This window comes from Bubalus bubalis, chromosome 1, assembly GCF_019923935.1.
Source record: "Bubalus bubalis isolate 160015118507 breed Murrah chromosome 1, NDDB_SH_1, whole genome shotgun sequence".
Classification (NCBI taxonomy): Eukaryota; Metazoa; Chordata; class Mammalia; order Artiodactyla; family Bovidae; genus Bubalus; species Bubalus bubalis.
Genome location: NC_059157.1, coordinates 25,198,618 through 25,342,796, shown reverse-complemented (window position 1 = coordinate 25,342,796; position 144,179 = coordinate 25,198,618). Strand labels below are relative to the sequence as shown.

General features: G+C 39.0%; 1 non-coding gene across 1 annotated transcript; it reads right to left on the bottom strand.

The window, feature by feature from the left end:
* Positions 1 to 17,401: 17,401 nt before the first annotated feature.
* Positions 17,402 to 17,473, bottom strand: TRNAW-CCA. Its single transcript has one exon. It is a non-coding gene; the product is annotated as a tRNA-Trp (tRNA).
* Positions 17,474 to 144,179: the final 126,706 nt, after the last annotated feature.

Here is a 144,179-nt window from a genome sequence, read left to right as displayed (position 1 = left end):
ATTCAGGTAGACCTAAATGAAATCCCTTATGATTATACAGTGGAAGTGAGAAATAGATTCAAGGGATTAGATCTGATAGAATGCCTGATGAACTATGGACAGAGGTTCGTGACATTGTACAGGAGACAGGGATCAAGACCATCCCCAAGAAAAAGAAATGCAAAAAAGCAAAATGGCTGTCTGAGGAGGACTTACAAATAGCTGTGAAAAGAGAAGCAAAAAGCAAAGGGGAAAAGGAAAGGTATACCCATTTGAATGCAGAGTTTCATAGAATAGCAAGGAGAGATAAGAAAACCTTTCTCAGTGATCAGTGCAAAAAATAGAGGAAAACAGTAGAATGGGAAAGACTAGAGATCTCCTCAAGAAAATTAGAGATACCAAGGGAACATTTCATGCAAAGATGGGCTCAATAAAGCACAGAAATGGTATGGACCTAACAGAAGCATAAGATATTTAGAAGAGGTGGCAAAAATACACAGAAGAACTGTACAAAAAAGATCTTCATGACCCAGATAATCACGATGGTATGATCACTCACCTAGAGCCAGACATCATGGAATGCGAAGTCAAGTGGTTCTTAGGAAGCATCACTATGTACAAAGCTAGGAGGTGATGGCATTCCAATTGAGCTATTTCAAATCCTAAAAGGTGATGCTGTGAAAGTGCCACACTCAATATGCCAGCAAGTTTGGAGAACTCAGCAGTGGCCACAGGACTGGAAAAGGTCAGTTTTCATTTCAATCCCAAAGAAAGGCAATGCCAAAGAATGCTCAAACTACCACACAGTTGCACTCATCACACGCTAGTTTGTTAAAAATTCTCCAAGCCAGGCTTCAACAGTATGTGAACCATGAACTTCCAGATGTTCAAGCTGGTTTTGGAAAGGGAGAGTAACCAGAGATCAAATTGCCAACTAATATTAGTCAAGGCTATGGTTTTTCCAGTAGTCATGTATGGATGTTAGAGTTGGAGTATAAAGAAAGCTGAATGCCAAAGAATTGATGCTTTTGAACTGTGGTGTTGGAGAAGACTCTTGAGAGTCCCTTGGACTGCAAGAAGATCCAGCCAGTCCATCCTAAAGGAATTCAGTCCTAAGTGTTCATTGGAAGGACTGATGCTGAAGCTGAAACTCCAATACTTTGGCCACCTGATGTGAAGAACTGACTCTTTGGAAAAGACCCTGATGCTAGGAAAGATTGAAGGCGGGAGAAGAAGGGGACAACAGAGGATGAGATGTTTGGATGGCATCACTGACTCAATGGACATGGGTCTGAGTAAATTCCGGGAGTTGGTGATGGACAGGGAGGCCTGGCATTCTGTGATTCATGGGGTCGCAAAGAGTTGGACACGATGGAGCGACTGAAGTGAACTGAAACTAAAGTGAAAGGCTTTGAATAGTTGAGTAGCCTTCGGGTAGATATTTCTTTTAGTCTTATAAAGGCCTATGCATGTTTATCCTCCCAAGTAAGGGGTTCAGGGACTGAAATTTTAGTAAGTTCTTAGAGTGGGGAAGCGGCAGAGAAAATTAGTAACACAAACTGTGCAATAACCAGTTAGTTAGGCCTTGGAATCCACAGAGCTGTTGCTTAGTTGGGAGCCTAGGGAGTTCTCAGATTAGTTGAATTATTTTTGGAGCTATCTAGATTCCTTCAGCTTTCAGATTATGCCCTAGGTCACATCTAAAAATAACTGCAATTTTTACTTAGAGGCTTTATGTCGTTTTTCAGCTAACTGTTGCAATATGGAATAGATGGATTGCAGTAGATAGAGTCCTTTATGGATGCCTCTTTGGTAACTGAGCACCACAAGGGGTCATCTACCTACTGCAGAAGGGTCCATTTCCTGGGGAACTGGAAGGTATTTACATCTTGGTGGAGCTCTTGGGAGAAACAAGAAGTGTTTAAGATGAACCCTTGAGGCATGACTGTCTAGTTGTATTGTTGATCTTTGCAAGTAAAGGCAAATAGATGTTGGCTATTAGGGTCTATAGAAAGTGAAAGTGAAGTCGCTCAGTCATTTCCGACTCTTTGCGACCTCATGGACTGTAGCCTACCAGGCTCCTCCATCCACGGAATTTTCCAGGCAAGAGTACTGGAGTGGGCTGCCATTGCCTTCTCCAAAGGATCTTCCCAACCCAGGGATTGAACCCGGGTCTCCCGCATTGCAGGCAGATACTTCACTGTCTGAGCCACCAGGGAAGTCCTATAGGGATGCTGAAAAGGAGTCAAAGTCCACAACAGTGAACCATTTTGTGTCTGATGGAACTTGTGATAAAAGGGTGTTGGGTTTAGAAAAACTAGGAAATGGTAAATAACTACATTGTTAATAGCTCTCAAACCCTGGACTAATCCTCATCCCTACTCATTAGGTTTCTGAACTGGCAAGATAGTTGTGTTGCAGGGGCTGGTACAGGGAATGATCATTCCCTGGGCAGTTAGGTCTTCTGACATTCGTGTGAGGCCTTAGTTGGCCTCAGGCTTTAATGGGTATTGAGGAAACTTGGAAAGAGGTTTAGTTAGGTCTCTCTGAATGTTTGTAGGTTCTGCACATTTTATTCTTTCAGTGTTAGTGTTAGAGGAAGCCCACAGATATTTGGGCACCTCAGGTAAATGAGGACTTTTTTGACAGAATTCTTCCTCTTCTAATCAAAGACAGATTGTAAGAAACATAAAAGATCAGATTCAGGTTGATGAGAAAATTTGAAGGCAAAAATCTCCATTGAAGGCATTGTTTTAATCTTTTATAGAAAGACTTATAACCTTTTCAATATAGAAACTACGTAATAGATTGGACATTATTCTTCTTCCAAATGAACAGCATTGATTAGTTAGAACTAAACAACAATATTATCCCCTTAACCTTCATTTTATTTTATTTTCCACATTTCCCCTAAGGAATATGATTATTATAATTGCTTACATTTAACTAACAAAAGAAAATAAAAATTTAAAGCTTCTACAACAAAATAAATCTTCAAAGAGCTGGTAGACTTCTAATGTTTAATTGTGTTTTTAGATGTATATCTAAATGGATATTACTACTATATATGCTATTCCATTCTCAAAACACATCAGTGATATCTTTCATACATTCTGTTTCTTGAGTTGAAAATTAATTTGGACTAACAAAAATTTAATTGTTCTTGATATGACAAAACTTTTGCAGAGTCATTTTATACATAAGATTCCATTTTACTCATATACTTTGAATCAGAAACTCAGGAAACAGAGAAATTCATCTTGAAACCTTGAAACTGAAAACAAGAATATTTTATGTGCATAATGCTAGACCTCACAAGCTGTTTAACAGTTTAAGATAGCCAGTGCAAAAAGAAATTCACCTGAGTACTGCTTTCAAGGGATGTTGAGTAGTGATGAAATCAGGCGATTACAGTTTAAATTATTGCCTGGTCAGTTAGGAAACCACTGAAGCACAGAACTGTATTGACTAGTGTCTTTCATCACAACATTCTGTTGATAGCAGAGCTCTAAGTCACACTAACAACTTGTTGGGTAGACCACCTTCACGTTGTTCAAACACCCGGCTCTTACATAGAAACTTGCAGGGAGGCTAAGAGAGCACAGAGAGAAAACAGAAGTGAAAGATGAGAAACTGAAACTAGGGTAGGGGAAGGTAATAAAGAAGAGAAGAGTGTTAACCTTCTAAAGAACCTCTATTGTTCTAACCCCAGAAAGTCATAAATTCAAAGACTCAACCTGTCCTAGGCCCAAAGGGTCAGGGAAACCGAAGTCTTCTTTGGGACACCAGATCCAGTGGGTCAACCTAAAGTTACCAAGTAACACGTAAGTAACTGAAATATTCAACCATCCATCCTTCAACATTAATAGGATACTTAACATCTCTTGTCTCAACAGTGCAATTGAAAAACGGGGATTCATTCCCCGGAAGAAACATGAAGATGGTGAGGGGGAGGGGTCAGCTGGGTACAAACAACTTCATTCCCATCAAAGGCAAGGACTTATTCTCATGTGTGTTCCAAGTAATTCATGGCACAATCCATCTTATACTAAAGTGTGGCTGAAAACTGTCTAAGAAATAATTCACATCCATAGGAGTATTTTCAAAAAAAGTAAATATTTGAAGTTTTAAAATATATCAATCATAAGAAATTATATACTAAATATTAATGACCTTGTGCTGTTAACCAAGGGGACTACTTAAGTAATAATCTCTGTGATCACTAAAAATGGACTGCTGCTAAGTCACTTCAGACATGTCTGACTCTGTGCGACCCCATAGACGGCAGCCCACCAGGCTCCCCCATCCCTGGGATTCTCCAGGCAAGAATACTGGAGTGGGTTGCCATTTCCTTCTCCAATGCATGAAAGTGAAAAGTGAAAGTGAAGTCGCTCAGTCGTGTCTGACTCTTAGCGGCCCCATGGACTGCAGCCTACCAGGCTCCTCCACCCATGGGATTTTCCAGGCAAGAGTACTGGAGTGGGGTGCCATGACTACTGTTGTATAAAAAATTAAGAATTAAGGAACAGAAATTCTTTCTAGGTCTGTATTTCAACCGAGAGGCTGAGAATCACTAGTGAAGAAAAGATACACATAAAATAGGTTTAGATATGGTTTAGATATAACTCAAGGTGGGAAATTTTTATTAAAAAATCAAGTAGACCTCTGATTAGTAGGAAGATGCTTTTGATCTAGAGGAGATGCTACATTTATTGTTATATAAATTTGCAAACATTATAGCATTTATCTATGGGGCTGCTATTTAAAATGGTTGCTAATGAGCAAGGGTACAAATGTAGCAAATTGAATCTTCAGTATTTGCTCTTTTAATGTGAAGACTCTTTCAATACAGTGTCAAGGTTCTTAACTGTCATGAAAGCTTTGCCTGACTGTGAACATTAGTGCATCCTAATAGTCATGTCTATGGATGTTTTCCCTCAATGTCACTGTTGGCTTTTGTCTCATTACAGGAACTTCCACCTCTTAACCGGTGACAATTCACTGGTCTTGCTGTATCATCAAGCTCTGTTTATTTTCCAGATCATTTCTAGGAACGGGTGTATTTATGGCCTCATCCAGATGGTGCTGATTTGTTGTCACAGAGTTATCAAACCCTGGCTTGGTCACTCATTCCTTCAGCAACCTGTTACCGCAGCTGTGGTTTCTCTATGTTCTCAGTCCCATGCGTCCCATGCAGTGAGTACCATTCCCTCTCTTTCCAGTCCTGTATCCTGCGCCCATGTTCTCCCAGCTCCACTGGTACCTTCCAGTCATTCATCTTACCTTCCTTTTAATATCCTTTACACTCCTGTGTGCTCACTTCTCTTCCTTCTGCTTAAGTTTCATGGCCAGTGATCATGATGACTTCCTTGCCTCCCTCTGGCTTTCTAGATCTTGTACTCACGTGCCAAAATCACAATCTTGGTTAAATCCAGCTCTGCCTAGTCCCCACCTACAGCTCTGAAGGTGAATGAAACTAGAGGAAGACACATGATCACACTGTCTTACTTTTATTTTACTTATTTTTAAACTGAAGTATAGTTGATTTACAAAATTATATCAGTTTCAGGTGTACTGCATAGGGATGAAATACTTTTATAGATTGTACTGCATTTAAAGTTATTATGAAATACTGGCTAGTCCCCATGCTGTATAATATAGCCTTACAGCTTATTTCGTAAATAGTACTTTGTACCTCTTAATCCTCTATTTCTATCTTGCCTTTCCCTGCTTCCCTTTTAGTAACCACTAGTTTGTTCTCTGTATCTATGAATCTGTTTCTATTTTGTCATATTCATTCATTTTATTTTTTAAGTTCCACTTGTAAGTGGTAACAAATAGTATTTATCTATCTCTGACATTTCACTAAGTACAATATGCTCCAGGTCAATCCTTGTTGTTGCAAATGGCAAAATTTCATCTTTTATGGATGAATAGTATTCCATTGTGTATACATATACCACATCTTCACCTATTCACTTGTCAGTCTTACTTTTAGAGTCATGATCACAAACCTCAAGAGATCTCCTAACGCCTGGCAATCACACGGTACTTTCCTGGCGTTATTTACTTTCGCACCGTCTCTTAGAAGCCTTCTTCCCCTAATAGCACCTTCACCTACGTGTTTTGCTTTCTTTCCTTTTGAATTTTTCACATTGGTATCTAAAGCCAATTCCTGACTCCTGCATTAGATCCTATTTCCCCTCATTTGCTCAAGGACATTTTCCCAGCAATTTTCTACTCTTTTTCCTGCCTCATCATTTTTTCCAGCTGGCACACAAGTATGCTATTATTTTCTCACCTTAAAAACCTAAATGACAGGCATTCTTCTGATTCCACTTCTTGCATCATTGTTAAACGGCACGTTTTCTTTTTTGTATTGACACCAAATACTGTTATCTTCTTGGGTCTCATCCAATCTTACTTATACTTCTTCCTCAGCCTCCTTTGTTGACAGTTCCTCCTAGTTTAATTTTAGTGTACACCAGTGCTCAGACCTTGCTTCTCTTCTTTCTCTATGCTCTTTCTACCCTTGATCTCCTCCAGTGCTATGACTTTAAATATCATGGATACACTCTGTGTATGTGCTCAGTTGTGTCCAACTCTGCAACCCCATGGACTGTCACCCACGAGACTCCTCTGTCCGTGGGATTTTCCAGCCAAGAATACTGGAGTGGGTTTCCATTTCCTTCTCCAGGGGATCTTCCCAACCCAGGGGTCAAATCTGAGTCTCTTGTATCTCCTTGGCAGGCGGATTCTTTACCACTGTGCCACCTGGGAAGCACCATGTATACACTGGTGACTCCCAATTATATATCTCCAATTTGGATATTCTTCTGAACTACAGACTAATAACATATCCAAATACTGTATTGACCTTCCTTTTTTGATGTCTAAAATATGTATATTTCAAAATTTTCTTCTTTTTTAAAATTAATTTTTATTTGCATATAGTTGCTTTACAATATTGTGTTAGTTTGTACTGTATGGCAAAGTGAATCAGCTATACACATACATATATCCCCTCTTTTTTGGATTGGATTGATGTCTAATACTAAACTCAACATGTTCAGAACCGTTTTTTCTTCCAAAATTTATTTTACCCACAGCCTTTGTCATCTCATTTAATGATAGCTGTGTCCTTTCAGTTGTTGAGGTTAAAAATTTTGGACTCATTTTTGCAACCCTTATTTTTTCTCATTTTATATCCAGTCTTCCAGACTGGAAGGTCTATATCCTGTTGGGTCTATGTTTAAACTGCACCTAGAGTCTGACTGCTGCTTACCTCCTCCACTGCTACAGTCCTGGCCTGAGCTACAGTCATCTTCACATGGAGGATGCAGACGCCTCCTAACTGGTCTTCCTGCTTTTCCCCTTTTCCCCACTTTCTAGCTGCTCTATTGTCATTCCAGCAGCTAGAGTGATGCTCTGAAAATCTATCTCCACTTGGGTCACTTCTGTGTTCAAAACCTTATAACTCATCCCCATTTTACTCAGTTAGAGCCAAGGTTCTTACAGGCTCTGTATTAATATGCTCCCTGTTTCTACATGTTCACTTTAATTTAACTTCTTATTCATCTACTCATTTCACTCTGTTTCAGCAACATCCTAGCCCTTTGTGTCAGGTTGAAACTGTATCTCCTTGGAACAGTCTTCTTCCAGTTGTCAGTATTAAGATTCCCTCACATCCCCTTGGCCTTTGCTGAGTGTCACTTCTCAAGGAGACCGTCACTGCTCTCTCAGTGTAATATCACATCCTGACCTCCTGCCCCAACACTGTGGGTTCCCTCCTTACCCTCTTCTCTATGATTTTTTCTATAGATGTTCATTAGTTTTTTTTTTTTAAACATATTAGATAACTTACTTATGTATCATTTCCATTAAATATCTTCCTTTCTCCTTTTGGAACGTAAGCTCCAGGCAGACACAGATCTTTGTTCACATGTATAACTGAAGCATCTAGAACAGTCTCTGTCATTTAGTTGGTGTTCAGTACTTTTTTTTGAATGAAAGAATATGAATGTAATTTTGCATGATGTTCAGTCTGTTTTTCGAACTTACATTTGCTTTTTGACTGATGCGTTCAAGATAGAATAGAAAATGTAAATACTCACTTTCCCCGCATTTATTTCCCTTCCATAACTTCTGAGAGATGTCTTATTCCTCACCAAAATGTTAGACTTTGGTTTTGGGTGTTGTGCTGCCATCTAATGAGGTGAATATAAATTACATAAATTTTCTTTTCTTCCACCGTTGCAGTGACTTTTTCTTCAGGAATGCCTCCTTACCTTCCTAGAGTCACAGAGACTTGAGAGGAATATTAACTAGTAGATTTTGATCCAGATTCTCGGATGCGTGCAAGTAGAAGCATGCAAGCCGCTCTCTTGAAGTCTCAAAGCGTCCGACGTACAAAGCCAGTGCAGAGTAAAAGATTATATCAATTACAAATGTATTATCTTTACTTCAAATAACATTTGCACTGGAAAATGAAACATCATTTTATGGGTCACACATCTATTTACAAAATACATCTCTGGTTTGACCTTGTACTGACCTGTAACAGTGGGAGAGTTTCTTTCCTATAAAATGGAGCCCAAAGGGAAAATTTGCAAGAGACTTGGGAGAATGAAAGAAAGGACTGTCTTTTTTCCTTTATGCCTGGGTCTCAAAAACATCTTAGCGGGACTAAAGTTTTAGAGGTAGTGGACCACAATAGATTTGATTCAGAAGCCAACTCTGCAGGACATATTTCACAGGACTATGGACATGGTTCAGCTTTAAGGACCTTGTAACAAAGGGAAATATTAAGGCATGGAAGCCTATTTGATGATCTTGACTGATTATGGAGCAATATTCTGAGAGAAGCAAATGAAGCCTCCCCTCCCCCCACAACTTAAAATATATAAAATTTATTGCAGTGGCTGCAATATATATCATTTTATGCCTTCTGTACATGTTTAAAGGTTTCCCAAGGACTAGAATGGAGAAGGCAGTGGCACCCCACTCCAGTACTCTTGCCTGGAAAATCCCATGGATGGAGGAGCCTGGAAGGCTGCAGTCCATGGGGTCGCTGAGGGTCGGACACGACTGAACGATTTCACTTTCTCTTTTGACTTTCATGCATTGGAGAAGGAAATGGCAACCCACTCCAGTGTTCTTGCCTGGAGAATCCCAGGGACGGGGGAGCCTGGTGGGCTGTCGTCTATGGGGTCACACAGTCGGACACGACTGAAGTGACTTAGCAGCAGCAGCAGCAAGGACTAGAAAGTTATACATACTGTGTTGGCAGTCTACTCCACAGCCTGTCTTCAGCTAATGTATTTTTCTTCTCCTAGGAAGTTGTTTCTCTACCATGTTCTTTTTTGGTCAATACTTAATTTTGAGGTATAGTTGATTTATTATATTGTGTTAACTTCAGGTGCATAGCCCAGTGATGGAGTATTTTTGTAGAGTATACCCCATTATAGGTTATCACAAGATAATGGCTAGATAATTCCCTGTGCTGTACAGTGTATCCTTGTTGGTCATCTGTTCTATACATAGTACTTTGTATCTGTTAATCCCATACCCCTAATTTTCTTCTTTTCTTTTCTCCTGCCTTTGAGAATCACAAGTTGTTTTCTATCTATGAGTCTATTTCTGTTTTGTATATACATTTGTTTGTATTATTTTTTAGATTTCACATATAACTGATATAGTATTTGTCTTTGACTTGTTTTGTTAGGCATAAGATCCACATTACTGCAAATGGCAGTATTTCATTCTTTTTCATGGATGACTAATACCCCATTATATGTATATATATACCACATCTTCTTAATCCAGTCTTCAGTTGATGAACATTTTGGTTGCTTCCATGACTTGGCTATTGTAAATAGTGCTTCTATGAACATTGGCGTGCAAGAATATTTTTGAATTAGTGTTTTTGTTTTTTCCAGATATTATACTCAGAGTGGGATTGCTGAATCATATGGCAGTTCTATATTTAGTTTTTTGAGGAAGCTCCATGCTTTTCCATGGAGAAGGCAATGGCAGCCCACTCCAGTACTCTTGCCTGGAAAATCTCATGGACAGAGGAGCCTGGCAGGCTGCAGTCCATGGGGTTGCTAAGAGTCAGGCACGGCTGAGCGACTTCACTTTCACTTTTCACTTTCATACATTGGAGAAGGAGATGGCGACCCACTCCAGTGTTCTTGCCTGGAGAATCCCAGGGATGGGGGAGCCTGGTGGGATGGGGGAGCCTGGTGGGCTGCCGTCTATGGGGTTTCACAGAGTCAGACACACCTGAAGTGACTTAGCAGCAGCAGCAGCAGCATGCTTTACCATAGGGGCTGTGCCAGTTTACATTCTTACCAACTATTAAGGGTTCCCTTTTCTCCACATCCTCTCCAACACTTGTTATTAGTAGACTTTTTAATGATGGCCATTCTGACAAGTGTGAGGTGATATCTCATTGTTGTTTTTATTTGCATTTCTCTAATAATAAGTGATATTGAGCATCTTTTCATATGCCTGTTAGCCATCTGTATGTCCATCTACCTTGTTCTTTATGATAACTATGAGTTTCTTTTTAGTTTTTTTTTGAACTTAAAGTATGTATATGTGGAACACATATCTTGAATTTCCCCCTTTTTAAGACCTGTGATCTTAAAATGTCACTTTTATTTTATAGACCACAAGGCTATGTTGTTATTTTTCATTCTGTTAATATTTAGTGTTAATGCAGTCTATTGGCTTGTTTATTCTTAAAAATTAGTTTAACAGAAATATCTTTAAACTTAAGTGCTTGACAGTTTGAATGGTATAAGATACAAAGTAGAAAATTGACATCTTCATTAAAATTCTATGTAAAAATTATACCAGGATGAGTCCTTAAATGAAATTTATTAAATTTATTCTCTTCCAAATATTTTATCAAGCATCTAGGACTGAATTTACTAAGAAAAGTCTGTATATAATACCACATATTTTGAGATTTTGATTGGTAACTCTCATAGTAGGACAAACCCTATGGAGTCTCTGTATCACTACTTCAACTACAGAACCACGAGACTGAATTTGTGCTGTTATTTTCCTTCTCCTCTAGAAGTCATTTTCTTTATTTAAATGCTTGAAGCTTGATTCACTTCTCATCCTCCACTATTCTTCTCCTGTCTCATGCCTGGAGTTTGAACTTGAGAATTATAATAATTTGCAGTGTCATATGAGTAGGGGGGAGCACTGCTAAAAGTGATTCAAAAGTCTTGACTGTGCTTATAGAAACTGAGTTTAGTTTCATACTATTGTTAATCCTGACTTTGTGTTGTAAATGAAATACTAATTTATTTAAATAATTTTATATAAAAAAGTTCCAGACCACTTAGTTTTTCTCTTCTCAGAAGCAGTGACAATATACTGGTAGCTTTTTGGAGGCTCATGGATTTCTCTTTATGGAAAAGTGTGAGTCCTGTACTATATTGTTTTCTTAATGTAATTAATGTGCAAGGCAAAATGGAAACTTAAGTTGTAAATGATTATTTCATGATCTTTTGCTTTTAGAAACTTTTGTTTTCCTCAAATTATGTGAAGTTCACATAGTCTATTTTCCTTTTATGTTTTATCACCAACACATATTTTAGAGCATAGATATCTCTCAACAAGTAGAGGCCAACTCTAGAGGTTTTTCAAGTATCCCTTCCCTGTTCAACTCTTCTGTTCATTTCTCCCCAAATAATGTATGTGTTTAGTATTTAACCTTCCTGATAGGGGAGAACCATTTCTGGTCAAGGATATGAGTGAATGCAAGCTCCTACCAGAAGATGGAAAGCAAGGGCTGGACAGAAAGATCACTGGATCTTTGTCTCATTTCCACAAATAAGTAAAGAGGGTTGAGTATGTGAACTATTTCTCAAAGCATGGACGAGGAAGAGCTGCCACAGTGAAGAATTTGCTCATCCTTGTGAACCTCAGAGTGGGATTAATCCTCATTGTGGGATGTGGTTTAAAGGCTAGCTTTCAGAGGGGGAGGTCTAAGTGAATGAATAACCCATATGTTTAATAAAGAAATAGAGTTGTATATAAATGGTCACCAATAACTGCAGTTAGTTTTGTGCAGTGCATATTCACAATGTAGAATAAAGGCAGTGGCCAATAAACAAGGGGTGGGGAACACTTTAGGAACCAATCAAAAGATTTCCTTGGTAGTGCTGTAAATACTAAGGTCTTGTGGAAAAATCTCTATTTTTCGTTGCTTGATTTAAAAATGTAACTTCCTTCCTAAACCTAATCCCCAACCCTGTGCATGTCTTTCACAGCATTTAACATAGTATGGACTTTTTTGCATGTGATTATTTGGGGATGTGTGTGTCTCCCCCATATATCCTATATGCAGGTCAGGAAGCAACAGTTAGAACTAGACATGGAACAACAGACTGGTTCCAAATAGGAAAAGGAATATGTCAAGGCTGTATATTGTCACCCTGCTTATTTAACTTATATGCAGAGTACATCATGAGAAACGCTGGGCTGAAAGAAGCACAAGCTGGAATCAAGATTGCCAGGAGAAATATCAATAAACCTCAGATATGCAGATGACACCACCCTTATGGCAGAAAGTGAAGAGGAACTAAAAAGCCTCTTGATAAAAGTGAAAGAGGAGAGTGAAAGTGTTGGCTTAAAGCTCAACATTCAGAAGACGAAGATCATGGCATCTGGTCCCATCACTTCATGGGAAATAGGTGGGGAAACAGTGGAAATAGTGTCAGACTTTATTTTTTGGGCTCCAAAGTCACTGCAGATGGTGACTGTAGCCATGAAATTAAAAGACACTTACTCCTTGGAAGAAAAGTTATGACCAACCTAGATAGCATATTGAAAAGCAGAGACATTACTTGGCCAACAAAGGTCCGTCTAGTCAAGGCTATGGTTTTTCCACTGGTCATGTATGGATGTGAGAGTTGGACTGTGAAGAAAGCTGAGTGTCGAAGAATTGATGCTTTTGAATTGTGGTGTTGGAGAAGACTCTTGAGAGTCCCTTGGACTGCAAGGAGATCCAACCAATCCATTCTGAAGATCAGCCCTGGGTGTTCTTTGGAAGGAATGATGCTAAAGCTGAAACTCCAGTACTTTGGCCACCTCATGTGAAGAGTGGACTCATTGGAAAAGACTCTGATGCTGGGAGGGATTGGGGGCAGGAGGAGAAGGGGACAACAGAGGATGAGATGGCTGGATGGCATCACTGACTGGATGGACGTGAGTTTGAGTGAACTCTGGGAGATGGTGATGGACAGGGAGGCCTGGCGTGCTGCGATTCATGGGGTCGTGAAGAGTCGGACACGACTGAGTGACTGAACTGAACTGAACTGTGTCTCCTCCATGAGAGTGTAAGCTCCGCCGGGCTGGAGCAAGTTCTGTTTTGCTCATTATTGCATCTTCATTGTCTATCACAGCACCTAACACATAGGTATTCAGTAAATGTTGAATAAGTAAAATTGACAATGTATATATCTATTTGTGCCAGATGATGTTTTCATGTAACTACCCATGTCTGAATTCTAGTAATGAACACAGCTTGGGTTCAAATCGGATCTCTCTCATCCTATACCCCCATGTCCAAAAATACAGAGATGTGAAGTCACAAGGGTTTGAACACATTTGAAGCGAACTAATGGAGTATGTCTTTGATTATAATAATTTAGAACAATAGAGAGAATCCTTCCCATAAGAATATCACTACTCTGGTAGTGGCAGCAAACTAGCAAGAACCTACTGGTCAAGCAGAACTGGTCTGTCTGACCAGTAGGATAAGACTGGTCCATCTATGCTATTTAATGAATATAGTGACCAAGAACAGGTAACTTAACTCCCACTGACTTCACTTTCTTCATCTGAAAGCTGAGGGGGCTGGACTAGATAGTGTATAGTTTCTTCCTTTGTGTGCCACTTTCCTTTCAATAACCACGGACACATAGATTTGAGGGTTTTTTTTGGCAGGAATGGAAGACAACTAGAGGTAATGACTATCTCACAGACCTTGACACTCAGTAAAAATTTTAAAGTTAGGAAACATGAGATTTTAGGGAACTCATGAAAAAAGAATAGATAGAATGAACAACAGATGCCCTCTGCCATAGGGATGATCCACTTAGGATATTTCAGCTTGCAATATTGCTAGTGCATTACTGAATTTTTTACTCTGCTTTCCATGCTGTGAACAGTGACTGACTCTCTTTTTCCATTTTTAGAATCACTCTCTATAGATGCAAAGTCTGAGAAGTAACCAATCAGCCAGGGTCACGTCCCTTGCTCATACCCTGGCTACCTGAACTGTCTCTCTCCCCTTGTCTTTCCATATAAAGAACCAAGATCTTGCTTCATTGTTAGTCTAGGTGGTCAGTTTCTAGGGAGGCAAAAATGACAAGCCTCTGCCATATTATACTTGTGACAAAATAACAATCTACTGAATTCTTTAATCTTAAAATTCTGAGGCTGAATGATACAGCTTCGTGGCATGGATCAGAGTTAGAAAATATGTCTTAGGCAGAACTAGGGGATGGATGGTGCCAACCTTTGTTCCTGTGCATCACAGGACACCCGCTGCTCTGAAAGCTGCTCCGGATTTTCTAGAGGGTCAGAGGAGGCTGCTTCTTTCTAAGACGGGCAGCCTCCCGGAGCCTAGTCATCGTGGGCAATCATTTGTTTCCTCTGCCTGTGCTTCTTCCACTGTCTTCCTGCCTTGAAGCGATGAAATCTGACTCTTGCTCTGATGGTAAAAATTCATCCCTCTGGAAGTGTGCCATGGCTGCTTTTGTTTTAACCGAGAGTCTTAAGGAATTCTTGGTTAATAGGGGGATATATAAAGCTTCCATAATGGCTTGATCTTACTTAAGGAAATAACCTGACATGTTTCCAGCATCCTTTTGTTTGTGATTAACCCTCCTCTAATCTGCTGACCTTCTTAGTCCTGATCCCCAAGGTTTCATTTATATCTTCTGTTTTATTTAAGCTTTGTAATTTCTTGTATGTTCATACAAAGTTATCATGAATCCTTTGTGGACAATATATAGTAATTTACTTATTCAACAAAGAACTGAACTCAGTGTTCTAAGTGCCGAGTATACAGTTGATGAACAAGATTCAATTCCTATTCTTGAGTATCATAAACACTTTGAGGCAAATATACATGTAAAAAATTATAGTACAGTAGTATGAGGCAGGTATTTACATCTCCAGTGTCCTGGGCAGCAGGTTGGATGGGCACCCAGCCTCTCAGTGGGCAAGGGGAGAAAGGGTTATGAAAAGTTTTTCAGGCAAGTTGACGACCTGAAATCAAGAGGACAGAAAATATTTTTTAATAGGATAAGCATGATAATGGCATTTTGGAAAGTGGAAACTGTATTTTCAAAGTGATCTTGGCATAATTGGTGAGCAGAAGGTAGTTTGGTAATGACTCATGTATAGTGAGAGTTATTATTGATGAGGTAGAATTTTTGGTGTGGCAGTGCAATGATCACATTTGAGCTTGAGGCAGATCACTTTGGTGGTAGTCACTGTGGATGATGACAGAGAGGAAGTGGTTCTAAGGCATATGCTTGTGCATAGGTGTGTGTGTGAATGTGTGTTCTCAGGAACAGGGGAGCAAACGGCAAGGAAGGTGGCATAGTACTGTCCCCTTTCTGGCTTTAAATTCTGGTGCAGAGGTGTGTATGTGTGTGTGTGTGTACACCTGCACATTATAAAGGGAAACACCATAAAAAAAGTTATACCAAGGGAACCTGAATAAGACTGACTGAGAAAAGGGACTAAATATATAAATGGGCAGGTATACATGAGTAAATTGATGAGTATTAAATTTTGAATTAAATAAAAGGCTTTTGTGTTTATGTAAATTCATGTGGCACATACATTTCCTCAGTTAAGGCTCTGTTTGCAAGCTTGAAGCATCTAGCATTGCTAATATGTGCATGCATATGCCACTCGGTAGCACATTTGCTGGTTCACACACAAAAATACAGTGTGGATCTCAGAGCCATCTGTCATATGCTCAGCTGGATGGTGTTAGAAAATGAGCAGCTCTTTGAGGCAGTTAAAGAGTGAGATACTGAAATAATACAGAATCATATTCTGAAGATTAGGAAGGATTTAGAATTGTTTAGTTTTCTTGTTAATGACCATTTTATTTTTAAACCTCACTCATTGCTGAGTATGTGATCAAAGACAAAATGTAAGGAGAGCAAGCAAATACTCCTTCTTGTGTCCCTTTCTGCTTTTTTCTCCCTTTCTGTCATGTGTTTGCTGTCTGCCAGGCTCTGTGCTTCATGCTGGGGCACCAGGGAGACCAAGACACAGATCCTGACCTCATGGAATTCAATTTCTCTAAGAGGAAGCAGACAGGACAAGAACTAATTATAATGCAATGTAATAAGTACTCTAATAATAGAATGAGACAAGATTTGGGAGACTGGAGAAAAGAGCAATTAATTATTGCTGCCCAGCAGGATTGGAGAAATCTTCACAGGGGAAGTGACACCTGACCTGGCTGTTGAAGGATGGACAAGATTTTGCCTCGTTAGGAGATTCATCAACAGGGAATTTCTGACTTCAGGCAGAATGCACTTCCTTACCATTCAAAAAGAGCCTCCTGAGTCTGTGTTCAGCAACTTGAGAACTTGAGGACATATGTTAATGCTGAAACAGCAGACTGAATAAATTAAAAAATTGGATTAAAAGCTTGGACCAAAGTTGGAGCATGATGGTGATATAGGGAAGGAAAAGAGAAATGCTATTTGCTGTTTGCTATACTCGATCAAGTGCTTTGATATAGTTGTTCTCAATCCCCAAATCAGTAGAGTAGGTATGAGTGCTTTAAGAAAAATGCTCAAGGTCACTCAATAGCCAATATTTGAATTTGGATCCTTCTGACTGCAAAAGCCAACGTGATTTTCGCTGTGCACTCTTGGGTTTATGCACCTATGTTGAGTATAAAATGTCCATGTACACAAATACTGCTGACTGTGTGTGACCCCATAGATGGCAGCCCACCAGGCTCCCCTGTCCCTGGGATTCTCCAGGCAAGAACACTGGAGCGGGTTGCCATTTCCTTCTCCAATGCATGAAAGTGAAGTCGCTCAGTCATATCCGACTCTTAGCAAACCCGTGGACTGCAGCCTACCAAGCTTCTCTATCCATGGGATTTTCCAGGCAAGAGTACTGGAGTGGGGTGCCATTTCCTTCTCCATACACAAATACAGAGCGTTGTAAACAAATAAAAATACATACATACAACTAAATACATCTACACACATGTATATATCTTATTTATGCTCTTTCTTAAAAAAATACTGATTTATTTATTTAGCTGCGTCAGGTCTTAATTGCTTTCACGTGGCATGTGGGATCTTTAGTTGTGGCATGAGAACTCTTAGTTCTAGCATGTGGGATCTAGTTCCCTGACCAGGGATTGAACCTGGGCCCCTGCATTGGAAGCATGGAGTCTTAGCCACTGGACCACCAGGGAAGTCCCTATTTGTGGTCTTTACCATGGTAAGCAACTATTTTGTAGGAATATTTTCACCCACTAGTGATTTGGAAATAAAATATATTATACGTTTCAAGATAGATGCTTTATTAGGGAGTAACTTTGGGAAATTTATATGAATGGAAATTATCAGGCTAATTCTGGCTTGACCTGTGCTCTTTTGCTTTGTTTTGGTACAAAATACCAGCAGCACAGCCTGTGCCAGGACTCAGCCCATTGCTGAATCTTTTCAATGCGAAGCTTTCAGCACATCACTTACTGTTTACTAACACTTGCAAGTGTTAAAATCTTTTATGTCCACAGGTTGGGGATCTGGCTGTTGAGTCACTGGGAGTATTTTGTTGACTTCATAGGGTTTTTACAAAGGAGATCAAAGGGATGCATTATGTTTCAATACATAACTTTATAGGACAGATGGAATCCACCTTGAAAGACCCATGACACTTAAGGCCAGATTATCAAAAGTTTCAGACACTAAAACCTATTAGCTTGCTCCAACCTTATCCTCACACTGTCAGCACATTTTAGCTTCATTTATAGGTAGTGGACAGTCCAATTTGAATTTTAACTACTGCTAAAGTTCAAGCGTAGGTTAGAAGGATGGCCACTGAAATATGGGCTCTTCTAATGATACTCTGGTCTGGTATGTAAACTTGTTCTCTTGAATGGTGATATCACACAAAGGGCTAAATCACTTTATTTGAATAACTTTTCAGAAGAATTCTGGAGCTTGGTATTTGGCTAGGTGGCAGCTTCCCAAGTCTGTCATATCTCTGATGAGCATGAAAGAAAGTTGTTTGTTCTTTCATCTTTCAGAAACCCCAAAAGGATTCTGCTCCTGCCCAAATTTAATGTTGGACATACACACAACCTTTGAGTTTCCCTCCTCAAGCCTTGAAACAAACTGCAGTGTCACAAATGAGGATGGTGCGCTTGAGTATCCTGATTTTTTTTAATCTGTGAAAAGACCTGATTTCTGTGCATCCGAACCATTAATGATTAAATCTCATCAAGAATCTTGTTTTGTAAAATCAATGCATATATATAGTAATTTAAAATGATTATTTTACAAGTTAAGAGATATCTTGCTATTTAATGAAATAGGCATTTAACCCAGTGTCTGAAAATATTTTTAAATGTAATTTGTCATAATTACTTTAACATATACAACATTCCAATTCTTTCCCACATATACTGCTATTTTAAGTCATACTGCAAAGTGAAATCTTTTGGATTTTCTATAAACTCTTCAAGTTTCACAATTAAATTATTTTTCTGTTACCTTATTTTTTATTTTCATTTGTTAAATCTTTTGGACGTTCTATGAGGCATGTGGGATCTTAGTTCCCTGAACAGGGATGGAACCTGTGTCCTCTGTGTTGACAGCATGGTGTTTTAACCACTGGGCCTCCAGGGAAGTCCCTCTAATACTTTAACATAAGTAGTTGGGTTAATTAAACATTTTCCCAAACAGATGCTATCTTTCTTCATTTCTTATTGACTCATTTATTTTTCAACAGTTAGATTAAAACAGTTGTCTACTGTTTTTTAAATACTATGAATATGCATGGCACTAAATTGATTAGGCATGCAAAGGTTTAAGGTCTATAAATGACATGTCTAGTATTTGTGAAATAACTTTGTCTTTCAGAAAGAATTTTTTAGTAATACACATATGCTGTGTTTAGACTTGATAAATTTTCTAGTAATAAAAAATTGATTTTATTTCATACATGCTATAAAATGTCGTAAGTTTCCTTTAAAGAGTCATCTATATTCTTTTGGTGTTTTTAGAAATCTGCTCCCCTCCCCATTTCTTTTAGGAGCAGTTACGAATATTTTTTCCTGCGAGTATACTTTCCTTCCAAGTGTGTTGCCAGATATGTTCTATAATTAAGCATTCAACCTCGTCACACAGAACTCTTTTGTTTGCCCGCTCTCCTGCCCTTTGAAGAGCATGCTTTAGCTTCTGTCTTGCAGGGACCCACCAAGAGCCGCAGAGGTTAAAGGTACCCACCCATCCAGCAGGTGTGGAGGTAGGGGAAGGCTCTGTTTCCTTTGTTGGAGGCTCTGAAAGCGCAGGTGTTGAACATCAGCATCATCATTCCGTTTGATAGTTGGGCTTTTGTGTGTGTCACGTGGGATATTTACACTAAATCTGAAGGGAAAAAACCCCTCATAACTTTGTTGTCTGAGAAGCATAAAACAGGGTTCCCCCCCCCCCACTGGTTTTAAAGCTGCAAAGATCGGAGTGGCTTTACCTGTCAAGCTTACAAGTAGAAGTCTTGTTTTAACTTGACCATAAAAACAGATACAGTTTATTCCTTATCTAAAAAAAAATAAACATTAAACCTTTCTAAGCAGAGCACTAGATACTTCCAGCATTTAACTAAGAGTTCTCGGGCAAAAAGAATGCTTTGCCCGCATTGGAAAATATACCACCTCTAAGATACTTCTATTTGTTTGGAATCTTTGGCTTTAAACTTATAATTGTACTTTGTTTTCTATCACACTATCTGTCGACTTAAATTAAGACGTATGCGGCACTATGTCAGAGGAACTGGAGAAAATCTCCCTTTAAAACACAGAAATTATCTGTAGCATCTCTTGGTTGCCCCTGCTTCAATCCACCTGTCACTTCTGCTCCATGATTCATTCTGATAATGGTAACCAGCTGTCAATGTCAGAACCTATTACTGCTAAAGTTCAGTGCAGGCTCTTTTGTTCTTTCTAAAATTGCCAAAACAATATAATAATGGTTTTTATGTGCTTTATCCACAAATGTTATTGTCCGTCTGCAACCCAAGTGGAAAAGTACACGTATTATGCTTTGAATTTCTTTCACATCTGAACATGATGCAAATGGAAAAATAATTCTTACATTTGCATCGCATGGAAAAGTATCAGGAAGGTGGCCAGGGCTCCATAGTATCAACATGTGACAACACTGACTTTTGTAAATATCTTAGTATCATGTGTTCCCTTTTAAAAAAATTAACATTTTTGTTCTTATCACCCAAGAACAAAAAAAAAAGCTATGTGACTCAAGGAATGTCAGAAATTTGGTAAACCTAACAAGCATGTGTCTCTAATTATTGTCTTATAAGTCATAGAAATTGGTAGTTAGGTGAAGCCATTTTATTAAAGAATTTTAGGGACTTCCCTGGTGGTCCAGTGGTTAAGACTGTGCTCCCAATGCAGGGGGTTCAGGTTCGATCCCCGTTTGGGGAACTAAGATCCTACATGCTGCATAGTGCTGCCAGAGTAATAGGGAATTTTAAAATAGCCTTTACATGTTTTTAATGTTAAGCCTTGCTTATGATACAAATTACATGTTGAATATTCTAATAAATTTTTCATTGAAAGATTGAATAACCACATGCATTATAATAATGATAAGAGCTACTATTTATTTTTGGCCTATTTTATGTCAAGTAGCCTCTTTAAGTAGGAAGTCAAGAAACACCTGGAGTAAAAGGCAAATCTGGCCTTGGAATACAGAATGAAGCAGGGCAAAGACTAATAGTGTTTGGCCAAGAAAATACACTGGTCATAACAAACACCCTCTTCCAACAGCACAAGAGAAGACTCTGCACATGGACATCACCAGATGGTCAACACCGAAATCAGATTGATTATATTCTTTGCAGCCAAAGATGAAGAAGCTCTATGCAGTCAACAAAAACAAGACCAGGAGCTGACTGTGGCTCAGATCATGAACTCCTTATTGCCAAACTCAGACTGAAATTGAGAAAGTAGGGAAAACCACTAGACAATTCAGCTATGACCTAAATCAAATTCCTTATGATTATACATTGAGAGTGAGGAATAGATTTAAGGGATTAGATCTAATAGATAGAGCGCCTGATGAACTATGGAATGAGGTTCGTGACATTGTACAGGAGACAGGGATCAAGACCATCCCCATGGAAAAGAAATGCAAAAAAGCAAAATGGCTGTCTGGGGAGGCCTTACAAATAGCTGAGAAAAGAAGAGAAGTGAAAAGCAAAGGAGAAAAGGAAAGATATAAGCATCTGAATGCAGAGTTCCAAAGAATAGCAAGAAGAGATAAGAAAACCTTCCTCAGTGATCAATACAAAGAAATAGAGGAAAACAACAGAATGGGAAAGACTCGAGATCTCTTCAAGAAAATTAGAGATACCAAGGGAACATTTCATGCAAAGATGGGCTCGATAAAGGACAGAAATGGTATGGACCTAACATAGGCAGAAGATATTAAGAAGAGGTGGCAAGAATACACAGAAAAACTGTACAAAAAAGATCTTCACAACCCAGATAATCATGATGGTGTGATCACTCACCTAGAGCCAGACATCCTGGAATGTGAAGTCAAGTGGGACTTAGAAAGCATCACTACGAACAAAGCTAGTGGAGGTGATGGAATTCCAGTGGAGCTATTTCAAATCCTGAAAGATGATGCTGTGAAAGTGCTGCACTCAATATGCCAGCAAACTTGGAAAACTCAGCAGTGGCCACAGGACTGGAAAAGGTCAGTTTTCATTCCAATTCCAAAGAAAGGCAATGCCAAAGAATGCTCAAACTACCGCACAATTGCACTCACCTCACATGCTAGTAAAGTAATGCTCAAAATTCTCCAAGCCAGGCTTCAGCAGTATGTGAACCGTGAACTTCCTGATGTTCAAGCTGGTTTTAGAAAAGGCAGAGGAACCAGAGATCAAATTGCCAACATCTGCTGCATCATGGAAAAAGCAAGAGAGTTCCAGAAAACCATCTATTTCTGCTTTATTGACTACGCCAAAGCCTTTGACTGTGTGGATCACAATCAACTGTGGAAAATTCTTCAAGAGATGGGAATACCAGACCACCTGACCTGCCTCTTGAGAAACCTGTGTGCAGGTCAGGAAGCAAAAGTTAGAACTGGACATGGAGTAACGGACTGGTTCCAAACAGGAAAAGGAGTATGTCGAGGCTGTATATTGTCACCCTGCTTATTTAACTTATATGCAGAGTACATCATGAGAAACGCTGGGCTGGAGGAAGCACAAGCTGGAATCAAGATTGCTGGGAGAAATATCAATAACCTCAGATATGCAGATGACACCACCCTTATGGCAGAAAGTGAAGAGGAACTAAAAAGCCTCTTGATGAAAGTGAAAGTGGAGAGTGAAAAAGTTGGCTTAAAGCTCAACATTCAGAAAACGAAGATCATGACATTTGGTCCTATCACTTCATGGGAAATAGATGGGGAAAGAGTGGAAACAGTGTCAGACTTTATTTTTTTGGGTTCCAAAATCACTGAAGATGGTGACTGCAGCCATGAAATTAAAAGACACTTACTCCTTGGAAGGAAAGTTATGACCAACCTAGATAGCATATTGAAAATCAGAGACATTTCTTTGCCAACAAAGGTTCATCTAGTCAAGGCTATGGTTTTTCCTGTGGTCATGTATGGATGTGAGAGTTGGACTGTGAAGAAAGCGGCTGCTGCTAAGTCACTTGAGTTGTGTTCGACTCTGTGCGACCCCATAGATGGCAGCCCACCAGGCTCCCCCATCCCTCGGATTCTCCAGGCAAGAACACTGTAGTGGGTTGCCATTTCCTTCTCCAGTGCATGAAAGTGAAAAGTGAAAGTGAAGTCACTCAATCGTGTCCGACTCTTAGCGACCCCATGGACTGCAGCCTACCAGGCTCCTCCGTCCATGGGATTTTCCAGGCAAGAGTACTGGAGTGGGGTGCCACTGCCTTCTCTGGAAGAAAGCTGAGCGCTGAAGAATTGATGCTTTTGAACTGTGGTGTTGGAGAAGACTCCTCAGAGTCCCTTGGACTGCATGGAGATCCAACCAGTCCATTCTGAAGGGGATCAGCCATGGGTTTTCTTTGGAAGGAATGATGCTAAAGCTGAAACTCCAGTACTTTGGCCACCTCATGTGAAGAGTTGACTCACTGGAAAAGACTCTGATGCTTGGAGGGATTGGGGGCAGGAGGAGAAGGGGACGACAGAGGATGAGATGGCTGGATGGCATCACCAACTGGATGGTTGTGAGTCTGAGTGAATTTGGGGAGTTGGTGATGGACAGGGAGGCCTGGCGTTCTGCGATTCATGGGGTTGCAAAGAGTCGGATACGACTGAGTGACTGAGCTGAACTGAGCCTCTTTAATCTTCATACCAATGATTATTCAAAGTATGAGAAAAATGAGACTAGGAAAATTTTTGGAGAAGGAAATGGCAACCCACTCCATTGTTCTTGCCTGGAGAATCCCAGGGACGGGGGAGCCTGGTGGGTGCTGTCTATGGGGTCACACAGAGTTGGACACGACTGAAGTGACTTAGCAGTAGCACTATATAGTTCATATGCAAACTCACATTAGTAAATTAATTACATCAGTAAAGTAAAAGAGTGCTAAGCCTTTAGTACATTTTATCACTGTAGTTGCTAAATTAAGCCTAATATAAGTGTCTACAAGCATATTTGCATGTTTCCCCACTTGAATGTGTAATATTTTTATATGATTAAAGAAATCCATAGTTCTTTTTTGCCACAAGTAAACCTTAAAGAAAATTATGTGCTCTTAAGGTTTTGTGGCAGTTGGTTGAATTTTGAGTTTTGCAAATAATTTCTTTATTCTCTTAGATTGTTCTTCAGTATTCCTTCTGGAAATACCATTATTTGTTCTATTCTCAGTTGCTCTAGAATACTTGAAGTAAATGTAACATGTTAACCCAAAGTACATTTTTGTATATTAAGTAAGTTATGACACCACCCTTATGGCAGAAAGTGAAGAAGAACTAAAGATTCTCTTGATGAAAGGAAGGAGGAGAGTGAAAAAGCTGACTTAAAACTCAACATTTAATACAGTAAGATCATGGCATTTGGTCCCATCACTTCATGGCAAATAGATGGAGAAACAATGGAAACAATTTTTTCCATTGTTTCCAAATAAAACAGACTTTATTTTCTTGGGCTCCAATCACTGCAAATGGTGACTGCAGCCATGAAATTAAAAAATGCTTGCTGCTTGGAAGAAAAGCTATGACCAATCTCGACAGCATATTAAAAAGCAGAGACATTATTTTGCTGACCGAGGTCCACCTAGTCAAAGTTATGGTTTTTCCAATAGTCATGTTGGACCAAAAAGAAGGCTGAGCACTGAAGAATTGATGCTTTTAAACTGTGATGTTGGAGAAAACTCTTGAGAGTTCCTTGGACTGCAAGGAGATCCAACCAGTTCATCCTAAAGGAAATCAGTCCTGAATATTCATTGGAAGGAATGATGCTGAAGCTGAAACTCTAATACTTTGGCCACCTGATGTGAAGAGCCAACTCATTTGAAAAGACTCTGATGCTAGGCAGTATTGAAGGCAGGAGGAGAAAGGGATGACAGAGGATGAGATGGTTGAATGGCATCACCAACTTGATGGACATGAATTTAAGCAAGCTCCGGGAGTTGAAGATGGACAGGGTAGCCTGGCATGCTGCAGTTTCTGAGTTGCAGAGTTGGACACGGTTGAGTGACTGAACTGAATTGATAACATTATATATAAAATAGAAATACCGCCAGGTACTCAGTAGCCATTGTTAAGGAGTAGACTAGGTGTAGTAAACAGATATTTTTATAATTTCTTTACTTAAGATCCAAAAGGTTTAAAACATGATTGTTACAGCTCTTCAGTTCAGTTCAGTCACTCAATCATGTCCGACTCTTCGCGAGCCCATGAATTGCAGCACGCCAGGCCTCCCGGTCCATCACCAACTCCCGGAGTTCACTCCGACTCAGGTCCCTTGAGTCAGTGATGCCATCCAGCCATCTCATCCTCTGTCGTCCCCTTTTCCTCCTGCCCCCAATCCCTCCCAGCATCAGAGTCTTTTCCAATGCATCAATTCTTCGCATGAGGTGGCCAAAGTACTGGAGTTTCAGCTTAAGCATCATTCCCTCCAAAGAAATCCCAGGGCTGATCTCCTTCAGAATGGACTGGTTGGATCTCCTTGCAGTCCAAGGGACTCTCAAGAGTCTTCTCCAACACCACAGTTCAAAAGCATCAATTCTTCGGCGCTCAGCCTTCTTCACAGTCCAACTCTCACATCCATACATGACCACAGGAAAAACCATAGCCTTGACTAGACGGACCTTTGTTGGCAAAGTAATGTCTCTGCTTTTCAATATGCTATCTAGATTGGACATAACTTTCCTTCCAATGAGTAAGCGTCTTTTAATTTCATGATTGCAGTCACCATCAGCAGTGATTTAGGAGCCCAAAAAAATAAAGTCTGACACTGTTTCCACTGTCTCCCCATCTATTTCCCATGAAGTGATGGGACCAGATGCCATGATCTTCGTTTTCTGAATGTTGAGCTTTAAGCCAACTTTTTCACTCTCCACTTTCACTTTCATCAAGAGGCCTTTTAGTTCCTCTTCACTTTCTGCCATAAGGGTGGTGTCATCTGCATATCTGAGGTTGTTGATATTTCTCCCAGCAAGCTTGATTCCAGCTTGTGTTTCTTCCAGCCCAGCGTTTCTCACGATGTACTCTGCATATGAGTTAACTAAGTAGGGTGACAATATACAGCCTCGATGTACTCCTTTTCTTATTTGGAACCAGTGTGTTGTTCCATGTCCAGTTCTAATGTTGCTTCCTGACCTGAATACAGATTTTTCAAGAGGCAGGTCAGGTGGTCTGGTATTACCATCTTTCAGAATTTTCCTCAGTTTATTGTGATCCACACAGTCAAAGGCTTTGGCATAGTCAATAAAGCAGAAATAGATGTTTTTCTGGAACTCTCTTGCTTTTTCCATGATCCAGCGGATGTTGGCAATTTGATCTCGGGTTCCTGTGCCTTTTCTAAAACCAGCTTGAACTTCAGAAAGTTCATGGTTCACGTATTGCTGAAGCCTGTCTTGGAGAGTTTTGACCATTACTTTACTAGCATGTGAGATGAGTGCAATTGTGCGGTAGTTTGAGCATTCTTTGGCATTGCCTTTCTTTGGAATTGGAATGAAAACTGACCTTTTCCAGTCCTGTGGCCACTGCTGAGTTTTCCAAGTTTGCTGGCATATTGAGTGCAGCACTTTCACAGCATCATCTTTCAGGATTTGGAATAGCTCAACTGGAATTCCATCACCTCCACTAGCTTTGTTCATAGTGATGCTTTCTAAGGTTCACTTGACTTCACGTTCCAGGATGTCTGGCTCTAGATGAGTGATCACATCATCGTGATTATCTGGGTTGTGAGGATCTTTTTTGTACAGTTTTTCTGTGTATTCTTGCCACCTCTTCTTAATATCGTCTGCCTATGTTAGGTCCATACCATTTCTGTCCTTTATCGAGCCCATCTTTGCATGAAATGTCCCCTTGGTATCTCTGATTTTCTTGAAGAGATCTCTAGTCTTTCCCATTCTGTTGTTTTCCTCTAGTTGTTTGTATTGATCGCTGAGGAAGGCTTTCTTATCTCTCCTTGCTATTCTTTGGAACTCTGCATTCAGATGCTTATATCTTTCCTTTTCTCCTTTGCTTTTCACTTCTCTTCTTTTCTCAGCTATTTGTAAGGCCTCCCCAGACAGCCATTTTGCTTTTTTGCATTTCTTTTCCATGGGGATGGTCTTGATCCCTGTCTCCTGTACAATGTCACAAACCTCATTCCATAGTTCATCAGGCACTCTATCTATCAGATCTAGGCCCTTAAATCTATTTCTCACTTCCACTGTATAATCATAAAGGATTTGATTTAGGTCATAGCTGAAAGATCTAGTGGTTTTCCCTACTTTCTTCAGTTTAAGTCTGAATTTGGTAATGAGTTCATGATCTGAGCCACAGTCAGCTCCTGGTCTTGTTTTTTTGTTACAGCTCTTAGGTCTCTTTTAATCTCAGATTCCTCTTCTATCCTTTGCAATGTATTTTTTTCAGCATTATGAATAAGATCATGTGAGTTTAAGATGTACAGTGTGTTAACATGATGCCCTCATATGTTGCAAAATGATTACTACCATAGCTTTAGCTAACACCTCCATTACATCACATAATTACTGTTTCTTTCTTGGTGGTGAGAACATTTAAGGTCTATTCTTTTAGCAACTTTCAAGTATATAATTCAGCATTCTTAACTATAATCACCACGTTGTACATTAGTTTCCCAGAAGTCATTCGTTCTGTATCTGGAAGTTTGTACTTTTTGACAAACATCTCCCCATTTCCAGATCCTATTAACTGAGCATCTTTAAATATGTAGGCATCTTCTTTACTTCTCCCAAGAATATAGTCTCTCTAATTTTTCTTGAAATAAACTGCTTTCATCCAACAATTATCTTCCCACATTTGAAAAGGAAACTTAGGTATGAGATATCATATATTTTGTTCTTCTATATCTGTAACATGGGAATAATAGCACAAGTGCAATGATAGAAGGCAATGGACACAGTTTCATAATAGAAAGTACTAGGTATGGGGGTGTCACATTAGATAGTGTAATGACCTTGAACATGCAGCTTCAGCTGACTCCATTCTAATAATTATTTCTGTTACAGGATGAGCCAGTAACATGCATTTTTATATGAATTCTTCCAACTTATAAAGATTGGCAATGAAATGATTTTTTTTTTTTTTTAAAACATGATACCTACTTGAAAGAATTAAAGCTCAAGATCTACAGGCCTGCATTTTATGGTAACTGGCCCTATTTTTCTCTTTGCTTAAGTCACCCAGAGAAATGATAGATTTCCCATCAACCCAAAATGTAATATTTCCCTCTTCTCCAAATGTTTCTGTTTCTCAGCATTATTAGTGATATTTTTGTTATTCTTCTTTTAATAGAAATATTAGTGTGCAAGCATCTAGGTTAGCTATTTGGATGCTTCTCTGGGTCAAAAATTTTAGAAACAGTTTAGTCCATTTTCCTCATTTTATAAATAAGGAAAATGAGGCAGAGGAGCACTTGTGCTTTTCTGCACCTTAAGGTTTTATTATTTGTCTAGTACCATTCTTTCTGTAGGATTTTGTACAAAGTAAATTTCAATTTTGTTCACTAGACTTGTATTGCAGTATTCTCAGAATATAGTTTCTTAAAAAAATTCTCTGGTTTATTTACTTAGAGTTGCCATTTCAGGTACTGTCTTTGTTGTTGTTCAGTCACTAAAGCATGTCTGACTCTTTGTGACCCCATGGACTGCAGCACACCAGACTTCCACTGTCTCCCAGAGTTTGCTCAAACTCATGTCTATTGAGTCAGTGATGCCATTGAACCATCTCATCCTCTCTCACCCCTTTTTCCTCCTGTCCTCAATCCTTCCCAGCATCAGGCTATTTTCCAGTGAGTTGGCTCTTCACATCAGGTGGCCAAGGTATTAGAGCTTCAGCTTCAGCATCAGTCCTTCCAATGAATATTCAGGGTTGATTTCCTTTAGGATTGACTGGTTTATCTCCTTGCTGTCCAAGAGACTTTCAAGAGTCTTCTCCAGCACTACAGTTTGAAAGGATCAATAAAGTAGATATTGTCTACTTTATCCTTTAATATTCTGTTTGTGAGAATCCTCCAAGGAGAAACTTTTGTTGGATCTTGATGTAAGGAAAATGTTGCTTTTCTGATAACACCAAGGTATCTAGTCTTATGATAAGTTTGGGGTCTGTTGGCCCCCAGAAAAATCAGAGCCAAATTAACAACTGACATTTAGGAACTGACTTTAAGGACCTTAACATCTACCTTTCTTTGCTTAATATTTCTCTCTCTCTCTTTTTTAATCTCTAGAGCTTCTTGGTCTTTTTTATTTTATAGCTATTTATTTTCATTATATAATGTATATTTCTGTAAGATGCACAAAATATTTTTCAAAGTTATCTGGAGTATAACTATATGTGAATTATATATATATACCTGTATTTATAAATCTGCATAAATATATACCTATACACACACTTATATACATTTATATAATAAACAACTCTTCAGAGTAGATTATGTATTTCACAATTATCTAGTAATTTTAGCAGTTATAATTTTTTAATTAATAATAAAAAAGCATTTAATCTTTTTTTTAAATGAATTTGTTTCTTTAACATGTTTATTGTGCAAAGGAGGAATGATTGACCAAGCACATTCTCATTATTTAAGGCCAGATTACTGTTTTGGGGGGCAGCTCATAAAAATTCCTGAAGAATGGATATTGACATTGTATTTAGGTTCTTTAAAATTGATTTGCTTTGCCAACCTTGGATTATAGGGATCTCAAGGCAGGGACAGTTTTGCTTAGTATGCTGTATACATTATGTAACACTTTCTTACAGAGCTTAATTAAAGCCTTTAGTGATGGGAGTAGTTATTTTTCATTTTATATAGGAAAGTGTTGTTCCTATTTTCTAGAAAATGAAGTAAACCAAAACATTCCTGAGAATATGTAATGTTCCAGATACTCTGTCCGTAAATCTCTCTAATTGTTCAATATTCTCACTAAATAGATTGTTATCCTTATTCTATTTGGTTAGAAAACCAAGACTCTGATTTGCCTGAGGTCGTGTGTCACCAGTGATTCTTGAACTGTGATCAAATTCCATCCATCCCTGTATCTACCTATTTTTATGGCACTGTTTTTCAGGAAGACTAATTTTGGGGATTCATTTGAATCAATTTCATGCTCCTCTCTCATTAACCCACCTCTGCAAAATAGTATTATTGTTCAAGTAAAGAAAAGATTTGATAGGTTTATGGAAGTCCGTGGTCATTTAGGTTCAGTGAGAATATGATTAAATGCCTTTATACAATTTATCTCAGCTGGACCCACATAACAAAATTATTTAATTTAGAATAATGCTGTCTTTTTATAAAGTTACTTAAAAACTCTGAGGGCCCCAAGTTTAGTTAATCATTTATCAATAGGCAGCATTTAAATTCCTTGTTAGTTATCTTTGCCTTAATTATGTCCCATGTGATGCTCTTGCCCTTTATCCTGGGACTTGTGACTTATTAATAGTATTAAGCATTTAATAACTACTTTACATTTTGATTTCTTAATACACTTATGAGAGATGATTCTGTTGAAATAAGTATTATTTATTATTGATTTGTTGCTAAACACTCTTACTAATTAGCTTCCCAATGTAAATAATGCTCATATAATTTTAGGACAATTAGATTGATTTTTTAATGGATTACTCAGTGACAAATGGCTGACCTAATGGCCTGGGCAGTTAGAGCTTTGCATTGTCAGTTCCTGAAAGAGAGAAACTTTGCTGGCTACTTGGTTTTTCTATTCTGAGGAATGCCATGACAGATAATTCTAGTTTCAACTAAATAATTTAATTAGCAAAAAGATTACTATAGAAAAACTTTTAGTTGATATTTTCTCTCTTATTTTATTGTGAATAAGCATGTGTTATTTATGTTACCAAGAAAAAAATAATATAGCTATTAGCGCTTTGAAAACTAAAAATAAACCAGTAAATATGTAGGCTATGTTTTTGTGGATCAAGCTGTACATGAGAGGATTCCTGGGAAGAAAGAAAGGTATATTTTTTTTGTTTGCTTTTTTTTTTGTCAGATTGAAAAGTTTTTTTTTTAAAAAGCAGCTTGAATACAAAATAAACAACATTTGGCACACTAAGGGCTGGGCTTGTACTAAGATTCAGGTTTTCATATTTTGCCTTTACAGGCATACAGCAGACTCCAACTCTGTTGATGATATTATTTATGTTGAATGGAATGAAAAAATTTTTGGGACGATTGATGATCACCACTAGAGATTACATGAATTTAGTTGAGACATGAAGTGCAAGAATAACTTAGATGGCCGTGGAACAGAATCTGAACCTGACCATAATAGTTGTGTCTTTTTAACCTAAGGACTCAATATGAAGTGATTATATCAGATTAGAATGAGAAAAATTCAGGCTCATAACCATTGGGCTTTATATAAAAAATAAAAAAACCCAACCCAATCTTTATTATTAAAAGATTAAAAAATATATCGTGATATTTACTAGTTCACCGTTAAAAAAGATACAGATGAATCTGTAGAAGAGAGACACCATTTAAACAAGTAGGGGCACACAGGGATTTAAGATGATATCTCTAATGAAATACAGAGCTTCAGCACTGTGAGAAAATTAAGACTTGGGCCAAGAATCAAAGAGGAGCTCGATAGCCTTCAGAAGGCATTTTTATAGTCTGGGATCAAGGAGGTTTCATCTACTGAAGTGTCGAGGACTAGTAATGGTTTGTTAATCTATGAGGTGCTTTTATATTGTTTTCTTTGCAGTTTTTGAGACTGTTAAAGCTTAAGAGGAAGAGGCTGCAGGCTGGAAATCAGATGTGCTCTAGAGGCAAGGTGTCCCACCTAAATTTCAGTGCCATATGATGTTCAGGAGGGCATGGGATGCTTTTAGGATTCCCTTAAAGGTCAAAGATGTTAACTCTCTCAGTCACTTCAGTCATGTTCTAGGGACAAAAAATTAGAGAATGAAAGTGGAAGATCCAAAGGCATAGTCAGCTCTTCAGAACTGAGAAGTTTCTGAATTGAGAGTGACAATTGCATGTAATTGTTTGGGTCCATGACCTTGGATTCTTCCATATTAAATTAACCTAGTGAACAGTATAAATTGGGTATATACCTGCAAGGAGATCAAACCAGTGAATCCTAAAGGAAGTCAACCCTGAATATTCATTGGAAGGACTGGTGCTGAAGCTGAAGCTTCAATACTTTGGCCACATGACGTGAAGAACTGACTCATTGGAAAAGACCCTGATGCTGGGAAAGACTGACGGCAAGAGGAGAAGGGGGTGACAGAGGATGAGATGGTTGGATGGCATAACTGACTCAATGGACAAGAGTTTGAGCAAACTCTGGGAGATGGTGAAAGACAGGGAAGCCTGGAATCCTGCAGTTCTGGGGTCACAAAGAGTTGGATATGACTTAACAGTGGAACGACAACAAAATATACCTGTGCATCATCTAACTTGAATATTTATGGAGAAACTGAGGCTTTTCATAATATGTTTTAAAACTGACATTTGATCTTAATTAGAAAATGGTGAATAAAATTTGCTTTTTTTCACTTTGAGTTCAGTGGTATCACATCTTACTGGGGACTGATTTCCTAAGTTAGAAAAACAAAAATCACATGGAGTCAAAATTACAATTGAAAATTTTTTACAACCTCCACTAAGCGCAGCATATCTGGTTTTATGTAAACAGGCTGTACAAGAATTATGTGAACATTAAAATGTAATATAGATTATGTAAAGTTCAGTTTAACAGTTTATAAAAATTTTTAATTGCATCTTTATTATTACTACCTGCAAAGCACATTGTGCAGGTTAAATATACATCTGAAGAAACTACTCTGAAGAAAAACCAATTAAATATATGATAAAGTGGAAGAAAAAGGCCTTTGATTTCCAAATGTCAATGAAGCAGGAATACCCAGAAGATAATGTTGCCTTGGCATATTTAATATGTAGTTAAGATTCTGTTGATTAATTATATCATTACCATTGGACTCAACAGTAATCCTCAGAGAAGAGCTGAGTGTTCCAAAAAACCATCCCAAAAAGCTTTGAAAAGATTTCAGCAATTAGATCCATGAAGTTAGGTATTGGAACATCTTCAGTCCTGTCATTTCCTTTATGTTATAAATTTAGAAAACAGCAAATAAAATCTGACAATAGATGACTTTCTAAGAATATTTAAAATTCTAGTGAAAAGCAAAGCTTGGAAACTTACTATACCTTTCTTACTTTTTCCATTGTTTTCTTTAAAAACCCTTCTATTAATACCTTAAAAATGATCACTGCTACTGAGTCATGATTTTTAGTAGCCAAATACAAAAAAGAATGTTTCCCCTATTTTACGTCTAGAATACTTCAGGATAGGAAGATGGATAGGCTAAATTTAAAAATAAAGAGAAAATTAAGAAAAATATTTCCATATTTTAGAGAGACCCAAGTATGTATTACATACTACTGAAGTAACCTTCTTTCCTCCATGGCTATTTTTTTTAGAAATATAAGTGATAAACAGTGTTTAGTTTTGACAATTTATCTCTTTTAAATTAGGCCACATTTAAATTAGGCAGCTATAGGCTTGGGTTTGAGTCTAGACTTCATACTATTAATACGTGAAATATGGACATCTGAGAATGATTGTGAGAATTAAATAAAAATGATCTGTGAACTTCTTTATACACCTCAAAGCATTTTAAATTCATGATTTGGAGGTAGCTTTGCATAATGCAGAATGAAAGCTTTGTTGACAGACAGTTAAACCTTAAAACTCCAACTCCTGAGCAAATTCTCTGTGTTAGCTTTCCCAATTCACCAACCTCCTTAAACCCTAGATTAACAGTAAAATGAACACTATAGTAATATCTACAGATAAAGGTGTGCATATTGAGTGAAATACTACATGTAAAGCTTCTGGCCCAGTGCTTAGCAGGTGTTAGGTTTGCAATAAATATCTGTTTTAAAAATGATAATTCTTTAGGTCTTTCAGGGACTAAAAATATTTCATAGAAAATGCACATATAAACAACACATTTTCTTACCTAAGTCTATAAGTTATAATAGTTTTGAATAGTTGTACAAATAGAATGTAATACAAAAAGCAAAAACCAATGAAGCTTTTGCTACCTTGGGGTTTTATCAGTCTCCCAAAGACTCAGCACCTGGCTGAGGGATCATCCAGAGTCATCTGATCTCAGCCTCAATCCACTAAGTTCCTGGGATCCTTTCTTGAGAGGAACTAGGACAGACTTCCTTACTTGGTTAACTGTGGGTGTGTATTTGGTAGTAGTAGTAGAGAGCTGTGGAAAATAACCAGTTGTTCAAGTTGTACCGAAGCCATTTGCCAGGAGATTTCTAGCCATGGGAGGAGTCACAGGAGATGTGGGTTTTATCCCTGGGTTGGGAAGATGACCTGGAAAAGGAAATGGCAACCTACTTAAGTATTCTTGCCTGGGAAATGCCATGGACAGAGGAGCCTGGTGGACTACAGTCTATGGGTCGCATAGAGGTGGACATGTCTGAACATGTGGACGTGCATGTGTGCACACACACATAGTTCAAATAAACCAATACTTATTGAAAATAAAAGTGTAAAGAGGAACATTTCTCTGACCTCTTCATGAACTTTAACAGTTAATTTTATTTTTTTGCTTAATATATACACACTATACATTTTAGGATTCAACAAAGTTTCATTATAAACTGTGATTCATTTACTTATAAGCATGCATGACTTCCAAGAGCTCTGCATGCTAATAAATTTTTATTTTGGATCCCTCTTGGGTTTCTAGAATATTTATACTTGGTCTTAGGTAAGATACCATTCGTGCACGTGTGCTAAGTTGCTTCAGTCCTGTCTGACTCTTTATGACCCTATGGACTGTAGCCTGCCAGGCTTCTCTGTCCATGGGATTCTCCAGGCAAGAATACTGGAGTGGGTTGTAATGCCCTCCTTTAGGGGATCTTCCTGACCCAGGGATGGAACCCAATTCTCTTGTCTCCTGCATTGGCAGGTGGGTTCTTTACCACTAGTGGTACCTGGGAAGCCCTGTAAGATATTGTATCTCCTATTAAAAATTTGTTTATTGCATCCTGTCATGTAGAGGAAAACTTTCATGGGGAAAAGAATTAAATGAACTATAGTGATACCTTAGGTATTTGATTAATTTTGTTGATTATTGTTTCCTAAATGGAAATAAGAAAAAGCGGTCAAGTATAACTTTTTGGTTTTTCATTTTACTTCATGTTTATTTTACTTCTGTGGTTAGATCTGGAAGTGATAATATATTTAGCAGCTAGTATGATATGAATTAATATATAGATCAGAACTTTAAAATGAATCAATGTTTTCTCTAAATAATTAAAATATCAAGTGATATAAGTTGAAGTGCAACTCCTCAAAACATTCCAGTGATTTCTGAATTATTTGAATCCAGTTTATTGAAACTATTGAATTATTTTAGAAACTATTAGCGTAATCTTTTCATTTTATATGGCTGTTACCAGCCATATGGTGCCCTTGTCTGAGTCATGATTTGTCATGGAAACTGTCATGATACAGGGCAAATAGCCAAGCAGTGTACACACCCTACCTTTCCTCAAGCTCTGGGCTAAATTAGTTTCCCTGGAGCCACACAGCGGGTCAGTTCCTTTTCTGGGAGGCTGGCCTACAAGTGAACCATCACCATCAGTAACCACATCAGAATCTTCCAACTCTTTCTAATTAAAATGATATTCAGTTGACTTATACTTTCTTTAAGTAGCAAATTTTACTTAACATCAATGATATTGTTAAATGTGCTGATTTTTTTTCTCAGCTTCTGCTGAACTTAGAGCAATTTAAATTGTTTTCTAGTTCTTTTAATTCCTGCTAGCATGCAATGGCAACCCACTCCAGTACTCTTGCCTGGAAAATCCCATGGACGGAGGAGCCTGGTGGGCTGAAGTCCATGGGGTCGTAAAGAGTCAGACACGACTGAGCGACTTCACTTTCACTTTTCACTTTCATGCGTTGGAGAAGGAAATGGCAACCCACTCCAGTGTTCTTGCCTGGAGAATCCTGGGGACGGCGGAGCCTGGTGGGCTGCCGTCTCTGGGGTCGCCTGTACAGAGTCGGACATGACTGAAGCGACTTAGCAGCAGCAGCAGCACATTTAAATATTAAATTTCTCTATCATATACTAAACAAAAATGATATGCTGAAAGGTCATACTTGATTAAGTCAAACTTAATGTTGGAAGTGTTATATAAAAGTGGCATAGTTGAACATTGTTGTTTCCAGGCTGCCTGAGGGTTTATATTACATAACCTCTGCCTCTCTTTGCTCACCTGTAAGCATCAATTAATGATAATCATAATTATTCTTTGGGTTAATACATGTTTAAGAAGGTACTATATGAAAGTAGTTTAATTTTTATGGATAGAATCGAAGCTGTTATGTATATAGGGATGGACATATAGTCAGGGTTTTGGTGTTAAGAAATTTAAATATTCCAATGGCAATGGAAAGCCATTGGAAGGTTTCAAAAATTATTTTTAATTGACTTTATTTTTTAGGACAGTTTTATGTTCACAAGAAAATTGGGCAGGAGGCACAGAAATTTCCTTTATAACCTCTGGTCCTCCATACCAGAGCGGTAGTGCCTACCACTATCAACATCACCCATCAGAGTGGTACATTTGTTTACAACTGATGGACCTACATTGACATATTATTATCCCCTAAAGTCCATAATTTATTTTAGGGTTCATCTTTGGTATTGTACATTCTGTGGGTTTGGAAAAATGTGTAATGACATGTATTCACCATTATACTATGCAGAGTACTTTGACTGCCTTAAAAATCCTCTGTGTCTCACCTATTTATCTCTCTCCCTTCAGCTCTGGCACACACCACTGATGCTTTTTACTATCTCCTTAGTTTTGCCTTTCCCAGAAATCATATAGTTGGAATCATACAGTAATATAGCCTTTTCAAATTATTTCTTCCACTTCAGTTCAGTTCAGTTCAGTCTCTCAGTTGTGTCTGACTCTTTGCGACCCCATGAATCACAGCACGCCAGGCCTCCTTGTCCATCACCAACTCCCGGAGTTTACTCAAACTCATGTCCATCGAGTCGGTGATGCCATCCAGCCATCTCATCCTCTGTTGTCCCCTTTTCCTCCTGCCCCCAATCTCTCCCAACATCAGGGTCTTTCCAGTGAGTCAACTCTTCACATGAGGTGGCCAAAGTATTGGAGTTTCAGCTTCAGAATCAGTCCTTCCAATGAACACCCAGGACTGATCTCCTTTAGGATGGACTGGTTGGATCTTCTTGCAGTCCAAGGGACTCTCAAGAGTCTTCTCCAATACCACAGTTCAAAAGCATCAATTCTTCGGTGCTCAGCTTTCTTCACAGTCCAAGAAACTCTCACATCCATACATGACCACTGGAAAAACCATAGCCTTGACTAGATGGACCTTTGTTGACAAAGTAATGGCTCTGTTTTTTAATATGCTATCTAGGTTGGTTATAACTTTCCTTCCAAGGAGTACTGCTAAGTCACTTCAGTCATGTCCGACTCTGTGCGACCCAATAGATGGCAGCCCACCAGGCTCCCCCGTCCCTGGGATTCTCCAGGCAAGAACACTGGAGTGGGTTGCCATTTCCTTCTCCAATGCATGAAAGTGAAAAGTGAAAGGGAAGTTGCTCAGTCGTGTCTGACCCTCAGCGACCCCATGGACTGCAGCCTTCCAGGCTCCTCCATCCATGGGATTTTCCAGGCAAGAGTACTGGAGTGGGGTGCCATTGTAAGCATCTTTTAATTTCATGGCTGCAGTCACCATCTGCAGTGATTTTGGAGCCCCCCAAAATAAAGTCTGACACTGTTTCCACTGTTTCCCCATCTATTTCCCATGAAGTGATGGGACCAGAAGCCATGATTTTAGTTTTCTGAATGTTGAACTTTAAGCCAACTTTTTCACTCTCCTCTTTCACTTTCATCAAGAGGCTTTTTAGTAATATGCATTTCCTCCATATCCTTTCATGGCTTGGAGGAGAGAGAGCTTATTTCTTTTTAGTACTGAATAATATCCCACTGTCTGGATGTATCATAGTATCCTTTCATCTACTGAAGGACATCTTGATTGCTTCCAAGTCTTGGCTATTATGAATAATACTGTTATGAATATCGGTGTGCAGGTTTTTGTGTGGAGCTAAGTTTTTAACTACTTTGGATATATACTAAGAACCATAATTGTTGGAACATATAGTAAGAGTATGTTTAATTTTGTAAGAAACCACAAAACCATTTTCCAAAGTGACTAGCATTTTGCATTCCCACCAGCAATGAATGAGAGTTCCTGTTGCTCCACACCCTTGTCATCATTTGATGTCAGTTTCCTGATGTTGGCCATTTTAATAGATATAGAGTATTATCTCATTATTTCCTTCTTCATTTTCCTAATCATATGTTAAACATATTTTCATGACATCCTATCTTCTGTTATGATTTTTTGCCATTTTTTAGGTATTTTTTTTCTTTTTCTGATCATTACATTTTAAAAATTCTTCATTTATTTTGGATAACAATTCCTTATCAGATGTGTCTTTCACAGATACTCTCTCTTTGCTGAGAAGTACACATCTAAACTCCTTAAACTGTGTTCAAGCCCTTTAAGGTCTGTGCCCCATCTAACTTTATGATGTATATATCTCTATATAACTATAGAAATAAATAACTTTATGGTTATATTTTCACCTTCCCATTTCAATTTTCAAAATGCTGAAACTGTACCACATAATTTCCTATCTCACAAAGTACGATGGGTGTGCCTCTGGCTGAGCTTTTGCACATACTGATGTCTTTGCTTGGAATCCTCTTTCTCTTGTTGCCTATAACTAATATTCCCAGTAATTCTTCCATCAAGGCTCAGATCAAACCATACCTCCTCTGCAACGGTTTGGATCATTCCTATTCTAGTTATCTGTCCTCCCCAATGGTCTGTGAAATTCTCTGTGACCAGGAATGTGTCTTTGCATACTTTTATCTTCCGTTTTTCTCTGTTAACTGCAACCATTATGCTGTCTGCCACATAGAAGTAATCCATTAAATATTTACTGAATGAATAAAAAATCAAATATTCCTAATAATAAAAAAGAAATGAAATGGATGGGGAGCACGTGTACACCCATGGCGGATTCATGTTGATATATGGCAAAACCAATACAATATTGTAAAGTAATTAGCCTCCAATTAAAATAAATAAATTTAAATTAAAAAGATAAATGGAATCATACTTAAAAAAAAAAGAAATAGATTTGCTTGGATAAAGTGAATTTTGACCCATAACTCTAGGTGAAAACATGGTGAAAAAAATAATTTTTGAGAAATATACTTGAGTACATATTTTCCTATTTTTTCTGAAAAGATTAAACCCTTTAGAATAATGTTAATGTTACAATTTTGTTTCTATTTATTTATCCTCAGAAATTTTCTTTTTTACCAGAGTAATGTACTTTCCTATTCTTCTATTCCATGTATACCTATGGCAAGAGAATAATCCTAACCCAGTGAAGGGTCTGTTCATTAGGAGATGTTGGTGCATGTTCACTTCAAAAAGAAATAGTGCCTCTTTAAGACAGCTCCAATTCTGAACCTCTGCCCAGTCATTAAAACTCAAAGAGAATTCTCCCTTAATCTTAGATTTTAGTTCTTTTTTTTTTGAGCTTTAAATTCCACTATAATCTCTTGTCTGGAGTATTAATCTTTACCACTTGAAGGGACACTTAGCATTATTATTATTTGACTGTAGAGGTTAATCCTTAACTGTAGGTTTGTGGTTGGGGGCCTTCTTAGAAAAGCTGCATTTTGGCAGGAACGTTAACCACAAATATTTAGGGGTTTTTCTTCTCAGTTCAGTGACCATATAAGACCCAAACAGAGTGGATATTAAGTACTTGTCTTTTCTGTAGAAGGCAAACTCTTAGAGGGCAGGGTTCAGGATTTCTCAAAGCATTCTGAAATGTAATTATGAATGGATTGAAATAATAATAATTTACACTTTCATGTTTTGAAAAGTTTTACAGTATAAAAACCTGGTACCAACGGAAATGCCTTTCCTTTCATCCTTGAGCCTGTAAATAAAACTAAACATCAGTTCATTTCAGTTCAGTCGCTGAGTCGTGTCTGACTCTGTGACCACATGGACTGCAGTATGCTGGACTTCCCTGTTCAATACCAACTCCTGGAGCTTACTCAAACTCATGTCCATTGAGTCGGTGATGCCATCCAACTGTCTCATCCTCTGTCGTCCACTTCTCCTTATGCCTTCAATCTTTCCCAGCATCAGGGTGTTTTCCATGAATGAGTCAGTCCTTTCCATCAGGGGGCCAAAGTATTGGAGCTTCAGCTTCAGCATCAGTCCTTCCAATGAATATTCAGGACTGATTTCCTTAAGGATTGACTGGCTTGATCTCCTTGCAGTACAAGGGACTCTCAAGATTCTTCTCCAACACCAAGGTTCAAAAGCATCAATTCTTTTGTGCTCAGCCTTCTTTGTGGTCCGACTCTCACATCCTTACATGACTACTGGAAAAACCATAGCTGTGACGAGATGGACCTTTGTTGACAAGTAATGTCTCTGCTTTTGAATATGCTGTCTAGGTTTTCATCCATAACTTTTCATCCAAGGAGTAAGAATCTTTTAATTTCATGGCTGCGGTGACCATCTGCAGAGATTTGGAGCCCCCCAAAATAAAGTCTCTCACTGTTTCCATTATTTCCACATCTATTTGCCATGAAGTGATGGGGCCAGATGCCATGATCTTAGTTTCTTGAATGTTGAGTTTTAAGTCAACTTTTTCACTCTCTTCTTTCACCTTCATCAAGAGGCTCTTTAGTTCTTCGCTTTCTGCCTAAAGGTGGTGTCATCTGCGTATCTGAGGTCATTGATTATTTCTCCTGGCAATCTTTATTCTAGCTTGTGCTTTATCCAGCCTCGCATTTCACATGATGTACTCTGCATATAAGTTAAATAAGCAAGGTGACAATATACAGCCTTGACATACTCCTTTCCCAATTTGGAACCAGTCTGTTGTTCCATGTCGGGTTCTAACTGTTGCTTCTTGACCTGCATACAGATTTCTCAGGAGGCAGGTCAGGTGGTCTGGTATTCCCATCTCTTTAAGATTTTTCCACAGTTTATTGTGATCCACACAGTCAAAGACTTTAGCATAGTCAATAAAGCAGAAGTAGATGTTTTTCTGGAACTCTCTTGCTTTTTCAGTAATCCAGAGGATGTTGGCAATTTGATCTCTGGTTCCTCTGCTTTGTCTAAATCCAGCTTGAACATCTGGAATTACATAGTTCACAGTCTGTTGAAGCCTGGTCTGGAGAATTTTGAGCATTACTTTGCTAGTGTGTGAGATTAGTGCAGTTGTGCGGTAGTTTGAACATTCTTTGGCATTGCCCTTCTTTGGTATTGAAATGAAAGCCTACCTTTTCCAGTCCTGTGACCACTGCTGAGTTTTCCAAATTTACTGACATATTGGGTGGAGCACTTTCACAGCATCATCTTTTAGGATTTGAAATAGCTCAACTGGAATTCCATTGCCTCCACTAGCATTGTTCATAGTGATGCTTCCTAAGTCCCACTTGACTTTGCATTCCAGGATGTCTGGCCCTAGGTGAGTGATCACACCATTGTGGTTATCTAGGTCATGAAAATCTTTTTTGTATAGGTCTTGTATTCTTGCCATCTCTTCTTAATATCTCTGTTCTGTTAGGTCCATACCATTTCTGTCCTTTATTGTGCCCATCTTTGCATGAAATGTTCCGTTGGTATCTCTGATTTTCTTTAAGAAATCTCTAGCCTTTCCCATTTAATTGTTTTCCTCTATTACTTTGCACTGATCACTGAGGAAGGCTTTCTTATCTCTCCTTGCTATTCTTTGGAACTCTGCATTTATATGGATATATCTTTCCTTTTCTTCTTTGCCTATCATGTGTCTTCTTTTCTCAGCTATTTGTAAGCCTTCCTCAGACAACCATTTTGCCTTTTTGCATTTCATTTTTTGGGGGGATGGTTTGATTGCTGCCTCTTGTACAGTGTTACGAACCTCCATCCATAGTTCTTCAGGCAATCTGTCTATGAGATCTAATCCCTTGAATCTATTTGTCACTTCCACTGTATAATTGTAAGGGATTTGATTTAGGTCATACCTGGATGGTCTAGTGGTTTTCCCTGCTTTCTTCAGTTTAAGTCTGAATTTTGCAGTAAGGAGTTCATGATCTGAGCCACAGTCAGCTTCTGGTCTTGTTTTGGCTGACTGTATAGAGCTTCTTCATTTTCAGGTGCAACACATATAATCAATACTATTTTGGTATTGACCATCTGGTGTTGTCCATGTGTAGAGTCATCTCTTGTGTTGTTGGAAGAGAGTGTTTGCTATGACCAGTGCGTTCTCTTAGCAAAACTCTGTTAGCCTTTGTCCTGCTTCATTTAGTACTCCAAGGCCAAATTTGCCTGTTATTCCAGGTATCTCTTGACTTCCTACTTTTGCATTCCGTTCCCTATGATGATAAGGACACCTTTTTGGGTGTTAGTTCTAGAAGGTCTTGTAGGTCTTCATAGAACCATTCAGCTTCAGCTTCTTCTGCATTTGTGCTTGGTGCATATACTTGGATTACTGTGATATTGAACGGTTTGACTTGGAATTGAACAGAGATCATTCTGTCCTTTTTGAGATTGCACCCAAGTACTGCATTTTGGACTCTTGTTGACTATGAAGGTTACTCCATTTCTTCTAAGGGATTCTTGCCCACAGTAGTAGATATAATGGTGATCTGAATTAAATTTGCCCTTTCCAGTTCATTTTAGTTCACTGATTCCTAAAATGTCAATATTCACTCTTGCCATCTTCTGTTTGACCAGGTCCAATTTACCTTGATTCATGGACCTAACATTCCAGGTTCCTGTGCAATATTGTTCTTTACAGCATCAGACTTTACTTCCATCAACAGTCACATTTGCAACTGGGCATTGTTTTCACTATGGCTGTGTCTCTTCATTCTTTCTGGAGTTATTTCTGTACTGTTCTCTAGTAGCTTATTGGGCACCTACCGATCTGGGGAGTTCATCTTTCAGTTCATATCTTTTTGCCTTTTCATGATGTTCATGGGGTTCTCAAGGCAAGAATACTGAAGTGATTTCCTTCTCCAGTGGACCACGTTTTTTCAGAACTCCCCACCATGACCCGTCCATCTTGGGTGGCCCTACACTGCATAGCTCCTAGTTTCATTGAGTTAGACAAGACTGTGGTCCATGTGATCAGTTTGATTAGATTTCTGTGATTGTGGTTTTCATTCTGTCTGCCCTCTGACTGATAAGGTTAAGATACTTATGGAAATTTCCTGTTGGGAGAGACTGACAGTGGGGAAAACCGGGTCTTGTTCTGATGGTTGAGGCCATTCTCAGTAAATCTTTAATCCAGTTTTCTTTTGATGGGCAGGGTTGTGTTCCTTTCCTGTTGTTTTACCTGAGACCAAAGCATGGTGGAGGTAATGAAGACAGTTATAGGTGCCCTCCTTCGAAAGGTCCTGTGCATGCACTGCTGCACTCAGTGCTTCCAAAAATAAGCATATTGACCAATTATTAGCATTCCACTTATTCTGTAAACACAATATACAACTATGCACTATAAGTGTTTAATCAATATTTGATCATTGAGTAGCTGGCTCTAACATATAAATACCATCATTTTCTTTCTTTTCTTTTTTTTTTTCATCATTTTCTTTCTCTTACTTTCTCTGTTTTCCTTAATTTTGGACACATGCATTTTCATATGTTATAGAAAAACAGAATGACAGAAAAGAAAGAATATAGGAATGGATCTTGAATTACAGTTCTGGAAGGGATTGTATAAAATGAGTCCAACATTTTGAATTTATGAAGAATGTAATATCCCAAGACACTAAGGGATGTGCCCCAGGTCACAGTTAGCTAATTGCAGAAACATGTCTAGAAACACTAATCAGGTTACAAGGCTCCAAATCAATTTCTTTCTCTGTTGTATCAGCCTTTTGAATATGTTTAAGTTGGGCCAAGTCATTACTCATGTGCATTCTCATCTTAGTATTGGTCATAGAGAAGTTCTGTTAGATCTAGTTGGCTCCATGAGGGTAGCCACTTCAGGGTTACCCAGGTGACCCCTGGATAAAGTCTTAAATGACTTGCTGCACATTCCAGCTCAGTTCCATGGGCCCAATATTGATGGTTCTTCATCAATGTGTTTTTAAGTTTTTGCCAAAATATAGAGTGAGTGAATTTCCCTCATGTCTCACAAGGGTGTTGCTAAACGACCTCCTCAGACCTACACTCTGTGATACTTTCCCATGAATTGTTCCCAGTCCAGTGTCCAGAGTTAGCAGGTTTTTATTTCTTCGTTTGGTTGGATTGAGAAGGAATCTTCACTTTCTGACACCTTCCACTTTGTATATAAAAAACTACTCCTGCAAGAACATCCTGTGCCTGGGTCTCTCCACCTGGAGGTTTACCTGTGGATCTACTCCTGTGAGGATGGAGTGCCACCCCACCCCACTCTTCTACTGCTCTGCTGCCAGTTACTTAGCTGATAAACAAACCTGGTATTTTTTGATCTGCAGGATATATAGTTAGTATACCTGATATATATATATATATATATATATATATATATATATATATATATATATATATATATAGTTGGTATATAGTAGGTATATAGTTGTGGTGGGAAACTGTTGGCTCTTTTTCAAATAATATATTTCACTCTTTCTCATGGTATAATGTGCACAACCAGTATTTAAAATTTTGGTTCTGTTTGATCAGTCTGAAGTTAGTGTAAATCTTCTAAGTTTTGGTAACACCTTGATTTTCATTTCTTGTTTTCAGTGTTGTTCTGAAGTTTTTTGTTTTGCTTTTTCTTATGCTCTCAAGGCACTTTATTAAGAAGAAAGGAAAGGCTATATGACAGGCTGATATAGTTATTAATATATTGTAAACTGGAAGCATTTATTATTTCTGATTTTTATAATCATAAAACTCTCTAAATTACTTTTTATTTAATATGATATAGATTTCAAACATAATCAGAATGAGGGCAGACAGTATTAACTCTGAAGAGTAGACATAAAATGTGTGCATGAACAGAAAAATTCCATAAAATGCTTATCATGTTGGTTTGAATCCCAAATGCTCCAAATAGGAAGTAAAATTTGTGAGTTTTTATATATTCTCCTTTAAGCTTAAGAGTTGGAAATAGATTGTCAAGAAATGTAAAAATCATGCAGCACATTGTGTCTGATGCATAGGAGTAATCAATAAACATTATTTTCTCTCCCTTTATTCCTTCTTTCCATTGGCATTCTTCCTTTTGTTCACCCCTTCTTTTCTTTTTAAATTTTGACTTATACTGAAGACACAAGCCTATAACCTAATAGCATGTGTCAATGTCTTTGTTAGTGGGAGACAGCCATGGTGCAATTCCACTTAAGTGTTTATTTTCTCAGATGAATAATACTAATTTTTTAATATCCGTCTATCTACCCATCCATTTATCCATCCATCTGTCTCTTCTGAGGAATAAGTCTTTGGTTACTAATTTTTGAAAAAGTAATAGTGGGAAAGACTTCTTTTCAAATAGTCTTATATTTCCTAATGATGGCAGTTCAGTAGAAGAAAAATGTTAGAAACAATATCACTAATTTCAAAAGAGTAGAATATAAATTGTATATGATATCTCTTTATTAATACAAGAATAATGACTGGAGAAGTATTTTTGCTATTTCTTTCCCATCTTTACCATTTTTCTCAGTACCTAAACTTTAAATATATAATTATTAAATCTAGTTTCAATATTTGACAAAATACTTTGAAAGAAGGTACTTAAAGCTCTATAGCTTGACTGCTGGTCTTTTATACACCCTGGGTGGCTAAAGCCAGCTGTATAGAAAGTTCTTCAGGTGTCTTGAAGAGCTATCAGTGGACCATTAAATGGCCCTGTGGTGCCATAAAGCTATATTCCTAGCAACAGTTGACCCCTATCAGCATGTTCTTCCCTGCCTGTCTTCTAAAATAACAGTTCGACAGCTTTATGTACCCATGTGTAGCCTGGTAATGGGATCTCAGGCAAGGTGTCAGGATCATGTTCAGCTCAGATATGTTGACCTGTGGTCAAACAATGGATAACGTGTCAGTCACAGGATTCATTTTCAATATGAGACTTTGTTCTAAACTGTGACACATTTTGGTATATGTCACTTTTGTGTAAATCTTCAGGTGAAATCATAATTTTGAGGAAAAGATACAGGTAAATGTATTTGGGGGTCCTTTCTGTTTTTCTTTTCTTAATGTGTGTGCCCCTGTCAACTGCCAGTCAAGTTCATGGAATTCACTTCATGCATATCTTTGGGAATGCTTTATGGTCATTAGAGTCAAATGGGAAAGATGGCAAACAAAGCACAGATAATGACAACTAAAGGCAGCATGGTAGGTGAATGTGGTGATGCACAATTTATTGCTTTGAAAGATGGGTAATATACAGATAGGTCAAATAGATAGGTTAGGTGATGGTGGGCAAAAGGGTTTTAGGCTTGATGTGGAGGACCGAATTCTCGAGAAGAGTAGAAACTCACACAAAATAGTATTTAAGGAAGGTTGATAAAACAGTGGGCCATCAAGAGCCTGAAATAGGATTATGATTAGAGACGAGAGACTATAAAACTATATTTGTCTACAAGTAATGACATGGGCTCCAAAATCACTGCAGATGGTGACCGCAGCCATGAAATTAAAAGACGCTTACTCCTTGGAAGGAAAGTTATGACCAACCTAGATAGCATATTGAAAAGCAGAGACATTACTTGGCCAACAAAGGTTCGTCTAGTCAAGGCTATGGTTTTTCCAGTGGTCATGTATGGATGTGAAAGTTGGACTGTGAAGAAAGCTGAGCGCCGAAGAATTGATGCTTTTGAACTGTGGTATTGGAGAAGACTCTTGAGAGTCCCTTGGACTGCAAGGAGATCCAACCAGTCCATTCTGAAGGAGATCAGCCCTGGGATTTCTTGGGAAGGAATGATGCTAAAGCTGAAACTCCAGTACTTTGGCCACCTCATGCGAAGAGTGGACTCATTGGAAAAGACTCTGATGCTGGGAGGGATTGGGGGCAGGAGGAGAAGGGGACGACAGAGGATGAGATGGCTGGATGTCATCACTGACTCGATGGACGTGAGTCTGAGTGAACTCTGGGAGTTGGTGATGGACAGGGAGGCCGGGCGCGCTGCGATTCATGGGGTTGCAAAGTGTTGGACACGACTGAGTGACTGAACTGAACTGAACTGAACTGAATGACATGGGAGCCATAGTGTGCAGAAGAAAGGTGATAGCCCAAAAAGAAAGAGGCAGATTCAAAAAAAATTTTGTGAAGGATCGTTAAAATTCAGATGCGAGGCATAAGTGGCTAAATGAAAGGATGATAGGAGGAGGAATCTAAAAATTAGTTCTGCTGGAATGTGTATCCGTAAATTTTTCTCTTTACATTATATTTTCATAAAATAGTCAACGATCTTAACTTATCTTTCCAAATACATGGCACTAACATCTAAAAGGTTACAGCAAATATATTAATAATGGAGAGAAATAAAGAAGTAATTGAGATTGGAAATGGTGAAAAGAGAATGATGGGAAAGCAGGAATAGATATTGCCCCCCTATAGTCTTGAGAGATAAAAAGAAACTGCCAAGTACACCGAGGCTTCGATATTGCATCCCTGTGTCCACGAGTGTGAAGAGCCAAGCTGGAGCCAGGTCAGAAGTTTCTGATGAGTTCTTACCTGGCTTAGAGTCATCACTGCAGCCCTAAAGCTCTGGAACCGTACATTGCTAGAGAGGTGGTTGGAGAAATACCATAGCAAGGTCTTCTTTTAATAGCACACATTTCTTGTTTCCTCTGTGCCAGGCAGTCTTCAAAGACCTTTATGTGTTTTCATTTGGTCATCACAATAGTTCTCTGTGGTCAGTATCCTTATTATCCCCTATTTTGTAGGCAAAGAATCTGAGACCCAGTGAAGTTAAATACTTGATTTCTGTTACAAAGCTGATGAATGTTAGGTATGAATTAAAACTCTGACAATTATCCTGAGTTAAATGAGCCAGTGCTGCTCACCCAAAGCTTTTTCTACAGCAAATATCAAAAGCACACTGAATTACTAAGGACCCCATTAAAATCAGAATGTGAGAGTCAATGAAGTGTAATCATTGGATTTCACATTTGTATTAGATAATACTGATACTTACCCTTTTTTGTGTTTTCCCCTAATATCTATTTTACTTATTACTCTTGGCTTACCTTTCTTTTTCTCCTTTACCTTTGCTTCTCTTATTTTCTCAGTTATTTGTAAGGCCTCAGACAACCATTTTGCCTTTTTGCATTTCTTTTTCTTGGGGATGGTCTTGATCTCTGCCTCCTTTACAGTGTCACAAACCTAGGAGAAAAGGAAAGATATACCCATTTGAATGAAGAGTTCCAATAGCAAGGAGAATAAGAAAGCTTTCCTCAGTGATCAATGCAAAGAAATAGAGGAAAACAATAGAATGGGAAAGACTAGAGATCTCTCCAAGAAAATTAGAGATACCAAGGGGATATTTCATGTAAAGATGAGCAAAATAAAGGACAGAAATTGTATGTACCTAACAGAAGCAGAAGATATTAAGAAGAGGTGGCAAGAATACACAGAAGAAGAACTATACAAAAAAGATCTTCATGACCCAGATAACCATGATGGTGTGATCACTCACCTAGAGCCAGACATTCTGCAATGCGAAGTCAAGTGGGCCTTAGGAAGCATCACTATGAACAAAGTTAGTGGAGGTGATAGAATTCCAGTTGAGCTATTTCAAATCCTAAAACATGATGCTGTGAAAGCGCTGTGCTCAATATTCCAGTAAATTTGGAAAATTTTGAAAACTGTACAATTGCCCTCATCTCACACGTTAGCAAAGTAATGCTCAAAATCCTCCAAGCCAGGCTTCAACAGTCTGTGAACCGTGAACTTCCAGATGTTCAAGCTGGATTTACGAAAGTCAGAGGAACAAGAGATCAAATTCCCAACATCCATTGGATCATTAAAAATGCAAGAGAGTTCCAAAAATACATCTCTTTTTGCTTTATTAACTATGCCAAAGCCTTTGACTGTGTGGCTCACAACAAATTGTGGAAAATTATTATTTTTTTAAAATTTTATTTTATTTTTAAACTTTACATAGTGGAAAATTCTTAAAAGAAATGGGAATACCTTACCCAAGAAGTAAGTCCACCTTACCTGCCTCCTGAGAAATCTGTATGCAGGTCAAGAAGCAGCAGTTAGAACCAGACATGGAACGACAGACTGGTTCCAAATTAGGAAAGGAGTATGTCAAGGCTGTATATTGTCACCCTACTTATTTAACTTATATGCAGAGTACATCATTCAAAATGCCGGGCTGGATGAAGCACAAGCTAGAATGAAGATTGCTGGAAGAAATATCAATGACCTCAGATATGCAGTTGACACCATCTTTATGGCAGAAAGTGAAGAAGAGCTAAAGAGCCTCTTGATGAAAGTGAAAGAGGAGAGTGAAAAAGTTGGCGTAAAACTCAACATTCAAAAAACTAAGATCATGGCATCTGGCCCCATCACTTCATGGCAAATAGATGGGGAAATAATGGAAACAGTGAGAGACTTTTTTTGTGGGGGGGCTCCAAATCCCTGCAGATGGTCACTGCAGCCATGAAATTAAAAGATTCTTACTCCTTGGATGAAAAGCTATGGCAAACCTAGACAGTATATTCAAAAGCAGAGAACATTACTTGTCAACAAAGGTCTATCTAGTCAAAGCTATGGTTTTTCCAGTAGTCATGTAAGGATGTGAGAGTCAGACCATAAAGAAGGCTGAGCACAAAAGAATTGATGCTTCTGACCCTTGGTGTTGGAGAAGAATCTTGAGAGTCCCTTGGACTCCAAGGAGATCCAGCCAGTCGATCCTAAAGGAAATCAGTCCTGAATATTCACTGGAAGGACTGATGCTAAAGCTGAAGCTCCAATACTTTGGCCACCTGATGTGAAAAACTGACTCGCTGGAAAAGACGCTGATGGTGGGAAAGATTGAAGGCAGGAGGAGAAAGGGATGACAGAGGATGAGATGGTTGGATGAATCACCGACTTGATGGACATGAGTGTGAGCAAGCTCTGGGAGCTGGTGATGGACAAGGAAGTCTGGTGTGCTGCAGTCCAAAGAGTCAGACATGATAGAGTGACAGAACTGAACTGAACCTGGCTTACCTGTATCCATCTATGGACCTTGGGCTGTCCGTGTCCTGGGATTGGTTTCTAAGTTGGTGAGAAGCAGGGATACAAAGCATCCTGGCTGAGGACTAAAGCATCAATAGCTTATTGTGACTCCAGTTTTTATTTCTAGACTGGCTCCCTGCTTCCCAGGAGGCTCAGTGGTAAAGAATCTGCCTGCAACACAAAGACACAAGAGACACAGTTTTCCATCCCTGCATGGGAAAGATCCCCTGGAGACAGAAATGGCGACCCATGCCAGTATTCTTGCCTGGAGAATCCCATGGACAGAGGAGTCTGGTATGCTACAGTCCACAGCATCACAAAGAGTTGGACGTGACTTAGTGACTAAGCACACAGGCACACAGGCTAGCTTCCTAATTTTCTTGTATCCTGTTTCTGGATAGACTAAAGTCCTGATACTCAATGTGTCACCTGTGGACTAGCAGCATTGGTATTACCTGGGAACTTGTTAGAAGTGCAAAATTTCAGATCCCATGCCAGGAATGTGGAATCAGAATCTGCATTTTAATAAGATTGCCAGGCAGTGTATATGTAAATTCATGTTTGAGAGGCACTGATCTAAGTGGTTTTTATTTGTTGCTAACATGTCAGTATAGTATCTGATTTCAAATGTGATTTCTGACCCACCAGGTAAACTGTTTCTGGCACCTGGGATCTATTGGTTTATAGATATCTACCTTGTTGTTCAATCACTCAGTCGAGTCCAACTCTATGCAACCCCATGGACTGCAGCACGCCAGGCTTCCCTGTCCTTCACCATCTCCCAGAGCTTGCTCAAACTCAAGTGCATTGGGTCGGTGATGCCATCCAGCCATCTCATCCTCTGTCATCCCCTTCTCCTGCCTTCAATCTTTCTCATCATCAGAGTCTTTTCTAATGAGTCAGCTCTTCACATTAGGTGGCCAACGTATTGAAGCTTCAACTTCAGCATCAGTCCAGCCAATGAATATTCAGGGTTGATTTCCTTTAGGATTGACTGGTTTGATATCTTTGGAGTCTATGGGCCTCTTGAGTCTTCTCCAGCACCACAGTTCAAAAGTATCAATTCTTTTGTGCTCAGCCTTCTTTATGGTGCAACTCTCATATCCTAGTTTCTCAAATACATCCCTGTCCAGACTTTTAAAATGTGCATATTTCTCAAAATTTCCATTCCTAATTTCTTATTCTGTCTCCTCTGTGGTCTTCTGTCTCCTCTGTGGTCTTCAGCAGAAGATATATAAATATCTATCTATATCTATATATATCTTATATTAGATAAATATCTATATCTATATATATCTCATATATATGTAATATGTATGTTGATATATATAAATATACATATACACATACAGACAGACAGATCATATATCTGTAAGTTATGTAGTATTTCCCTTTAAGGTGTTACTTTTTTGTGTCCAGCAGTTCCATAACACTTTTCTCAGCAGGTGAAATTCATAAGCACCACAGTAGTCTTTTATGAATGATGGGACTTCCCTGGTGGCTCAGACTATAAAGAATCTGCCTGCAATGCAGGAGACTTGGATTCAGTTCCTGGGTTGGAAAGATCCTGTGGAGAGGGAATGCAATCTGAAATCCTGCACTTCTAACAAGTTCCCAGGTAATGCCAATGCTCCAGTATTCTTGCCTGGAGAATACACAGAACTATACAAAAAAGGTCTTAATGACCCAGATAACCATGATGGCGTGGTCACTTATCTAGAGTCAGACATCCTGGGGTGTCAAGTCAAGTGGGCCTTTGGAAGCATTACTACAAACAAAGCTAGTGGAGGTGATGGACTTCCAGCTGAGCTGTATGAAATCCTAAAAGATAATGCTGTTAAAGTGATACACTCAATGTGTCAGCAAATTTGGAAAACTCAGCAGTGACCACAGGACTGGAAAATGTTGGTTTTCATTCCAATCCCAAAGAAGGGCAATGCCAAAGAATGTTCAAACTGCCATATAATTTCTCTCATTTCCCATGCTAACAAGGTAATGCTCAAAATCTTTCAAGTTAGGCTTTAGCAGTATGGGAACCAAGAACTTCCAAATGTACAAGCTGGCTTTAGAAAAGGCAGAGGAACCAGAGATAAAAATTGCCAACATTTGTTGGATCATAGAGAAAACAAAGGAATTCCAGAAAAATATCTGTTTCTATTTCATTGACTATGCTAAAGCCTTTGCATATATCACAACAAACTGAAAAATTCTTAAAGAGATGGGAATACCAGATCACCTTACCTGCCTCCTGAAAAACCTGTATGTGGGTCAAGAAGCAACAGTTAGAACCTTACAGGGACCAATAGACTGGTTCAAAATTGGGAAAGGAGTACATCAAGACTGTATATTGTCACCCTGCTCATTTAACTTAAATGCAAAGTACATCATGCAAAATGCTGGGCTGGTTTGACAAAATTCAACACCCACTTATGATAAAAACTCTCCAGAAAGCAGGAATAGAAGGAACATACCTCAACATAATAAAAGCTGTATATGATAAACCCACAGTAAACATTATCCTCAATGGTGAAAAATTGAAAGCATTTCCCCTTAAAGTTAGGAACAAGACAAGGGTGCCCACTCTCATCACTAGTATTCAACATAGTTTTGGAAGTTTTAGCCACAGCAATCAGAGAAGAAAAAGAAATAAAAGGAATCCAGATTGGGAAAGAAGAAGTAAAACTCTCACTATTTGCAGATGACATGATCCTCTATATAGAAAACCTGAAAGAGTCCACCAGAAAATTACTAGAGCTAGTAAATGAATGTAGTAAAGTTGCAGGATATAAAATTAACACACAGAAATCCCTTGCATTCCTATATACTAACAATGAGAAACAGAAAGAGAAATTAAGGAAACAATTCCATTCACCATTACAACGAAGAGAATAAAATACTTAGGAATAAATTTACCTAAAGAAACAAAAGACCTATTTATAGAAAACGATAAAACACTGATGAAAAAATCAAAGATGACACAAATAGATGGAGAAATATACCATGTTCATGGATTGGAAGAATCATTATAGTGAAAATGAGTATACTACCCAAAAGCAATTTATAGATTCAATGCAATCCCTGTCAAGCTGCCAACGGTAATTTTCAGAGAACTAGAACAAATAATTTTACAATATGTATGGAAATACAAAAAAACCTTGAATAGCCAAAGCAATCTTGAGAAAGAAGAATGGACCTGGAGGAATCAACCTGCTTGACTTCAGACTATACTACAAAGCCACAGTCATCAAGACAGTATGGTACTGGAACAAAGACAGAAATACAGATCAATGGAACAAAATAGAGAGCCCAGAGATAAATCCACACACCTATGGACACCTTATCTTTGACAAAGGAGGCAAGAACATACAATGGAGAAAAGACAATCTCTTTAACAAGTGGTGCTGGGAAAACTGGTCAACCACTTGTAAAAGAATGAAACTAGAACACTTACTAACACCATACACAAAAATAAACTCAAAATGGATTAAAGATCTAAACATAAGACCAGAAACTATAAAACTCCTAGAGGAAAACATAGGCAAAACACTCTCTGACATAAACTGCAGCAGGATCCTCTATGACCCACCTCCTGGAGTAATGGAAATAAAAGCAAAAATAAACAAATGGGACCTAATTAAACTTAAAAGCTTTTGCACAGCAAAGGAAACTATAAGCAAGTTGAAAAGACAACCTTCAGAATGGGAGAAAATAATAGTAAATGAAGCAACTGACAAAGAATTAATCTCAAAAATATACAAGCATCTCCTGCAGCTAAATTCCAGAAAAATATAAACGATCCAATAAAAGAATGGGCCAAAGAACTAAACAGACACTTCTCCAAAGACATACAGATGGCTAACAAACACATGAAAAGATGCTCAACATCATTATCAGAGAAATGCAAATCAAAACCACAATGAGGTACCATCTCATGCCAGTCAGAATGGTGGGTATCAAAAAGTCTACAAACAATAAATGCTGGAGAGGGTGCGAGAAAAAGGAACCCTCTTACACTGTTGGTGGGAATGCAAACTAGTACAGCCACTATGGAAAACAGTGTGGCGATTCCTTAAAGAACGAAATAGAACTGCCATATGACCCAGCAGTCTCACTGCTGTGCATACACACTGAGGAAACCAGAATTGAAAGAGACACATGTACCCCAATTTTCATTGCAGCACTGTTTACAATAGCCAGGATATGGAAGCAACCTAGATGCCCATCAGCAGACAAATGGATAAGAAAGCTGTGGTACATATACACAATGGAATATTGCTCAGTCATTAAAAAGAATGAATTTGAATCAGTTCTAATGAGGTGGATGAAACTGGAGCCTATTATACAGAGTGAAGTAAGTCAGAAAGAAAAACACCAATACAGTATCAGTTCAGTTCATTTCAGTCAATCAGTCATGTCCAGCTCTTTGCAACCCCATGAATTGCAGCACGCCAGGCCTCCCTGTCCATCACCAACTCCCGGAGTCCACCCAAACCCATGTCCATTGAGTCGGTGATGCCATCCAACCATCTTATCCTCTGTCATCCCCTTCTCCTCCTGCCTTCAATCTTTCTCAGCATAAGGGTCTTTTCCAGTGAGTCAGCTCTTCGCATCAGGTGGCCAAAGTATTGGAGTTTCAGCTTTAGCATCAGTCCTTCCAATGAATACCCAGGACTGATCTCCTTTAGGATGGACTGGTTGGATCTCCTTGCAGTCCAAAGGACTCACAAGAGTCTTCTCCAACATCACAGTTCAAAAGCATCAATTCTTTGGTGCTCAGCTTTCTTCACAGTCCAACTCTCACATCCATACATGACCACTGGAAAAACGATAGCCTTGACTAGATGGACCTAATGTCTCTGCTTTTTACTATGTGGTCTAGGTTGGTCATAACTTTCCTTCCAAGGAGTAAGTGTCTTTTAATTTCATGGCTGCAATCACCATCTGCAGTGATTTTGGAGCCCAGAAAAACAAAGTCAGCCACTGTTTCCCCATCTATTTGTCATGAAGTGATGGGACCAGATGCCATGATCTTCGTTTTCTGAATGTTGAGCTTTAAGCCAACTTTTTCACTCTTCTCTTTCACTTTCATCAAGAGGCTCTTTAGTTCTTCTTCACTTTCTGCCATAAGGGTGGTCTCATCTGCATATCTAAGGTTATTGATATTTCTCCTGGGAATCTTGATTCCAGCTTGTGCTTCCTCCAGCCCAGCATTTCTCATGATACTAACACATATATATGGAATTTAGAAAGATGGTAACGATGACCCTATATGTGAGACAGCAAAAGAGACACAGATGTAAAAGAACAGTCTTTTGGACTCTGTGGGAGAAGGTGAGGGTGGGATGATTTGAGAGGGTAACATTGAAACATGTATATTATCATATGTGAAGTGGATCGCCGATCCAGGTTTGATGCGTGAGACAGGGTGCTCAGGGCTGGTGCACTGGGATGACCCTGAGGGATGGGATGGGAGGGAGGTGGGAGGCGGGTTCTGGATGGGGAACACATGTGCACCCATGGCTTATTCATGTCGATGTATGGCAAAAGCCACCACAATATTGTAATGTAATTAGCTTCCAATTAAAATAAATAAAACAAGAACAAACAAAAAATGCCGAGCTGGATGAAGCATAAGCTGGAATCAAGACTGCTGGGAGCAATATAAATAACCTCACATATGAAGATGATACCACTTAATGGCAAGAAGTGAAGAGGAACTAAAGAACCTCTTGATGAGGGTGAAAGAAGAGAGTGAGAAAATTGGGTTAAAGTTCAGCTTTCAAAAAGCAAAAATCATGCCATCTGGTCCCATCCCTTCATGGCAAATAAAAGGGGAAAAAGTGGAAGCAGTGACAGATTTTATTTTCCTGTGCTCCAAAATTACTGTGAATGGTGACTGCTGTCATAAAATTAAAAGACGCTTGCTCCTAAGAAGGAAAGCTATGACCAGTCTAGACAGCGTATTAAAAATCAGAGACATGTCTTTGTCGACAGAGGTCCATTTAGTCAAAGCTATTATTTTTCCAGTAGTCATGTATGGATATGAGAGATGGACCACAAAAAAGGCTGAGTGCTGAAGAATTAATGCTTTCAAATTGTGGTGCTGGAGAAGACTCTTGAGATTCCCTTAAACTGCAAGGATATCAAACCAGTCAATCCTGAAGGAAATCAACACCAGATATTCACTGGAAGGACTGATGCTGAAGCAGAAGAAGCTGCAATACTTTAGCCGTCTGATGCAAAGAGCTGATTTACTGGAAAAGACCCTGATGCTAGGAAAGATTAAAGGCAAAAGAAGAAGGTGGCAGAGGCTGAGATGGTTAGATAACATCACCGACTCAATGGACATGAATTTGAGCAAACTCTGGGAGATAGTGTTGCAGGTCATGGTGTTGCAAAGAGTCGGGCACGAGTTAGTGACTGAACAACAATCGATGAGGACAAGATGACATAATTGTTTTCTTTATATGATAGAAGCTGAAAACACAAATGCCTTCTGTTTTAACCACATGCTATCAGTTTTACAGACTTGTAGGCACAGCTAAGTCAGCTTTTTGAGCACACCTAGGCCCTCTTCATCCTCATCTTGCCCAAAGGAAACTTTGAGAATTTCAACAAACAAGAAATAAAAAGCAGATGAGATGATTTGGGTTAATTTAAAAAACAAATGAAGATATAAGAAGCTTTTCGGAGAGATAACCTGCCAGTGTCAGGGGAGGGGACCAAGTGAACAATAAAAGGGTGGAGAATGGGACCCTCGATGCACAGAGGAAATGCTTCCCTGAAAACCAGTGCTGAAGATGAGAAAATGGAGATCATTTCAGGCAGGAGACCTTTAAGTTTAGGCTCTTTCTTCCCTGCCTTCTGTTCTAATGAGTTTGTATTAACAGGTTAGTGATGGAATTGGAAGATGAGGCCAGGGCTCTGAACTCCTGTTGTTGCACATCTTTACTCCAGCACTCTCACAGAGTGCAAATAATCCTCAATGGAATAGAAAGACACATTCCCCACCCCTGCACCCCTTGCCAAATTTCAACATAATTGCTTCTTTCCCATAGAAGAAAAGTACTTACCAAATATGTAAGTAGTTTTAAAGAAGTAGAATAGGCATTTTGGTGTGTGATTTTAAAATATCAAGTCAAATCCAGTTGTAATGAAGATCACAAAAATATCGGTATAACAGAATTCTTTAGCCCTCAGCTGGACTCATTCCTCCTTCACTCAGTTGTCTCAGTTTCTACTGATGTGTTTTTAAAAGCTCCATATATATGTTTATATATGGAGTGAGACAGAGAGACACAGATATACACTTTATGATCTGTTGAACACTGACCTTGTTTTGAGCCCACACTTTGATTTCCCACTGTCTCTGGGATAGTTTGCATGTGTCATTCCCACTTCAGATGTGGTATTGCTAAGAAGTGATAACCATGATCCTTCTCCACCAACCAGTTTTCTTTCTGAAGTTCCATATCGTCTCACTACTGCTACCATTTTCCTGGGCCTTAGCATCAGGCTTCCTTTCCACTATTTTTAACCACGTTAGGTATGGTAGTTGATGGAATCTGCTACTTTGTTTTTCTTTGTTCAAGATGGTATATCCCTTTTCTCCACACCTCCACTGTTGTCCACACATGCAGTCACTGCATCTCTGTATTAAGGTGGAAACTTTCACCTGGGTTTTCTGCCCGCAGAAATGTTTGCTTTTCAGTCTATTTTGGGTCACATTAATCTTTTAAAAATCTTTAAAAGATAGGAATCTTAAAAAAAATCTTTGACTTTTCCTTTATTCAAATACCTTCAATTATCTCTATATAGTACTAACAGAATAAAATCCAAGTTATTAAGCCAATAACAAATTTCTATGATCTTAGTTTTTTTTTTTCCTACCTTGTGTTCTTTTTTGCTAGGTTTTTTGTTTTTTTTTCCTATTCTCTGCTCTTCAAAACAGAGTAAACTGCTTTCTCTTTTTAGCTGTCTTGTAATAGCTAATCATTTCAACTTTGTGGAGTTGACTTAATACCAGTTAAACTTCAGTAAAAACTGATGATCCTGTAATCCATGGGTTTAATGCCCATCTGAAAACTATCTAGAACTATCACCTGTTCATACAGTACTGACAGTTACTTTATATCTGATCGCATAGACAGTGTGAATTGCTAACAAAATTCTCATACTCCTGGGTTGTAGGGTATTAATTTCCAGTAAGAAAATTTTATTCAGTGTAGGATTTTGCTTGAGCCTCATGCTTCCTTTTTGCACTTGGATTTGATAATGACAGTATTGTCAAAGACATTTCCACAAAGTTCAGGAACCCTGTGGGTTGAAGAGGAAATGAATTGCATTATCACTGTACCCTATATGCACTTTCCTGCTCATTTGCTACTGCACTGTCCTGACTGTTGGAACAGTTGAGACCTTGGATTTGAGGGCCTGAAGGAATTTTTACCTGAGATCAACATTAGCCTTTGGCTTATTTTCATTACATACAACATAGAGATTGAGAGTGTTTTCTGGTCCAAGGTTCATAGTCTCCTTTTAATTCCAGGTGTTTTTTTCCATTTGGAAAAAGAGCTTCCAAATTTTATCAAAGTTATCAAAGAACTATAGAGTGACTCATGTTTTTGTGTGTGAGTAAAGGCTTTTAAAGATATACACTGGGGATTTCCTTGGTGGTACAGTGGTTAAGAGTCTGCCTGCTAATTCTGGAGACACAGGGTTGACCCCTGGTCAGGAAAGTGAGACCCTACATGCCTCATAGTGTAGCAAAAAAAAAAAAAAAAAAAAAAAAAAAAAGATATACTCTGGGATGAAATAAATGCCTCTCCCTTCAATAACAAACAAAACAACAACAAAAGCATAATCTGGATCAATGCAAAAGTGACTCAGAAAAATAAAGGGAGGGTGTCACAACCATTAAAAAGGGATGTTCTCAATCAGAGAGGGAAATTAATTCATAAAACATGACAGATGAACTGCAAAGTGAATCTCAGCAATTAGGTTCTGACATTAATAATTGAACCCACTGATTTTCTCCATGGCCTCTTCCATGCCTGCCTTCCTTCTTCTTGCCTTTCTTCCTTTCTTCTCTTCTTAAAAAAAGTCTTCTGGTCTGCCTGAATGTTTCTTCTTCTATCCCTATTGAAACATATATTTTATGCTTGCTCGGTTTAGAGTTTTTGTACTCTTTTTTAGTTTGAAAAATGAATGAAGACTTTATTTTGGAATGTTTTGTCTTTTTTTTTGCGGCTCTGGGTCTTTGTTGAACCATGTTGTTGTTGTTGTTCAGTCGCTCAGTTGTGTCTGACTCTTTGAGATCGCATGGACTGCAACACACCAGGCTCCCTGGTCCTTCAACACCTTCCTGAGTTTGCTTAAACTCATGTCCATTGAATTGGTGATATCATCCATCTACCTCATCCTCTGTCATCCCCTTCTCCTCCCGCCTTCAATCTTTCCCAGCATCAGGGTCTTTTCCAATAAGTCAGTTCTTTGCATCAGGTGGCCAGAGTATTGAAGTTTCAGCTTCAGCATCAGTCCTTCCAGTGAGTATTCAGGAATGATTTTCTTTAGGGTTGATTGGTTTGATTTCCTTGCTTTCCAAGGGACTCTCAGGAGTCTTTTCCAACACCACAATTCAAAAGCATCAATTCTTTTGTGCTCAGCCTTCTTTATGGCCCAACTCTCACATCTTACATGACTACTGGAAAAACTATAGCTTTGACAATACGGACCTTTGTCAGTAAAGTAATGTCTCTGTTTTTTAAAATGCTGTCTAGGTTGGTCACAGCTTTTCTTCCAAGGAGCAAGCATCTTTTAATTTCATGGCTGCAGTCACTATCTACAGTGATTTTGGAGTCCAAGAAAATAAAATCTGTCACTGTTTCCACTTTTTCCCCATCTATTTGCCATGAAGTGATGGGGCTGAATGCCAGGAACTTACTTTTTTGAATGTTGAGTTTTAAGCCAGCTTTTTCACTCTTCTCTTTCACTTTCATCAAGAGGCTCTTTAGTTCCTCTTCATGTTCTGCCATAAAGGTGGTGTCATCTGCATATTTGAAGTTATTGATATTTCTCCTAGCAGTCTTGATTCCAGCTTGTGCTTCATCTAGCTCTGCATTTAGCATGATGTACTGTGGATATAAGTTAAACAAGCAGGGTGACAACATACAGCCTTTATGTACGCCTTTCCCAATTTTGAACCAGTCTATTGTTCCTTGTCCAGTTCTAACAGTTGCTTCTTGACTTGCATACAGGTTTCTCAGAAGGCAGGTCAGGTGGGAATACCAGGTGGTGTGGTATTCCCATGTCTTTCAGAATTTTCCACAGTTTGTTGTGATCCACACAAAAGCTTTAGTGTAGTTAATGAAGCAGAAGTAGATGTTTTTCTGCAAATGTTGCAGCATGCAGGTTCTTATTGTGGTGCATAGGCCTTTTCTAGTTGCATCGAGTGGGGGTCTCTAGTTGTGGCACATGGACTTAATTGCCCGGTAGCATGTGGGATCTTAGTTTCCTGACCAAGGATCAAACCTGCATTCCCTGCATTGGAAGGCAGATTTTTAACTACTGAACCACGAGGGAAGTCCTGGAATGAAATCTTTAGTATCTGTGTTTCTGAAGGAAATAAACCTTCACATTAACTTTATTTCAGTAAAAGGAATACATAAAGAGATCAGCAGTATTTAAAATATAGAGAGGAAAAGAGCAATGGGAAAAAAAGGAACAATACAGATTAAAATGAAGGAGGCTGGATGAAAGAACAGAAATGAAGAGAGTATGAAATGGGCAGGGTCAGAAGGATTGGAGAGAAAGTTTAGGTGGTGATGGGATGATGTGAAAAGATGGATTAATAAGATTAGAGAAGGTTCAGGTTCAAATTTGGTGATTGTTGTTGTTCTGTTGTTGTTCCTCCACTTGTTGGGGGTTATAGTTCTCTAAGGAGCCCAAAGATATTTTTATGTGTATCCCTTGAGGCGGAACCAGGACCCTTCCCCAAGGCTGCACTATTGTTTCTTGGCTGCTCCTTCCTTGCCTCTGTGTTTCCTCCCTTCCCAAATTAGCAACTGTTTGAGAGGCTTCCCTGTCCAAGAGCCCGACATGATCCTGCTCTGTTTCAAGGGTATAGATCTAGCTTTTGTGCATGTGCTGTGTGCATACTCAGTCATGTCTCTCTCTTTGCAACCCCATGGACTGTAGGCTTCCAGGCTCCTGTTTCCATGGAGTTTTCCAGACAAGAATATAGGAATGGGTTTCCATTTCCTACTCCAAGATCCAGCTTTTAATTCTTCTAATTTAGCACTTTTTACATTATCTAAAATAATTTAAAATGCAGTGTTAGATAAAAAGAAGCACCTTGAAATCAAGTCTTTTAATTACTTACACCTCTGGTTATTTAAATCATTAAAACTGAGATGTGTTAGTGTTGGAGAAAGTGAAAGTTTTAGTTGCTTATTCGTGTCTGACTCTACAACCCCATGGACTGTAGCCCACCAGGCTCCTCTGTCCATGAGATTCTCCAGGCAAGAATACTGGAGTGGATTGCCATTCCCTTCTCCAGGGAATCTTCCCGACCCAAGGATTGAACCCGGGTCTTCTGATTACAGGCAGATTCTTTACCATTTGAGCCAGGAGGGAAGAAGCCAATTCTGACTCCATGTTGGAAACTGTTTTATTGACTTGCTTTTTAGTGCTTTTGTTATTACAGTCATACATAATAGCCTGCCTCAGGAACACTGCCCCGTGCCTGACTGCAAACCCAAAGAGGCTTTGTTCAGCTCATAGAGAAATTGTCTGACCCTGCCTACTTGTGAATAGCTAAAACGAAAAGAAGAGATAAGATATAAAGGAGTCATATAGGCCCCATGACTACCTTAAAGATATTTAGGAGAATGAATTTATGGTTTTGAATAAGATGAGATTCAGTTCAGTCCCTCAGTCATGTCTGACTTTTTGGACCCCATGGACTGCAGCACACCAGGCTTCATTGTCCATCACCAACACCTGGAGCTTGCTCATACTCATGTCCATCAAGTCGGTGATGCCATCCAATCATCTCATTCTCTGTCTTCCTCTTCCCCCCCTGCCTTCAATCTTTCCCAGCATCAGGGTCTTTTTCAGTGAGTCACTTCTTCATATCAGGTGGCCAAAGTATTGGAACTTCAGCTTCAGCATCAGTCCTACCAATGCATATTCAGGAATGATTTCCCTGGGGATTGACTGGTTTGATCTCCTTGCTATCCAAGGGACTCTCAAGAGTCTTCTCCAGCACTACAATTCAAAAGCATCAATTCTTTGGCACTCTTTATGGTACAACTCTCAACATCCATACATGATTACTGGAAAAACCATAGCTTTGACAATACCGACCTTTGTCAGTAAAGTAATGTCTCTGCTTTTTAATATGCTGTCTAGATTGGTCATAGTTTTTCTTTGAAGGAGCAAGACTATTTTAATTTCATGGCTGCAGTCACCATCTGCAGTGATTTTGGAGCCCAAGAAAAATAAGATCTGTCACTGTTTCCATTGTTTTCCCATCTATTTGTCATGAAATGATGGAACTGGATGCCATGATCTTAGATTTTGAATGTTGAGTTTTATCCAGCTTTTTCAATCCCCTCTTTCACTTTCATCCAGAGGCTCTTTAATTCTTCTTCACTTTCTGCCATAAGGGTGGTGTCATCTGCGTATCTAAGGTCATTGATATTTCTCCCGGCAATCTTGATTCCAGTTTGTGCTTCATCCAGCCCATCATTTCTCATGAGTAATCTGCATATAACTGAAATAAGCTGGGTGACAGTATACAACTATACAACCTTGATGTACTCCTTTCCCAGTTTGGAACCACTCTGTTGTTCCATGTCTGGTTCTAATGATTGCTTCTTGACCTGCATATAGATTTCTTAGGAGGCAGGTAAGGTGGTCTGGTATTCCCATCTCTTTAAGAATTTTCCAGTTTGTTGTGATCCACACAGTTAAAGGCTTTAGCGTAGTCAATGAAGCAGAAGTAGAAGTTTTTCTGGAATTCTCTTGCTTTTTTCCTATGATCCAACGGATGTTTGGAATTTGGTCTCTTGATTCCTCTGCTTTTTCTAAATCCAGCTTGAACATCTGGAAGTTCTCAGTTTGTGTACTGTTGAAGGCTAACTTGGAGAATTTTGAGTATTTCTTTGCTAGCATGTGAGATGAGTGCAATTGTGCAGTAATTCGTACCTTCTTTGGCACTGCCTTTCTTTGGGATTGGAATGAAAACTGACCTCTTCCAGTCCTGTGGCCACTGCTGAGGTTCCCAAATTTGCTGGCATATTGAGTGCAGCACTTTTACAGCATCATCTTTTAGGATTTGAAATAGGTCAGCTGGAATTCCATTGCCTCCAGTAGCTTTGTTGGTAGTGGTGCCTCCTAAGGGCCATTTGACTTCATACTCTGGATGTCTGGCTCTAGGTGAGTGATCATACCTTCGTGCTTATCTGGGTCATTAAAATCTTTCTTGTATTGTTCTTCTGTGTATTCTTGCCACCTCTTCTTAACATCTCTGCTTCTGTTAGGTCCATACCATTTCTGTCCTTATTGAGCCCATCTTTGCATGAAATGTTCCCTCAGTATCTCTAATTTTCTTGAGAGATCTCTCGTCTTTCCCATTCTGTTTGTTTTCCTCTATTTCTTTGCATTGATCACTGAGGAAGACCTTCTTATCTCTCTTGCTATTCTTTGGAACTCTGCATTCAGATGGGTATATCTTTCCTTTTTTCCTTTGCCTTTAGTTTCTCTTCTTTTCTAAGCTATTTGTAAGGCCTCCTCAGACAACCATTTTGCCTTTTTGCATTTCTTTTTCTTGGAAATGTTTTTGATCGCCACCTCCTGTACAATTTTACAAACCTACATCCATAGCTCTTCAGGCACTCACTCTGTCAGATCTAATCCCTTGAATCTATTGTTCACATCCACTGTATAATCTTAAGGGATTTGATTTATATCATACCTGAATGGTCTAGTGGTTTTCCCTGCTTTCTTCAATTTACGTCTGAATTTTGCAATAAGGAATTCATGATCTGAGCCATGATCAGCTCCTGGTCTTGTTTTTGCTGACTGTGTAGAGCTTCTCTATCCTCAGCTGCAAAGAATTTAATCAGTCTGATTTCGGTACTGACAATCTGGTGATATCCATGTATAGAGTCATCTCTTGTGTTGTTGGAAGAGGGTGTTTGCTATGACCAATGTGTTCTCTTGGCAAAACTCTGTTAGCCTTTGTCCTGCTTCATTTTGTACTCCAAGGCCAAACTTGTGTGTTACTCCAGGTATCTCTTGACTTCCTAGTTTTACTTTCCACTTCCCTGTGATGAAAAGTACATCTTTTTTTTTGGTGTTAGTTCCAGAAGGTCTTTATGTCTTCATAGAATCATTAAACTTAAGCTTCTTCTGCATTAGTGGTTGAGGCATAGACTTGGATTGCTGTTATATTGAATGGGTTGCCTTGGAAACAAACAGAGATCATTTTGTTGTTTTTGAGATTACACCCAGGTACTGTATTTTGGACTCTTGTTGACTGTGAAGGCTACTCCATTTCTTCTAAGGGATTCTTGCCCAAGGTAGTACATATAATGGTCATCTGAATTAACTTTGCCCATTCCTGTCCATTTTAATTCACTGATTCCTAAAATGTTGATGTTCACTCTTGCCATCTCCTGTTTGACCAGGTCGAATTTGCCTTGATTCATGGACCTAACATTCCAGGTTCCAATGCAGTATTGTTCTTTACAGCATTGGACTTTACATCCATCAACAGTCACATCCACAAGTGGATGTTGTTTTTGCTTTGACTTGGTCTCGTCATTCTTTCTGAAGTTATTTCTCCACTGATGTCCAGTAGCATATTGGGCACCTACCGACCTGGGGAGTTCATCTTTCAGTATTATATCGTTTTGCCTTTTCATGCTGTTCATGAGGTGCTCAAGGCAAGAATACTGAAGTGGTTTGCCATTCCCTTTTCCACTGGACCATGTTTTGCCAGAACTCTCCACCATGACCCATCCACCTTGGGTGGCCCTACACGGCATGGCTCATAGTTTCATTGAGTAAGACAGGGCTGTGATCCAAGTTATCAGTTTGGTTAGTTTTTTGTAATTTTTGTTTCTATTCTCTGCCCTCTGAAGGATAAGAATAGGAGGCTTATAGAAGCTTCTTGATGGGAGGGACTGACTGTGGGGGAATCAGGGTCTTGCTCTGGTGGGCAGGGCCATGCTCAGTAAATATTTAATCCAATTTTCTGTTGATGGGTTGGGCTGTATTCCCTCCCTGTAGTTTGGCCTGATGCCAAACTATGGTTGGGATAATGGTAGTTATGGCGACCTCCTTCAAAAAGACTTAGGCCAGCATGCTAGACTGTTGTATTCAGTGCCCTTGACCCCATGGCATACCACTACTGATCCACACCTCCATCAGAGACTCCTGGACACTCACAGGCAAGTCTGGCTCAATCTCTTGTGGGGTCATTGCCCCTTTCTCCTGTGTCCTGGTGTGCACAAGGTTTGTTTATGCCCTTCAAGAGTCTGTTTTCCCAGTCCTGTGGAAGTTCTGTAATCAAGTCCTACTGGACTTCAAAGTCAATTTCCCCTGGGGTTCTCAGTCTCTTTGCTGGATCCCTAGGTTGGGAAATCTGTTGTGGGCCCTAGAACTTTTGCAGCAGATGAGACTAGATTAGAGTTAAATGTAGTAGGACATACCCAACATTCTTAGCAGTAGGATCAGCATTGTTTCATTTAATTAATCACAAAACCTATTCATCTTTGATTTTACTACCAGAATTTTCCTCTCATTCCTCCTTTCCTACTCAACGATTAGAGCTCAGTCTTGGCTTGCATTAATTCCATCCCAGGCTTATATCAATACTGTCATATTAAAGATTTTTGAATACGGCTTGAATTTTTTTCTGTTTCAATAGTTAGGTTTTAGGCAGAAAGTCCCTCCTAAGGAAAACATATATTGAGTAGTTTAGGATGTGAGGACATTAAAGTGACTTGACATGTTCATAAAAAGTGTTTGTTCTACAGGGATTATCAAAGAACAGTCTTATTTAAAGTCTGAGCCATTTAGTAGGTACAGCTCTTCTTAAAAACAGAAGTTTCTCTATTTCCACTTTGGTATTTTTTGTTTGTTTTGTTTTTGGAGTATGTACATATCTAGACTAAATAGTTCAGAGCTTATAGAGGTGTGAAGACATGGCATTTATTAAGGATAAAAATAGTCTTTTAATTTATTGCTTTGGAAGTGAGTAGGTCCAAAGGCATACCCTGGGACATGTAAACAGTGGTCATTGTTCACTTTCCTGTATTCACTTAAAACTTTGGCATCTGTATCACAGGCTTTCCTTCCGTCTCAGTCTCTGCCATTGTTCTCCCTGGCTTCGGTAGCCACGTGGAAGGAACAGCTAAGAGTGTGGCTTTTTGCTTTAGGGCCCTCTTTATCTGCAGTCACCATCTCTTCCTTTGTAACTGAGCCACTGGCTCCCCTGAATATACCACTAACCTTAAGTAGGAGAATAAACACCTTAACCCATGGGCTCTTTAACTTAAATATACTACTCTGTCTCACAGTCTCTTCCTTCCCCAGTGAAGTTATTCACTACATCTGATCATTCTTTGACCTCATCTGCAACTTCAGTCTGTGGACTGCATATTTCTTCCAATCCATCAGCCTTTGTGTTTCCTCTTTAATCCATCAGCCATTGTCTTGCCTCTCTCTCTTCCACGTTCCATACATTAAGTTCCCTTCCACATCTAACATTTTGTTTCAACTATTTGGCAAAGCTCAATGAAAATGAATGTTTTACCCATGTTTTTTGCACCTACATCTGAACAGTATGGCACTCTGGGCGAGTGTCCTACAACAGGTTGGTTGGTTCCCCAGTCCATCTTTTACAATGACTTCAGATGGACTGTCAACACTGCAGGGCACATTTCTCAGGTCAAGGGCACTGCCAGGACAGTCAGTGGTGGGAGGGATTGATCTTAGGTAGAAGAAGAAACAGCTCCCCTTGTTTTAACAGGAAGCATGGTGCTAGGATGGATGAAGCTGTAACTGTGTGTGTAAGTTGACAGAGTGAAAATGAAATATATAGGATAACCATCCCATAAATAATGTATAAACATCAGCCCAACCATGGATTATTTTTATGTCAGATTAGTCTTTTCTATGAAGAATGTTAACTTTATTTTCTGTTATAAATCATTCTCCATAATAATAATTGAGAAATTTTTGTTCAAATTTCTAGTAAAGAAAATTTGCTGAAACATAGCTTCCCGTCACAAAGCTGTATTTGACAAATGGGAGATAGCACCAGCAGGTAAACTCAGCTGCAATGTTAAGTCTTGGGATCCAAGCATTTCCCTTCCACTCTATCTTTCAGTGGATTGTCCCTAAAGCATCATTTTGATCATATCACTTTTCTTCTATAAACCTTACATAGGTCCTATTGCCCACTCTGTCATGTCTCAAAATAACAAAACATGATTTTCAAAGCCACTTATAATTTGATTCCACTCAACCTGTTCAGTATTATAACTTATGTAGCCTTATTTTTAATCCTTCTGGTCCAGTTCATTACCTGTCTCCTTATTCCCTCTCCCTACATCTCTGTTTATGACTCTGCTGGCCAGTTTGACTTGGGAAACAACCACAAACTGGGAAATAAAGGTAGAGAGGAAATTTACCCGTACAGAACCAGCTAATCCATCGTCATGAGGCAGAATCAGCCCCTGACCTTAGATATGAAATTTGGAGAGAGGGGCATGGATCAGGTCAAGGAGAGAACATGGGTATGGCTGAGATGGACTTGCAGAGCTAAATTCCAGGAAGGTCATCGAGATTGGTCATGATAAAAATTCAAGTTGTTAATTATCATACATTTTCCTCTGTGATCATTCCCTTTGGGTTTCAGGAAGGAACAATTCTCATGTCAGGTTGGAGGGTGAAAGATAACCAAAATCTCAACCCCTAAATTGAAAATGCCATGGTCCATTTCTCAGTTGTTAATAGAGAAAAGTTTGAAAATGAACTGCTAATACATCTTCATCCTTGCCCTACCTCCTTTCCCTTCATTCCCATCCTCAGACTTAAAAACAAACAAACCTTTCAAGCTAAAGTGCAGAAGTTCTGGTGATGAAACAAGAAGGGTTAAAAATTAGCATGGAGGCTCAGCACCCTTAATTTGAGTTTCTGTGGGGTGTTCTTTGTAAAGAAGAACATGATGGGATCTCAGTTTGCAGATTGCTTTCCTATTCTGCCATTAGCAGCCTTACAGAGAGGATGGTTAGAGGTATGAGCGGCAGAGTGAGTGCACCCGTCAGCATCAGCTCTCCCGAGGACACCAGAGAGACGTGGCAGTACCGTTGAACTCATGTACTGCCCTCACAAAAGACATGGAAGGGCTTCACTGGCCCTAGTTAAGCCCACAGGGGCCAGAATTCAGGAAGAAAAGACTGTTGATTGATCTGTTTTTACCTGGTGACCAGACACTGGCAGAAATGCAGACACCTCTGTGGAGATTTGTCTGCAGAGATAGGGACTTAGAGGCTGGAAGCCCTGGAGAGGAACAAGATTTGAGTGTCCAAGGGCAAGGGCCTGGCAACAACAGAAAGACTAAAAGAGTATTGCAATAATAGCCTGAAGGTAACACTCTGGGCTGAGCAAGATGAAGGCAAAGCAAAGAAAACCCCGAGAGGGACAGGACTTTTGTCTCTGAACTGAAGCTATGTTCTGGTTTTGCAGGGCTAAAACCCTGGTGGGCAAAGTGATAGAACTCAGCTGGGCATGGGGATTCTAGGGTAGAAGACAGCAGCCAGAAGTGAATGGGATGCGTGACTGACACCACAGAGGTATGTGTGCATCTCAGCGGCGGCCAGGATAGAAGAGTGAAACTGTTAGGGTGACCCCAGCCGCTTGACGGCCAATATCTCCTCCAGTTTTGGTCAAGCCCCTAAGTAGTGATCATAGAAACACATATTATTTCAGGGGACAAGACTGGGCAGGAAGCATTCTGAACTAATTCTGTTTAACAAGGAACTTCTGAGTTTAAACTGTTTTCTACCATGTAGAAAAATGAGAACTTGAAAGTCAAATTGTTAAACTGAAAAAAAATTACTTTTGTAAAAATGAATATGTAACTTTAAAGGTGAATACAATATATAAGAAACAGGCAAAGAACAACGTAAAAGTAACTTACCTTTGGGAACAGGTCCAGAAGCATAATATGCATTGAACTCAATGGACCCACACTTAGGGTTTGATTCATGAAAAACACAAATTATTCAGAAGCTCAAGAGATATCTTTATTTTGAACAACTAAACATTCTGAGAGTGCTTGAATGGTCCATTAGATCTTGAAAGGGCAGAAAGGGCTCAGTTGAATTCCAACCTTCCTGCCACTGATGGTGGAACATAGATTGCACTCATATGCCTGATACGGTTATGACTGAACAGAAGGAAATCCTGGCTAGAGGTGGAAGGAAATTAAGGGGGCTGGAGTCAACTTTAGGTTCAGGATTCAGGTCCTAGGCTAGCTTCACCAATGACCTGAAACTGTAGAGAAGTTTCTCTTTCCTTACCTGTAAGATGAAAGGAGTTGATCCGTGGTGTTTCTCTGATTTTAGGAGTTTAGGAGTGATAGGAGGCAGTGTGTGTGGCAGCAGACATTTACTTTTCAATAAATAAAAATCATGAATGGGACTGATCTTATTTCCTGTTCTCCCTTTGGGGCTCCAGGTAAACAGAAATATTTTTCCAGTGGTCATGTATGGATGTGAGAGTTGGACTGTGAAGAAAGCTGAGTGCCGAAAAATTGATGCTTTTGAACTGTGGTGTTGGAGAAGACTCTTGAGAGTCCCTTGGACTGCAAGGAGATCCAACCAGTCCATTCTAAAGGAGATCAGCCCTGGATGTTCTTTGGAAGGAGTGATGCTAAAGCTGAAACTCCAGTACTTTGGCCACCTCATGTGAAGAGTTGACTCATTGGAAAAGACTGATGCTGGGAGGGATTGGGGGCAGGAGGATAAGGGGATGACAGAAGATGAGATGGCTGGATGGTATCACCGACTCGATGGACGTGAGTTTGAGTGAACTCCGGGAGTTGGTGATGGACAGGGAGGCCTGGTGTGCTGCGATTCATGGGGTGGCAAAGAGTCAGACACGACTGAGCAACTGAACTGAACTGAACTGACATCTGGCATGCCTTTCTCCCTGACCTCTGGTCCCACAAACACCTGAGATTTAGAATATTTAAAAAGCCACCTCAAACTGGAACTAATCCCTAATTGATTTCAGTGCCTCCTCTTTGTGATTTCTCTTGGATGAGAAAACAGTGGTAGCATAGTACTGACTATTGGTTTCTAATTTTAGACAATCTTAGAGGAAGGCACTTTAGCACACAGTGTTCATTCAACAGGTCATTCCTTCCTTATGTGGAAAACCTCACCCCCTCTTATCTGGATCCTCAACACTCTCCGTCTAACTTCCTCACATAGGTGATGTGCTAATAGGCTTAGTGCTACATGGAACTTTTCTGACAATGTAGATGGTAAACTATACAGAGTAAACTCAGGGGCTTGTTGACTTTGATAGCAGAGTTAAAAAAAAAAAAAAAAGAGAGAGACCCTTTCTGCTGCTTTACAAGTACCTACCTGTGTAAACAGACACTCAGGTGAAGAGCACACCCAACAGAGGCGGTAAAGATGGGCTAAGTAACCCCTTGACCTGAGAAAAGAGAAACGAATGAACTCAAAGGTGAACTAAATCTTGGAAATAAATGACTGAAAGCAGCCAGGATGATAATGTTGTGTATAATTTCACCCTGGGGAGAATGTCATTTCTGTGGGTATGATTTTTCTACCAGCCTGTTTTGAACACCAGTGTTTAGGGGGTTTGAAGAATTTTTTAAAATTCATCTTGTTATCATCATTTACAAAATCACTCATTATTGTGATACTTTATAAAAAGAAGAGAGCATGTAATGCTAGATGTTGCGAGTGCATCTACTCTCTAGAAATATGGGATATGCTCTTTCCCGGTTCCCCTCAGCCTCCAGGGTAGGTGATCATAATGAGTACTTACAATAAGCAAATGCCAGTACTTAAAAATTCTGCAAATAACTCAAGTGAGATTTACACTGGATTATTTTAAAGGTCAGTAAATACAAATGATTCACAAAATGCAAGTCCTTGAAATATGAAATCTTGTGATATTTTCTTCTGAGAATTATTAAAAATTTGAAATTGAGTGAAAACAGGGAAAATCACAAGCTTTTGGCAAAGGTCAAAAGAAGAGGATCTCAAACTGAATTCACATCCATCAAGAAGTAGTGCCCTAGAACTTTTCCTTAGTGCTGAGAAAGTCTCTTGGTTTGGAGAAGTTTCATCCTTGAAGCAGCAGTAGCAGCAGTAGCAGCAGCAGCATCCTTGCAAACCTTTCAGCTCCTCCTACAGGCAGAAGCTCCCCTCTGCTCCTTCCATGGGATTTGCTCTTCAGGGTTTGCTCAGGGGGGATCTTCCCTTTGGACTTCTTGCTTAGTGGTTAGAAGCTCTTTTTTGAATGGCCCGCTCTATGCTGGAAGAGGCTGTGTATCCAGGCTGCTCTTATTTACCACTACTGTGATCCAGATAGAAGCTCGTTTGCTTATCACATTGCTTCATAGTGAACATTCAGTATGATGTGGCGTCCGTTGTGGTGATCTTGTTTAGTCACATCCGACTCTGTGACCTCCATGGGCTGTAACCTGCCAGGTTCCTCTGTCCATGAGATTTCCCAGGAAAGAATACTGGAGTGGGTTGCCATTTCCTTCTCCAGGGGACCTTCCCAACCCAGGGATAGAATCCATGTCTCCTGTATTGGCAGGCAGATTCTTCACCACTAAGCCACCAGGGAAGCCTGGTGATCTTGTTAGTTGTTCAGAAAATTTGTTAGAAATTAGATGGCTTTTCCCTGGTGTGCCCTTGTTGAACAGCCTTGCTCACCTTATTCTGAGGTTAAAAGCATGATGAAATGCGTGTTTGCGTTATTGTTTCTATTTCCTATATGCTGGTGTCAGTGAAAAAGAAAATAAACCTTTTCCATCTGTCACTAGAATGGAGAGAGGTGACCATGGTGGCACCAGTTTTTCAGGGCAAGTATCTCCTGCTTCCAAATGTGAAAATTTCCCATTGCAATTTTAATGTAGGGTGTGTTAGAGACCTTTTAAATGCTAACTAGCACATTGGCCCACATTTTCGCTGCAGCTGTTGCCACAGCAACCAGCAGTGTGCTGCAGCAGTAGCCTGAGGGCCCCTGGCTTTAGCTGCATTGCTTATCTTTTGCTTTCTGCTCCTGTTTGCTTCTCCAGTCCACTCCTGCAAACTTTGACCAGTGGAGATGGGAGCCATGTTCTCTATAACATCTTTGGGCTGATAATCTGAGACATGTTATGTATAGTCCCTCAGGGAGTTCCCAGCTATGGTTGCCAAACAAAATATAGGATTCCTAGTTAAATTTGAACATCCGAATAAACAATAGATACTTTTGCAGATAGAAACATGTCCCAAATATTGCATTGGATTTGGTTTGCTAGTATTTTTTGGAGAATTTTTGCATGTATATTCATCAGGGACATTGACCTGCAGTTTTCTTCTTTTGTAGTGTCCTTATCATGCTTTGGTATTTGGATAATGCTGACCTCATAAAATGAGCTTGGAAGTGTTTTTTCCTCTTAAGTTTTTAAGGAGTTTGTAAAAGATTTGTGGGTTGTATGAGTCTAGGAATATATCTATTTCTAGGTTATCCGGTTTGTTGGTATATATTCGTTCATAGTAGTCTCTTGTGAGCCTTTGTATTTCTGTGGTATCAATTGTAATGTCTCCACTTTCATTTATAATTTTCTTTATTTGGTCCTCTCTATTTTTTCTTGCTGTAAACTTAGCTAAAGGTTTATATATATTTTTTAATCTTAAAAAAACCCCAACTCTTAGTTGATCTTTACTATTGTCTTCTAGTTTCTATTTTACTTATTTATATGCTAATCTTTATTATTTTCTTATGCTAATTTCAGGGCTTAGCTTTTTTATTCTTTTTCTAGTTCCTTGAGGTATAAAGTTAGGTTGTTTCAGATCTTTCTTTTAATATACACACTTATCTCAATAAGTGTGTATATTAACTTTGAGGACTTCTTTTGCTGCATCTCATAAGTTTTAGTATGTTGTGTTTCCATTTTTGTTTGAGGGCATTTTTGTATTTTCTTTTTGATTTTTATTTGATCCTTTGGTTGCTTAGGAGAATGTTGTTTAATTTTCAAATATTTGTGAAGTTTCCAGTAGTCTTTTTATAATTGATTTCTAGTTTCATAATATTGTGGTCAGAATAGATACTTCATGATACCAGTTTTTAAAGAGTTAACATTTGTTTTGTCTGAACATATGGGCTATCCTGGAGCATATTCCATATTTTTGAGAAGAAGGTGTATTAAAGTGCTGTTGGATGGAATGTTCTGTACATGTCTGTTAGGGCTATTTGGTGTATGAAAGTGAAAGTCACTCAGTTGTGTCCGAGCTCTTTGTGACCCCATGGACAATACAGTCCATGGAATTCTCCAGGCCAGAATACTGGAGTGGGTAGCCATTCCCTTCTCCAGGGAATCATTACAACCCAGGGATTGAACCCAGGTCTCCCACATTGCAGGCAGATTCTTTACCAGCTGAGCCACCAGAGAGGCCCCAGAATACTGGAGTAGGTAGCCTGTCCCTTATCCAGGGGATCTTCCTGACCCAGGAATTGAACTGGAGTCTCCTGCATTGCAGGCTGATTCTTTACCAGCTGAGCTACCAGGGAAGCCCATTTGGTGTATAGTGTTATTTTAATCTACTGTTTCCTTATAGATTTTCTGCCTGGATGAGCTATCCATTATGGATAGTAGGGTATTGAAGTCTCCTACTACTACTGTATTGTTGTCTATTTTTCTCTTCAGTTTTTTAAACATTTGCTTTAAATCTTTAGATGCTCCAATTTTGGGTGTGTGTCTATTTATAATTGTTGTAACCTCTCAGTGAATTGACTCCTTTAACACTGTATAGTTACCCCATTTGTCTCTTGTGATCAATTTTGACTGAAAGTCTGTTTTGTATGATAAAAAATGTGGGCATTCCTGCTCTTTGTGTCATCATTTACATGATTATCCTTTTCTATCCCTTCACGTTCAGTCTGTGCATGTCCTTAAAACTAAAGAGTCTCTTGTAGGCAGTATATTGTTGGGTCTTGGTGTTTTGTTTGCTCAGCCAGTCTGTGTTCTTTGGAGAATTTAATCTATTTACATTTAAAGTGATTACTGATGACTAAATTAGTAAATTTAGTAAATACTGAATTTACTAATTTAGTTCAGTTCAGTTTGGTCGCTCAGTCATTTCCGACTCTTTGTGACCCGATGAATCGCAGCACGCCAGGCCTCCCTGTCCGTCACCAACTCCCGGAGTTTACTCAAACTCATGTCCACCGAGTCGGTGATGCCATCTGTTGTCCCCTTCTCCTCCTGTCCCCAATCCCTCCCAGCATCAGGGTCTTTTCCAATGAGTCAACTCTTTGCATGAGGTGGCCAAAGTATTGGAGTTTCAGCTTCAGACTCAGTCCTTCCAATGAACACCCAGGACTGATCTCCTTTAGGATGGACTGGTTGGATCTCCTTGCAGTCCAAGGGACTCTCAAGAGTCTTCTCCAACACCACAGTTCAAAAGCATCAATTCTTCGGTGCTCAGCTTTCTTCACAGTCCAACTTTCACATCCATACATGACCACAGGAAAAACCATAGCCTTGACTAGACGGACCTTTGTCAGCAAAGTAGTGTCTCTGCTTTTTAATACGCTGTCTAGGTTGGTCATAACTTTCCTTCCAAGGAGTAAGCATCTTTTAATTTCATGGCTGCAATCACCATCTGCAGTGATTTTGGAGCCCCAAAAAATAAAGTCTGACACTAATTACTAATTACTAAAGTGATTAGTGAGGACTAACTATTGCCATTTTTCCTTCACTGTTGTCTTTCTTTATGATTTATCTTTTGTAGTGGTATGCTTTCATTTCTTTCACTTTCTTTTCCCATGTGTCTACTGGAAGTTTTTTTCCTTCCTGGCTTGCATCTTATTGAATAACTCTTAACAGTAAATCTGTTTCCGTAATTTAGTGAGCCATAGTTAAAACAAAGATATTGGAAACTGCAGGCAATCTGCTATAAGGGTAAATTATCTCTAAAATCATGCTGGTGGGAACTTACTTATTGTAACAAGGTAGGTAATAAAATCAACAAGAGTTAACATTATACGATAATATTTAATGTCTTAAGATATGTCAGGCCTTATGCTAAATAATTTACCTGTCTTCTGCCACAGTACTCTTATGCAAAAGGCATAAGAGTTGCTTATGTTTTATACTTAACATATTTGATCTAGGATTCTTACAAGCAAGTGTAAGAACAAAAAGTCAAATCTAGGTATGTTTGAATTCAGAGTCCAAATGCCAGATTATTTGAGAAATAGGACATGGCTGATGGGAATTATCAGGGCTAGGTCTCTGGTAAGCAGAATAAAAAATTGTTGAAATTAGTTAAAGTAAATATAAAATTTATTTCAGTTTGTTTTTCTAACTAGGTACTGATGAAGTTTTGGTTTATAAAATTTGAAAAAGTGATTGTACATCTTGGTTTGTCATAAGTCATGTTCTGTTACAGATATACACACATAAAGGAAAACTTAAATCTTTTAACACAATTGATGTCCTGACTGCAGTTTGAAGCTTAATTTCCTATTTCAGGTCACCCATTTGGAATGTGTGTGGTTGGTTTGGTGACTAAGCTGATGAACTGCAGTTGCTGCTTTGATAATGATTCAATCTCAGTTTAGTTACATCAAAAAAAAAAAAAAAAAAGAGAGAGAGAAAATTTCTACTCGAAAACAAACCTAGCGGAACAAAGTCACGTTAGGAGAAACATTATACATTAGAAAAAGTCTTTGCATGTTATTCCTGAGATAACGATAAAATAACTCTTTGGCATTGTCCTAATATAGGAGTCATTTTCTTTATGGTATTTGAACTGTAACTTCTTAAATATCTTTAATGTTCGTAGGCAAGAGATAATGTTCATAGGTAACAAACACACAACAGCATTCTATTTCTGACTTCTATTATTGGCTCTTTCAGCCCAAGAGAGAAAACCGAAACTTTATTTTAGAATGACTCTGATACCTGTTCTTCCACCAAGGAGATGACCAACTTTGTATACAATATAAAACTTTTTAATTCTGTATTACTTATGGACTGAATTTTTTTTTTTTTTTTTAGCAAATTATGCCTCCTATTAGCTTATTTCATTAGCAGTAAGTTTTTGTTTGTATAAATTGAATTGTTCGTATGTTTTTGAAGAGAAACCTTACTAAGGTTGATGTATACATTTATTTTAAATCTGTAGTTGTATTTGTCTAGTAAGATTGACTTCCAGTAATGAGTATGTTGTGGGTAGAGCAACTCAGGTCATTATTGTTGATTCTGTCTGGCACTGGCAGTAGGTATGTTTGACTTGTTCTTTGTTGATAGCATTTTGTAAGAGATTGAGTTGAACAACTGCAACCAAGGATCAATAATAACACCAGAATTTGAAAAACTCTGCTCAGCTGTTAGGACTGAAGCTTGGAGTGACACAAACCTTGTTCAGAGAGCTTACTGTGTGGTGCTGGAGAATTAATCTCTGACTGTAAACCTTCTTCTCTTTCCTTAATCAGATAAACTGTCTGGCTTAGAACACAGGTCTTTTCTTTTCACAGACAGCTCTGTTTTCTTCCCATAAAACATTTTGTACTGCATAAGGACATGTTTCAGTCTAAGTGGAAAGCATCTTAGATTTGTATGATTTCATTCATCTCATAACAGTTATGAGAAAAAGAGAAAATTTCTATAAAGTGGTCATACTAGTTTTTTAGTTTATTTGGGATAAATCTGAGGTAAGAAAATAATTTGCATCTTCCTGCTTTGGTAAAGTATAACTATACGATTTTATTTTATTTTTTTAAAGGGATTTGTTTCACTAGTTTTTCAATAGGGAATATAAGCAAAACTGTTAACAAAATCACAAAATACCCCTTTACCACATCACTGTGTATAAGTGAAACTTGGTTACAATGGTACAGGACATAGCTGTTAGTTTTCAACATGGTAGTATATATTTTATTTTATGTTTTTGTTTTACTTGGTATTTGAATTTTGTGCCTTTTTTCACATCTCTCTGTATAGCTGAGTATTTTTCAGGTAAAGAGATATTTTACTGTAATGGCACAGTTTTTATTCTTTTAAACCAATTATCAGTTGGACGAGACTGAGCATAGAGGCACCAAGGGTTTGGCAATGAAATCACTTATTTTCTCTCCTATTCCCTCCCTCCTTTCCTTCTCTCTTTTCTTTTTAATATTTTTAAACTGCCTTGACTATGAGCTGTATAAATAAGTATATTTTTTATTATCACATAGTAGGCACAGTTTTATTACTTTTCTTATATTTTTCCTAATTGCTTTCTTAACAGGTTAGCCACTTTATTATATTTACTTTCAAACATTTTTTTTGCCTTATATATTAACTATATGTATATAATAATACTTATACAGATGGAGACATATAAGAAAGGAAATGAAGTATCCACTGCTGTGGTAGACAGCTTCTGACATCACTTTCAGTGATCGCCACCTCTTGACAGCCCTAGTTTTATAAATTCCTTCCCCTTAAGTAACTTGCTTCTAATTAATAGAATATAGTAACACTGAAGAGATGTCACTTTGGTGATTAACTAACAAAAGATTGTGATCTCTGACTTGCTAGCAGGCCATTGTTGGTTTTGATGAAGTAAGCTGCCAGGTTGGCAAGGGACTGAGAGTGGCTTCTGGCGATATCCAGCAAGGAACCCTCAGTCCAGTACCCCTTGGGAAAATGAGGCCTGCCAACAACCATGTGGGTTTGAAAGTGGATTCTTGCCTAATCAAGCCTTCTGGCCTGATTGATAACATGATTATAACTTTGTGAGAGACTGAAGCAGAGGTCCTAACCAAGATGTGCCTGGATTCCTGATTCATAGAAATGATGAAATAATAAATGCATGTTTTTTGAAGCTGCTAAATTTGGGAGTCGTGGACAGAGGAGCCTGGAAGGCTGCAGTCCATGGGGTCGCTGAGGGTCGGACACGACTGAGTGACTTCACTTTCACTTTTCACTTTCATGCATTGGAGAAGGAAATAGCAACCCACTCCAGTGTTCTTGCCTTGAGAATCCCAGGGACGGGGGAGCCTGGTGGGCTGCTGTCTCTGGGGTCGCACAGAGTCGGACACGACTGAAGTGACTTAGCAGCAGCAAATTTGGGAGTAATTTGTTATGCAGCAGTAGATAACTAATACAGTTGATAACAATTCTCAAGTCTTTTTCCAAGAAACAAATATATACATATTAATATTGGGATAATGTAAACATAATATTGCATTCTAAATTTCTCTAAACATTTCCCTGATACTAAATAATTCTTCAAAACCAGATTTTTAATGGTCATATATGATTGTATAAATTCATTGTAGTTAATAAAATATTCCATTATTATCAGTTTTTATAGTGGTATGTAATTCTGTGGAAAATTTCTATAGAAATATATGGCTTATCCATGATATTTTGTTTAGCTTATTAATCTGAAAGTGAATTACTTGGATAAAAAACATTTAAAGGCCCATATGTAATATTTACAAATTCCATCTGGAAGATTGTTGTAATTTCTTATTCTCACCAGATATTTATGAAACAGTCATCTTCTTGCTATATACTGGCCAACATTGGAATTATGGTTATTTTTCTTAACAATTTGAGAGATAGATTTTCTTATATTGATATGCATTTTGGTATCAAATTTGAACAAATTCTCACAGCTTCAATAGTCATTTAGGTATTCAGTTGTTAGTCAAATTCTGGCTCATATTTTGGTTATTTTTATACTTTACTGATTTTAAGAGCCATTTTATTTTAAGGATATCACTTTAGTAGGTGCTTTTTTAGTTAGTATGCAAATAGCTTTTTCTTATTAATGAATTGTACTTTAAAAATCACTGCTTTTTTTTTTTTTTTTTTTTTTTTAGTGGATCACAGAACCTCTCTGAAAATCACTGCTTTTTAAAAACTAACTTATTTTGACCTCAATGCTAGAGCAAAAGGGACCAGATGTATTCACTGTTCTAACAACATTCTCTCTGTCTGACTCATATACATACACATACACCCACATTCATTGTTGGTATTTTACCTTGTAAAAATATTAACATCAGTCTTTTTAAAATCTGTGTCTATGTATAGTTCCTTTTATTTATTGAAGCACTGTGATATATGGGCTTCCCTTGTGGCTCAGTGGTAAAGAATCTGCCTGCCAATGGAGGAGCTCTTCAGGAGATGTGGGTTCAATTCCTGGGTGGATAAGATCCCCTGCAGAAGGAAAGGCAACCCATTTCAATATTCTTGCCTGGGAAATCCCATGAACAGAGGAGCCTGGCGGGCTACAGTCCATGGGGTCGCAAAAGAGTCAGACATGACTGAGTCACTAAACAACAACAATTGTAATATATATTATCTCATTTGATATTCATAACAACCTTTTCTAGGTAGGCATAGGAGGTCTTACTACCCCAATTTTATTAATGGTTTCAGTGGAGCTCAGAAAACTTAATTGACTCATGGTTATAGAGTTCAGTAGTTGCTAGAGTTAGACAAACCATTTTCTGCCTTTGGATCCAATACTTTTTCTTCTCTGAACTCCATAGCCAGGATTATTTAGGTAGTGATGCCTGTAGACCAAAGATGTTTACATTGTGACATGCATTAATTCATTTTATCCTTACAACAATCTTCTAAGTAATAATTTCCTTATTTTGATAGAAAAGACATAAAAGTCTCAAATACTTACTTGCCTCAGTTATAAAACTAATAGAGGATATATTATTCAGCTGTTAGGCAGATTGTATTCAAGGCCTGGGATTGCTCTTCTGGAATTTTAAAGTGATTTAGTGTATGGAATGAGTGGAATTTATTACAGAGCTATTTTATTTTCATGCTTCTCTTTTCCTATGGTCTTTGTCATTCTCTTATGAGGACTCCTAAGGGTAAATGAAGTTTCGCTGAAGCTGAATTTTTCACCTGGTTAACACCTAGTCTTTACTTAAGGCTTGTGTTAGGTGTTGCCCCCTCCAAGAAGCCTATCTTGAATTCTTTTTGTCCTTATTCAGACAGCATGGCACTTGTCTCACTGTGTTCTATTTATCTGTTTGGCTATCTAACTTAAAGTGCCTAACTACTTTAAAATGTGAATTTCAAGACATCTTGGAGGACTGCTCATGGTTCGTTTGGAATTCTCCTTGTGAGCAGAGCACCTGGCTCAGAGTTAGTGCTCCATAAATGCTGAATGAACGAGGGAGGATGCTCAGGACTGGAGTGGGGTGCAGCTGGCCCATCCGGCCTGCTGTAAGCACAGGAATCTTAGGTGCCTGGGATGGACAGAGTCTCAATATCTGTTTGTAGGGAATTCTCATAAAAAAGGTCCAGAAGAAAATGGTTTTAGTCTCTCTTCCCTTTCAATGTGGGATATCTATTTGAAGCTTTCAAAATAAATCAAAAAGATTAAGATAGAATAGCAACTTTGACATTTATTTTAAATAGCACTTCTGGGGATTCTGTAGGATTCTAATAAACAAAGTTGGAAAGTCTGCACTACAAGTATGATACACATTTTAATCTTACTGTTTTTCGCTTATAAATCTTAAGTAGTCATGTACGCTGCATGAGTGTTGATTATGTATTTATTCACACAGTAGTTACTATATAGATTAATTATAGGCTGTGTGTTAGTCACTCAGTCGTCTGACTCTCTATGACCCCATGGACTGCAGCCCACCAGGCTCTTCTGTCCATGGAATTCTCCAGGTAAGAATACTGGAGTAGGTTGCCATTTCGTTCTCCAAATTATAGGCTAGAGATGTTAAAAAACTGAATACAAATGATAATTCTATTATTCTTGCCTCATTTCTGCAAGTAGATATTGGAGGCAGTGTTGAAAAAAAAGGTCACATTCTATGGGTGAGAATTTACAAACTTTTTTATGAAAACATGAAAATAAAATATTTTTTTTCTGAAAAAAATAAGAATATGCAAAAGTAAAATTGTTAAATACTAATTATAAATATAACTAAATCTATTAATTTCTTTTGTTTAGTAGTTTGCCTGTGACTCATTTTTTAAAATTAATGTATTAATAGATGAACTGAGGTGAGAGTAGCATGGAGTAATCTCTTCTTTAGTGGGCTTGCTGATGAATGTGGCCTATCTTCAAGCTTTAAAGTACCTGAAAAGTTATAAACAATTAAATTTAAATCAATAATTAAAACTGAATAATAATATGTTACAAAACGTAGCCAAGGCATAGTTACTACTTAGGTAAGTGGGTACAATGGAAAGGAGGTAACCTATGTGCTTGTATTTGCCACATGGATGCTTGGGGCTGGTACACTGGGACGACCCAGAGGGATGGCATGGGGAGGGAGGAGGGAGGAGGGTTCAGGATGGGGAACACATGTATACCTGTGGCAGATTCATTTTGATATTTGGCAAAACTAATACAATTATGTAAAGTTTAAAAATAAAATAAAATAAAAAAAAATGAAATTGTATAATTTGGAAGAAGGGAAATTTTTCTGAAGAAATCAGCTAGGTGCCTGCCAGTTGTGATCAGGTTATAAGCCCCAGAGATCCCTGGGATTTTTAGAGCTGTTATTTCTACTGAGGAGTTTCACAAATACATGAAACATGTTGATACTATTAATTAATGACAAAGGCTTAGAAAAATATTTAAAAATGATGAAAATCCTGAATGTGAATATTGATGGTCCTATTTCAGGGTCAAAGAATGTATGTTCAGTTCAGTTCAGTCGCTCAGTTGTGTCCCACTCTTTGTGACCCCATGAATCGCAGCACGCCAGGCCTCCCTGTCCATCACCAACTCCCGGAGTTCACCCAAACTCATGTCCATTGAGTTGGTGATGCCATCCAGCCATCTCATCCTCTGTCGTCCCCTTCTCCTCCTGCCCCCAACCCCTCCCAGCATCGGAGTCTTTTCCAGTGAGTCAACTCTTTGCATGAGGTGGCCAAAGAACTGGAGTTTCAGCTTTAGCATCAGTCCTTCCAAAGAACACCCAGGACTGATCTCCTTTAGGATGAACTAGTTGGATCTCCTTGCAGTCCAAGGGACTCTCAAGAGTCTTCTCCAACACCACAGTTCAAAAGCATCAATTCTTCCATGCTCAGCCTTCTTCACAGTCCAACTCTTACATCCATACATGACTACTGGAGAAACCATAGCCTTGACTAGACGGACCTTTGTTGGCAAAGTAATGTCTCTGTTATTCAATATGCTATGTAGGTTGGTCATAACTTTCCTTCCAAGGAGTAAGCATCTTTTAATTTCATAGCTGCAATCACCATCTGCAGTGATTTTGGAGCCCCCCAAAAATAAAGTCTGACACTGTTTCCACTGTTTCCCCATCTATTTCCCATGAAGTGATGGGACTAGATGCCATGATCTTCATTTTCTGAATGTTGAGCTTTAAGCCAACTTTTCCAGTCTCCTCTTTCACTTTCATCAAGAGGCTTTTTAGCTCCTCTTCACTTTCTGCCATAAGGGTGATGTCATCTGCATATCTGAGGTTATTGATATTTCTCCCGGCAATCCTGATTCCAGCTTGTGCTTCTTTCAGCCCAGCAATTCTCATGATGTACTTTGCATATAAATCAAATAAGCAGGGTGACAATATACAGCTTTGCTGCTGCTGCTGCTGCTAAGTCGCTTCAGTCGTGTCCGACTCTGTGTGACCCCATAGATGGCAGCCCACCAGGCTCCCCTGTCCCTGGGATTCTCCATTTCCTTCTCCAATGCATGAAAGTGAAAAGTGAAAGTGAAGTCACTTAGTCGTGTCTGACTCTTAGCGACCCATGGACTGCAGCCTACCAGCCTCCTCCGTCCATGGGATTTTCCAGGCAAGAGTACTGGAGTGGGTTGCCATAGCCTTCTCTGATACAGCCTTAACTTACTCCTTTTCCTATTTGGAACCAGTCTGTTGTTCCATGTCCAGGTCTAACTCTTACTTCTTGACCTGCATATAGGTTTCTCAAGAGGCAGGTCAGATGGTCTGGTATTCCCATCTCTTGAAGAATTTTCCACAGTTTATTGTGATCCACACCGTCAAAGGCTTTGGCATAGTCAGTAAAGCAGAAATAGATGTTTTCCTGGAACTCTCTTGCTTTTTCGATGATCCAGCAGATGTTGGCAATTTGATCTCTGGTTCCTTTGCCTTTTCTAAAACCAGCTTGAACATCTGGAAGTTCACGGTTCACGTATTGCTGAAGCCTGGCTTGGAGAATTTTGAGCATTACTTTACTAGCGTGTGAGATGAGTGCAATTTTGCGGTAGTTTGAGCATTCTTTGGCATTGCCTTTCTTTGGGATTGGAATGAAAACTGACCTTTTCCAGTCCTGTGGCCACTGCTGAGTTTTCCAAATTTGCTGGCATATTGAGTGTAGCACTTTCACAGCATCATCTTCCAGGATTTGAAATAGCTCAACTGGAATTCCATCACCTCCACTAGCTTTGTTCGTAGTGATGGTTTCTAAGGTCCACTTGACTTTGCATTCCAGGATGTCTGTCTCTTGGTGAGTGATCACACCATCGTGATTATCTGGGTCGTGAAGATCTTTTTTGTACAGTTCTTCTGTGTATTCTTGCCTCCTCTTCTTAATATCTTCTGCTTCTGTTAGGTCCATACCATTTCTGTCCTTTATCAAGCCCATCTTTGCATGAAATATTCCCTTGGTATCTCTAATTTTCTTGAAGAGATCTCTAGTCTTTCCCATTCTGTTGTTTTCCTCTTTTTCTTTGCATTGATCACTCAGGAAGGCTTTCTTATCTCTCCTTGCTATTCTTTGTAACTCTGCATTCAGATGCTTATATCTTTCCTTTTCTCCTTTGCTTTTTGCTTCTCTTCTTTTCACAGCTATTTGTAAGGCCTCCCAGGCAGCCATGTCTCCTTTACAATGTCACAAACCTCCATCCATAGTTCATCAGGCACTCTATCTATCAGATCTAGTCCCTTAAATCTATTTCTCACTTCCACTGTATAATCATAAGGGATTGATTTAGGTCATACCTGAATGGTCTAGTGGTTTTCCCTACTGAATGTATGTAATACCTATTAATAAATGTTTCTTTCCTTTCAAAGATGCAAAATATCACTCTCAGAAGAGTTAGATTCTTAAAAATACTAATGATAATATTTGCTTTAATTCCTAACAGAGTCCTATATCCTAAAAAATATGAAACATCTGTTACACTTTCCATTCAGTATCTGTGCTTTCCATTCAGTATCTGTAATGTACTGACTAGCTAGGCATGTGCTCTAGCGCCATCTAGCTAGAGTCCAAGGTAATTCGTTATAACTCAGTTCTGCTTCTGGTAATTATTTCAACTTTTTATCTTTTAATTATATTGTATTATTAAGATGTTTTTGTTTTTCCTCTCTTTAAACATAGCCCCCAAGGATTTTTATTCTCAGTTTAAATAGTCTAATGTGGAAAATTGGAGAAGGGTGTGGCAACCCACAACGGACTCCAGTATTCTTGCCTGCAGAACCCCATGGACAGAGGAGCCTGGCAGGCTATAGTCCACGGAGTCGCAAAAGAGTTGGACACAACTGAAGTGACTAACACAGCAACATACACAATGTGACAAATGGAGTCCCACTCCCCTTGAAGATTTATTCATCAGTGGTAAATCCCTGACATGTTATAAAAGTTCTACAACAGATGTGACACTGATTTGTGTTTTCAGAAGCTTGTTCCATGAAGTTACTAACACTCCAAGGTTAGTTACCTCTACTCACACTTGAATTATTATTATTTTTTGATAGTCAAGATGAAGCTAAGGTGAGACTCTGTCTTCAGGTGATGTATGTTTCTCCAGCAGATCCCCACATTGGCAGGCCTTGGGGGCCAGGGTGAGGAGGTAAGGAGAGAACGCAGTGACAGAATGGGAGGTGAGCCGGGGAGCACCCGTGACAAAGGCAGGGTTGGATAGGCAGAGGATGGCTTCAAAGAGGGGAGCTTTAGACAAAAAAGCCAAGCGACTTGAAAAGGAGCGAAGAAAGAGGAGATGGGAGACACTAAATCAAGAAATCAGACCAAGGGACCGACAGGGGTCAACCTGGGGTAAAGAAAGAATAAGAATAAAGGAAGGCCAACAAAGAATAAAAATATAAAGGAAGAATAAAAGCAGAAAGCCGAGATTAGGGATTTGTTTTCACCTTCACAGTTAACGTTCTTATGTGATACGACCTGTTTGAAAACCAGGGTCTATAAACTGGAGCCAAATCAACATTGTTGATAGTTAACTAACCTACTAACATTCACTTTCTTGATCTTAACTTGATATGTAGAAATTTAATGAGTTGACCATACATTTTGAAATAAGAAATTAGAGTCCCGTTTTTCATCTTAAGAGTCAGTTTACATCCATGAAAGGGAAAATTACTTAAAGAAAATTGAGATTTACTTTGATAAATACATATTACTAATCTTTTCTCAGAGTCAGAGATGCTGAGATGTTCTTGGGTGGCCAGAAGTTGTTGAAAGACAGTCAGAGCTTTCTTCATGGGAATAGATTTCTTTACTGTATAAAATCACATTTCAAGTGCTTTTTCCTATAATGAGGCAACTAGGCATATAAGCAAGGTTTTTTTTTTTTTTTGACAGTTCCTCAATATAGAAGAATATAAAAATAAAGAGTTTTTCAAGTATTCTTAAAGGGGAAATGTTATTTTAGAAGTAACGTTTAACCTGAGTTTTCAATGTTTTTAGGTTTGTATACTAATGGTGTGTTCTTTGGAAAGAGTGATGCTAAAGCTGAAACTCCAGTACTTTGGCCACCTCATGCGAAGAGTTGACTCATTGGAAAAGACTCTGATGCTGGGAGGGATTGGGGGCAGGAGGAGAAGGGGACGACAGAGGATGAGATGGCTGGATGGCATCACCGACTCGATGCACATGAGTTTGAGTGAACTCCGGGAGTTGGTGATGGACAGGGAGGCCTGGCATGCTGTGATTCATGGGGTTGCAAAGAGTCAGACACGACTGAGCAACTGGACTGAACTGAACTGATAGTAATGGTTTTGAAAAATTGTTTACAATTTCTCATTTAAAGAATGTGTCATAATTCTGCAAGACTTTCTGTTTAATTCTTAGCAACTTCTATTTTGCAAGTGTAAATCAACATGGCTTTAATTTCATAAGTTTTATACCGTGTGCAAAATGTAGAGAAGGCAGTTTGTCATTGATCCTCTTTGCCACTCCTCAGTCTTCCTTTGGTATCTTTGACTCTAACTTGTCATCTGGCCTGCCTCATTCTCCAGTTTCTGTTCAGGGAATACTCCACTGTGAAGGCCATTTGTATTTTCCAGTAGTTTTTTACTAATCTCTACTTGGTTATGAACTGATAATTAAGAAATGAGCACATGGTGAGTTAAGACATAATTCTTCTGTACAGTGACCCAACCAAGTTAGTCACCTTTCCGTCCTTGTGGCAGATGTAGAAATCATAAAACAAGTGGCTGAGGGTCATACAACTAGTGGTGGGAGAGCCAGGGTTTGATTCAAGTTGGTCTGTCTTGGAAACGCTACTAAAGTGGGTCTAACTTGGATGCCATTTTATTAGGTGGTGTGTGTAAAAAAAAAAAAAAAGTAAATTGTTGACATACTGCTGATATTGACCTTGTTAATATTTGAATTATTGTTTACTAAATATTGCTTAAAATTCAACAAATTAAAAAATATATTCATAGTTATTGCCAAATAATAATAATAATGGGCTTCCCTTGGTGGCTCAGGTGGTGAAGAACCTGCCTGCAATGCAGGAGACCTGGGTTTGATCCCTGGGTTTAGGAAGATTCCCGGGAGAAGGGACTGGCAACCCACTCTGGTATTCTTGCCTGGAGAACTCCATGGATAGCGGAGCCTGGTAGGCGACATACAGTCCATGGGGTCGCAGGGTTGGACATAACTAAGCAGCTAACACAACAACAATAATAATAACAGCATAATGACAAAAACTAAAATTAATTGTGTACTTATGAACAAGTAGTATGCTAAGCACCTTGCCTTACAAATAGCTGTAAAAAGAAGAGAAGTGAAAAGCAAAGGAGAAAAGGAAAGATATAAGCATCTGAATGCAGAGTTCCAAAGAATAGCAAGGAGAGATAAGAAAGCCTTCCTCAGCGATCAATGCAAATGGAAAACAACAGAATGGGAAAGACTAGAGATCTCTTCAAGAAAATTAGAGATACCAAGGGAATATTTCATGAAACGATGTGCTCGATAAAGGACAGAAATGGTATGGACCTAACAGAAGTAGAAGATATTAAGAAGAGGTGCAAGAATACACAGGAGAACTGTACAAAAAAGAGCTTCACAACCCGGATGATCATGATGGTGTGATCACTCACCTAAAGACAGACATCCTGGAATGTGAAGTCAAGTGGGCCTTACAAAGCATCACTACGAACAAAGCTAGTGGAGGTGATGGAATTCCAGTTGAGCTATTTCAAATCCTGAAAGATGATGCTGTGGAAGTGCTACACTCAATATGCCAGCAAATTTGGAAAACTCAGCAGTGGCCACAGAACTGGAAGAGGTCAGTTTTCATTCCAATCCCAGAGAAAGGCAATCCCAAAGAATGCTCAAACTAGCGCACAATTGCACTCATCTCACACGCTAGTAAAGTAATGCTCAAAATTCTCCAAGCCAGGCTTCAGCAATACATGAACCGTGAACTTCCAGATGTTCAAGCTGGTTTTAGAAAAGACAGAGGAACCAGAGATCAAATTGCCAACATCCGCTGGATCATAGAAAAAGCAAGAGAGTTCCAGAAAAACATCTATTTCTGCTTTACTGACTATGCCAAAGCCTTTGACTGTGTGGATCACAATAAACTGTGGAAAATTCTTCAAGCGATGGGAATACCAGACCACCTGACCTGCCTCTTGAGAAACCATATACAGGTCAGGAAACAACAGTTAGACCTGGACATGGAACAACAGACTGGTTCCAGGTAGGAAAAGGAGTACGTCAAGGCTGTACATTGTCACCCTGCTTATTTAACTTCTATGCAGAGTACATCATGAGAAACGCTGGGCTGAAAGAAGCACAAGCTGGAATCAAGAATGTTGGGAGAAGTATCAATGACGTCATATATGCAGATGACACCACCCTTATGGCAGAAAGTGAAGAGGAACTAAAAGCCTCTTGATGTAAGTGAAAGAGGAGAGTGAAAAAGTTGGCTTAAAGCTCAACATTCAGAAAATGAAGATCATGGCATCTGGTCCCCTCACTTCTTGGGAAATAGATGGGGAAACAGTGGAAACAGTGTCAGACTTTATTTTTTGGGGCTCCAGAATCACTGCAGATGGTGATTGCAGCCATGAAATGAAAAGATGCTTACTCCTTGGAAGGAAAGTTATGACCAACCTAGATAGTATATTGAAAAGCAGAGATATTACTTTGCCAACAAAGGTCTGTCTAGTCAAGGCTGTCATTTTTCCAGTGGTCATGTATGGATGTGAAAGTTGGACTGTGAAGAAAGCTGAGTGCTGAAGAATTGATGCTTTTGAACTGTGGTGTTGGAGAAGACTCTTGGACTGCAAGGAGATACAACCAGTCCATCCTAAAGGAGATCAGTCCTGGGTGTTCTTTGGAAGGACTGATGCTGAAACTGAAACTCCAATACTTTGGCCACCTCATGTGAAGAGTTGACTCTTTGGAAAAGACCCTGATGCTGGGAGGGATTAGGGGCAGGAGGAGAAGGGGACAACAGAGGATGAGATGGCTAGATGGCATCACTGACTCGATGGACATGAGTTTGAGTGAATTCCTGGAGTTGGTGATGGACAGGGAGGCCTGGCGTGCTGCGATTCATGGGGTCGCAAAGAGTTGGACACGACTGAGTGACTGAACTGAACTGAACTGAATATATAATAAAAATAATACTGAAAGTAAGAACTGTAATATTTTTACTACTGCTAGTAAGAGCAAATAATAATTAAAATGCTCTTACAGGTGCTTCACACGGATCTTCTCGATCCTCCCAACAGCCATATGAGATTGTTTTCATTATTACCTCCATTTTATAGATGAGGATGCAGAGGAACAAAGAAGTCAAGAACTTTTCTGAAGATCACAGTTAGTGGGTAGGAAAACTGAAATTTAGACTCTGGCCATTTGATTCTAAAGTCATTGATTTTACTATCAGATGTGGAAATTTTGACAAAATAATGTTTCTTTAAACTCATCTATGATCTCTTTAAGTAAATTGAGTTTAAAAATAGGCATTGCTGTGGCAGTAAGTCCCTAGGATAAATATTAGGTGGTATATATGTATATGTTAAAAGTTAAACTGGCAACTTGCCTAAATTAGATTCTCTTAGAAGTCTCTTCTAAATTGAATACCTTGTTTTCAAAGTTTCCTTCTCCCTGGCAGTAGTATAAGGGATACAAATAAACTGTCAAATGAAGAGGCACAAAATGAGGTGATGCCGGGAGCCGGCATATTGCATATTAAGTGCATATTGCATATTGAGTGCAGCACTTTCCACAGCATCATCTTTCAGGATCTGGAATAGCTCAACTGGAATTCTATCACTGCCGGGAGCCAGCTTGAGGAACTCTGCCCATGACAAAGGTCATGAGGAAGGAGGCTCGGCATACGCAAAGGCGGGATCGAGCCTCAGGAGTCCCCCTGGAAATTCTCGAGCATCTACTCCCCAAACCAGAGTCTGCCTACTTTCTGCTTTGTGCTTTCACCTACACCTCTGACTTTATGGGGGCTGTCCCCCACTACCTCTCTCTGAAAAAAGAGTTAGCTTACAGCTCCAGTTAATAATTCCTGGGTGTGACAGTGTTTCAACATACAAACTCCTTTGGCAATCCTCTAGCCTGCCTGAATAGGTTTTTCCGGCCACATGTGATTGTTCAGAGCCTCCCAACTGTGAGAGGCAGGAGATGTTCTAAACTGTCTAAACACAGATTCTTTTGAGTAGTTAAAAGATTGATTAGAAATTGTATTGGTGAAGGGTTTTTCACTTATTGAGCCAATGTTTGCTGCTACATCTCCATACTCCTTACCTACTGTGACCTTGGCAGTGTATTGATTGATATAATGGGTGTATATAAATGTAAAATGCAGCTTTGTCCAATGCTTTTTTGGAGGCTGGTGCCTGACTTTGGAATAATCACCTTTAGAGAAAAATAAGTTTCTTAAAATGTTAACAGGCCTCCTGGCCAGAAGATGATGTCAATCACCTGAACTTTTGCATATGATAAGTTTGAAAGCCTGGCTTCGATTAGAACCAGGAACTGCTGTCCTTGCATGACTCCACCCCTTCCCCCATTTTCCTCTATGCATAACTTAAGATACAAAAACTACTTTGGAAAATAAAGTGCAGGCCTTGTTCACCGAAACTTGGTCTCCCCATGTCGCTCTCTCTTTCAAATTCTGGCTGAGTCTCCATCTGGATCGCGGAACCCGCCATGCTTGCTAATTATGCCTGGGCTTTTAAGATCCGACCGGGGAGGCCTCAGTGTCTCCTCTCCTTTGGGAGAACGGAAGGATGCCTGCGGCCTACGTAAGTGGTGCAAACTTCTTGTCTTGAAGTTTTATTGGTCTCCCGTGTAAACCAAGCTACTCAGCCTCTTTTCTCCACTGAATTTTCCTACTGAGCTATCCTCATTCTATTACTCTTTATATCCTTAATTAACGTTTAATTAAGCAGTTGTTTCCTGACCCTTGCCTACGCCGTCTCTCCTTCAAATATCCTGGATCAGCCGGGGCTGGACCCCGGCAAGGTGAAGTCTGAAAGGGCGTCAGGTGTGGGCCCTTCCGTCCTTGTGGAATAGGGTGCATCACCCTCCAGCACATGAATGCATTCACCATCTTGGAAGCTCTCTGAACCCTGTTATTTAGGGTTTTTATGGAAGTCCCATTCTATAAACATCTTGATTAAATCCCTGCCATTGGTGGTTAGCTTGATCCTCAGCTCCTGTCTCCACTCTGGGAGTGGGGTGAAAGTCAACCCTTAAATCATGTGGTTGGTTCTACTGGCAGCCAGCCCTCATCCTCCAAGAATCACCTCCTTGGCTTAAATTCAGGTTTGATTGAAAGGGACTTAACTATGAATAACAAAAGATGCTCCTCTTGTTGTACCAACCAGGAAATTCTGGAGACAAAGAATAAATATATTACTCATTATACCACAATATCCCAACAGTATAACCAAACTAAGTGATTAACTGAGAGTTTAATGAAGAGAAACCTTGTATTAAAAAGTGCACAGAACTAAAGAAGCCAAAAAGGGATGGTGGATGGTGATGTTTATGGGACTAACTATTATGAGGCAGTTTTGCCTTTCCTAGGACTGAAGGGGTGGAGAAGGCAATGGCACCCCACTCCAGTACTCTTGCCTGGAAAATCCATGGACAATGGAGCCTGGTGGGCTGCAGTCCATGGGGTCGCTAAGAGTCAGACACGACTGAGCGACTTCGCTTTCTCTTTTGACTTTCATGCATTGGAGAAGGAAATGGCAACCCACTCCATTGTTCTTGCCTGGAGAATCCCAGGGACGGGGGAGGCTGGTGGGCTGCCGTCTATGGGGTCGCACAGAGTCGGACACGACTGAAGCGACTTAGCAGCAGCAGCAGGACTGAAGGGGAACTAGGTTTCAGAGGCTCTGGGTACAGAGAGAGATGCAGGCAAGAGCTACCTAATAGAAACTGTAGCCTTCAGTAAAGAATTACTTTATATCCATTGTTTTTAAGATTTTTTTTTCCCCATATAGGCCATTACACAGTACTGAGTAGAGTTCTGTGTGCTATACAGTAGATCCTTAGTTATCTGTTAGCAGTGTGTATGTGTCAATCCCAATTTCCCAGTTTATCCTTACCCCACCTCACTCCCTGGCAAACAGGAAGTAGAAAATAGTTTGTTTTCTACATCTGTGACCCTTATTTTTGTTTTGTAGATAAGTTCATTTGTGCTCTTTTAAATTTTTTTTCTCTTTTTAAATTATGAAAGTATAATACATTTACAGGAGGCTTTGAAAATACAGAATACAGTTACATATAGTTCCACTAACAATTATTCTAAGAAGATAATAAATTAAGAATTTATTTGGAGTTTCAATATCAAACTCTTGAAAATTAATAGAATGGATATATACAGAAAAGAAGGATATAGTAGACCTTTAAAGCACCATGAACCAATTCAATGTTATTAAGAGTTATAAAAAAAAAAAAAGTTAAACAGTGTTCACACTATAGTAGGATACAAGTTCTATTCCAGTTCTCATGTACTATAAACTAGGAGACACTGGAACGTTTCCAGGGGCATGAAACAAGGTGCAAGAATTTCATGATGTAAAGAAATTGAAATTATACAGAGTCTGTTCTCTTATCACTGTGGAATTAGGTTAGAAATCAGTATCAACAGATACTTTGACCATATTTTCAAGTACAATGTGACATTTACCAGGAGAGTCCTTTGACTTAGCCATTGAAAGCCTCAGTAAACTTAAAAGACTGAAGAAACACAGAGGGTGACTGCAGATAAGAAAGCATTTAAATGAGAAATTAATATCAAAGATACTTAAAAAACCCCATGTATTTGGAAATTAAATGTCCAGTTTTAAATGATGGTTGTATCTAAGAAGCCATAATAAGGAAAATTAGAAAATATTTGTAGCAGAATAAAAATGAAAAGAGGATTTACTGAAATTTGTTGCATGCAGCTGAAGCTATTCAGTGAAACTAAATATAGTGTGGGATTTTGAATAAGATATGAAAACAAATTATGGACACTAGCATAATATTTTGTGAAATTTGAACAAAATCTGCATTTGTACTCTTTTTTAGATTCATTCCAATCCCAAAGAAAGGCAATGCCAAAGAATGCTCAAACTACTGCACAATTGCACTCACCTCACATGCTAGTAAAGTAATGCCCAGAATTCTCCAAGCCAGGCTTCAGCAGTACATGAACTGTGAACTTCCAGATGTTCAAGCTGGTTTTAGAAAAGGCAGAGGAACCAGAGATCAAATTGCCAACATCCGCTGGATCATTGAAAAGGCAAGAGAGTTCCAGAAAAACATCTGATTCTGCTTTATTGACTATGCGAAAGCCTTTGACTGTGTGGATCACAATAAACTGGAAAATTCTGAAAGAGATGGGAACACCAGACCACCTGACCTGCCTCTTGAGAGACCTGTATGCAGGTCAGGAAGCAACAGTTAGAACTGGACATGGAACAACAGACTGGTTCCAAATAGGAAAAGGAGTACATCAAGGCTGTATATTGTCACCCTGCTTATTTAACTTCTATGCAGAGTACATCATGAGAAACACTGGGCTGGATGAAGCTCAAGCTGGAATCAAGATTGCTGGGAGAAATATCAATAACCTCAGACATGCAGATGACACCACCCTTATGGCAGAAAGTGAAGAAGAACTGAAGAGCCTCTTGATGGAAGTCAAAGAAGAGAGTATGGAAAAACTACCACAATGTTGTAAAGTAATTAGCCTCCAATTAAAATTTAAAAAAAAATTAAAAATAATATAAAAGAAGAGTGAAAAAATTGGCTTAAAGCTCAACATTCCAAAAACTAAGATCGTGGCATCTGGTCCCATCACTTCATGTGAAATAGATGGGGAAACAGTGGAAACAGTAGATGACTTTATTATTTTGGGCTCCAAAATCACTGCAGATGGTGACTGCACCCATGAAATTAAGACATTTACTCCTTGGAAGGAAAGTTATGACCAACCTAGACAACATATTAAAAAAGCAGAGATATTACTTTGCCAACAAAGGTCTGTCTAGCCAAGGCTATGGTTTTTCCAGTAGTCATGTATGGATGTGAGATTTGGACTGTGAAGAAAGCTGAGCGGCAAAGAATTGATGCTGTTGAACTGTGGTATTGGAGACTCTAGAGAGTCTCTTGGACTGCAAGGAGATCCAACCAGTCCATCCTAAAGGAGGTCAATCCTGGGTGTTCATTGAAAGGACTTATGTTGAAGCTGAAACTCCAATACTTTGGCTACCTGATGCGAAGAGCTGACTCATTTGAAAAGACCATGATGCTGGGAAAGATTGAGGGTAGGAGGAGAAGGGGATGACAGAGGATGAGATGGTTGGATTGCATCACCAACTCAACGGACATGAGTTTGGGTAAACTCCGGGAGTTGGTGATGGACAGGGAGGCCTGGTGTGCTGCGGTCCATGGGGTCGCAGAGTTGGACACGACAGAGCAACTGAACTAAACTGAACTGATAAGGGGTATCATATGATTTTTGTCTTTCACTGTCTGACTTACTTCACTCAGTAAGACAATCTCTAGGTCCATCCATGTTGCTGCAAATGGCATCATTTTGTTCTTTTTCATGGCTGAATAATATTCCATTGTATATATATATGTACCACATCTTATTTATCCATTCTTTTGCTTCTGGACATTTAGGTTGCTTCCATGTTTTGGCTATTGTAAATAGTGCTTCAGTGAATATTGGGGTGCATGTATGTTTTTGGCATACAGTTTTTGCTTTTTCTAGGTATAAGCCCAGGATATATGCTGGATCATATAGTAGTTCTATTTTTAGTTTTTTAAGGAACCTCTGTACTGTTCTCCAAAGTGGCTGCACCCATTTACATCTATACTTTTTTTTCTATAGATTTTGCTTGTCCAAAGTTTCTGAAGGTAAAAATTATTCTGTTTTCTTTTAGAATTGCATTGTCCAATAGCTCTATGTAGTGACTAGCTACATATAGCTAAATTTAAACTTGAATTAATTAAATTTAGATTACATTAAATTAAAAAAAATTCAGTCTCTCCATTGTACCAGTCACATCTCAAGTGCTCAATAGCCACAGTTGGCTTAGTAGCCACCATGTTGTACACAGCAAATACAGAATATTTCCATTATCACAGACATGTCTGTTGAATTATGCTGTTTTAGAAGCTTTAGTGATTTACTGTTTACTTTTAGATCTATAATCCATCTGGAATACTTTTTCATCAAGGTATAATTGATACATATTAGTTTCAATTATGTGTGTTAGTTGCTCAGTCGTGTCCGACTCTTTTCAACCCCACAAACTGTAGTCGGCTAGGCTCCTCTGTCTGTAGGATTTCCCAGGCAAGAATATTGGAGTGGGTTGCCATTTCCTTCTCCAGTTTCAAGTATACAACACAATGATTCAATATTTGTATATTTGCAAAATGATCACCATAAATCTAGTTAGCATCCATCAGCATATATAGTTACAAAATGTTTTTCTTGTGATGAGAACTTTTAATATGTCATCTCTTAGCAACTTCCACATATGCAGTATAATGTTATTAACTGTAGTTACCATGACCATGCTCTATATTATCCCCCCATGCTTATTTATTTTTTAACTATAGCAGTTTGTTTTTGTTGTGTAACAAACCATCCCAGAGCATAGTACCTTCAAACAGTAATCATTTTGTTTAACTTGCACTTAATACTTTTTAGAATCTGCGATTGTCTCTGTCTCCTCATCTATAAAATTGTAGCTTAAATATATCTAAATATATATTTTTTTGTTCACACATATGTTATTTAGACAGAAAAATGGGAAGATAAAGCATTAAACCTCTGTCATATTACTATAGGAACTAGAACTCCATGTATTTGATTTTTATCAGTGAAAATTAATCATGTATTTTATGCAGTTAAAATAAGAAATAGAACAGTCTTATGGACTCTGTGAGAGAGGGAGAGGGTGGGAAGATTTGGGAGATTGGCATTGAAACATGTAAAATATCATGTATGAAACGAGTTGCCAGTCTGGGTTCGATGCACGATACTGGATGCTTGGGGCTGGTGCACTGGGACGACCCAGAGGGATGGAATAGGGAGGGAGGAGGGAGGAGGGTTCAGGATGGGGAACACATGTATACCTGTGGTGGATTCATTTTGATATTTGGCAAAACTAATACAATTATGTAAAGTTTAAAAATAAAATAAAATTAAAAAAAATAAGAAAAGGAGAAAAATTGATTTATTTCTTAAGCTTTAGTTTGAAAAAGAAGCAGGCATAGTTATAGGTATGCTGTGATCTGGCACTTAGCCAGATCTTTAAAGGAACATTTATGTTAAAAACTGAGAGGAACATAAATAAACGTATTTGATTGACCATAATACAGACTGTCCCTAAACAGACTCCTGTGCCAAGTAGAGATCTTGACCAAACACTGCAAGCCATTCTTGCAGTGTTTGCTTTGGAGATTGTTTTAAATTGTATCACTTTAAGAATTTCCTTAATTTAAAACTCTTAGTTATCTCTTTAACATATTTTCTCATATTTTTATCTTTCAGTTGAGTTCAGTTCAGTCGCTCAGTCATGTCTGCCTCTTTGCGACCCCATGAATTGCAGCACGCCAGGCCTCCCTGTCCATCTTTAGTGCATTTCAATTTTTTCCCTAAAATGTAACTGAAACTTTTTCATTTAAAGTAACATTTATGGTTATCTAGAGCATTATAATATGATTTTGAGGCAAAGTTTACATTTTCCTTGGTTCGGTTTCAAATTGATAAAATTTATAAATTAGTTTTAGTGTGGAACCCAGATAGAAATCCAGTAATTAGTCCCTGCCTCCTATTTGATGAAGTCCTATGGAGATCAGAGGATAACTTATTAGTTATATAGGAATACAATAATTAAAGCCCAGGGAGCCGTGAACTGTTCAGAAGTTCCAAAGTTACCCATCAGACTTTGAACAAGAGAAAAATTGACAAGTTTAAGGGACTAAACAAAATATCTTCCTAAAACAACCATTCATAGGTAGCCTCTATATGGGTGTTTTACCTAAATACAACAACACAGGTTTCATGGTGGCTTTGTTGCGTATTTATATTTTGGTAAAATCTAAACAGGGCTTCCCTAGTGGCTTAGTGGTAAAGAATCTGCCTGCCAATTCAGGACACATGGATTCAATCCCTGGATCAGAAAGATCCCCTGGAGAAGGAAATGGTAACCCACTCCAGTATTCTTGGTTGGGAAATCCCATGGACAGAGGAGCCTGGCAGGCTATAGTCCATGAGGTCTCAAAAAGTCAGACAGGACTTAGCAACTTAACAACAGCAACAAAAAGCTAAACAGCCCACATTCTCTCAAAAACAGATGTGTATTGAAATCTGGTAAGTTCTCACATTATATGCTTCAAGCGCATCTTATGTTCACCTTCAGTACTTTGCACAGTTTAAATGATTTAATTATTTTGAAATAGTTTGTTTAATCTGTCTTTCCAGCGGTACCACTAAGTATTCAGGAAAGGGTGGTATCTCTTTTGTCTAAAGCCAACTCCACATAAGCACTCAGTGTCCAGCACTCAGTGTTTATTTATTGGCTAACTGCAAGGAGATCAAACCAGTCACTCCTAAAGGAAATCAGTCCTGAATATTCATTGGAAGGACTGATGCTGAAGCTGAAGGTCCAATACTTTGGCCACCTAATGCAAAGAGCTGACTCATTAGAAAAGACCCTGATGCTGGGAAAGATTGAAGGTAGGAGGAGAAGGGGACGACAGAGGACAAGATAGGAGATAGCTGGACGGCATCACTGACTCTACGGACAGGAGTTTGAGCAAGCTCCTGGAGTTGGTGAAGGACAGGGAAGCCTGGCGTGCTGCAGTCCATAGGGTCACAAAGAGTTGGACAGGACTGAGCAACCTGAACAACAAGCATTGAGCTGCATGTTTGTTGAAATCTTTTTAGCATTTGTGGTTTAGGGTGGTGGAAAGCTTAGAGTCTAAAATTAAACTTTAGTAAAATTTTTAGATTTCCCCTGGAGTTTTGTTTAAAGGCTGATCTTTCAAAAACTTCTGCAGTAGGTTTTCCGTGTACTTGCTAATAGACTATTTTTTATAAAGTTACCTTCTTCCACAATAAAGTCCTATTAACTTTTTCTTTTCAAGTCTTCACTGACATTACTTTGTCTCGTCACTAAAATTCCTGCATCTTTAGGGCCAGGACTTGGTATTTCCAGTAAGAGCTCAAGAAATACTTACTGATTGAATGCTTGGTTGAATGAATAAAAAATTATCAGTTTATTATTGATTTAAATGTCCTTATTGGGTGGGCTTCTACATAGAGGAGAATTCTTAAGCAAAACTTATATTTGATTTTAATATATTTCCTCTAGTCCTCTTGGTGAGAAGAGAAAACTTATGAAATATTTAATACATTACAAAAACCATGACTTATTTATAAATAAAACTAGCCAGAACTCAGTATTTGAATAAGTGCTGTCACCATCTAAGCACTTCCTTTAAAAATAAACTATTCTTAAATTTAAGCCTAAGTATACATGTAGGGAATGCCTTAAATTTTGAGAATTAATTTTGATGATTAATTTTGGTACAGCCATCTTGTTGTTATGATCTAGCAAAATTAATATTCTCATGAGGGTCATAATTAGACTCTCATTGGAAAAAAGACTTCTAAATTCATTTTTCAGTAATGATTGTTCATTGAATAAGTGCAAAATGTTTTGTCTGATTATTTGAAGAAAACTTGACCGATAGATTCTATTGTTTCTACTGATAAAAGTCTAATTATGGTATAATACTTCAGAATTTATAAAGTGTATTTTCATGTTATATCTCATGTAATCCTCAAAGCCATCTGGGTTATTTAGTATCTTCTTTATTTGACAGACTAGGAAACTAAAATGAAGAGGGATTAAGGGGTTACATAGAACCTGCTAGTTTGTCAGTCTATGGACTTTATAGCTTTTTTGTAGGAAAAGTAGGACACTATTCCTCCTATTTGTATTGGTATATTTCCCACATGGACAACACAGGTTAGGATGGTTCTGTTTCCTACATATTTTGGATAGAAAAACTAAGCATCATAAAACAGTGTTTCTGTGATCCCGAGACGATGGATTCAAAGATAAATAGAACAGAAGGAATAGAATCTGGCTCAAGCTGGGGATTAAAATTCTCACAAATGTTTGGGAATTCTTCTTTCAACTGCTTTGGTTTGTAATTGAGCTTTTTAGCCACTAATTATGGAGTTTTAATGATGTATACATTTGTAGGAGTATAAAGGAAAAAATGCTATAGTAAAAGATGACTGGAAAAATCTATTGTTTTCTTCTTTTTCTTAGACTCTCTGTCTCTATATATGTACTCATGTTCTCACATGGCATTTGCTTTCTTATCTACTCATACATAAGATTTTAATCTTGAATCCCTCATTTATTGAGAGCTTGCTGTCATGTTCATAAAGGAGTATTTTTATTTCAAAAGATGAACTTTAAATAGGATCTTTGATATAGATTTTACCTTGTTACAGCAGGATTTTATCATGCAGTACACTTTCTTTTACCAAGTATATGACTTGAGAAAAAGATTTGAAAGAGCTGGTTCATCTAGTTTCATTTAAGAGCTTCTACATGACCCTAGAGGGCAGCTGTGGCCCTTGGATTTTACTAAAAGAAATAAACTTGTCTAAGAAAATCCCAACTTGTTATCTAAATTTAAGACACTGGCAAGCATTTGACTTTGATGGTCCTAGTAAAACGTGATAGTAAACATATGAAGAACTCTTCCTTTTGTTTTTCTTTCTCTATTGCGCAAACTTAAAGCAACATGAAGTAGGATTAGAACTTTTTGATTTTTGACATTTTAATGCTACAAAAAATGAATAAGGGACATATTCATCTCATGTATTGATACACTAATATGTTCATTATTTAAATTTATATTTGTAAGCTCTAATAGAAATGTTAAACATTTTAGAATTCTAATTTCTTTAATCCTCTGTGTCTCTACAAGGACAAATCCCAGAAAATGATGCCAAAAGATTACCTAACTGTGATGTGCTAATTTGTTGTAAAATTTGGAACCTGATGCAAAAAAAAAAGAAATATTTCATTTATTTTGGGTAATATTTAGAATAAAATAATAAAGAGAATCAATGCTAATATTCAGGCTTTAAACTAAGTAGAAGTTATGGAATCTTCTGTGTAATTTCAAGATTTGTATTTACTCTCTCCTTGCCAGTTAATAAATTGAGCAAATATTTATTATACACTCTTTGCCAGGCTTTGTTCTAGGCTCTTGAGATTTATAGGTTAATAAAACAGATATAAATTCTGCCCACCAGGCACTTGTATGTGAAACATATTAATATTTTATACACATTTATGTTGTGTGCATGGCAATAGATTTTATAATATAGTAGACAATGAACCTTTTATTCATTATGCAGAAAAATTTTTGCAAATGCACCCAGTGTGGATTTCCATTTTTTGTTAATGCAAAAAATTTCCTTTCTTGATCTTAGTGAACCTAATAGCTATGGACTTATAAATCCCAAAAATATAATAACGTGATATGGAAGATGGATGAGTTCTTAAGTTTTCTTAAATTAAGAGTTTCTAAGCAACACTAACCCATGTTATTATTATGATAATCATCAACCATGTGGTGCTTATTTTTTTTCTTGGTGAAGTGGATTTGTAGAGCCATAGAGGACCAGTGTGGCTTGTAGTAGCAGAGATCTGCACACTCCTTTTAAATCAAACAAGATGTCCTTGTGGGGCATCTTCATCTATTGATAGGAGAGTGGAAAAGAAAGTGATTCCCCTAACCCCCAGGCTTTTCACATTGTCATTTTGTTACTGAACTTGGTCTACTTGCCTATAAGCAGCAAAGGCAGTTATTGGCACCAGGTTGTAATGAAGGAAAGTACAGTGTTCATTGAAGCGTGCCAAGCAAGGAGAACAGGCAGTTCATGCTTAAAAGACGGAACTCTCTGATGGCTTTCAGGGAAGGATTTTTAAAGGCCACATTTGGTGTGAGGGCTGCAAGGACTGTCTTCTGATTGGTTGGTCATCAGATAATGGGGTGATGTTTCAGAAGTTTTAATCATCAACCTCTGGTTCCAACCAGTCTGAGATGTATATGCTTGTGTGCTTGTGGTCAACATGGGCAAGGGCCTTAGTTTCTGCAGAATAACTCAGAGATACTCATCAGATGTATATCCCTCGAGGAGGAACTAGGGACTCTGAACTATCATTCAAACTATTTTGCTTAACTGCTTTTTCTTTGTTTCTGTGTTCCATCACTTCTTAAATTAATAACTGCTTGAGTCTGCTCTTTGGAACTAAGGGAAGGTCTAAGAAACTTAAGCCTTTTTCCTACAAATAAGAAATGGGGGACACAGAGGTCTTGTTATCAGGGGAAGCTTTACAGTGTCCTGCTTGGTTTCAGTTTGAAAGTATTTCTAGAATATTTTATGTAAATATAAGACAAGATTCCATTAAGCAAGTTATATATAGCACACTGACCTTAAAATCATCCTCATAAGTTTTATTCACTATAATTTATTTATGTATTTATGTAATATATAGAATATATTATTATATATTCTAATTCATGTTTATGAAATGACATTTATTTATGGTATATACTTTTTACCATTTAGAAATATATTGAATAAAGATAAAACATTTTAGGTGCATTTAAGAACATATAGAAAAGGTTTAAAAATTTTCCACATCAGTAACTAAATAGAATCAATGGTTATTTAAATGATTCTATTTCATTGTTTAGACATGATGAGACAACTTATCTTAGATAGTGACTCCAACAATACCCTTCAAAAAGCCAGCATTTTACCCAACTTAACCATTTTAGTAAAAAAAAAAAAAAAAAAAAAAAAAAAGACCTTCTGTCCCTGTTGCTTTTGTCCCAGAATGAGGAGGGGAGTGAGGGAGGAGCAAACTATAGAACAAGCTTTTAAAAACAGACAGAATGATATTTTTCTTTAGAATGGGCAAGGGAAGTTTCATTGAAAGAAACACATCTCAGGTAAAGCTAGTTTTCCTTTTATTCTTCTTAAAACTGGCTGGAGAGAGGTTCATTGTGTGCTCTACACTTTTTGTTCTGGGCACCTGAGCAGTGCACAATGTATCACCTATCAGCAGAACAAAAGATTCCTTCAGTCAAGCGGCTTGAGGAGGATGACAGCTGCAGACTCAGCCACTCTAGGTAGCTGCTCTGCTGAGGCAGAACAGGAAACAGACTATTCATGTAGACTCTTACGTCTAACCCTCTTTAATTTGACTCAAGTAAGATTAGCTTCTTTCAAAACAAATCCAAGTTTAATAGTAATCCTAGATGTTTGTTTCTTATAAGACACTTGGTTATCTTTTTTATTTTTTATTTATTTTTAAAGTTTATTTATTTTTAAGTTAAAAAATAAATTGTATAATGCGGGTTTCACAGTAGAAACAGTAAGTATTTTTATTGAGTCAAAGAGTACTGGTATATATTTTGAATACCTTACATTTTAGAATAATATCTTCTCATTACAAATTATAATATAAAAATAATGTTGTGATATTAAATTATAATATAATAATACTATAAAAACCAAAGAAAATTAGGAGGTTTTGTGCTAGTGATAGTGTAAAGGAGTATTAGAAGAAAAATTTCATTGCCTGCAAAAAGACAATTTTAATTGTACTTTAATTCTAAATATTAATCTTGTTATTGAGTATATTCTTTTCTTTTTATGTAAATATAGTTATCCTTTTAGGATTCTAAGATTATACTTATATTTCCAGTAAACTAAAAAAAATGCTGTTTGAAAGATCCCTAAAATGTAGAATTTCAAATTCTAGAGCAGTTACGAAAGAACTGTTTCCTTAATAGCTCAAAATTTTTTAGTTGCTATGTAGGTCACCCCATGTGAGAATAATTTAATACAGAATATTTTATGCATAGAAGTCAGCACTGATCAGTTTCGTGTTTGCCTGATATAAATGTGTGAGTAATCATTAATTAGAATAATTAGATATAATGATAATTATGCCCCTATAGACCCTAAGCCAAGACTGAAAACAGAATAATGTTATTTATTTGTAGTATGATTAATTAATTTGGGATGCTCTCAAAGAAGAAAATTTATATTAAAAAATAAAATTTAGAAAAATAAAAAATTTTACAAACCACCCAGATTTATAGGCTGACTCTTATTGACTGAGTAAAATACGCCCTATAAAGATTCTTGTTTCAATAAACAATTAAGAATTGCTTCTATCAGTTTTTGCCAGTTGTTTTGCTTGTGTTTTGTCGCTAAGTCATGTCTGACTTTTTGGGACCCCATGGGCTGTCGCCTGCCAGCCTTCTCTGTCCATAGGATTTCTCAGGCAAGAATACTGGAATGGGTTGCCATTTGCTTTTCCAGGGGATCTTCCCTACCCAGGGATCAAACCCACATCTCCTACATCAGCAGGCAGTACCACTGAAGCAAGCAGATGCTTCTGTATATTTGAAAATAATTTCTTCTTTCCCACAATTTGGCACTGGTTTAGATACTGAGAATGGCTATAAATAAATGATTTAAGTAGCTTGGTTGTAAGTGCTTTGGAATATTTGTTAGTCATTTAAATCATGGAATGATTAAAGTTTTATGACAGTATAATTGCAAACTTAATACTTTGTACAGATCTAATCTTCCATTTAGCATTTTCTCATTTGCATCAGGTCAGAAAGTTGGTCCAACATTCAATTAAGTAGTACTTAAAATTTGGTATGTTGGTTCTGTTGTAATTTGGTACCCAATTTGTGTGTGTATCTATCATGAGTTTATCTAGATATATAGATTGTATATTTAAATATGTCTGAATATAGATTACACACACACACACACACACACACACATATACACCCTGGTCCGTATACCATGGGCCTAATAAAAATGATCATATACAAATCCGAGAAGAACAAATACACCTTGCTGCTATTAAAATATTCCCTTTTTGGAGACTTCCCTGGTGGTCCAGTGGCTAAGACTGTGTGCTCCCAATGCAGGGGGCATGGGTTCCATCCCTGGTCAGTAAACTAAGATCCCGCAGTAAACTAAGATCCTCTTTTTATTTACTTTTCATAAGATTCCTATTAAATTAAAAATGTTAAAGCAGTCAAAAAGGAGTTTAGATTGAAAATTGAATTCTGAGGGTTTTTTTAAGTTAAATTTCTTTTAGTTAAGGACTTATTTATGGCTGATGATTTTGCTAATGTTATTTGAATATTATTTTATTATATTCTCTCCATGATTTGCCTGTCTGTGATCTTCATCACCTTCTGTTTTAAAGGCAGCCAACTCATCTGTCTCCCAGAGCAATTGTCTCTGTTTTAAAGGCAGCCAACTCATCTGTCTCCCAGAGCAATTGTTTTCCCTTACACAGCTGGATGTAGAATTCAGCCAGAAATAACTTTTCAGAGTAGTCCACGTTTCTTGTGTTCTACTCCATTCTCAAACTGTCCAACCATATATGCACTGATCATAGTACAGTTGGAAGCAACATCATCTTTTCATTAACTTTTTAAAAATCATTCATTAATATGAGAAATTTGGGGGCTTTAGTAGTGGTCCTTATTCTCTCCACAAACCTCTTCTTAATCTCATTACCATTCCTGGAGGTGTCAGCAAAGTAGTTTACTTTTTGTGATGAAATATAGATGACTCCTGTTAAGAGGAAGAGTATGTGTTGGTACTTTGAATGTTTGAATCATTCCGTAAGACCCTACAACCTTTTGCTGAAATTCTCCTCAAAGGATGTTTTCCGTAATTTCTTTTCCCCATTACCAGAGGTTCGCTTGTTTTCAATATTATCCTTTCAGGAAAAACAATGTTTATAAATTTCATGAAAAGTAGACGTTATTAATGTGTTAGTGAAATAAGCTATAAGAAAATTAGAAAATGTAAAAAACTCTTGATTGGGACTTAGAATGATTGCTTATTCATGGCTAGTTATCATAGCTCTATGAGAGCTGTGATATTTGGATGTCAGCTTTGCATTTATTTCTTCAATTTTCTTTTTTTTTTAATTTAATTTTATTTTTAAACTTTACAATATTGTATTCGATCATGGGCAAGACATTCTAAGGAGGAGATGTGCTCGTAGCAGTTGCGCTGGTGGCCAACATAGAGACAGGCAGACGGGGGCTGGGGCAGCTGTGGTGCCCTAGATGCCCTCAAGGAAGCCACAACAACAGTCCCCTCCATGAGAAAGCAGCCAAGAGCCCCAGCAGATAGCAGCAAGGGGGTGGGATGACTCCTACAGGGTGTTCATTGAACCACGCGTCATGATGTATTTCATGAGATAGGAAACCACAGAGAAGACACTAATAGAAACTCTACAGGAGAAACTGTGTTACCTCATATCATAGGGCCGGTATTTATTAAAGTTTCCCCAAACAACTGACGTTGCATGGGTTCTCGTTAAAAATGCCATCTGAGCCCCACGTCAGTCCTCTTCATCCTAATCTAGGGGAACTTCTGCCCTGGAATTTTGGAGCTTGTGGAGAGGGAGTCTTTGAGGCCACTTTGCTCATTATGCAGGGAGGAAAAGTGAGAATGAGGGGAGTTAAATGGCACTTAAATGGATTTCTGATCTCCTAGCTGGAGAAGGCAATGGCGCCCCACTCCAGTACTCTTGCCTGGAAAACCCCATGGATGGAGGAGCCTGGTGGGCTGCAGTCCATGGGGTCGCTAAGAGTTGGGCACAACTGAGCGACTTCACTTTCACTTTTCACTTTCACACATTGGAGAAGGAAATGGCAACCCACTCCAGTGTTCTTGCCTGGAGAATCCCAGGGATGGAGGAGCCTGGTGGGCTTCCATCTATGGGGCCGCACAGAGTTGGACACGACTGAAGCGACTTAGCAGCAGCAGCAGCAGCTTCTTCAGACTGCTGGGAATGTGGGCAGCAGTGACTTGCAAACAGCGATCTGTGATCCTCATCAGGATGCTACTGCCTTTGTGCTTCCTCTGGCTTAAACATTTTCTCTCTTGGTTTTCTTATCATTGTTCAGTCCTTCAACTCCCCCCTTTCCTTTGCAGCTTCTTCTGAGCCTCTTTTACTGGCTCATCTTCCCCTTTCTTTCCTGAGTTGTTGGTCTTCTGTAGGATTCCACCTCGATCTTCCTTGTTCTCTTATTTTTTTTCTGCAGGAATCATCTCCATTAATCTGCGTGTTATCCAGTGCAGCAACAGTCTGTATCTGCATGTCTCATCAGCCAGGATCTTGTCAGATTTTACTGTGTTAGTTTGCATCGGGGGTATGGACTATGCTTTAACAGACATACTGACGAATCATGGCCTCTGCTCCTCTCCCCACTATTCAGACTGGTTGAAAATCACAATTTACATTCTCTACACTGTGTGGTATTATCTGCTCCCAAGTCTTTAACCTGTATTCCTGAGAATCCCAACTCTTACTTACATGTAGATATTTATTTTTCTTTTCAAGTTTCCCCTATTCATATCTTAAATCACCTTTCACTTTGTTTAGTTTTGCATTGTATATGTGTGTATGTGTACGTGTGCAGACACGTTACCACATTTCTTAGATAATCATTAACATTATCCTTTATTCTCCTCTTCATGCCTCTTATCTGTTTTATCACTTATACGTACTGAATCTATTTCTACAATCATCATTCTCCTTTCCTCTTCTTTCCTATGTACTAATTTATTTGCTTCTCACTGCCTCTTCCAGTTGGCATTTCTGTTACTTCCCAGTTATCCTCCTACATTGTGCTATTTTTGGTAATTGAACTTCTGTTTTTACAATGTTGGTAAGTTGTCAGCATAAACAAACAAACCTTAACATGGCAAATAAAACCTGGAGTAAACCAGCCCAGATCTGTCTTTTATTTTCTTTTCTTTTTTTCAAATCTTATCTTCACAGCCTACCTCTCTCTGCTTGCCCCCTGGAGCTAATAATAGCACAGAGACCAGCATACAGTAGACGCTTCATAAATGATTATTGGTGAGGAAATACTGTTTGGGTACATTAACCAATAGACAAATGGAAATGTGTGAATACTGTAGCGATGCAGGGGTCTAATGCCTTGGCTCTCAGACTTCAGCAAGCAACAGAGTTACCCAGTGGGCTTGTCAGAACCCAGATGGTTGGGGCACAGTCCCAAGTTTCTGATTCAGTAGGTGTGGGAGGGGCCTAAGACAAGCTCCCATGATAGTGCTGCTTTTGGTCTGGGAAATAACACTTAAAGATCAACTAGCCTAATTAATACCACTTAAATTGTTAATTAAACTGAAAGTCATTAGTTTTTAATTTCTGTTGTTTGTTCTTCTATACATCTAATTTAAGACCTACTTTTGTTTATGACACCTATATACCATCTATGTAATTTCTGCTTATATCTTCAGGTCTTCTAAGCTCCCTGTGATGGTTAGTTTTATATGTCAGCCTAGCTAGGCAATGTTCGACCTAGATATTTGATCAAACACCAGTCTAGAAGACTGTAAGTGTCTATTAAAGACGAGGTGAACATTGAAATTGGTAGATTTTGAGAAAAGCAGGTTATCCGTCAAACCGCAGCCCACCAGGCTCCTCCATCCATGGGATTTTCCAGATAAGAGTACCAGAGTGGGATGCCATTGCCTTCTCCGCAAAATGTAGATAGGCCTCTTCTAATCAGTTGAAGGCCTTAAAAGAAAAAGATTGAGTTTTCCAGAGGAAGAGGGACTTTGGCTTGTGGCCTTGAACTGCAACTTGAACTTAACTCTCCTGGGGTCTCCAGCCTGCTGGTCTGCCCTGCAAATTTTAGACTTGCCAGCTTTCACAATTGTGTGAGTCAGTTCCTTAAAATAAATCTGTATCATCCATATCTACCTATATCTGATCTCCTATTGATTCTCTTTCTCCAGAAAACCTTAATACACTATGTTCTTAATCATTCCCTCTCAGTCACAGGGTTGAGAATCAGCTGGCATCGCTTCTCTGTCTTTTGCCAGGGCTGTATGAAATGGATTGATATCTTAAGGACTGTACATTTTTTAGTATTTCAGATATACGTGATATAACTACTAAGACAACAAAGTACTATTCAAGTATAAGTTATATCACTTATAGGTACTAAAATTTTTTTTTTAATTTTATTTTATTTTTAAACTTTACAAAATTGTATTAGTTATGCCAAATATCATAATGAATCCGCCACAGGTATACATGCGTTCCCCATCCTGAACCCTTCTCCCTCCTCCCTCCCTATACCATCCCTCTGGGTCGTCCCAGTGCACTAGCCCCAAGCATCCAGTATCGTGAATCGAACCTGGACTGGCAACTCGTTTCATACATGATATTTTACATGTTTCAATGCCTTTCTCCCAAATCTTCCCACCCTCTCCCTCTCCCACAGAGTCCATAAGACTGTTCTATACATCAGTGTCTCTTTTGCTGTCTCGTACTTTGTTTAGGTTAACCAGTCGTACTGATTTTCCTATGGTTTAGCTTTTTAAGCTAATAAATGAAATCTAAAGAATGAAATCTAAAAGAATATAACAGTGATTCTTTTTTTTTTTCCATTCAGGAGTTAAATTTTTTTATTGGCAGGTCAAAATCAATTAGGAAAAGAGACAAAAAAATTAATGGTCACTACGGCTATTAATAAAATAGTGGTTTTGAATTTAGGAGTATCCCTTTAGTTCCCAGTATCTTTAAAAGAATGTAGCAGTGTTTTTGTGTTGGTTTTATAAATAGATTCTATTTCCAAGAGAAATTGAGTCCCAGAGAAATAAAATGGAAAAGTAATGAGAACATGTCCCTATCTCAAGCTTCGTAGTTCATTGCAAGAAAATTATTTTCTCATTTTCCCTTAGTTGTAGGTACTTCAGTGACATAATTACATTTTAGAGGAAAGATGAGATCACAATGAGACAGCATTTTGTCCAATTTCACACTAAGGAACATGATCATTATATATATATATATATATATGTAATTTTTTCCCTTTTCTCTGGTTTATACTAATAGGAATGTAAGGATTACACAAAATAATCGCATAAATGGCTATTTCCTGCTGATATAAAATGTCACTGAACACAATGGTAGGGTCTTTTTCCAAATTGCTGCTGACTTTTTGGTCTGACCTATGAAGGTAAATCACATAAGCTCCTTAAAGTTGGAATAATAATCTTTGGAGATTAAAATGATGAAAGCTTTAAAGCTGGCCTGATGCCAAATTTTAATTTCCTGTTGTGTCTTGGGGCAGAATCTGGTGAATTTTAGGAAATTGTTTGCTTATTAGTATTCAGATGCTTTTTTGTATTTCATTTCCGCGTAGCCACTGTCATATTTTAATAGTCAGTCAGTGTGGGGTCAGGTAATAAGTTCTAAGAAACATGGCACTTTAGGATTGTTTTTCTACTTTGCAATGGAGCTATGCAGAGTAGAAGCCAAGAGCACAGATTTTGGACAAAAAGAATGGCTTAAATTCCAGCTTTTTCTTTAGTTCAATGATTGGGGCAGGTTAATTAACATCTGGGTAAAAATTATGAATAAAGTTGTTATGAGAATCATCTCAAATTAGATGATGCAAATAAAGTATGGTACTTACTGGTCACTGTTGTATCACTTAGGAAAGTAAATAGATTGTTTTCCAATGTATTTCACTGTTTTCTAAGCATCTCCAATTTAACATGCCCAGTACTGGTTTCCTGATCTCCATCCCTTTCAAATTTCCCCATCTCAGTTGATGAAAACTGCGTCTTTCCAGTTGCTTTGTTGTTCAGCCTCTAGGTCATGTACCATCTTTGTGACCCAATGGATTTCAACACACCAGGCTTTCTCATCCTTCACTATCTCCTAGAGTTTGCTCAAACTCATGTTCATTGAGTTGGTGATGCCATCCAACCTTCTTATCCTCTGTCACCCCGTTCTCCTCCTGCCCTCAATCTTTCCCAGCATCAGTCTTTGCCAATGAGTTGGCTCTTTGCATCAGATGACCAAAGTATTGGAGCTTCAGTGTCAGCATCAGTCCTTCCAGTGAACACTCAGGGTTGATCTCCTTTAGGATTGCCTTTCAATAAAGCCTTCATAGTGATCGTTTTATAAAGTATGACAAAAAAAAGTATCATATCACAGCTGATCACAAACCTCCAGTGGTGCTGCATTTTCCTCAGAGTCAATGCCCACAGGTTTGAGTGGCTCATGTGATGTTATCTCCTGCATATGGAGGCTCTATTGAAAGTAAACTCTAGTGGGGCAAGGGTAAACTCTAGAGGGACAAGGAGACAAGTTAGGAGTCTATTTCAGCCACCCAGGTAAGAGATGACAATAGCTTAGAACAAAGTTCATCTTCTCACCCTCACCCCCTCTCTCCTTTACCCTGTGCCACCATGTCATCTTCTCAGGGAGGCCTGCCTTGATCACGGCACTGTCATTCCCTCTGACTTTCTTATACTTCTCCATAGTATTTACAACTTTCTAACACATCTGGTAATATCCTATTACCCTGTGTGTTATTTATTGTGTTTATCATGTAATTTGTTTCTGTTTCGCCACTAAAATTAAGCCCACAATGGCAGGGATTTTTGTCTCTTTTCATGGATGTATATACCCAGTATCTAGAACTATGCCTGCTACACAGTAAGTTGATGCTTTTGACTTGCTGTCTCCAATAGGATGTTAGCAAGTGCCTGAAAGCAGAGACTTGAGCAGTTATGAACTGGAGCTGACCCTATTGGAAGTTTACTGCTATCTAGCAAGGAAGCTTGGTCTACCATAAGTGTGTGTGAAAGTCACACAGTCATGTCCAACTCTTTGAAACCCATTGACTGTAACCCACCAGGCTCCTCTGTCCAAGGAATTCTCTAGGCCAGAATACTGGAGTGGGTAGCCGTTCCCTTCTCCAGGGGATCTTCCTAACCCAGGGCTCAAATCCAGGTCTCCCACATTGCAGGCAGATTTTTTACCATTTGAGCCACCAGGGAAGCCCAAGAAGCCTATCCCTTCTCCAGGGAATCTTCGCGACCCCACCATACTTGAGGTTAAAGATCACAGGGAGAGAAAGAAACAGGGCCCAGTGTACACTCCAACTAAATGTAACCAAATTAATGAACCTTGGTGAAACCAGTGGAACTGCTCAACTAACTGATAAATCCATGAGAAATAATAAATCATTGTTGCTTTAAACCATTAAGTTTCTAGCTGTTTTGTTATGTTTCAATATGTAATTCAATTAGAATACATTTGTAATGATTCACCATTTATTAAGATAGTAATATTATTACTACAGAATTTTATAATTAAAAATCAGGAATGTAGCAAATTCTTTTGACTCCTATCAGGATAACTTTTACATTGGTTTGCTTCTGTAACAATGTTAAAAAATCTGTATTCATATGTGTTAGCTTTTGCATTACCTTTGGAAAACTCAAATAGTATTTTTTTGTGTTTGTATAAATCAGATAAACTTACGGTTTATGAGACTTTTAAAAATGTTATCTGGCCACGCTGCATGGCATATGGAATCTTAGTTCCCTGACCAGGGATTGAATCCAGGCCCCCTGCATTGTCAGCACAGAGTCTTAACCAATGGGTTACCAGGGAAGTCCCTGGATTAAAAGACTTTTGACTAGTCTTGCCCTGTAGAACATTCTGCAATAATGGACATATTTAATATGGTAGCCACTGGCACGTGTGGCTATTTAAATTTCAAACATATTAGAAAGTGCCATTCTAGACTCTTACTATTCAGTGTGATTCTTATACCAGCAGCATCAACACCCTGCAGGACCTTGCTATAAACGCCAAGACTAGCAGGCTCTGAATCAGAACCCACATTTTTACACGATTTTACATTCAGATTAGAGATATACATTTAATTTTGCAAAGCACTACCTCATAAGGTGGGCTTCCCTGGTAGCTCAGCTGGTGAAAAATCCACCTGCAATGCAGGAGACCCTGGTTTGATTCCTGGGTCAGGAAGATCTCTCAGAGAAGGGATAGTCTACCAGTATTCATGGGCTTCCCTCATGTCTCAGACGGTAAAGAATTGGTCTGCAATGCAGGAGACCTGGCTTTGATCCCTTAGTTGGGAAGATCCCCTGGAGGGGGGCATGCAAATCAATCCAATATTCTTGCCTGTAGAATCCCCATGGACTGAAGAGCCTGTCCAGCTATAGTCAGGGGAATCACAGAGTTAGGTATGACTGAGTGACTAAGCACAGCACTGTATAAGATACAGCTTCTGCACTAATTGGGTTCCCTGGTGGCTTAGTGGTAAAGAATCTGCTTGCAATGCAGAAGACCTGGGTTTGATCCCTGAGTTGGGAAGATCCCCTGGAGGAGGCCAGGGAATCCACTCCAATATTCTTGTCTGGAGAATCCCTTGGACAGAGAAGACTGGTAGGCTAAAGTCCATAGCGTCACAAAGAGTCAGACACGACTGCAGCAAGTGAGCATGCGTGCGCACTAATCAATGATATTCATTATTTTAATAGGCATCATGAATTTCATCATGACCATTTTATTTAAGGGAGCTAGGTAAGGTGGGTACTTCAATTCTGGTTGGATGTCAGTTTTTATTTGTTGCTAAATTTCAGCTGCGGATTAGTTGTTTTTCCTTGTGAAAAAAAAAAGTAACAAATGTACAGACAATTAGATTTGACAAATGAAATGTGAAGGTTATAAATAACCAGAAAAGTTACATAAAATTCTGAACTATTTGACTTAAGCAACTGTATGAAAGTAATATAATTAAATGAAATATTACAGAAGAGCATATTGAAGCAGGCCTTCAAAATGAGGCAGTTTTAACCTATTTAATGAGCTTTTCAAAACTCAACATTCAAAAAACTAAGGTCATGGCATCCAGTCCCATCACTTTATGGCAAATAGATGGGGAAACAATGAAAACAATGGGAGACTTTATTTTCTTGGGCTCCAAAATCACTGCAGATGGTGACTGTAGCCAGGAAATGAAAGATGCTTGCTTCTTGGAAGAAAAGCTATGACCAACCTAGACAGCATATTAAAAAGAAGAGACATTACTTTGCCAACAAAGGTCCGTCTAGTCAAGGCTATGGTTTTCCAGTAGTCGCATACGGATGTGAGAGTTGGACTGTGAAGAAAGCTGAGTGCAGAAGAATTGATGCTTTTGAACTGTGGTGTTGGAGAAGACTCTTGAGAGTCCCTTGGACTGCAAGGAGATCCAACCAGTCAATCCTGAAGGAAATCAGTCCTGAATATTCATTGGAAGGACTGATGCTGAAGCTGAAGCTCCAATACTTTGGGCACCTGATGTGAAGAGCTGACTCATTAGAAAAGACCCTGATCCTGGGAAAGATTGAGGGTAGGAGGAGAAGAGGATGAGATGGTTGGGTGGCATCACCGACTCAATGGACATGAGTTTGAGCAAGCTCCTGGAGTTGGTGATGGACAGGGAAGCCTGGTGTGCTGCAGTCCATGGGGTCGCAAAGAGTTGGACAAGACTGAGTGACTGAACTGAACTGAATGAGCCTTTCTAAATTCTTGATCAGAGGAGTACAAAATACTAAGAATTTCATGTTAAGATTATCTTAGAATCACAAAGTAGGTCTGGAAGGGACTTCGGAAAATTTTTAGTTCAATATCTGAATTTAAACAATGAAGTAGTTAATATCAGAATAAGATCTTATTTCGAGGCTTAATCATGGTTTTCTGTAATTGTCATTTAGTCAGATTAAACTTTTCATGGTTGCATTTTACTAGGACTTGATAATTTAACAACTCTCAGTTCTTATCTTCATTAAAATGCTTTTTCCTTTTCTATTCTCCTCTGAATTCTTGCCATTTTACTCCATCAAACTGTGTCTGTTTATCGAAGTCTCTTAGACAACTGTAAATTGTTCACCCTAAAGTTCTATTATTGCCATTATATTAATTTCCAGTTCCAGAGAGCTATATAACTGTTTCTGTATGTTTTTCTGCTTCTGCTATTTGCTTGATGAAAATCTTCAAGAGATAGCATTTATCAGTCACTTACTATGTACAAAGCTTTTTTAAATGCTAGTTTCTCCCTTAATCTTCACAATGGCATTTGAGGATAGTGATCTCATTTTATAATTGGGAAAATAGAGGATGTTTTCCTCTATTTTTCTCTCTTGCTGCTAAGCCACTTCAGTCGTGTCCGACTCTGTGCGACCCCATAGACGGCAGCCCACCAGGCTCCACCGTCCCTGGGATTCTCCAGGCAAGAACACTGGAGTGGGTTGCCATTTCCTTCTCCAATGCAGGAAAGTGAAAAGTGAAAGTGAAGTCACTCAGTCGTGTCCGACTCTTCGCGACCCCGTGGACTGCAGCCTACCAGGCTCCTCTGTCCATGGAATTTTCCAGGCAAGAGTGCTGGAGTGGGATGCCATTGCCTTCTCCAATGTTTCTCTCTTATTGTTTATCAAATAAGAAAATGTCACGCAGGGGGTGCCCTCTGTATGCATGTTACTATGATTAGAATTATTTATTCTTTCATCTCTTCTATTAGATTTGAAATGACTTTAGGCTAAAGCTGTGCCTTTTTCCACTTTGCAGTCTCCCACAGCCTCTGCCCTGTGTTCCCAGAGTTGTCCATACTTAGTTTTGAGTGACCAGATGATTATTTTTGTCTGTTAAGAGCAATTGTTTATTGAGTTCATGTCAAGCAGCAGTGGAACTGACATTTGCTAGCAAGTGGGAGCTGCAGTGTGAGCTAGCACATGCGTCATCACGGTGCAGTCATTGATGCCGTGGCTGCTCTGGAAGCTATGTGCTGGTCACCTTGCTGCCACTGCCCGGAGCTTTGCCCAGGTATTCCTGTCTGTCCTGGAGTTGGCTCTTTATTGTCGATCATTCACCAGAAGTAAACCTCTTACAGTGGTCATCTTTTAAGTGACTTCGAGAAAGATTTGAGGCAGCAATTACTCAACTTTATTGCCTTACAGACTAAAGCGCTTTTTGCTTTCATGGGCTGCCAAGCTATATAGAGAGAATGCCCGTGGTGGGACCAGAAAGAGGATGCACCGGGAGTCAGAAAAGCGAATTCCACTCCCTGGGGCTTCAGCTCAAGAGCTTCCTTTTAGATTTCTGTGTTTCATGTACCCAGCATCACTCTCTGATGCTAGCAGCTGTGAAGAGCTGTGTGACCCCCTTTATCACCTGTTCATGTTAACACAGAGGTTCACAGTGTCATTCCTTGTCAAAAGGACTCTGCTAGATAGAAGAACCTAACTGCCTATTTTGTCAGGCTGATATTAATGACCCAGGGGGAGGAGAGCACCACATAAACCCTGCAGGGAGAGTATATCACAAAGGTGATGGCACAGACAGCCCCGGGCACAGCCTGCCGGATCTCAGATTTATCTGTTGCCACATATTTATGTTTTCTGTGGACAACAGGTGCCCGAGGAGTCATTTGAATAGGGACAAATTTCTCTCTCTCTTTTTTTCTTTTTTAAATAATCCCGGGTTGCTATTATCAATAGAGACAAGTGTATTAAGTGCATCTTGAAAGAACTCTTCAAATGAATACGACAATCGTTATGTGATCCTGAAGGAAGACTTTTATCTCACTCTCTATTACTCTGACAGTGTTTTATATTGCATTAGGCCAATTTGACTTACAATATTCTGGAATACAACAGCGTTTCAAATTGTTCGAGGAAATTTGGTCTGCCTTACATGATTCTGTACTTAGCTGTGAAGGCTCTAATGTAAGATTTCTGGCAGTTGAAAACAAAGAACCTGGAAGGTGATTTCCAGGGTTCCATTTAGGTTGAGGGTGAAATGAAAGAAATATATTCCTGTGAGTTATCTGTATGAGATTCAGTGATAATTATAACCTTAATTAGAATTAAGGAGAGGACTGACGTGGCAGCTCTGTTTTACAACTAATAGCAGACATATGACATAGTTTGCCAAAGGTTGTGATGCTTAGAGGCTGATGTGCTAGAACCAATATAACAAAAGAAAAATGAGTGTTATTTTAGGGATAAAAATCTTATGGTGTAAAGAAAAGAAGTTGGAAGCAGTGAGATTCAGCACCAGGATTTTTAAGGGTCTATATAGTTTTTTCTTAGATAATCCTAAAGTTAGATAATTATACATAACTTGTATAATCATAAAAGTTATCCTAAGAATTATTGCAGATTTAACACATGAATGTTATAACTTATTTTCTTACATTTTTTAAACAGCAAGCTTTTTTAGGTTTCTAAAATCATATTTGACTAAGCAATAAACTATTTAATTAAAAAATAAAAATTTAGTGCAGTATGATTTGTTTTTGTATGAAACAAGATTTATAGCCAGTCCATTTTATGATAGTATCTGTAGTTCAACTGAAGGGTATAGGCAAGAACTCCCTTGCCACATCCACTTCCCCTCCCAAAATCTTTTAAAACTCACAGATAAAATTAATATATAACCTATGTAAGATCAGACATGATAATATTATCATAAAAGAAGAGAACTGGTAATGGGAGGCCTTCAGACTCCTTATTGCCAAATTCAGACTTAAATTGAAGAAAGTAGGGAAAACCACTAGACCATTCAGGTATGACCTAAATCAAATCCCTTATGATTATACAGTGGAAGTGAGAAATAGATTTAAGGGCCTAGATCTGATAGATAGAGTGCCTGATGAACTATGGAATGAGGTTCGTGACATTGTACAGGAGACAGGGATCAAGACCATTCCCATAGAAAAGAAATGCAAAAAAGCAAAATGGCTGTCTGGGGAGGCCTTACAAATAGCTGTGAAAAGAAGGGAAGCAAAAAGCAAAGGAGAAAAGGAAAGATATAAGCATCTGAATGCAGAGTTCCAAAGAATAGCAAGGAGAGATAAGAAAGCCTTCAGCGATCAATGCAAAGAAATAGAGGAAAACAACAACAGAATGGGAAAGACTATGGATCTCTTCAAGAAAATCAGAGTTACCAAAGGAACATTTCATGCAAAGATGAGCTCGATAAAGGACAGAAATGGTATGGACTTAACAGAAGCAGAAGATATTAAGAAGAGATGGCAAGAATACACAGAAGAACTGTACAAAAAAGATCTTCACGACCCAGATAATCACGATGGTGTGATCACTGACCTAGAGCCAGACATCCTGGAATGTGAAGTCAAGTGGGCCTTAGAAAGCATCACTACGAACAAAGCTAGTGGAGGTGATGAAATTCCAGTTGAGCTATTCCAAATCCTGAAAGATGATGCTGTGAAAGTGCTGCACTCAATATACCAGCAAATTTGGAAAACTCAGCAGTGGCCACAGGACTGGAAAAGGTCAGTTTTCATTCCAATCCCAAAGAAAGGCAATGCCAAAGAATGCTCAAACTACCACACAATTGCACTCATCTCACATGCTAGTAAAGTAATGCTCAAAATTCTCCAAGCCAGGCTTCAGCAATACATAAACCGTGGACTTCCTGATGTTCAAGCTGGTTTTAGAAAAGGCAGAGGAACCAGAGATCAAATTGCCAACATCCGCTGGATCATAGAAAATGCAAGAGAGTTCCAGAAAAACATCTATTTCTGCTTTACTGACTATGCCAAAGCCTTTGACTGTGTGGATCACAATAAACTGTGGAAAATTCTTCAAGAGATGGAAATACCAGACCACCTGATCTGCCTCTTGAGAAATTTGTATGCAGGTCAGGAAGCAACAGTTAGAACTGGACATGGAACAACACACTGGTTCCAAATAGGAAAAGGAGTACGTCAAGGCTGTATATTGTCACCCTGCTTATTTAACTTATATGCAGAGTACATCATGAGAAACGCTGGACTGGAAGAAACACAAACTGGAATCCAGATTGCCGGGAGAAATATCAATAACCTCAGATATGCAGATGACACCACCCTTATGGCAGAAAGTGAAGAGGAACTCAAAAGCCTCTTGATGAAAGTGAAAGTGGAGAGTGAAAAAGTTGGCTTAAAGCTCAACATTCAGAAAATGAAGATCATGGCATCCGGTCCCACCACTTCATGGGAAATAGATGGGGAAACAGTGGAAACAGTGTCAGACTTTATTTTTCTGGGATCCAAAATCACTACAGATGTTGACTGCAACCATGAAATTAAAAGACGTTTACTCCTTAGAAGGAAAGTTATGACCAACCTAGATAGCATATTCAAAAGCAGAGACATTACTTTGTCAACAAAGGTTCGTCTAGTCAAGGCTATGGTTTTTCCTGTGGTCATGTATGGATGTGAGAGTTGGACTGTGAAGAAAGCTGAGTGTCGAAGAATTGATGCTTTTGAACTGTGGTGTTGGAGAAGACTCTTGAGAGTCCCTTGGACTGCAAGGAGATCCAATCAGTCCATTCTGAAGATCAGCCCTGGGTGTTCTTTGGAAGGAATGATGCTAAAGCTGAAACTCCAGTACTTTGGCCACCTCATGTGAAGAGTTGACTCATTGGAAAAGACTCTGATGCTGGGAGGGATTGGGGGCAAGAGGAGAAGGGGACGACAGAGGATGAGATGGCTGGATGGCATCACTGACTGGATGGACGTGAGTTTGAGTGAACCCTGGGAGATGGTGATGGACAGGGAGGCCTGGCATGCTGCGATTCATGGGGTCACGAAGAGTCGGACACAACTGAGTGACTGAACTGAACTGAACTGTGTCTCCTCCATGAGAGTGTAAGCTCCGCCGGGCTGGAGCAAGTTCTGTTTTGCTCATTATTGCATCTTCATTGTCTATCACAGCACCTAACACATAGGTATTCAGTAAATGTTGAATAAGTAAAATTTACAATGTATATATCTATTTGTGCCAGATGATGTTTTCATGTAACTACCCATGTCTGAATTCTAGTAATGAACACAGCTTGGGTTCAAATCAGATCTCTCTCATCCTATACCCCCATGTCCGAAAATACAGAGAGTCTGACACGACTGAGCGGCTGATCTGATCTGATCTGATCAGTTTAGTTCAGTTGCTCAGTCATGTCTGACTCTTTGTGACCCCATGAAGTGCAACACACCAGGCTTCTCTGTCCATTACCAACTCCTGGAGTTTACTCAAACTCATGTCCATCGAGTCGATGATGTCATCCAACCATTTCATCCTCTGTCATCCCCTTCTCCTCCTGCCTTCAGTCTTTTCCAGCATCAAGGTCTTTTCCAATGAGTCAATTCTTTGCATCAGGTGGCCAAAGTACTAGAGCTTCATCTTCAGCATCAGTCCTTCCAATGAATATTCAGGACTGATTTCCTTTAGGATTGACTGGTTTTTTTATCTCCTTGCAATCCAAGGGTTTCTCAAGAGTCTTCTCCAACACCACAGTTCAAAAGCATCAATTCTTCAGCATTCAGCTTTCTTTATGGTTCAACTCTCACATCCATATATGACTACTGGAAAAACCATAGCTTTAATTAGATAGACCTTTGTCTGCAAAGTAATGTCTCTGCTTTTTAATATGCTATCTAGGTTTTTCATAGCTTTTCTTCCAAGGAGCAAGTGTCTTTTAATTTCATGGCTGCAGATGGGAAGCCTTAAAAAGGTCAAAATAATGTGAGATGACAAATAGGAATGTTTGCATAGCATTTTCCGTTGAGAAAATTGTGAAGCTGTGTGTAGGTTTGATGGGGGAAGAGTTCAGTGATGGATTAGTGCTGCTTTTCATGGGCCACACAGGGAAGGTGAGATATTTATCTTTTATTTGCCTTTTATTTGCTGAAGTTGTAAGTGAAATGGTGTCTTGATTCTCAGCTAAAATATAGAGAATTTGAGTTCATCAGGATGACATAGGTTAATGAAAATATAAGTGGCTGTTCCTACCAGTGTGAGGGTTCCTTCCAATTGCCCCAAATCCTTACCAACACCCAGCACTGTCTGACTTTGTCAGTGGCATCCTAGCTGGTGTAAAGTGAGATTTCATTGTGGTTTTAATCTCCATTTCCCTAGTGACAAATGATGTTGGGTATCTCTTCACGTGTGTATTAGCCATTCCTATATTTTCTTTGGTGAAATATCTATTTAATTGTTTTGACCACTTTTTATTGGGTTGCTTACCTTTTAAATTATTGAGCAGCACAAATTATTTCTTCTAGATACATGTCCCTTATTGGATATATGATTTCATTTTTTATTTTTTCTATTCTGTGGCTTGTCTTTTTACTTTCTTGATGGCCTATTTTGAAGTGCAAAGGTGTTGAGTTTTGATGAAGTCCAGTTGGTTAATGTTTTCTTTTCTTTATGTGTTTGATGTATTAAAAATTATTATCAAATAATAATTTGGTTGCTGCTAAGTCGCTTCAGTTGTGTCTGACTCTGTGCGACCCCATAGATGGCAGCCCATCAGGCTCCCCTGTCCCTGGGATTCTCCAGGCAAGAACACTGGAGTGGATTGCCATTTCCTTCTCCAATGTATGAAAGTGAAAAGTGAAAGTGAAGTCGCTCAGCCGTGTCCGACTCTTTGCCACCCCATGAACTGCAGCCTACCAGGCTCCTCCATCCATGGGATTTTCCAGGCAAGAGTACTAGAGTGGGGTGCCATTGCCTTTTCCATATAATTTGGTAATGATAACCGAAAACAATTACCAAATATCATAATCTAATATCACCAAAATATACACTTATGCTTTCTTCTAAGAGTGTTATAGTATATATTTAGATCTATGTGTTACTTCTTATATATGGTGTGAGATGAGGGTTCATATTCATCCATCTTCATGAAAATGTCTGACTGTCTCAGCATAATTTTTGGAAAAGGCTATTCTTCCCCTATTGAAATATCTTGGGACCTTTATCCACAAAGAGTTTCTTATTGGATATAATTCTCATTGCAAATTAATGTGCATATATCTGGTGGCTACGTACTATAGTAAGTATCTTTATTATGCCCATAAAGCAACCTAGAAGTAAGTGCTAAACAAGGCATTATAGTATTTTGTTAAGTCTTTGTTGTGTGTAGGGCACATTTAAAATGCAGGAGAGTGGCTACAGAGAGACACCAATCACATAGTTATATAATGCACATATAGTCATGGACTGTGATAAGTCCTAAAATGATTTTTATTACTAAAAGCAGTAGTTCAGTAAGGCTTCCCTGGTGGCAGTGGTAAATCATCCACCTGCCAGTGCAGGAGACTTGGGTTTCATCCTAGGGTTGGGAATATCTTCTGGAGAAGTAAATGGCAACCTACTCCAGTATTCTTGCCTGGGAAATCCCATGGACAGTAGAGCCTGTCAGGCTACAGTCCATGGGGTCACAAAAGAGTCGGGCATGATTTAGCAACTAAAATAAAAGTTTTTACACTGATTTTATGATTTTTAAACCTGTAAAATACTATAATAGTTATATTAACAACTTGGGTTGATTGTAAAAAGAAACTGCATAACAGAAGTTTTATCAGTCAATCAGTTCAGTTGCCCAATCATGTCTGACTCTTTGAGACCCCACGGACTGCAGCATGCCAGGCCACCCTGTCCATCAGCAACTCCCGGAGTTTACTCAAACTCATGTCCATTGAGTCAGTGATGCCATCCAACTATCTCATCCTCTGTTATCCCCTTCTCTTCCTGCCCTCAATCTTTCCCAGCATAAGGGTCTTTTCCAATGAGTCAGGTCTTCGCATCAGGTGGCCAAAGTATTGGAGTTTCAACTTCAACATGAATCCTTGCGATGAATATTCAGGACCAATTTCCTTTAGGATTGACTGGTTGGATCTTCTTGTAGTCCAAGGGACTCTCTAGAGTCTTCTCCAACACCATAGTTCAAAAGCACAAATTCTTTGGTGTTCAGCTTTCTTTATACTTCAATTCTCACATCCATACATGACTACTGGAAAAGCCATAACCTTGACTAGATGGACCTTTGTTGGCAAAGTAATATCTCTGCTTTTTAATATGCTAAGTTGGTCAAAACTTTTCTTCCGAGGAGTAAGCGTATTTTAATTTCATGGCTGCAGTCACCATCTCCAGAATTTGGAGCCCTAAAAAATAAAGTCTCTCACTGTTTCCACTGTTTCCCCATCTATTTGCCATGAAGTGATGGGACTGGAAGACATGATCTTAGTTTTCTGAATGTTGCACTTTAAGCCAACTTTTTCACTCTCCTCTTTCACTTTCATCAAGAGGCTGTTTAGTTCTTCTCTGCTTTCTGCCATAAGGGTGGTGTCATCTGCATATCTGAGGTTATTGATATTTCTCCTGGCAATCTTGATTGCTTGTGCCACACAAGCAGTGTTTCTCATGATGTAGTCTACATATAAATTAAATAAGCAGGGTGATAATATACAGCCTTGACATACTCCTTTCCTTATTTGGAAACAGTCTGTTGTTCCATGTCCAGTTCTAACTGTAGCTCCCTGACCTGCATACAGATTTCTCAGGAGGCAGGTCAAGTGGTCTGGTATTCCCATCACTTTAAGAATTTTCCAGAGTTTATGGTGATCCACACAGTCAAACGGAGAAGGCAGTGGCACCCCACTCCAGTACTCTTGCCTGGAAAATACCATGGACAGAGGAGCCTGGTAGGCTGCAGTCCATGGGGTCGCAAAGAGTCGGACACGACTGAGCGACTTCACTTTCACTTTTCACTTTCATACATTGGAGAAGGAAATGGCAACCCATTCCAGTGTTCTTGCCTGGAGAATCCCAGGGACTGTGGAGCCTGGTGGGCTGCCGTCTGTGGGGTCCCACAGAGTCGAACACGACTGAAGCGACTTAGTAGTAGTAGTAGTAGTACACAGTCAAAGGCTTTGGCATAGTTGATAAAGCAGAAATAGATGTTTTTCTGGAAATCTCTTGCTTTTTCGATAATCCAATGGATGTTGGCAATTTGATCTCTGGTTCCTCTGCCTTTTCTATAACCAGCTTGAACATCTGGAAGTTCATGGTTCACGTATTGCTGAAACCTGGCTTGGAGAATTTTGAGCATTACTTTACTAGCGTGTGAGATGAGTGCAGTTGTGTGGTAGTTTGAGCATTCTTTGGCATTGCCTTTCTTTGGGGTTGGAATGAAAACTGACCTTTTCCAATCCTGTGGCCACTGCTGAGTTTTCCAAATTTGCTGGCATATTGTTTGCAGCACTTTCACATCATCATCTTTTAGGATTTGAAATAGCTCAACTGGAATTCCATTGCCTCCACTAGCTTTGTTCATAGTGATGCTTCCTAAGGCCCACTTGACTTTGCATTCCAGGATGTCTGACTCTAAGTGAGTGATCACACCATCGTGATTATCTGGTTCATGAAGACCTTTTTTGTTCAGTTCTCCTGTGTATTCTTGCCACCTCTTCTTGATATCTTCTGCTTCTGTTAGGTCATACCATTTCTGTCCTTTATTGTGCCCATCTTTGCCTGAGATGTTCCCTTCAGTTCAGTTCAGTTCAGTTCAGTTCGCTCAGTTGTGTCCGTCTCTTTGCAACCCCATGAATCGCAGCAAGCCAGGCCTCCCTGTCTATCACCAACTCCTGGAGTTCACTCAGACTCACGTCCATCGAGTCAGTGATGCCATCCAGCCATCTCATCCTCTGCTGTCCCCTTTTCCTCCTGCCCTCAATCCCTCCCAGCATCAGAGTCTTTTCCAATGAGTCAACTCTTCCCATGAGGTGACCAAAGTGCTGGAGTTTCAGCTTTAGGGTCATTCCTTCCAAAGAAATCCCAGGGCTGATCTCCTTCAAAATGGACTGGTTGTATCTTCTTACCTCTCTAATAAGGTATCTCTAATTTTCTTGAAGAGCTCTCTAGTCTTTCCCATTCTGTTGTTTTCTTCTATTTCTTTGTACTGATCACTGAGAAAGGCTTTCTTATCTTTCTTTGCTATTCTTTGGAGCTCTTCATTCAAATGGATATATCTTTCCTTTTCTCCTTTGCTTTTCACTTCTTTTCACAGCTATTTGTAAGGCCTCCTCAGAAGGCCATTTGCTTTTTGCATTTCTTTTTCTTGGGGATGATCTTGATCCCTGTCTCTTGTACGATGTTACGAACCTCTGTCTGTAGTTCTTCAAGCAGTCTGTCTATCAAATCTAATCCCTTGAGTCTATTTCTCACTTCCACTGTATAATTGTAAGGGATTTGATTTAGGTCTTACCTGAATGGTCTAGTGTTTTGCCTACTTTCTTTAATTTAAGTCTGAATTTGGCAATAAGTTCATGATCTGAGCCACAGTCGACTCCTGGTCTTGTTTTTGCTGACTGTATAGAGCTTCTCCATCTTTGGCTCAAAGAATATAATCAATCTGATTTCATTGTTGGCCATCTCGTGATGTCCATGTGTAGAGTCTTTCTTGTGTCATTAGAAGAGGGTGTTTGCTATGACCAGTGCGTTCTCTTGGCAAAACTCTATTAGCCTTTGCTGTGCTTCATTCTGTACTCCAAGGCCAAATTTGCCTGTTACTACAGGTATTTCTTGACTTCCTACTGTTGCATTCCAGTCCCCTATAATGAAAAGGACATATTTTTTGCGTGTTAGTTCTAGAAGGTCTTGTAGGTCTTCATAGAACCGTTCAACTTCAGCTTCTTCAGCATTACTGGTCGGGGCATAGACTTGGATTACCATGATATTGAATGATTTGCCTTGGAAATGAACAGATATCATTCTGTCGTTTTTGAGATTGCATCCAAGTACTGCATTTTGGACTCTTTTGTGGACTAATAGGGCTACTCCATTTCTTCTAAGGGATTCTTGCCCATAGTAGTAGGTATAATGGTCATCTGAGTTAAATTTGACCATTCCAGCCCATCTTAGTTCATTGATTCCTAACATGTCAATATTCACTCTTGCCATCTCTTGTTCGACCACTTCCAATTTGCCTTGATTCACGGACCTAACAATCTAGGTTCCTATGCAATATTGCCCTTTCCAGCATCGGACTTTTCTTCTATCACCAGTCACACCTACAACTGGGTGTTATTTTTGCTTTGGCTCCGTCTCTTCATTCTTTCCAGAGTTATTTCTCCACTGATCTCCAGTAGCATATTGGGCACCTACCGACCTGGGGAGTTCATCTTTCAGTTTCATATCTTTTTGCCTTTTTATACTGCTCATGGGGTTCTCAAAGCAAAAATACTGAAGTGATTTGCCATTCCCTCTCCAGCGGACCACATTTTGCCAGAACTCTCTACCATTACCTGTCCGTCTTGGGTGGCCCTACATGGTGTGGCTCATAGTTTCATTGAGTTAGACAAAGCTGTGGTCCATGTGATCAGATTGGTTAGTTTTCTGTGATTGTGGTTTTCAGTCTGTGTGCCCTCTGATGGAGAAGGATAAGAGGCTTAGGGAAGCTTCCTGATGGGAGAGACTGATGGGGGAAACTGGGTCTTGTTCTGATGAGTGGGGCCATGCTCAGTAAATCTTCAATCCATTTTTCCATTGATGGGTGGAGCTGTGTTCTCTCCCTGCTATTTACCTGAGGCCAAACTATGGTGAAGGTAATGATGATAATGGGGACCTTCTTCAAAAGATCCCATGCAAAGTCTTTTGCTGTGGTCTAAATGTGTCTTCCTAAGGGACTAGATCTGATAGACAGAGTGTCTGATGAACTATGGATGGAGGTTCATGACATTGTACAGGAGACAGGGATCAAGACCATCCCCATGGAAAAGAAATGCAGAAAAGCAAAATGGCTGTCTGAGGAGGCCTTACAAATAGCTGTGAAAAGAAGACAAGCAAAAATCAAAGGAGAAAAGGAAAGATATACCCATTTCAATGCAGAGTTCCAAAGAATAGCAAGGAGAGATAAGAAAGCTTTCCTTAGCAATCAGTGCAAAGAAATAGAGAAAAACAACAGAATGGGAAAGACTAGAGATCTCTTCAAGAAAATTAGAGATACCAAGGGAACATTTCATGCAAAGATGGGCTCGATAAAGGACAGAAATGGTATGACCTAACAGAAGCAGAATATATTAAGAAGAAGTGGCAAGAATACACAGGAGAACTGGACAAAAAAGATCTTTATGACCCAGATAATCACCATGGTGTGACCACCGACCTAGAGCCAGACATCTGGAATGTGAAGTCAAGTGGGCCTTAGAAAGCATCACTACAAACAAAGCTAGTGGAGGTGATGGAATTCCAGTGGAGCTATTTCGAATCCTGAAAGATGATGCTGTGGAAGTGCTGCACTCAATATGCCAGCAAATTTGGAAAACTCAGCAGTGGCCACAAGACTGGAAAAGGTCAGTTTTCATTCCAATCCCAAAGAAAGGCGATGCCAAATAATGCTCAAACTGCCACACAATTGCACTCATCTCACACGCTAGTAAAGTAATGCTCAAAATTCTCCAAGCCAGGCTTCAGCAATACGTGAACCATGAACTTACAGATGTTCAAGCTGATTATAGAAAAGGCAGAGGAACCAGAGATCAAATTGCCAACATCTGTTGGATCATTGAAAAAGCAAGAGATTTCCAGAAAAAAAAAAATCTATTTCTGCTTTATTGACTATGCCAAAGCCTTTTACTGTGTGTATCACAATAAACTGTGGAAAATTCTGGAAGAGATGGGAATACCAGACCACCTGACCTGCCTCTTGAGAAACCTACATGCAGGTCAGGAAGCAACAGTTGGAACTAGACATGGAACATCAGACTGGTTCCAAATAGTAAAAGGAGTACGTCAAGGCTGTATATTGTCACCCTGCTTATTTAACTTGTATGCAGAGTACATCATGAGAAACGCTGGGCTGGAGGAAGCACAAGCTGGAATCAAGATTGCTGGGAGAAATATCAATAACCTCAGATATGCAGATGACACCACCCTTATGTCAGAAAGTGAAGAGAAGCTAAAAAGCCTCTTAATGAAAGTGAAAGAGGAGAGTGAAAAAGTTGGCTTAAAGCTCAACATTCAGAATACTAAGATCATGGCATCTGGTCTGGTCACTTCATGGGAAATAGATGTGGAAACAGTGTCAGACTTTATTTTTTTGGGCTCCAAAATCGCTGCAGATGGTGATTGCAGCCATGAAATTAAAAGACACTTACTCCTTGGAAGATAAGTTATGACCAACCCAGATCAGATCAGATCAGATCAGTCGCTCAGTTGTGTCCGACTCTTTGCAACCCCATGAATCGCAGCATGCCAGGCCTCCCTGTCCATCACCAACTCCCGGAGTTCACTGAGACTCACGTCCATCGAGTCAGCGATGCCATCCAGCCATCTCATCCTCTGTCATCCCCTTTTCCTCCTGCCCCCAATCCCTCCCAGCATCAGAGTCTTTTCCAATGAGTCAACTCTTCACATGAGGTGGCCAAAGTATTGTAGTTTCAGCTTTAGCATCATTCCTTCCAAAGAAATCCCAGGGCTGATCTCCTTCAGAATGGACTGGTTGGACCAACCCAGATAGCATATTAAAAAGCAGAGATATTACTTTGCCAACAAAGGTTGTCTAGTCAAGGCTATGGTTTTTCCAGTGGTCATGTATGGATGTGAGAGTTGGACTGTGGAGAAAGCTGAGTGCCGAAGAATTGATGTGGTGTTATAGAAGGCTCTTGAGAGTCTTTTGGACTGCAAGGAGATCCAACCAGTGCATTCTAAAGGAGGTCAGTCCTGGGTGTTCATTGGAAGGAGTGATACTAAAGCTGAAACTCCAATACTTTGGCCACCTGATGGGATGAGTTGACTCATTGTAAAATACCGTGATGCTGGGAGGGATTGGGGGCAGGAGGAGAAGGGGACGACAGAGGATGAGATGGCTCGATGGCATCACTGACTCGATGGACATGAGTTTGAGTGAACTCTGAAATTTGGTGATGGACAGGGAGGCCTGGCGTGCTGCGATTCATGGGATTGCAAAGAGTTGGACACGACTGAGCAACTGAACTGAACTGAAATGCAAAGTCATATGTTGGAACCTAACGCTTCAGGTGATTTTATCAGGAAATGGAGTCTATGGAAGGTAATAAGTTCATGAGGGTGAAGCCCTCACAAATGGAATTGCATGTGAAATGGCAACCCACTCCAGTGTTCTTGCCTGGAGAATCCCAGGGACGGTGGAGCCTGGTGGGCTGCCGTCTTTGGGGTCGCACAGAGTCGGACACGACTGAGCGACTTAGCAGCAGCAGCAGCAGCAGTGCTTAGTTGCTCAGTCATGTCTGACTCTTTGCAACTCCGTGGACTGTAGCCTGTCAGGCACCTCTGTCTAAGGGGATTTTTCAGGCAAGAAATCTGGAGTGGGTTGCCATGTCCTCTTCCAGGGGATCTTCCCAACCCAGGGATAGAATGCAGGTGTCCTGCATTGTGGGTAGATTTTTTACTCTCTGAGTCATGAAGGAAGCCCCTGAAATAGAATTAGTGGACTTATAAAAGTGTGCTCCCTTGCCCTGTAGGCCTTATGAGAATACAGTGAGCAATCTGCAACTCAGGGTAGGGCCTTCTCCACACCATGCTGGCACCAGGTATCAAATTTGTAGCCTCATGTACTGTGAGAAATAGTACAGTATATTTCTGTTGTTTATTAGTTACCCTGTCTGTGATATTTTTTTACAGCCGCACAAATGGTCTAACATATCCGCTAATAGTTCAGTGAAAATGAGTTTATGCATATTTTTTTTAAGTGCTCAGCTAAGCATTGAGAATCTAGCCTAGTCTTCTGTAAATGTTTGCATTTCCTTTGAAGGTTAAAGCCAAGACATACTTCGTTCTTATGACTCTAGGCAAGACATTTATCTCTTTTTGCTCTAGTTTTCTTTTCTCTTAAGTAGGAATACCAATGAAATCAATCTCAAAAGGTTGTTGTGAAGACTGAATTAGTGCATTTACCTGTGTGTGTCTGTTTTCAGTCGTGTCCAGTTCTTTTCGACCCCATGGACTGTAGCTCACCAGGCTTCTTTGTCCATGGGATTTCCTAGGCAAGATACTGGAGTGAGTTGCCATTTCCTTCTCCAGGGGATCTTTGTGGACCAGGGATTGAACCCACATCTCATGCATTGGCAGATGGATTCTTTACCACTGTGCCACCTGGGAAGCCCTGTTAAATACTAAAAAGAGTGCTTGGAGTTAACTGCTTTTGCTCACTTGAGTTTACATAAACTCTTTGAAGGCAGTGATTTTTGTTACTTTAATTCATGGGTATATTCTAATTTCCTAGAAACAGTCCTGACACAATATTTGGCACTTAAAAATTTGTAGATGGGACTTCCCTGGTGGTCCGGTGGTTGGGGCTTCACCTTCCAGTGCAAGGGGTGTGGGTTTGATCCCTGGTTGGGGGCTAAGATCCCACGTGCCTCACAGCAGAAAACAAAAACATGAAATAGAAGCAACATTCTAACAAATTTTATAAAGACTTTAAAAATGGTCCACATCAAAAAAACCTTGAAAAATTTTGTAGGATGCATAGTATGAGACATAAGAATGCTGGTCTTCAGTAGGGCAAATTGTGGGTATTTGTGGGATTAATGGCTCGTGCCGTTGAAGGTCTTTCCCACATCATTCACCTGTTATCATCTACAGGGACATCAGGAGGGTGCACAGTCACCATCGTTACCTGGACAAGTCATAGATTCGGAAAAATCTTAGAGAGGTGACTGTGGAAGGTTTTCAGAAACATGGATTTAATTGAGATAAGTGTAGAGCGAACCACAAAGAAAGTTTGAAAAAGCCTAAATCTTGTCAGAACTTGCAGATGGTGGTGGGGATTGTGAAGAGAGAGTTTGGTAGAAAAAAGAAGTGTTGGAATGGAAGTCCTCCTTGGTTTTAGCCAAGTTCCCTACAGATATACTGAATTTCCAAGAACATTTAGGATGATTTGAGAGAGGAAGAATTAGCTTCTAGAAATAAATTTAAATGTGAATGCCACAAAATCCCCTTGGAAACTCTCACTGCTTGCCACTCTGAGCTAACTATCCAGTCAAGTCTAGATTCTATCAAATGAAGATTTTTACTTTAAAAGGAAAGGGAAATTTGATCACTGCTGGGAGTAGGCAAGTCAATAGCTGAAATGAATAAGAAAAGGACACAATTTCAAAAAGAAAGTGAGGGTGCCCATCCACACTGGCTCCTTCAGTATGTTCTTGACAGATGTGTCATCATCTCTGAGCTTCTTTTCTTGAGGAAGGAAGTTAAGGAAGCGAGTCTCTAACAAAGGACGGCTCTCAGGTGCCTCCTCCTGTGAAAGGTTGCATCTCTAGGTGCATTTGGTGAATTTTAAAAGCCAGGGTTCTTGTGGTTTGAGCTTTTGTAGTTTTCGGGAAAAAGTTTGAGTAACGCTAATATATTTATTTTTAGAGCCCAAAAAGGCAGATTTTATTACAGTGTGTCCAGTACATATTTTATTAAAATGGAAATAGAATGCTAAATACCTCTGGAGAGAGAGTCATTTAATGACTTGAAGCATTTCATTACAGTCTAGATTAATATTAGTTTATCAGAATCTTTTCCCCATTATCTCAATGGATTTGTTTAAGCATCATTAATTATATAATCAGTTATTCTGTTGCTGTTGTTCAATCGTTTAGTTGTGTCTAACTCTTTGTGACCCCATGGACTGCACACCAGGCTTCCCTGTCCTTCACCATCTCCTGGAGTTTGTTCAAACTAGTCCATTGAGTTGGTGATGCCATCCAACCATCTCATCCTCTGTCACCTGCTTCTCCTCCTGCCTTCAATCTTTCCCAGCATCATGTAATAATATATAATTATTATATAATTAGTATTATATGTGTTACATAACACACACACACACACACACACACACACACACACACACACACACATGTATGATGGTATCTGCAGGAAGTGAATGACAAATAACAGCTGAGATTTTCCTAAGGAGTTCAGTATTTTCCACCATGGATATTGAATGGGAGGAGATGAGGATGATCCTGGATCCAGTTATCATTAAAAAAAAAAGGGAATAAGGTAAAGCAGAAAAGTTGCCAAGCAAACAGAAGTTGAGATCATTGTTTCCACTGGAGACAAGGTGTGGATTCCACATAATATAAAATAACATTTTATCTGCATTAGTACTTTAAATGGCAGAATTATTATTATTACATGTATTGTTGTATCTGAGCCTCACTGTCCTGTTACGACAATGCCTTTGAAGTGGAGATTCCCCAGATGAACTAGCAAAGATGAATAAGTGAATGTGGAACCAGAGGGTCAAGTGCTCTTATATATGTGAGATTCATAGGGTTAAACGAAATAAACTTCTTACTTGCAGGTCTTTCTCTCAAAGTCTTTAATAGTTCATTTTAGTGCATTTAGAATTTCCAAGGCAGAGGCAGTGTTTCCCAAGATTATTTGAAGAAGAGAATTCTTTTTTGCTGAACTTCAGGGAATAGTGGGCTTCAGAACATAGTTTGGGAAACAGTGTCACTCAGTAGAGTGGCTCAATTGCTGTGGATAACCTGGGAGAAGAATCATATGAACGGCTATTTACTATGAGTTAGATACCATGATAGGTGCTTCAGATGGATTAACTCATTTTTACAACACACTCGTGAGGTAGGTTCTATTATAATTGTGCTATAGCTGAGGAAATGGAGGCAAAAAGCAGTTCAGCCTCTTGTGCAGATTCACACAGCGTTGGAGCCTGGTCTGTAATCAAGTGCATCTACCTAACCAAGTTGCTGCCATAATCACTGTATTATTCCAATATTTGAGTATTCTAACACCAACTCCAGGGCAACCAAATAATGAAACTTATGCAAATCAAGTCTCAAGACTCTGGAAGGCAGCACCCTGGGTGACAGTGACATCAGGGGAGTCTGCCTCGCCGTCCAGTCTGTCCGTTGTCATTTGTCACTCAGGGCTCTGACATGAAACAAAGCTAGTGCTCTTGAAGGAGGCAAAGAAATACCTCAGGACTTATGTCAAAAATGCTTCAGTCCTCAGGTAATTTACTAAGCTTGGTCCTATCCCTGTTTACTTCAAAGTTTCAGTAAAAATGGAAGAGTTGCAAATGGTATTTAGTTTTGCAGAAACATCTAGATTCTTCTCCTGGATCTGGCCTTGCTGACAGGAAACATCTGCCATCAATTTCATGGTTGTGCCGAGGTGGAAGATAGGTCTTTGAATCATAAGTAAAATTCCATATGTTTTTCTTGAATATTCCCCATCAGATTGTCTAGGGTGCACTTAAAACTTTCCTCTGCAATTAACATCTACTGCCATTGCTCTGCATTTATTTTAGGAATGGAAGCTGAATTATTTAAGAATGAAGACGATTATTAGGTAGAACAAGACCACAAGCCGTATTTTGAGGGGTGGCTTCAAGCTCACAGAATTCAATCAGTTACTGTTTGTCAGAGGCTTTGGACAGTGCCTGCTGCATATAAATACTGGGCAGCTAAATACAAATACAACTCTGGGAGAACTTGCCTTCCATGGAGATGGCCCTGGGGGCTTCTGGAAGATCTAAAAGGAGTCAGCCATGCAGTAAGAGTGGGTCTTCAGAGGTGAGCTGAGCTCAACATGCAACAGGTAATGATTTCCAGCTTTTTAAGCCTTGGAAATTTGGCACGGTGACAAATGTTCGTGAAAGATTTCTGGCAGAAAAAAGTGCCATGGTATTTCCAAGGAGCCTCAGGAAATTTAGAGAGAGATTATTATCATTGCTTTTCACACAAGGAAATGGAGTCTTAAGGAGATGAAGTTTTGTGCCCCAGGTCAGGCAGAGTGAGGACTCAAACCCATGCCTCTCTTCCTCCCCGTCAAGTTGCTTTTCCTAGCAAGGTGGAGGCATGGCTGATAGTCTTCTTAAAACTAGTATTTGTTTATTTACTTCTTTTTTTGATCTTATGAAATTCTGCTCCTCAGGAGACAATAATTATTGTTGCAAGGTTTAAATGGACAGAATTTCTGTTGCTTGAATTAATGCTTTTTGTGGTGGACTCCAGTGACAAAATGTATAGAAACTAGATGTTGTTATTGTGCTTTGAAAGGATGGGAGTTGATACCTTCTTATTAAAAAAAAAATTGATGAAATAATTAAAAAATTTGGTTGTACCTGATCTGGGCTCATTCATTCAGCAAGGATCTTTTGAAAGGAGACTTTATGCGTGTGCCTGTACTGGGCTAAGGGGATATAAAAGGAAGATATGTACCTTGAAATAAGCTTACAACAAATATTTGCAGTCTGATAGTGCAAGTCAGTTAGTGCTCAGATTTGCTAAATACAGTAAAAGTAAGCAGAAACTATGTATTATTCAATCACTAAGCTAACATGTTTAACCAACAATTTCATATAGCAAAAAGTTACACCTGCGTGTATAAACATATAAATGATTGTGCTCATGCTAAGTTGCTTCAGTCATATCTGACTTTTCACAACCCAATGGACTGTAGCCCACCAGGCTCCTCTGTCCACGAGAGTCTCCAGGCAAGAATACTGGAGTGGGTAGCCATGCTCTCCTCCAGGAGATCTTCCTGACCCAGGGATCGAACCCATGTCTCATGTTGCTTGCATTGGCAGGTGAGTTCTTTACCACTAACACACCTGGGAAGCTTTGAATTTTAACCACATTTTCTCTTACATTATGTCATTAAGTCAGGGCATAATGAGGAAGAAAAGATTAGGATAATTTATATTAGATGTGAGATTAAAATGCAAACAAAAACATTGACAAAATAAACCCAATCAAACCAAATTGTCCTTACACATTACATGATTGTGATTACTAGCTAAAATTTGTGGAACTTCTGGGTCAGATGCCATATATTGTTAAACAATATCTTATTTGTTTACTTATTGAGGGTATTTTCCACTTGATTAGCAACCCCATTATATCTTTCCCTTGTTGTCTGTGACTTGCTAATGCAGTAACACAGGTACCAGCTTCTGTTCTACAGCAGTCTTTACTAAACAATATTCACCAAACACTTACCCAGAAAAAGCATCTTACTCTACCTTCTCTCTTCATCCCTTGACAACAGATGTTGTGCATTTGTTATGAACTATGGCATGTGTACGGAGAAGGCAATGGCACCCCACTCCTGTACTCTTGCCTGGAAAATCCCATGGACAGAGGAGCCTGGAGGGCTGCAGTCTGTGGGGTCGCACAGAGTCGGACACGACTGAAGCAACTTAGCAGCAGCAGCAGCAGCATGGCATGTGTCTCCCAACGTTTTCTTAAGACTTAAGTTTCAGGGAGCCAGAAATAAAACACTGTAAAAGGCCCACATCCTGCTTCTTGTCTAAAAAAACCTCTAAATCGTCAGAGCATGGCATATGCATTCCAGTTTTATAATGGGTATGAAAAAGCATTTGGTAATTAACTTTAAAATTATACATAGTATGAGGTTATTCCTAAAGACCTTATACATAAATGTGCTATCTTGTAAATAACAGGATACAGTAATATGATTCACAAAATCATTAATTTTTATGTCTCCCCAAGAGTTTTTTACTTTCCCCACAACTTCCTAAAACAGATTTTTTTTTCCTATTCAGTTCTTTGACTCTATTTTTGCTTTAGCATAGTGAATATCTTTTATTTTTAGCAACCTTCAATCAGTATGAATTTGTTAGAACAGCCTGTGTCTTTTGTGTCTGTTATTTCTCACTGGGGGCAAATGAATCTACCTTACCCTTGGACCCTGTCCGGCAAGTTTGCCTTCCCTTTCCCATCCCCAAGACAAATTAAGAATGCTGAAACCTTTCACTCATAACAAAACAGTGATAAAGCAGGTAACAAGACCTCACATTAATCAGCTCTTTCAAAGAAGAGGCCCCAACCTGTAGCCTTTGTCTAATCGGCTGGTAGGTGGGTTTTTTTCAGGCTCCTTTTAGGGTCCTAGCATTCTTTAGTCCGGCAGCACATTCTCCTTGGAAATGTTTCACTTTTCAGACAGCCTCTGTGTTGATCAAAAACCCCAAAGAGCCACTACAGAAATCTGAACTTCTAATGATCTTCTTTTATACTTTCTTACAATGGACAATGGTTCTCTCAATACTAATGGCACTGGTACACAAAGAGAGGCAAGAATGCGCAGAGATGGGGGGTGGAGGAGAGTAGCCACTATCACAGGATGGGGTGTATCACCTCGGTGGAAAAAAAGCCCTGTTTTCTGTAGCCAAATTGTTGCTGTCTTTTGTTGAAAATATTTGAGGCCCCTGCAAACCAATGCTGAGATGAGAAAAGATAAGAGTAGATGAACAGTTTTCTCCCAGGAAGAAATATTACCGTCAGTTGAATAGCAATAAGTGAGTCTTCTTGTGTTTTTCTAATCCTTTTCATAATAGAAAAGTCACTAATAATTCTTCCCTTAACTTCAGCATACAGTGCTAGATCTTTTTCTAGGCTCAGTGAAGCAAGCAGCCTTCCTGTGTTTTATACAATTATGTTGGGTCAAGTGCACCCTCTAGTGATCAATCAAAGTATCACCAGACTGGTATAAGTCACCAGATTCCTGAAATCAGAAAGGAAAGATATTTTGGATAGTTTATTTACGAGAGTGTTTTTCAAAATTATATAGGAAAATTGTAAAAATGTGTGTATTATATTTCATAGAAACAGAGTTAACTGTAAATCAGTTTTTATGGTTTTAAATTTTGCCTGAAGGTTGCTATTAATTCTTCCAAACATTTTAGAACTTAGCTTTTTTATTAATTTATAGATTGAACTGATAAACTTCACTGAAACTAATGAAAAGTTAAAACTGGCAGGGTCATCAGAGGTTATTTAGTACAATGGTTTCATTTATGAAGGAGGAGACTAAAGTCCAGAGTAATTCCTGAATGCTTCTCTAATCACCTGTATTATCACTGAAACAACTTTAAATGATTTCTGGCTACTTTGGTAAGATAATGTATGAAATAATGCTTTGAAACTTGAGAGAATTAAGCAAATATTATTGAGAGATATTTGCATTTTCTATCCCTTTGAAGGACCAGCTCTCCATAAATGATAAAATTGCAACAAATCAGTAACACCTCCCTTGACTGGAACCACTAAGACTTTTAGGGATATGATCTCACATAGATATTTTATGTAAATGTAATGATCTCATAGATTTTAGAATTTCTGTTGGCAATTTCATGTTGAAGTGACTGTAATTTATCTTGGTATTTGAGTCAAGTTGTGCATTATATATGTGGATGCATGAAAACTGAAGTTAGATATGCTTTCACTATGGGATTATTCACTATTTAGCAAAAGATACCATTCTGTGACCTGGAGCCTGGAGCCTGGCGGACTACAATCCATGGGATCACAAACAGTCGGATACGACTGAGTGACTGAGCACACATCATTAAGTGAAGACAGAACCTTTGTGGCACTGCCTATACATAAAATTTCCTAGAACTTAATCCATGGCTCTATATTCTGACCAAAAAGTGAATTTCACATCTTTCAAATTAAAGCTAACAATGAAGACTTAAATGAATAATTGCTGAGTTGATTTATTTCATTACAACATTCATTCAAAATAGCGACAGGCACTGTGTTAAGTGGTAGTGATAGAGTTCTGATTTTTTAAAAAAGCCCCCCTAGTCCTTGCTCTCTTTGAGCTTTCAACCTTTGAATTATTACTGGAAAGGCCTTGACCTCTGACTTTGAGAACACAAAAATGAGCATGACACCAAGTTTGCGCTCAAGAAATTATATGGGGAATAGAAACAAATTAATGAAAATAATGCGATGAGAATAAAAATATAATAATTATAAGATGAGAATAATAATGAGTTGGCACTAAACAGGCATTTAGGGAGGAGATTATTATTTTCTTATGGACTTGGAGGAATGCTTTGCAGTGGAGTGATTATTTGCTTCAGGTCTTAAAACCTGAATAGAATTGAGCAAATGAAGATGAAGCCAAAGAGGAAAGTACAAACAGACTTCCTTGACCGAACCAGCAGCTCATTAAAGCCATAAAATGAAATTTGCTTGGTAATAGTGAGTAAAGTCTTGTGTTTGGACCCTGTGTGCTTTTGTGAGCGGAGGATTATGACAGAGAAGTTGTTTGGACCGGGTCATGGGGGAGATTGAGAATAAAGAAATGAGGTTGAGTAGGTACTGGAGAGCCAGCAAAGGTCTTTTCAACATGGTAGTGACATGGTCAGAAATGTGTTTTTGGACAGTAACCTTACATGGATCAAGTTTGAGGAAATATTATTTATAATTGTGAGGGACCTGGCCATTGTAATAACTTGGGAGAGAAGTCACAACGGTCTGAACTTCCCAGTGGTGTGCGTGTGTGAAAAAACAGAAATGAAATTTGATTTCAAAAAGTGGAGAAATATATACACATATATACAAAACCGGATGACATTAACTGAGGAACTGTTGATAGAGAGAAATAAGATAGCTTTTAGAGTTTGTTACATACATGTCCGATCAATTGGTAATGGCATTAATAGATGAAACAATAACAACAACAAAAAAACCTATTTAGATGGAAAGAATACTAAGTGTTCTTTTGGCCTTACTGAGTTGTGGGAGTAAAAAGATAAATTGTGGGAATTTGCCAATATGCTCCTGATTCTTAAAAGACATTTAAATTTAGAAGTCATTTGCATAAAGTGATAGTCGAAGCATTGGAAAGTGATGTTTTACCTTATGGCTTTAAAGTTTAATTTTAACAGGACTAAACAGTGTCAGGCTTTATTTTTTTGGGCTCCAAAATCACTGCAGATGGTGACTGCAGCCATGAAATTAAAAGACGCTTACTCCTTGGAAGGAAAGTTATGACCAACCTAGATAGCATATTCAAAAGCAGAGACATTACTTTGCCAACAAAGGTTCATCTAGTCAAGGCTATGGTTTTTCCTGTGGTCGTGTATGGATGTGAGAATTGGACTGTGAAGAAGGCTGAGCGCCGAAGAATTGATGCTTTTGAACTGTGGTGTTGGAGAAGACTCTTGAGAGTCCCTTGGACTGCAAGGAGATCCAACCAGTCCATTCTGAAGGAGATCAGCCCTGGGATTTCTTGGGAAGGAATGATGCTAAAGCTGAAACTCCAGTACTTTGGCCACTTCATGCGAAGAGTTGACTCATTGGAAAAGACTCTGATGCTGGGAGGGATTGGGGGCAGGAGGAGAAGGGGACGACAGAGGATGAGATGGCTGGATGGCATCACTGACTCAATGGACGTGAGTCTGAGTGAACTCCGGGAGTTGGTGATGGACAGGGAGGCCTGGTGTGCTGCGATTCACAGAGTCGGACACGACTGAGCGACTGAACTGAACTGAACTGAAGCTTTCCGTTTCAGTCAATTTGGAGCTCGAGTTTTTTGGAAACCTCTGATGTCATACATTCATGTGCACTGTATATTTGATAAGAATCTCTTTGGTAAATTGAAAGGAAAGCCTTTAAAATGTTAGGACTTGGGACTCAGCATTTTTTTTTTTTTTTTCTAAATGGATAGGAAGGGTCTATTATTTTGGAAGGAATGCTTAAGATCCTGGTACACTGGACTTGTTGCCTATTTGGGTTTTTAAAAAAATGTTCCTTTGATGTTCTCTGAAGTCATTGTTAAGGAATGGCAAAATTCAAATGATTTTCCGAAAGTTGCGCTTATGAGCATAATAAGAGTTTGAAGGGATGTATAGCAGTCTCCAGTTTTCCAGCCTCAGTTTTCATTCTGAGACCATTTCTAACTATGCTTACAAATTTAATCGCTCATAATGTTTTATTATAATATTTATGGAGCAGGAAAAGAAAAATAGTTAGCGTTAAAGCCTCCTGTTTGAACTTAAGAACTTAATATTCAGTGAAAAAAGGAAAAATAAGCCTAAAAAGAAGATAATATTTTGTGAAGTGGAGGCTCAGCAGCCCACTCTGAATGAATGGAATAAGTCGACATGTGACCAGACAAAATAAAATACACGATGGGATTTTACAAAATTAATAGAAAAATAGAGAAGGGACCAACATCATCAATCCCGAATGCCCACAGTAGTGTTGCCTTCCTTTATTTCAGTTCAGTTCAGTCACTCAGTCGTGTCCGACTCTTTGTGACCCCATGAACCGCAGCACGTCAGGCCTCCCTGTCCATCACCAAACTCCTGGAGTTCACTCAAACCCATGTCCATTGAGTCGGTGATGCCATCCAACCATCCCATCCTCTGTTGTCCCCTTTTCCTCCTGCCCTCAACCTTTCCCAGCATCAGGGTCTTTTCAAATAAGTCAGCTCTTTGCATGAGGTGGCCAAAGTACTGGAGTTTCAGCTTCAACATCAGTCCTTCCAATGAACACCCAGGACTGATCTCCTTTAGGATGGACTGGTTGGACCTCCTTGCAGTCCAAGGGACTCTCAAGAGTCTTCTCCAACACCACACTTCAAAAGCATCATTTCTTCTGCGCTCAGCTTTCTTTATAGTCCACCTCTCACATCCACGCATGCCCACTGGAAAAACCATAGCCTTGACTAGATGGACCTTTGTTGACAAAATAATATCTCTGATTTTCAATATGCTATCTAGGTTGGTCATAACTTTCCTTTGTTTACCTCCTGTTTAAAAAAAGAAAATCCATCGTGTCACCACCCAGTCTCCCCACTGGTGCTGTGAAGGTCAGATGCGCTAGGTCTCAGATACGATGGGAAGGGATTCAAGGAAGAGTTCCAACATGGGAGAAAGGAAAGCAGCCCCTGTCTAATATACATGAAATGAGAACTAGAATAACAACTATGAAGAATTACTACAGCTATTTTAAAAATGAAATAAATGAATTTCCCATCAGAGTACTCTAAATACATACCTCAGAAAACAAAAATATTCACAAGCAGTGCTTCACATTTTTAAAGAAAGAATATAGAATATATGAAACCAGAAATCAGAGACGTAGGAAATAGACAACAGGATAATTTGGGAGAGAGAGAGAAATACATTTAGGTCATACCAGAATGGTCTAGTGGTTTTCCCTACTTTCTTCAATTTCAGTCTGAATCTGGTAATAAGGAGTTCATGATCTGAGCCACAGTCAGCTCCTGGTCTTGTTTTTGTTGACTGTATAGAGCTTCTCCATCTTTGGCTGCAAAGAATATAATCAATCTGAGTTCGGTGTTGACCATCTGGTGATGTCCATGTGTAGAGTCTTCTCTTGTGTTGTTGGAAGAGGGTGTTTGCTATGACCAGTGCATTTTCTTGGAAAAACTCTATTAGCCTTTGTTCATTCTGTACTCCAAGGCCAAATTCCAGGTGTTTCTTGACTTCCTACTTTTGCATTCCAGTCCCCTATAATGAAAAGGACATCTTTTTTGGGTGTTAGTTCTAAAAGGTCTTGTAGGTCTTCATAGAACTGTTCAACTTCAGCTTCTTCAGCATTACTGGTTGGGGCATAGACTTGGATTACTGTGATATTGAATGGTTTGCCTTGGAAACAAACAGAGATCATTCTGTCGTTTTTGAGATTGCATCCAAGTACTGCATTTCGGACTCTTTTGTTGACCATGATGGCTACTCCATTTCTTCTGAGGGATTCCTGCCCGCAGTAGTAGATATAATGGTCATCTGAATTAAATTCACCCATTCCAGTCCATTCTAGTTCACTGATTCCTAGAATGTCGACGTTCACTCTTGCCATCTCTTGTTTGACCACTTCCAATTTGCCTTGATTCATGGAACTGACATTCCAGGTTCCTATGCAATATTGCTCTTTACAGCATTGGACCTTGGTTCTATCACCAGTCACATCCACAGCTGGGTATTCTTTTTGCTTTGGCTCCATCCCTTCATTCTTTCTGGAGTTATTTCTCCACTGATCTCCAGTAGCATATTGGGCACCTACAGACCTGGGGAGTTCCTCTTTCAGTATCCTATCATTTTGCCTTTTCATACTGTTCATGACGTTCTCAAGGCAAGAATACTGAAGTGGTTTGCCATTCCCTTCTCCAGTGGACCACATTCTGTCAGATCTCTCCACCATGACCCGCCCATCTTGGGTTGCCCCACGGGCATGGCTTAGTTTCATTGAGATAGACAAGGCTGTGGTCCTAGTGTGATTAGATTGACTAGTTTTCTGTGAGTATGGTTTCAGTGTGTCTGCCCTCTGATGCCCTCTTGCAACACCTACCGTCTTACTTGGGTTTCTCTTACCTTGGGCGTGAGGTATCTCTTCAGGGCTGCTCCAGCAAAGCATAGCCACTGCTCTTTACCTTGGACGAGGGGTATCTCCTCACCGCCACCCTTCCTGACCTTCAACGTGGGATAGCTCCTCTAGGCCCTCCTATGCCCGCATAGCCACTGCTCCTTGGACGTGGGGTTGCTCCTCCCTGCCGCCACCCCTGGCCTCGGGAGTGGGGTAGCTCCTCCCAGCTGCCGCCCCTGACCCCGGACTTGGGTAGCTCCTCTCGGCTGTTCCTGTGCCGTCACAGCCTGGCACTCTCGGCCGCGGATGTGGGGTAACTCCTCTTGGCAGCCGCCCTTCGCACATGGGGTCCTCCCGGCTTCTGCCCCTGACCTCGGACGTGGGGTAGCTCTTCTTGGCCGCGCTTAGTGCAGTGGTCATGTATGGATGTGAGAGTTGGACTGTGAAGAAGGCTGAGTGCCGAAGAATTGATCCTTTTGAACTGTGGTGTTGGAGAAGGCTCTTGAGAGTCCCTTGGACTGCAAGGAGATCCAACCAGTCCATTCTGAAGGAGATCAGCCCTGGGATTTCTTTGGAAGGAATGATGCTAAAGCTGAAACTCCAGTACTTTGGCCACCTCATGTGAAGTGTTGACTCATTGGAAAAGACTTTGATGCTGGGAGGGATTGGGGGCAGAGAAGGGGACGACAGAGGATGAGATTGCTGGATGGCATCACTGACTTGATGGCCGTGAGTCTGGGTGAACTCCGGGAGTTGGTGATGGACAGGGAGGCCTGGCTGCGATTCATGGGGTCGCAAAGAGTCGGACACGACTGAGCGACTGAACTGAACTGAGAGAAATACATTGAATGCAAAAACTCATAGTTTTTAATTAATTAAAAATACTGAAGTAGTGCAGTACTCATTCAGGAGTTAAAAAAACCAGAAAACTATTCCCAGATATAATTTTATTAAAAAAATTCCTAAAACAAAGACATTAGTAAGTTAAAAATTGAAAGGCACACTACACTTTACGGGTGAATTCTACCAAATACTTAAAGAATGATTAATGTCAATTTTCAGAATTTTCAGAATTCTTCTAAAAATTGCAGTGAAGGAAACACTCTAATTCCCATTTCATGAGAACAGCATTACCCTGTTACCAAAGCCTGATAACACTACAAGAAAAGAAAGCTGCAGGTCAATATCTCTGATTAATATACATGCAAAAATTGTAAACAAAATCCCAGCAAATTGAGTTCAACAGCACATTAAAAGGGTTATGCCATGATCAAGTGTGATATAACACTAGGATTAAAGGATAGTTCAGCCTACACAGATCAATTAATGTGGCATACCCTCTGGTGGCTCAGAGGTTAAAGTGTCTGCCTCCAATGCGGGAGACCTGGGTTTGATCCCTCGTTTGGGAAGATCCCTGGAGAAGGAAATGGCAACCCACTCCAGTATTCTTGCCTGGAGAATCCTATGGACGGAGGAGCCTGGTAGGCTACAGTCCACTGGGTCGCAAAGAGTCGGACACGACTGTGTGACTTCACTCACTCACTCACTCTCACCACATGAGTAGAATGAAAGATAAAAATCATATGATAATTTCAAAAGATGCAAAAAAAAAATTGACAAAATTCAATATCCTTTCTTATAGATTAGGTACAGAAGGAATATACCTCAGCATAATAGAAGTTATTTATGATGAATACACATCTAATATCAAGCACAACAGTGAAAGATTGAAAACTTTCTCTCTAAGGTCATGAACTAGACAAAGGGTGTCCATTCCCACCACTCTTTTCAACATAGTATTACAAGTACTAGTCAGAGAATTAGGCAATAAAAACAAAGAGAAGAATCCAAATCAGAAGGGAAGAAATAAATTGTCTCTACTGATGACATGATCTTTTTGTAGGGAATCCTGGGGAATTCCCTGGCTGTCCAGTGGTTTGGACTACGTGCTTTCACTGCCAAAGGTATGGGTTTGATCTCTGGTTGAGGAATTAAGATTCTGCAAGTCGCTTGGCATGGCCAAAAATAAAAAATAAAATCTTAAAGACTCCATTGAAAAACTGTTAAAACTACTAAAATCAATAAAGTTTCAGGATGCAAAATCAGCATGCAAAAATCAGTTGCATTTATGTGCTAACAATGAGCCATCTGAAAAAGAAATAAAGAACACAGTCCGATTTACAATAGCTCAAGAATACTATAGCTCAAAAATACTCAAGAATAAATTTTGCCAATTTGATGAAAGATCTATACACTAAAAAACTGTAAGATCCTAAGTAAGAAATAGAAGAAGATGCAAACAAAAGGAAAGATATCCTGTGTTCATATATTGGAAGAATTAATATTGTTAAAGTGGCTATACTACCCAAAGCCATCTATTGATTCAGTGCAATCCTTACCAAAATTCTAAAGGCATTTTTCACAAAAATAGAAAAAACAATATAACATAAGTGAAAACTTTAGTGATGTTGTCCTTGGAAAAGATTTCTTAAATACGACACCAAAGTCACAATTCATAACAAATAAATAAATAAAGTGGATGTTATCAAAACTGAAACCTTTCACTCTGTTAAGCAAGTAAAATTGGCAGAAAATATTGCAAAGCATGATAAAGGACTTGTTTTTACAACATAAAAATGTCTTACACCTTAATAAAAGGAAAACAGTCTAATAGAAAACGGGCAAGATATTTGAACAGATATTTTTTTCTGAGATGTTACAGAGATGGTCAATAAATAAAAGGATGCCCATATTGTTAGTTTCTGTGGAAACGGAAATCAAATCACAATGATATACCTCCACTTAACCTAATTGAATAACTGACACTGAAAAAAGACTGATTATATTATAAAATGTTGGGAAAGAGGTGAACTTTTGTATATTCTTGGTGGGAATGTAAAATGATAAAATCATTTTGGAAAAAATTTGGCTTTTTTTTTTTTAGTTTTAGCATT